The following is a 139443-nucleotide window of genomic DNA, read 5'->3' as shown; positions in this document are numbered from 1 at the left end:
CACACACTGATAGCAACACCGCAGGAGAAATGCCAGCACAGGCTTCCAGTATCCATACCCTCTTCTCCCACTCTTCACACACTGATAGCAACTCCGCAGGAGAAATGCCAGCACAGGCTTCCAGTATCCGTACCCTCTTCTCCCACTCCTCACACACTGATAGCAACACCGCAGGAGAAATGCCAGCACAGGCTTCCAGTATCCGTACCTTCTTCTCCCACTCCTCACACATTGATAGCAACACCGCAGGAGAAATGCCAGCACAGGCTTCCAGTATCCGTACCCTCTTCTCCCACTCTTCACACACTGATAGCAACACCGCAGGAGAAATGCCTGCACAGGCTTCCAGTATCCGTACCCTCTTCTCCCACTCCTCACCCACTGATAGCAACACCGCAGGAGAAATGCTAGCACAGGCTTCCAGTATCCGTACCCTCTTCTCCCACTCTTCACACACTGATAGCAACACCGCAGGAGAAATGCTAGCACAGGCTTCCAGTATCCGTACCCTCTTCTCCCACTCTTCACACACTGATAGCAACACCGCAGGAGAAATGCTAGCACAGGCTTCCAGCATCCATACCCTCTTCTCCCACTCTTCATACACAGATAGCAACACTGCAGGAGAAATGCTAGCACAGGCTTCCAGTATCCGTACCCTCTTCTCCCACTCCTCACACACTGATAGCAACACCGCAGGAGAAATGCTAGCACAGGCTTCCAGCATCCATACCCTCTTCTCCCACTCTTCACACACTGATAGCAACACCGCAGGAGAAATGCAAGCGCAGGCTTCCAGTATCTGTACCCTCTTCTCCCACTCTTCACACACTGATAGCAACTCCGCAGGAGAAATGCTAGCACAGGCTTCCAGTATCTGTACCCTCTTCTCCCACTCCTCACACTGATAGCAACACCGCAGGAGAAATGCCAGCACAAGCTTCCAGTATCCGTACCCTCTTCTCCCACTCCTCACACACTGATAGCAACACCGCAGGAGAAATGCCAGCACAGGCTTCCAGTATCTGTACCCTCTTCTCCCACTCCTCACACACTGATAGCAACACCGCAGGAGAAATGCCAGCACAGGCTTCCAGTATCCTTACCCTCTTCTCCCACTCTTCACACACTGATAGCAACACCGCAGGAGAAATGCCAGCACAGGCTTCCAGTATCCGTACCCTCTTCTCCCGCTCCTCACACACTGATAGCAACACCGCAGGAGAAATGCCAGCACAGGCTTCCAGTATCTGTACCCTCTTCTCCCACTCCTCACACACTGATAGCAACACCGCAGGAGAAATGCTAGCACAGGCTTCCAGTATCTGTACCCTCTTCTCCCACTCGTCACACATTGATAGCAACACCGCAGGAGAAATGCCAGCACAGGCTTCCAGTATCTGTACCCTCTTCTCCCACTCCTCACACACTGATAGCAACACCGCAGGAGAAATGCCAGCACAGGCTTCCAGTATCTGTACCCTCTTCTCCCACTCCTCACACACTGATAGCAACACCGCAGAGAAATGCCAGCACAGGCTTCCAGTATCCGTACCCTCTTCTCCCACTCCTCACACACTGATAGTAACACGGCAGGAGAAATGCTAGCACAGGCTTCCAGTATCCATACCCTCTTCTCCCACTCCTCACACACTGATAGCAACACCGCAGGAGAAATGCTAGCACAGGCTTCCAGTATCTGTACCCTCTTCTCCCACTCGTCACACATTGATAGCAACACCGCAGGAGAAATGCCAGCACAGGCTTCCAGTATCTGTACCCTCTTCTCCCACTCCTCACACACTGATAGCAACACCGCAGGAGAAATGCCAGCACAGGCTTCCAGTATCTGTACCCTCTTCTCCCACTCCTCACACACTGATAGCAACACCGCAGAGAAATGCCAGCACAGGCTTCCAGTATCCGTACCCTCTTCTCCCACTCCTCACACACTGATAGTAACACGGCAGGAGAAATGCTAGCACAGGCTTCCAGTATCCATACCCTCTTCTCCCACTCCTCACACACTGATAGTAACACGGCAGGAGAAATGCTAGCACAGGCTTCCAGTATCCGTACCCTCTTCTCCCGCTCCTCACACACTGATAGCAACACCGCAGGAGAAATGCCAGCACAGGCTTCCAGTATCTGTACCCTCTTCTCCCACTCCTCACACACTGATAGCAACACTGCAGGAGAAATGCTAGCACAGGCTTCCAGTATCTGTACCCTCTTCTCCCACTCCTCACACACTGATAGCAACACTGCAGGAGAAATGCTAGCACAGGCTTCCAGTATCCGTACCCTCTTCTCCCGCTCCTCACACACTGATAGCAACACCGCAGGAGAAATGCCAGCACAGGCTTCCAGTATCTGTACCCTCTTCTCCCACTCCTCACACACTGATAGCAACACCGCAGGAGAAATGCTAACACAGGCTTCCTGTATCCGTAGTTTCAGGTGCTGTACATCTTGTATGTTCACAGCGTAGACAATTGCCTTCAGATGACCCCAAAGATAAAAGTCTAAGGGGGTCAGATCGGGAGACCTTGAGGGCCATTCAACTGGCCCACGATGACCAATCCACTTTTTTAGGAAACTGTTCATCTAGGAATGCTCCGACCTGACACCTATAATGTGGTGGTGCACCATTTTTCTGGAAAAACTCAGGGAACGTGCCAACTTCAGTGCATCAAGAGGGAAACACATCCTCATGTAGCAATTTTGCATGTCCAGTGGCCTTGAGGTTTCCATTGATGAAGAATGGCCTATTTTTGTACCCCGTATACTACACCATACCATCAATTTTTTTTGTTCCAACAGTCTTGGAGGGATCTATCCAATGTGGGTTATTGTCAGACCAATAGCGGTGGTTTAGTTTGTTAATCTTCTACATAAACTGAGGGTCCTGTTCCAATTTTTGTTTTGCCCATTCTGCAAATTCAGTGCGCAGATCTGGGTCATCCTCGCTGAGATGCTGCAGTAGCTGGAGTTTGTAAGGGTGCAATTTGTGAGTAGCTAATATCTACCGAAGGGTTTAACACTAAATTAACACAGTAGCAGATAATCAGGAACTAATCCCTAACCTACTACCTACAGGCTACTAGGCTACCTAGAAGGCCTAGTCTGCACAGACCTCAGCTAAGCTAGTCCACCACTGTATACAGTACATACACTACACTAACTAACACAATCAAATGACTAGCTAGCCATACAGCAATACAATAAAGGTGTATAAAACGTGTTAAATAGCCAAAATGCATTGTTTTTAACAGTATAGTGCTTGCTCAGACAGACAATAGCACTGGAGAGTTGCTCTCAGTACCACAGAGTTACAAGCAAGGACGAGCTCCCAACATGGCCGCCACCTTATATAGAGGAGAGGAGGCCCAGGCTCCTCTCCTCTGATTGGTTGCTAGGGCCTTGACATGGGGGCCCTCTGATTGGCCAAACAACATCAACACGCCGTCATTTCCCTGGTTATGCCATTACGAGCTCGTGATCCCAGCTACCCCTGATGATGAGCCGTATTTCAACTCTCATTCACGGGTGCCTTCAAAACCGCATCTGTGACCTAGAGCCAATCACGGATGCCGATTTGGACCCCAGTGACCAGGAAAAACGGCTTGTGATCACGGGGTAGCCATGATCACGAAGTTGCACGACTGATTATCAGTTCCCATTTACTTTAAGGAAAAATGAAGAGGCCCCAACTCTCATCAGCAGAGATTTATCTCACGGGACATGACAGGAAGTTGTCACCTCAATTCCTAACCAGTGTTTGTATTCTCTGGCAGAGACCATGAAGAGGAAGAAGATGATGTATGTGCTGCCCGTCCTGTGCCTGGCTATCTGCCTCCACCTCAGTGATGCGCAAAGTAAGTGACAGACCTTCATTTCCCTGGAGTGTAACTTATGAGAGATACATACCTAGGCAACCATCACACAGCCACCCCAGCTAATCACACATGTGGCAGCCATTGCATGACCACAATGTCCAATATACATAAACATCACCATTGTGGGAGGGAAGGAGACACAAACTACTGCAGGGAAATCTCACCATTGTGGGAGGGGAGGAGACACATACTACTGCAGGGAGATCTCACCATTGTGGGAGGGGAGGAGACACACACTACTGCAGGAAGATCTCACCATTGTGGGAGGGGAGGAGACACACACTACTGCAGGGAGATCTCACCATTGTGGGAGGGGAGGAGACACAAACCACTGCAGGGAGATCTCACCATTGTGGGAGGGGAGGAGACACACTACTGCAGGGAGATCTCACCATTGTGGGAGGGGAGGAGACACAAACTACTGCAGGGAGATCTCACCATTGTGTGAGAGGAGGAGACACACTACTGCAGGGAGATCTCACCATTGTGGGAGGGGAGGAGACACACTACTGCAGGGAGATCTCACCATTGTGGGAGGGGAGGAGACACACACTACTGCAGGGAGATCTCACCATTGTGGGAGGGGAGGAGACACAAACCACTGCAGGGAGATCTCACCATTGTGGGAGGGGAGGAGACACACTACTGCAGGGAGATCTCACCATTGTGGGAGGGGAGGAGACACAAACTACTGCAGGGAGATCTCACCATTGTGTGAGAGGAGAAGACACACTACTGCAGGGAGATCTCACCATTGTGGGAGGGGAGGAGACACACTACTGCAGGGAGATCTCACCATTGTGGGAGGGGAGGAGACACACACTACTGCAGGGAGATCTCACCATTGTAGGAGGGGAGGAGACACACACTACTGCAGGGAGATCTCACCATTGTAGGAGGGGAGGAGACACACTACTGCAGGGAGATCTCACCATTGTGGGAGGGAGGAGACACACACTACTGCAGGGAGATCTTACCATTGTGGGAGGGGAGGAGACACACTACTGCAGGGAGATCTCACCATTGTAGGAGGGGAGGAGACACACACTACTGCAGGGAGATCTCACCATTGTGGGAGGGGAGGAGACACACTACTGCAGGGAGATCTCACCATTGTGGGAGGGGAGGAGACACACACTACTGCAGGGAGATATCACCATTGTGGGAGGGGAGGAGACACAAACTACTGCAGGGAGATCTCACCATTGTAGGAGGGGAGGAGACACACACTACTGCAGGGAGATCTCACCATTGTGGGAGGGGAGGAGACACACTACTGCAGGGAGATCTCACCATTGTGGGAGGGGAGAAGACACAGACTACTGCAGGGAGATCTCACCATTGTGGGAGGGGAGGAGACACACACTACTGCAGGGAGATCTCACCATTGTGGGAGAAGAGGAGACACACACTACTGCAGGGAGATCTCACCACTGTAGGAGGGGAGGAGACACACTACTGCAGGGAGATCTCACCACTGTGGGAGGGGAGGAGACACACTACTGCAGGGAGATCTCACCATTGTGGGAGAGGAGGAGACACACACTACTGCAGGGAGATCTCACCATTGTGGAAGAGGAGGAGACAGAAACTACTGCAGGGAGATCTCCCCATTGTGGGAGGGGAGGAGACACACACTACTGCAGGGAGATCTCACCATTGTGGGAGAGGAGGAGACACACACTACTGCAGGGAGATCTCACCACTGTAGGAGGGGAGGAGACACAAACTACTGCAGGGAGATCTCACCACTGTGGGAGGGGAGGAGACACACACTACTGCAGGGAGATCTCACCACTGTGGGAGGGGAGGAGACACTACTGCAGGGAGCTCTCACCATTGTGGGAGGGGAGGAGACACACACTACTGCAGGGAGATCTCACCATTGTGGGAGGGGAGGAGACACACACTACTGCAGGGAGATCTCACCATTGTGGGAGGGGAGGAGACTCAAACTACTGCAGGGAGGTCTCATCATTGTGAGAGGGGAGGAGACACACACTACTGCAGGGAGGTCTCATCATTGTGGGAGGGGAGGAGACACAAACCACTGCAGGGATATCTCACCATTGTGGGAGAGGAGGAGACACAAACCACTGCCGGGAGATCTCACCATTGTGGGAGGGGAGGAGACACAAACCACTGCCGGGAGATCTCACCATTGTAGGAGGGGAGGAGACACAAAATACTGCAGGGAGATCTCACCATTGTGGGAGGGGAGGAGACACAAACTACTGCAGAGACATCTCACCATTGTGGGAGGGGAGGAGACAGAAACTACTGCAGGGAGATCTCACCACTGTGGGAGGGGAGGAGACACACTACTGCAGGGAGATCTCACCATTGTGGGAGAGGAGGAGACACACACTATGCAGGGAGATCTCACCATTGTGGGAGGGGAGGAGACAGAAACTACTGCAGGGAGATCTCACCATTGTGGGAGGGGAGGAGACACAAACCACTGCAGGGAGATCTCACCATTGTGGGAGGGGAGGAGACACACACTACTGCAGGGAGATCTCACCATTGTAGGAGGGGAGGAGACACAAACTACTGCAGGGAGATCTCACCATTGTGGGAGGGGAGGAGACACAAACTACTGCAGGGAGATCTCACCATTGTGGGAGGAGAGGAGACACACACTACTGCAGGGAAATCTCACCATTGTGGGAGGGGAGGAGACACACTACTGCAGGGAGATCTCACCATTGTGGGAGGGGAGGAGACACACACTACTGCAGGGAGATCTCACCATTGTAGGAGGGGAGGAGACACACACTACTGCAGGGAGATCTTACCATTGTAGGAGGGGAGGAGACACACTACTGCAGGGAGATCTCACCATTGTGGGAGGGAGGAGACACACACTACTGCAGGGAGATCTTACCATTGTGGGAGGGGAGGAGACACACTACTGCAGGGAGATCTCACCATTGTAGGAGGGGAGGAGACACACACTACTGCAGGGAGATCTCACCATTGTGGGAGGGGAGGAGACACACTACTGCAGGGAGATCTCACCATTGTGGGAGGGGAGGAGACACACACTACTGCAGGAAGATCTCACCATTGTGGGAGGGGAGGAGACACAAACTACTGCAGGGAGATCTCACCATTGTAGGAGGGGAGGAGACACACACTACTGCAGGGAGATCTCACCATTGTGGGAGGGGAGGAGACACACTACTGCAGGGAGATCTCACCATTGTGGGAGGGGAGAAGACACAGACTACTGCAGGGAGATCTCACCATTGTGGGAGGGGAGGAGACACACACTACTGCAGGGAGATCTCACCATTGTGGGAGAGGAGGAGACACACACTACTGCAGGGAGATCTCACCACTGTGGGAGGGGAGGAGACACACTACTGCAGGGAGATCTCACCATTGTGGGAGAGGAGGAGACACACACTACTGCAGGGAGATCTCACCATTGTGGAAGAGGAGGAGACAGAAACTACTGCAGGGAGATCTCACCATTGTGGGAGGGGAGGAGACACACACTACTGCAGGGAGATCTCACCATTGTGGGAGAGGAGGAGACACACACTACTGCAGGGAGATCTCACCATTGTGGAAGAGGAGGAGACAGAAACTACTGCAGGGAGATCTCACCACTGTAGGAGGGGAGGAGACACAAACTACTGCAGGGAGATCTCACCACTGTGGGAGGGGAGGAGACACACACTACTGCAGGGAGATCTCACCACTGTGGGAGGGGAGGAGACACTACTGCAGGGAGCTCTCACCATTGTGGGAGGGGAGGAGACACACCCTACTGCAGGGAGATCTCACCATTGTGGGAGGGGAGGAGACACACACTACTGCAGGGAGATCTCACCATTGTGGGAGGGGAGGAGACTCAAACTACTGCAGGGAGGTCTCATCATTGTGAGAGGGGAGGAGACACACACTACTGCAGGGAGGTCTCATCATTGTGGGAGGGGAGGAGACACAAACCACTGCAGAGATATCTCACCATTGTGGGAGAGGAGGAGACACAAACCACTGCCGGGAGATCTCACCATTGTGGGAGGGGAGGAGACACAAACCACTGCCGGGAGATCTCACCATTGTAGGAGGGGAGGAGACACAAAATACTGCAGGGAGATCTCACCATTGTGGGAGGGGAGGAGACACAAACTACTGCAGAGACATCTCACCATTGTGGGAGGGGAGGAGACACAAACCACTGCAAGGAGATCTCACCATTGTGGGAGGAGAGGAGACACAAACTACTGCAGGGAGATCTCACCATTGTAGGAGGGGAGGAGACACACACTACTGCAGAGACATCTCACCATTGTGGGAGGGGAGGAGACACAAACCACTGCAGGGAGATCTCACCATTGTGGGAGGAGAGGAGACACAAACTACTGCAGGGAGATCTCACCATTGTAGGAGGGGAGGAGACACACACTACTGCAGAGACATCTCACCATTGTGGGAGGGGAGGAGACAGAGACTACTGCAGGGAGATCTCACCATTGTGGGAGAGGAGGAGACACACACTACTGCAGGGAAATCTCACCATTGTGGGAGGGGAGGAGACACAAACTACTGCAGGGAGATCTCACCATTGTAGGAGGGGAGGAGACACACACTACTGCAGAGACATCTCACCATTGTGGGAGGGGAGGAGACAGCGACTACTGCAGGAAGATCTCACCATTGTGGGAGGAGGAGACACAAACTACTGCAGGGAGATCTCACTATTGTGGGAGGGGAGGAGACACACACTACTGCAGGGAGATCTCACCATTGTGAGAGGGGAGGAGACAAAAACTACTGCAGGGAGATCTCACCATTGTAGGAGGGGAAGAGACACAAACTACTGCAAGGAGATCTCACCATTGTGGGAGGGGAGGAGACACAAACTACTGCAGGGAGATCTCACCATTGTGAGAGGGGATTAGACAAAAACTACTGCAGGGAGATCTCACCATTGTAGGAGGGGAAGAGACACAAACTACTGCAGGGAGATCTCACCATTGTGGGAGGGGAGGAGACACAAACTACTGCAGGGAGATCTCACCACTGTGGGAGGGAAGGAGACACAAACTACTACAGGGAGATCTCACCATTGTGGGAGGGGAGGAGAAACAAACTACTGCAGGGAGATCTCACCATTGTGGGAGGGGAGGAGACACAAACTACTGCAGGGAGATCTCACCACTGTGGGAGGGAAGGAGACACAAACTACTGCAGGGAGATCTCACCATTGTGGGAGGGGAGGAGAAACAAACTACTGCAGGGAGATCTCACCACTGTGGGAGGGAAGGAGACACAAACGACTGCAGGGAGATCTCACCATTGTGGGAGGGGAGGAGACACACAGTACTGCAGGGAGATCTCACCACTGTGGGAGGGAAGGAGACACAAACTACTGCAGGGAGATCTCACCACTGTGGGAGTGGAGGAGACACAAACTACTGCAGGGAGATCTCACCATTGTGGGAGGGGAGGAGAAACAAACTACTGCAGGGAGATCTCACCACTGTGGGAGGGAAGGAGACACAAACTACTGCAGGGAGATCTCACCATTGTGGGAGGGGAGGAGAAACAAACTACTGCAGTAAGATTTCACCATTGTGGGAGGGGAGGAGACACAAAATACTGCAGGGAGATCTCACCATTGTGGGAGGGGAGGAGACACAAACTACTGCAGAGACATCTCACCATTGTGGGAGGGGAGGAGACACAAACCACTGCAGGGAGATCTCACCATTGTGGGAGGAGAGGAGACACAAACTACTGCAGGGAGATCTCACCATTGTAGGAGGGGAGGAGACACACACTACTGCAGAGACATCTCACCATTGTGGGAGGGGAGGAGACACAAACCACTGCAGGGAGATCTCACCATTGTGGGAGGAGAGGAGACACAAACTACTGCAGGGAGATCTCACCATTGTAGGAGGGGAGGAGACACACACTACTGCAGAGACATCTCACCATTGTGGGAGGGGAGGAGACAGAGACTACTGCAGGGAGATCTCACCATTGTGGGAGAGGAGGAGACACACACTACTGCAGGGAAATCTCACCATTGTGGGAGGGGAGGAGACACAAACTACTGCAGGGAGATCTCACCATTGTAGGAGGGGAGGAGACACACACTACTGCAGAGACATCTCACCATTGTGGGAGGGGAGGAGACAGCGACTACTGCAGGAAGATCTCACCATTGTGGGAGGAGGAGACACAAACTACTGCAGGGAGATCTCACTATTGTGGGAGGGGAGGAGACACACACTACTGCAGGGAGATCTCACCATTGTGAGAGGGGAGGAGACAAAAACTACTGCAGGGAGATCTCACCATTGTAGGAGGGGAAGAGACACAAACTACTGCAGGGAGATCTCACCATTGTGGGAGGGGAGGAGACACAAACTACTGCAGGGAGATCTCACCATTGTGAGAGGGGAGGAGACAAAAACTACTGCAGGGAGATCTCACCATTGTAGGAGGGGAAGAGACACAAACTACTGCAGGGAGATCTCACCATTGTGGGAGGGGAGGAGACACAAACTACTGCAGGGAGATCTCACCACTGTGGGAGGGAAGGAGACACAAACTACTACAGGGAGATCTCACCATTGTGGGAGGGGAGGAGAAACAAACTACTGCAGGGAGATCTCACCATTGTGGGAGGGGAGGAGACACAAACTACTGCAGGGAGATCTCACCACTGTGGGAGGGAAGGAGACACAAACTACTGCAGGGAGATCTCACCATTGTGGGAGGGGAGGAGAAACAAACTACTGCAGGGAGATCTCACCACTGTGGGAGGGAAGGAGACACAAACGACTGCAGGGAGATCTCACCATTGTGGGAGGGGAGGAGACACACAGTACTGCAGGGAGATCTCACCACTGTGGGAGGGAAGGAGACACAAACTACTGCAGGGAGATCTCACCACTGTGGGAGGGGAGGAGACACAAACTACTGCAGGGAGATCTCACCATTGTGGAAGGGGAGGAGAAACAAACTACTGCAGGGAGATCTCACCACTGTGGGAGGGAAGGAGACACAAACTACTGCAGGGAGATCTCACCATTGTGGGAGGGGAGGAGAAACAAACTACTGCAGTAAGATTTCACCATTGTGGGAGGGGAGGAGACACAAACTACTGCAGGGAGATCTCACCACTGTGGGAGGGAACAAGACACACACTACTGCAGGGAGATCTCACCATTGTGGGAGGGGAGGAGACACAAACTACTGCAGGGAGATCTCACCATTGTAGGAGGGGAGGAGACACACACTACTGCAGGGAGATCTCACCATTGTAGGAGGGGAGGAGAAACAAACTACTGCAGTAAGATTTCACCATTGTGGGAGGGGAGGAGACACAAACTACTGCAGGGAGATCTCACCATTGTGGGAGGGGAGGAGAAACAAACTACTGCAGTAAGATTTCACCATTGTGGGAGGGGAGGAGACACAAACTACTGCAGGGAGATCTCACCACTGTGGGAGGGAACAAGACACACACTACTGCAGGGAGATCTCACCATTGTGGGAGGGGAGGAGACACAAACTACTGCAGGGAAATCTCGCCATTGTGGGAGGGGGGGAGAGACACAAACAACTGCAGGGAAATCTTAGTAAAAAGTAATATAATTAGCCCCGCAGTGGTGGCTGGAGGATGGAATCTGACCCTAATATACATCTCTGCAGCAGATGGGGGGGTGCATGTGTGTGTGTGTGGGGGGGGGGTCAGATAAGCGCTGTGATGTGACCGTTACTGACGTGAGTTCTCTCTCTTCTCTTGCAGCTCTCTCCATGTGTAAGTATGGCTCCATGTCCTCACTGTAAGTACCACCATAGGATCTCATGTCTCGGGACGGAGAAGATCTTCCCAACACCAGTAGAGGCTTACTCTTTGATTTGTCTGTATTGGTTGTATGACCAACCACTTCTCAGTGTACAGGATTGGCAGTGTCCCCTGTGTTCACAATGTTTGCACTATGGGTGGCTTCTTGCTCTGGGGACATTCTCTGATTGGCCATCAGTAGACAATCACTGTCCTCCAGAAGCTGGCCAGGAAGCACCATGTTGCTCTATTAGTGGTCAGTATTGTTGGTCAGGAAGTCCATTAGGGACGCATGGTTTAGCATCTGATTATCAGGTCATTAGTATTCAATATATAACTTCTTTCACCTTAAAGCTCAGCCAATAGAAGCTCAGCAATCACTGATGACAATGTGAAACGTCTGTGCCGGTAATGAGGGGTGTTCAGGAGCCAGCACACAGAGTATCATGAAGTATGGCCAGTGTTAGTGGTGGAACAGATAAGCTGCTGGTGATGTGTGACATAAAACCCTATTTGGATGTCTTGTTTTAATGAAGGCATTATAGTGACATGTTGCATGTATATAACTGTGTGCTCTAACAACTTGTCAGCATACAGGATTTGAGTCTGATGAAGAATACCTGAAAGCTTACAGGTTAGCCAGTAAATGGTCATCATCCTGATCCAAAACTTCTAGCTGATACAGAACTGATTACTCAAATTAACTTTTCTTGGTTTGAAAAGGAGTTTTTTTTTTTTTATGGCCCTTAAAGAGACAGTGAAACCCCCCTAAAGACCAGGCTCACTATTGATAAATTGGCCACTGCAGCTTTAAGGCCAAGCTGCAGGGCTGCACAACACAGCACACGAGTGATGCCCCCCCTTTTCCCCCCACCAACAGAGCTCTCTGTTGGTGGGGTCTGATCGCAACACTTTTTTTATCAATATTTATGTTCATATTTTTTTATCAATTTTTTTTTATTTAGCTTCCCCTGCTCCCTCCCTCCCCCCGCTGGCCAATCAGGGTGATCAGCTGTCATAGGCTTTAGGCTTTAGCCTATGACAGCCGATCACTGCCCAGCCTCAGGAGGGGACAGCCGTGTCACACGGCTGTCCCCAGTACGGCGATGCTGGCGATCGCAGTGCTGTACAAGTAAATAGATGGCGATCACGCCGTCTAACAGTCTCCCGAGCGGCGATTGCCACTCAGAGACTGAAGAGGGGGCGGAGCTCCGCCCTCCGAGCATGAGATGCGCACGTAGCCTGCGCGCGATCTCATGTAAATTAGAGCCCCAGGACTTGACGCCAATTGGCGTTAGGCGGTCCTGGGGCTGCCGCCGCGACCACGCCCACTGGCGTGGGGCGGTCTTTAGGTAGTTAAAGTTTCAAAGGAAACTAGTATACATTTAAGTGCGGTAATAGCGATAAATGACAGTTAATGTATTTACCGCATTTACATGTATACTTTTTCCTTTGAAACTTTAAAATCAATTTTCTCAAAAACTATAAGGTCTTTTTCAATTTTTTTCCTCTCGTTCCCACTATTATTCTTAACATTTCTGGCAAACTTGGTGTTTCTCAAAAACTATTAGGTCTTTTTAAAAAAAAAATAAAAGCAAAAGTTGTAGGCACTGGGGTCTACAAGAAAGGGGCGGCGGTAAAAAAGGGCGCCTGGTGGAGCCCATATAAAAATTCGGCTACAAAAACACTCCGGGATGTGTTAATTACTATTCCCCCTCCAGGCCGCCATGGATAGTGGGGGAATGAAATAATTCGGCTTCCAGCACTTGTAGCCCATATACAAACTTAGGCTACAAAAAAAAGGCAATAATATGGGCTACAAAGGGGCACCTTACTGTAGCCGAAAACCTTGTAGCCGAAAAAATACGGGCTACAAAGGGGAGCCCGCTTGTAGCCTATATCAAAACTCGGGCGCCCTTTTCTACACCTTGTAGCCCATATTTCCAGAAATAACATTGATGTCTATGGCGGCGCCCTTTTCATACAGGCAGCTCGGGCGCCCTTTTCAACCGATCCCAGGCACTGATCACTTTTATAATCCATGCAATGTTGGTGATTGTAGTAGCATGTATGAGGGCTTTGCTATGAAGGATAAAGTGAAATCCGGGATCACAGCCGTGATCAGGATTCTACATGTAATCAGAGCTAAAATCCGAGTCAAATCCAGAGCTCCGATTCAAATCCGGATCACGATCACGGCATATCCGGATTTTGATTCTGCCGTGGCTGGATTTACTTGAATTTATGATTGGTGGTATCTGAGCATCACTATTTGCCACATTCCTGCTGCAGAACAAGGGATTTATAGCAAAGAAATAGCCCAGCAAAGTTCCTGGCCTCGCAGATCTTCCTTCCGGGTAGAGGCAGAGCTGTACGCAGTAGCTCTGTCTCCTCTCCAGTCAATCTCCGCCTTTCTCCACCTCTCCCCGCCCCTCTTAGTCTTCTTTCACTGAGAGGGGCGGGGAGAGGTGAAGATCGGTGGAGATTGACTGGATAGGAGGCAGAGCTACTGCACAAAGCTCTGCCTCCCCTGGGCAGCAAAATCTGCGACCTGCAATATTCTGCGACCTGCAAAGTCATGGAACTTTGCAGGTCTGTTTCTGGGCCATAATAAATTATTCTGCTGCTGGAATGCGGCAAATCATCAGCTTAGAATGTAATGCTAAAGAGGAATTAAGAAGAAAAGAAATTAAAAAATAGACTTCAGTGTCTCTTTAAAACCTTTTCTTTGCACCCTACAGTGATAGCAGTCATTGTGGTGGCAGGAAAACTAAAATGTCACAATAACAAGGTGTCATTAATGTCTGGGAAGTCTTTAGCCGGAGGGAAGTGGACAATGTTTAGTATCTCTCTCTAGACATAAGGATTATCCAGGATGACACTCATCATGGGGAGCGGTGGAGGAAAAACAGAAAGAACAGAAGCCATAATGTCACCGCATGTGTGATATCAGGGCGGGGTCAGCTTTGCATGGTGGAATTACTGCGTTACCTGAAAGACGTAGCACGTGGTATACACCGGATGCAATTCCAATTGAATATGAACATTGGTGTGAATGCCGACACTGAACCCCGTGTGTTCATATCACCAGTGATGAACATAAGAGTTGTGGAGAGGAGGAAGGTCCTATCAGGACACAGGAACACACGGGGCGTAGGCAGGGGGGTAGGCAGGGCCAGGACAAGGTCCTCCAGAACCACCTGAGGCAGAGACTCCAAAGTGCACCCCTGCAGGCCCCGCCTCCCATGAAAATGTAGCCCCATCCCCCCAGTACACATTAGATAGCCAGATATGCCCATAGGTAGCCAGATCCCCCCTCTGTATAAGAATTCTGATGTCCCCCCAGCTTTGGGCAGAGAGTATCACTCACCTCTCCAAGTTTCTCCAGCTTCTCTTCAGCGCCACCTATTGTCTGGTCTTCATGGCTGCAGCTAGTGTCTCTCGACATGTAACTTGAGGGCAAGTACCGACAAGCCACCTGATGAGAGATGATGGTTTCAGCCATGGATGGAGCTAAGCAATGCTGGAAATCAGAAGCTGGAGATGTGGTGAGGGAATCTAGAGAGGCGAGAGTGATTGAGGGGGAGAGGAAGGTGCCCTGACAGAATGGTGCCCAGAGGCTGGAGCCTCTTCAGCCTAATCCTCGGCCCGGCCCTGGGAGTGGGGGCAGGAATGTAATTACCTATACCCTGATCCCTCTTCCAATCTCTGGAATCATCCTACATGAGGAGGCACCCTGTCTGTGTCTATGAGAAAGCCTGGCACAGGCAGAGGGGAATCTGTCAATACGGTGAGGCTCAGGTGATGGCGGAGAAAGCTGATTTGTCAAGCCCAGAGCATGTGACCTCAGGCAGCCTATAGTAAAGCTGGGGACTTTACTCCCTGATGATTACACATGAAATAAATAAGCTAACTAGAAATGAATATAGAAAATGTTATGCCATTTGGTCCAGACCCGATGATATGCTAAAAAACAATGATACTAAAAAGAGTCATTACCAGCCATGAAAACAATCCTTACATCAGTTTCCTGGCAGCCCTGCACAGCTGCAATCACAGATTGGAGGAAGGAGGGTCGCACTGCAGAGATGCTATTCCCGATTCTGGATACCCAAACTACCCAAATAATCCAAACTTTTTCCACTATCTGAACTCAGATTCGGATTCCAGATATCTGTGTAAATCTGAATAGCATTATCCGAGTTAACCTTAGATATCTATCTGAAATCCGGTTGGATACTTAGTTTGGATATCCGAATCCGGATACTGTAACCATGGAGATTACTCCATGGGCTTGATTCACAAAGCCGTGCAAACTGTTTAGCACGGATGTGCGATCTCGGACTTTTGTGCGCGCAATTTGCCATGTTTCGCGCTAATCGCTGCAAATTGCGCACGCAAAGATCCGCAATCATGCAAATTGCGGCACTTTGCGCGCGCAGAAGTCCGCGAATGGCACTTCACGTGCTAACTGTTTAGCACACCCATGCTAAACAGTATGCACGGCTTTGTAAATCAAGCCCCATGACTTCATTGAGCCAATCAGAGGGCTCCCAGCCTAAGCCCTAGCAACAAATAACAGAAGGGAACCCTGGCCAGCCCCTCCTGATGTCCTTGAGCCAATCAAAGGGCTGTCAGCCTAAGCCCTAGCTACCAATCACAGAAGGGAACCCTGGCCAGCCCTCCCTGTATATTATGGAGGGGTGCCATGATGAGAAATCTCGTCCTTGCTTGTGTGAATGTTCTCTGAGAGACATGCTCCAGTGATGCTGGCCTAGCAAATGCTGTATACAGTGATAAACCTAAAGTTTTTGAGTGCTAAACACCTTCTCTACACTATTGTTTTTTAGTTAGATAGCTTGTGTAATTGTTTGATTTCATTCAGTGTCAGTCAGACTCTGTGCTGCAGCAGCTGCTAGTTAGGTCCTGTGTCTGTGTGTGCTGTGCACAGGCCAGTCCTGCTGCTGGCCTGCTATTAGCCTTAGCTACAGTATAGGTTAGGGAATAGGATTACTGTGTTATTGTGTAGTTAGTACTGCAGTGCTAGTTAGTTGTTAGAGTAGTACTGTGTTAGCTTACTACAGATTACTGAAGTGCTGCTGTGCTGAGCAGTGTCAGTGTGACAGTTAGACAGTTAGTGTGTACTGTCTTCTACTCTGCTGTCTGTCACTCTTTGCTGATTTTCTTTAAAGTCCAACCCCAATTTTAATAAAGTACAAGTACCCCACATCCTCACATATAAGTTGTACTATGTCTGCTGGCACTGGCAGCCGGGGGAGGGGCAGCAAGGCCAAGAGGAGAGAGAGCAACATTGTGGCCACCGTCAGCAGTTCTGCCGCATCAGTGTCCATTCCGCCGCTAGCCACTGGCCATCCAGCTGTTAGGGGTATTCACGCTGCAAAGGCACAGCGTGTAGCGGCCATTTTCCAGCTGATGGTGGATGAGCAGGCCACCACCAGCTCTACAACTGAGACCTCCACCCCCACCACCACTCCTGTTCGCAGCAAGCTGGCGCTGGCAGTGGTCAGACTCAGAGCACCAGAACCCCCTCTGCCACTCCTGCCGACACTGAGGCCTGTTCAGGCAGCCAGTCCTCAGTGGCCTCCTCTGCTCCCTACACTGCTTCCCGTGAAAGGAAAAACCGCCGCCAGACCCTGTTGGGCGAGTCTTTGCCTGTTGTTGGCAAGAGGGGGACATGAAGTGGCTGGGAATCACTATGCCTGCCTTACCATCCTTTACCACCACCACCACAACCTTCTGGCTCATCCTGATTGTTAACTATTACTAACTAAGCCGCCTGGTTCACAATTCTTTTACAGCTGTGGTACCAACGCTACGTGCCACGTGCCATGTGCCATCTCCGGCATGCTCCTGGCACACGTTTCACCTGCTGCTGCTGAATTGCCCTGCTCCTGCTGCCTTTGCTGCTCCCACCACCAGGGTGCCACAGGCCACTGCTGCTGTGCTGATACCACCTATATTTAACCCAAAACACAACTGCTGCGTAATTTTTTGGAGGTGTCTGGGCTGAAAACTGCCATGTCCCAGTAGTGCGGTTGGACTTTGGACAAAATGTGGGCTGCACGCCGCTGTCTGGAACCTAGGCCTAATGTTAATTTACACAGCCTTTTTTTTGTTTGTTTGTTTGCTTTTTAACTCCCCACATAATCAATTAGTGTTTCTCTTTAAAAAAAACATGATGCTTCATGCATCATTTAACGTTTTGAAGCAATTTAAAGGCCACTTCCGGTTTTCTATCCGGATATCCAAATTAATTTGGATTTACCTGGATAATGGGTTCGGATATCTGCATCTATTCGGATACCAGAACGTTTCTGTGAGAAAACGTGGAAAGGCCGCCGCCTGTGCTCAAGAGCAAGGCGGCTGACTCCGCATCCAACGCGGCGGTTTGCACGCATAGACACGCGTCTGGTAGTATGGTGGAATGCGGAAAAGCCGCCGCATGTCCTGACTAGAGGTGAGCATAATGACTTAATTACGATTTCGCGAAATTTCGCGTTATTAGTGTAAGTAAGATTATGGCTGTAAGTACATAATCGTAATGAAGAAGGATTTCACGAAATTCCGCGTAAGCATAATTTTCGCGTACCTTTCGCATTAGAGTTGGTATTGCGAAATTACGTTTGCCTTGCATGCAAACGTTTGTAAGCGTAGTTACGTAACGTAATTTCGCGATAGTTCATATTACTCTAATTGATCACAGTGTAATTATTGCGAAAAAGCTTGCTCTATGCGTAGAAACATTCTTGTCAATACACCCTTGAACTGCGCATGCTTAGTTTTTACATTATTTAACGCGAAAAAGCGTTCATATGCGAACATTTGTTAGCATTCGTCTGACTACCGCTGATTCGCTTCTGATTGGCTAATGCGAACAAAAACAACAGGAAGTTGAGCAATGGTTTAACGTGAAATTACGGTATAGTTGTACGTGAAATTACGTTATGAACAAAACGCGAAATTACGCGTTGGAAATTACGCTTACGGTATTATCAATTACGATTTTAATGACAATTACGCTACCATAATTTCACGCCGTAATAGCAAATTTAGCATGCGTAATTATAGTAACGGACCCTAGTCCTGACAGCAAAGCGGCTGTTTCCGCGTCCGACGCGGTGGTTTGCATGCAGCAGCGTGCGCTTGGTGTGGCTGGGTCTGTTGGTGCACATAGGCAGATGGAGAGCTATGCGCGCGCGGGCCTGAACTCAGGACCTTTATACCAGCAGGGGAAGTGTCAGCTGATCAGGAAGATCAGCTGATTCCTGCAGGACTCATGATTGGCTGAATGGCTCGGGCGGGGCGGCAGAGTCCAGCAACTATATATTCTGCTGCTTGTCAGTTGCTGGTTGTCTGCCATTGCTAACACTTGCGTGAAGGCACTCAGACCATAGTCAGATCCTTACAGTGTGTTTGAACTAGGTGGACCTGGGAATTCACACTTAGGCAGATTATGTTGATAGCTTAAAGTACTAATTGAATTGTATGATTTGTTAGACCAGTTCCAGGGTGTTGAGATCAAGGCCCTCACACCCCAGACTAGGAATACTGTGTATCTTCTGTGTATTCTCTAGCATAGTTCCAGGGTGTTGAGATCAAGGCCCTCACACCCAAGATTAGGGAACTGTATTGTCTTTGTTTTATATTCCAGACTAGTTCCAGGGTGTTGATGATCACGGAACTCACACCCAAGACTAGGCATTGTACATTATCTGTTATGACCTTCTGCTTTCCTGACCATCCCTCTGCTTTCTGATTCGGTACCACGCATATCTGTTATCACGTTGCCAAACCCTGCCTGTCTTGGATACCGAATCAGCCTTCTGTCTTTGTACCTTATCTGTCTGTCTGTTGCCGACCTGGCTAGTCCGACCTTGAGAACTATCTCCTCTGTTTAGAGATAGTTCACAGATCTGTCAGTGACACACCACCCTTGGTGTCACTCACACTCTGGTCCTTCCTTCACTCAGCCTGACTCCCCCCCTTTTGGGAGCCTCAGGCCGAGGAAGGAGCCTGTCCTTCAGGCAGTATCCCATACTGCCTTGTATCCCCTTTACGGGGACCCTCCTCAAAGTATTTCTGTTGCACCAAACACTTACACTCTCTCAGGTGTCTAGAGGTTAGACATATCTAATTGTTGACGATTCCGCAGATCCTCAATTATCGGGTATATCTGTATTCTTGGGGATACTGCGGATCGCCAAGGATCAGATTCTCTCTCTGGTTGCTGACACCAATCGTTACAGTTTTGGATTCGGATATCCGATCGGATCCAGATTTCTAGCTATCTGGTTCTGAATCAATTTGGATTTTAAAAAGAGGTATCCGAGCACCCCTGTTGCACTGTGAATCACACAGTGTACTTGTTTACAGGAGAGGAGAGCAGAATGATTGTTCATAAACATTATTTAGTGTTTTCCAATGAGCAGGTGGGGGAGGGGCATGCCGGCTGAAGGGGGATTATGCAGCTAATGTCTGCTGGCTGTGCTGTGTGGTTGGGCTAAATCACTGGACTAGTAGGGTAAATGTAACTCAGATTTGATGTGAATGACTCTTCCAAGATGTCTCTCCATTAACATCAGTAAATTCTTTTTTTCACAGATGCCAAAGCCTGCAGCAATTGCAACTCTACAACAAGCGCCAACTGTACTGCTAATTCTGGCTATGTGACATGTTCCTGTAAGCCTGGATATGTGGGCGATGGCTGGAACTGCACAATCTTGGCATTCTGTGACACCAGTCCATGCTGTCCTGATGGCTACACCTGGGATAAAAAGCAGAAGAAATGTGTGGATATCAATGAGTGTGCCAGCCCTACACTGAACAAGTGTTCTCCAACAGACACCTGTATCAACCAGAATGGCATCTACTTGTGTAATAGAAACAGGAAGGCCCCATGTGGAGGATCAGAAGACAGCCGCTGCACCAGTGAACATGACTGTCTGAGCATCAGTGAGACCCCTCAGTGTGCTGATCCTTGTTATAACTACCAGCAGGTCAATGGAACCAACCGACTGGCCAACATCTCCTCCACTGGAAGATTCCCCACTGACCGGAACCTCTTTGGTTGGTACCGTTATGTTGGCACTGGATCCAGCCTGAAGGAAGGGTGTGTAGGACCTCTAAAGTGTGGATCCCTGGAACCATACACTCTAGGAGGAATTCACCCAAAGATTGGAGATGGGATCCAGATGGTGCCTCTGCTGATCAACAGTGTGGACTCTGGATGTAACAATGGGTCAAATATTCTAGTTAAAGCCTGTCCTGGAGGATATTATGTCTACAAGTTCGCTGGATCCCTCAAATTTGATGTTTACTGCACAGGTGAGTCACTGTACTGCACAGGTGAGTCACTATACTGCACAGGTGAGTCACTGTACTGCACAGGTGAGTCACTGTACTGCACAGTTGAGTCACTGTACTGCACAGGTGAGTCACTGTACTGCACAGTTGAGTCACTGTACTGCACAGGTGAGTCACTGTACTGCACAGTTGAGTCACTGTACTGCACAGTTGAGTCTCTGTACTGCACAGTTGAGTCACTGTACTGCACAGGTGAGTCACTATACTGCACAGGTGAGTCACTATACTGCACAGGTTAGTCACTGTACTGCACAGGTGAGTCACTATACTGCACAGGTTAGTCACTGTACTGCACAGGTAAGTTACTGTACTGCACAGGTGAGTCACTGTACTGTACAGGTGAGTCACTATACTGCACAGGTGAGCCACTGTACTGCACAATGGAATCACTATACTGCACAGGTGAGCCACTGTACTGCACAATGGAATCACTATACTGCACAGGTGAGTCACTGTACTGCACAGGTGAGCCACTGTACTGTACAGGTGAGTCACTATACTGCACAGGTGAGCCACTGTACTGCACAATGGAATCACTATACTGCACAGGTGAGTCACTGTACTGCACAGGTGAGTCACTGTACTGCACAGGTGAGTCACTATACTGCACAGGTGAGTAACCGTACTGCACAGGTGAGTCACTATACTGCACAGGTGAGTAACTGTACTGCACAGGTGAGTCACTGTACTGTACAGGTGAGACACTGTACTGCACAGGAGAGTCACTATACTGCACAGGTGAGTCACTGTGCTGCACAGGTGAGACACTGTACTGCACAGGAGAGTCACTGTACTGCACAGGTAAGTCACTGTACTGCACAGGTGAGTCACTGTACTGCACAGGTGAGCCACTGTACTGCACAGGTGAGTCACTGTACTGCACAGGTTAGTCACTGTACTGCACAGGTAAGTTACTGTACTGTAAAGGTGAGTCACTGCAGTGATGAGCGAAAATGCTAATATTCTGCTCACCTTATTTTTGTGAAAATAAGTACAATTTTCGCCTTGATAAGCGAAAATTTGCACAAATATTTTAGTTTTTTCTAATAGCTGCCGACTTTTACGATTAATAGCACAGTCCCCTTAACAGCTAGAATCATTAAATGTGTAGGATATATTAGGAAGAACAGTGAGTACAAGAGGGAAAAAAAAGTTTTAAAAAATTCCTTTAGTTTTGGAGACAATAGATTTTAAAATTACTATAGCAAAAAAGTAACACTGTAGTTCAGGAGGAGAACCACAAATTGAAAAGTGGTGTGCCACGATCCTCGTCTCAGGGCCCACAGAGACTCACAGTCATAGGAAGTTCAAAAGTGATCGGCACCACTCCAATAAGTAGTAGTATAGCTCTTTTATTGCATCAAAAGAAAGGCTGACAACGACAGACGCTGTAAAATAGCAATTGGAGCCAGGGACGCCTCTAGCCTTCTTGTCACTCCAGGCAAGAAATCCTGTGGCGCCCCCCCCCATAAAATTAAAACAAAAATCAAATACATTATAGAACACTTCACACATGATATAAGCCATCAGAGAGGGATAACTATGAAACGGGGCCCTAGGCAAGATAACACTTTGCCCTCCACTGATGGTCACCTGGCTTATTTAGTTAGATTTGGTGGGGGCTAGCAACCACCAGGCCCCTAAACTCTCTCTAGACCCTAGGCAGCTGCGTAAGTTTGCCTTGTGGATGATCAGCATTGTATGCCATACAGCACATGCTGCCAGTATGCACCTCAAATAAATACAGCATCCACACTAGAAGTTCCAATGTCAGTCACATTGCAAGATTGGATTATCAAGCAAGACATTCTTCCTTTTAGAATAATTTCTCACAAACATTATGAGATATGCAGATATGTTACCACCTGTTAGGGTAGGACTGGAGTGGGTATATCATGACATTGAAGGGCTGATATGGTAAGGTGGTTTAAGGCCCAGTGCACACCAAGCGGTTTTAGCAGCGATCCGCCAACCGCATCTGTCTGTGAAAACGCTTGGCTAATGTATTTCCATGGGATGGTGCACACCAGCGGTTTGAGGTTTTTAGCAAACCGCAAACGTGCCTCCTGCTGCACATTTGCGGTTTGCAGAAGCGATTCTGCCTCAATGTAAAGTATAGGAAAAATGCAAACCGCTCTGAAAAAACGCTAGATCAGAGCAGTTTTCCAGGCGTTTTTGCTACAGAAGCTGTTCAGTAACAGCTTTTACTGTAACAAGATTTGTAATCTGCTTCACAAAAACGCTCGGCATGTTTAGAAAATGTCTCTAAACATGCCTAGAATCGCTCTGAAATCTGCTCCAAAAACCGCTAGCGTTTTGAGGATCTGCTAGCGGTTTTGGTGTGCACTGGGCCTAATGGTTTGATTCATAATCCATTCTGGAGATAAGCACAGTGTGTTTGTAGTGTAAGTGATACAAGAGAAGAGAAGTAGAATGGAGGGAGGAAGGGTAGTAGAGGGTCAGAATTGATGACATGGATGAGCAGATATCTGTGAGTAGAATAGAGGCTCAGTGGGTACCACTACTGCATTTTAGTGCTGAGTCTTAGGCTTGAACATTGGCCAGGGCAAAATCTGCATGGAGTTTCTGTCTTCAGACACTTCAGACATTTCCTGCATCCTAAAAAACATACTAATAAGTCAACTGGTTTACCCCAAAACAATCCTATATTGAAAATATTAGACTATAACTGTGGTAGGGATTAGATTGTGAGCTCCTCTGAGGACAGTCAGTGACATGACTCTGTAAAGTGCTGCAGGAGATGTCAGTGCTATATAAATACATAATAATAATATGGTAGGACATTATTCTATAACTACGGTAGGGTTAGATTGTGAGCTACTCTGAGGACAGTCAGTGACATGACTATGTACTCTGTAAAGTGCTGCAGAATGTCAGTGCCATATGAATACATAATAATAATATGGTAGGACATTACAGTTTGACTATAGTAGGGATTCAATTGTAAGCTCCAGTGAGCAGTCAGTGACATGACTATGTACTCTGTAAAGTGCTGAAGATGTCAGTGCTACATAAATACACAATAATAGTTCCAAATGCTACTGGCTCCCCTGAAGAGTGCTCAGACTAGTGTACATAGTTGTGCACATTGTTCCCCAAGTAGCAGTTGTTTGGTTAGAGAGACAGTGGGAGAGGGAGCATGAGCAGAGGGTGAGGGCAAGCAAAGTTAAGCTCCACACTCACCACAGTGACTGCAACAACACAGGAAGATAGATCCAGCGAGGTGTCCCCTCATGACAAGTGTCCAGCGATTCATCTTCCTGCCAGCGGGTATGCGAGATGTCACGTGACATTACAGGACGGGCGCGAACGAGAAGTCAAGCGACCGCAGTACTTTACGGGGTGTCGTCAAGGATCTTAAAGATCCGGTCCTCAGTGACGGTCACTTTTCACCACACAACGCTAAGGGATGTCACGACATCGTGTAAATGACTACTTGTCGCTCAAAAAAAAAAAATGAATGGACATCGGGAAAATCGTTGGAAAAATCGTGAGGTGGGTACATAGCATTAGAGAGAGGGCAAACAGACAGCATTAATAAAAATACATTATTATGCCATCTTCAATTATAAGTAGTGATGGATGTAATTACACACATTGCTTACATGTCCATTATCATTGTTTGAGCTTTAGATGCTGCCCTCCTATTCACTCTCTCACAATGAAAGACAAAACCTGCTACCCCCACTGTGTCCATTACACACTTCAAACACTGTCCTTGGGAACTCAGGGAGAAGTGCAGGCTGTGTGTCCCAGTCAGAGGGAGAGAGCATCAGATGATCCTACTGCTCCATAGCTAGTCATGGCTGGAGAGCGTCCTGACATCTAGACATGCAGGACATTCTAGCAGAGCACACAGGCTGTCTGCAGAGTTTACTGTTTGTTTGTTTGTCTTGCTCGCTCTGCAGACTCAGTAACATTTGGGGGTAGGGCGCTGTCACCTCTGTACACTGAATAGTGAGGGACTGTCTCCAATCTTTCTATGAATCCTTATTAGATGCATTCCTAAAAACACTTGTGAGAGTAGAACAGAGTAACCAAGCAGCTCAGGGTGACCCAAACTACTAGGAATGTATAGGGGGATAAAAGGAACCAAAAAGCCCTCCTACTAAAAAAGCAAAGCTAGGTGTAATTGCCTTCTTAAAACAGAGAGTAGAAAACTTTCTCTACATACCCTTAAACGGCAGTCAGTCACTCAGGCTCAGAAAGGTGGGGCAGAGAACAGTTATAAACCAGACACCTTCTTCTAAGGGAGTATCTATAAATCTGAACTCTGAATGATTCTTTATCCCTGACTTAGCAGAATGCTATTTGTGAAAAGAGCAGAGTATCCAAGCAGCGCAGGGTGACCCAAGCTACTAGGAATGTATAGGGAGATAAAAGTTACCAAAATGCCCTCTTACTAAAAAAGCAAAGCTTGGTGTAATTTGCCTTCTTAAAACAGAAGGAAATCTATTTCTCTCCAGTCCCTTACAACGGTCTTTCAGGACAGGAATTTTTATTTCCCCTTGGACTGACAGTAATTTATTGCGCCTTCCTCATCAAAGCCCGCTCCAAGCCGCTGCCTGGGTGGTCAGTAGGTTAAGGCGCCCCTGGTTGGAGCATTTACCTGTCACCTAAGAGAACGGGCAGCACTTGGCATGACTCACATCTCCAGCGTGCACCATCGCGTGTATAACCAATGGGAAACAGCGCTGGCAATCCTTCTCAATTGGCCACCGCATCCAGGCCAATAAGGTAGCACCACGTCACAAGGGGAGGAGGACGCCACAACAAGTGGTTCGCTATGGAACCACGGTGCATTCCAACACCGGATGCACTTCTGGTTAAACCGGAAGTGACTTCCCTCTAGTCCGTAACCCCGGCGACGTAACTGATGCCGAAAACGTCCGCAACCCTCAATGCAAGGCGTACCTCCACCAATTCAGACCCAGGGGGCGGCGCTCACATAAAAAACAATTACATCAAAGCCAACGTGGGCAGGCTGATATGATATGCCCATACAGAACACAGCTATAGAGCAATAGAGCGCCACCCACTGGGACCAGAATTAAAGGAAAATGTGATAAACACACACAGAAAAATGAAAAAATAAAGAAATGGTCACAGGTAAATGATCTAATACATCACCCATCACCAGTCCAGTCGTGCCACATCCCAGGGATATCTAAAGGCAAAGATAACAATACAACACTGTTAGAAGTGTCATATACATACAAAATAAATAGCAGTAATGACAGAAAATGTATAGACACAAGGGTACAGATACCCATAAGACACTAAGGCCTGGTGCACACCAAAACCCGCTAGCAGATCCGCAAAATGCTAGCAGATTCTGAAACGCTTTTTCTTCTTTTTCTGTAGCGTTTCAGATAGCATTTTGCGGTTTTGTGAAGTGTTTTTGGTGTAGTAGACTTCATATATTGTTACAGTAAAGCTGTTACTGAACAGCTTCTGTAACAAAAACGCCTGGAGAACCGCTCTGAAGTGCCGTTTTTCAGAGCGGTTTGCGTTTGTCCTATACTTTACATTGGAGGCAGAAACGCATCCGCAATCCAAAATCTGCAGCAGCCCGGGAGTATGCGTTTCTGCAAAACGCCTCCCACTTTGGTGTGCACCAGCCCATTGAAATACATTACCCTAGCGGACCCGCACCCGCAAGCGGATCGCAAACCGCAGCAGAACCGCTCTGGTGTGCACTAGGCCTTAGTCAATGTTGATATATGCAAAAGGTCATATTCCCGATTTAGACCTCCTGGTTCTAATGTACCAAGTCTCCTAATCCAAGCTGCTTCCTTCTTTAATAATATTGAAATACGATAACAGAGGCGCCAAGTAGAATAAAATTAGTTAAAATTGTTAAAAAGGGGGAAGTGGGTGGACTCACCTCCCTTCTGAAAAAAAGGCCGGACAATGGACAGGCTACTTACAGTCTAAAGTAACATTTATTAGTTACTAATAATTGTAATGCATGTTCTGTGACTGTTGCTGGGAACATTTTTATGTATTTTTATTTTTCATTTCAGATCCTGTTTCCAATATTCCAATTTTACTGACTACTGCCACAAATACAAGCACAACAACTATTACAACGTCTCCAACAACCACTTCAACAACTACTCCTACAACTACCACTACAACAACTACTCCAACCACCACTAGAACTACTACTCCGACAACTACTACTACTCCAACCACTACAACTACTACTCCAACCACTACAACTACTACTACTCCAACCACTACAACAACTACTCCAACCACTACAACTACTACTCCAACCACTACAACTACTACTACTCCAACCACTACAACAACTACTACTACTCCAACCACTACAACTACTACTACTCCAACCACTACAACTACTACTCCAACAACTACTCCAACTACTACTACTCCAACCACTACAACAACTACTCCAACCACTACAACTACTACTCCAACCACTACAACAACTACTCCAACCACTACAACTACTACTCCAACCACTACAACTACTACTACTCCAACCACTTCAACTACTACTCCAACAACTACTACAACTACTACTACTCCAACCACTACAACTACTACACCAACCACTACAACTACTACTACTCCAACCACTACAACTACTACTCCAACAACTACAAGAACTACTACTCCAACCACTACAACTACTACTACTCCAACCACTACAACTACTACTCCAACAACTACAAGAACTACTACTCCAACCACTACAACTACTACTCCAACCACTACAACAACTACTCCAACCACTACAACTACTACTCCAACCACTACAACTACTACTACTCCAACCACTACAACAACTACTACTACTCCAACCACTACAACTACTACTACTCCAACCACTACAACTACTACTCCAACAACTACTACAACTACTACTACTCCAACCACTACAACTACTACTCCAACCACTACAACTACTACTACTACTCCAACCACTACAACTACTACTCCAACAACTACAAGAACTACTACTCCAACCACTACAACTACTACTACTCCAACCACTACAACTACTACTCCAACAACTACAAGAACTACTACTCCAACCACTACAACTACTACTCCAACAACTACAAGAAGTACTACTCCAACCACTACAACAACTACTACTACTACAGTAGTATCAATTACAGCTCGAGAAGCAGATCTGCAGACTACAACCGCAAACATAACAGGTATCTGTAACATTCAAAATAACGGTAATTCCACTGGTACAGCACAATAACATTAACAGTTAGGATAGGTTCACACATAAAAGGTGTCCTGTCTTGTCTTATCCTGTCCTGTCAGTTTTCTCTCCGTTTTCTGTGAGTGTGGTCACACATAAAAGGTGTCCAGTCTTCTCAGATGAAACAGATAGAAAACTGATGCAAAACTGACAGGACTGGAGTGGAAATACTGTATATGTGAAGCAAGCCTTAGCACTCCAGTTACATCAACCTCTGCCCAGCTACAGCTAATCCCCCAGTTATATTTAGGGATGTTCATTCCGATTCAGTGGAACTGAAATTCCCGCATTTCCAATAGTCATTCAGAAATCGGAAAACGGAAATTTGAAAACAGGAAATGGAAAAACGGAAAATTGTAAATGGGAATTTGCGTTACCGACCATCCCTAGGGATATTGCTGAGTAACTGAACTACAAGCATGACTACCTCCCACTACAAGAGCTAGTGAGAGAAGCTGGGACTCGGCTCAGATCACACTTAGGCCCCCTGCACACTGCAATTCCCATTTGCGATTCTGCTTTTCCCTGAAGACTATCAAAACAAAAAGAAAAATGCTAAAAAAATGCAGCATGCTGTACCGATTAAAAATTGCAAATCAGAATTGCATGTAGTGTGCAAGATGCCTCATTCTCTGCAGAGCCATGAATCAGGCAGGGGTCACACTTATTGAAATTGCGTGCATCTCTGAAAAAGCATGCAAAAATGCACTGTGGGCCGCACAGGAAACCCATATGTTACGCGTTTTTCACTAGGTTTTTAGATGTATTTTTAAAACACACAAGTTCATTATTTCTATATTCCGCATGCAGTGCGCACTCTGCATACATGGCTTTCCTATCGTGGGAAAAACGGCTTGTTTTAGATGGGACATAGTAGATGGCAGCCAAAGATCCATGTACCAGTTCACCAGCGGGGGGGGGGGGGGGGGAGTGTGTGGGGAGAGGTGGGAACTGATTATTGTGATATTAATTTTATTTTTCTCTTTTCTTTTGTTTTCCAGTGTTTACATCATGTAAGTACATCACCGGCTTATTTCCTGTACATCCTTCCTATAAGATCCGGAGCAACGGTCATGCCGGCCTGTGATTGGCTCTTCTATGTGTCACATGACATGTCCCCCTGGTGATGCAGCAGGACCTCCTCTTGTTGTGCTGAGAGAGTAGCAGCTGTCAGGCCAGCCTGTGATTGGCTCTTCTATGTGTCACATGACATGTCCCCCTGGTGATGCAGCAGGACGTCCTCCTGTTGTGCTGAGAGAGTAGCAGCGGTCAGGCCGGCCTGTGATTGGCTCTTCTATGTGTCACATGACATGTCCCCCTGGTGATGCAGCAGGACCTCTTCTTGTTGTGCTGAGAGAGTAGCAGTGGTCAGGCCGGCCTGTGATTGGCTCTTCTATGTGTCACATGACATGTCCCCTTGGTGATGCAGCAGGACCTTCTCTTGTTGTGCTGAGAGAGTAGCAGCTGTCAGGCCGGCCTGTGATTGGCTCTTCTATGTGTCACATGACATGCCCCCCTAGTGATGCAGCAGGACCTCCTCTTGTTGTGCTGAGAGAGTAGCAGCTGTCAGGCCGGCCTGTGATTGGCTCTTCTATGTGTCACATGACATGTCCCCCCTGGTGATGCAGCAGGACCTCCTCTTGTTGTGCTGAGAGAGTAGCAGCTGTCAGGCCGGCCTGTGATTGGCTCTTCTATGTGTCACATGACATGTCCCCCTGGTGATGCAGCAGGACCTCCTCTTGTTGTGCTGAGAGAGTAGCAGCTGTCAGGCCAGCCTGTGATTGGCTCTTCTATGTGTCACATGACATGTCCCCCCTGGTGATGCAGCAGGACCTCCTCTTGTTGTGCTGAGAGAGTAGCAGCGGTCAGGCCAGCCTGTGATTGGCTCTTCTATGTGTCACATGACATGTCCCTCCTGGTGATGCAGCAGGACGTCCTCTTGTTGTGCTGAGAGAGTAGCAGCTGTCAGGCCGGCCTGTGATTGGCTCTTCTATGTGTCACATGACATGTCCCCTTGGTGATGCAGCAGGACCTCCTCTTGTTGTGCTGAGAGAGTAGCAGCTGTCAGGCCGGCCTGTGATTGGCTCTTCTATGTGTCACATGACATGTCCCCTTGGTGATGCAGCAGGACCCACTCTTGTTGTGCTGAGAGAGTAGCAGTGGTTAGGCCGGGCTGTGATTGGCTCTTCTATGTGTCACATGACATGTCCCCTTGGTGATGCAGCAGGACCCACTCTTGTTGTGCAGGGCCAGGGACTGTTCTCAGAGCCATTTATATAAGTGTTATGATATATACTGTATGCCGTATATATGTTGGGTAGGGCTGAGCTCTCAGAATCAGGGATATGATCATGAGTAATTACGAGTAGCTAGTTACTCGAATTTGTGATTCTATGGAGGCTTAATTGACTCAGGTGTGTGTATGGAAGACAGGGGGATAATAATTACCCAGATGTCCGCCGCTTGCATATCACACGCTTGCATGCGTCCCATTCGTCCGAAAGGAGGAAGTGCGCAGTAGTGAGTGGTGGAACGCATCCCATTGGATGCGTGCGAGACTGTGCAGGGGCAAATCCAGGATTTTCAAGGGGGGGATTCCTGAAAGGTTTACACTATACAATTTTCCATGTGATCGGCATGCGATCGCTGATCGAATCGATAAAGTCCAACATGCTAGATCAGGATTCGATTTGATTTGCTCTTGTTATCACGCAAATCGAAACAAATCCGGATCGGACATGTTGTATTTTATCAATTTGATCAACGATCGTATATGGATCGCATGAAAAATCGTATGGTGTAGATGGGGCTTTACATTGCTGTGCTGTGGGCAACACAACCCCCCCTCTCTCCCTCTCACATACAATTTTTCATGCGATCGATATGTGATCGCTGATCAAATCAATAAAATCCAAGGGGCTTGGTTCAGAAAAGGGTGCTAAGTGTTAGCACGCCAGTGAAAAGCCACTTTGCATGTGCTAACATGCTTTGCACGTGCTAAGTAGTTAGCACATGCAAACTACTTAGCACCGTAGTTAGCACATGTAAACTACTTAGCACCGTAGTTAGCACATGCAAACTACTTAGCACCGTAGTTAGCACATGCAAACTACTTAGCACCGTAGTTAGCACATGTAAACTACTTAGCACCCTAGTTTTTTTTAAAAAATCAGTGTTTATTCAATAAAGAAAAGGAACATATGACAGAATATGCAGTGTAGCAGTGCACCTCCTAACTTTTCCAACAGTAGCTTCAGCATCAATTATCACTGTGGAAGATGAGAGGTATTGTTAACAATAATATAATGATCGTCACATAATATATAGAGCTCAGATTGAATTTACATTTCCAAATATTCTATCTTTTACAAGATCATAATTAGCAAGACCAGGGGTATCTAACCATGGAGCTTAGCACCCTAGTTAGCACGGTGCTAAGTAGTAGTTTGCATGTCCTAACTACGGTGCTAAGTAGTTTGCATGTGCTAACTACTGTGCTAAGTTTGCATGTGCTAACTACGGTGCTAAGTAGTTTGTATGTGCTAACTACTTAGCACCCTAGTTAGCATGCCCAAAGCCTTTAGGCGTGCTAACTGGATTAGCACCGTTTACTGAATCGAGCCCAACATGTTTGATCAGGGTTCGATTCGATATGCATTCGTTATCAATGCAAATCGAATTGAAACCTGATCGGGCATTTTGGATTTTATCAATTTGATCAGCGATTGCATATCGATCGCATGACAAATCGTATGGTGTAGATGGGGCTGGGCAACACAACCCCCCCTCTCTCTCTCACATATGGAATGGCTAGCTGGCTTCCAAACATCCCCCACCCTGCCTCTAACTAGTGAGCCCTGGCTGCACTTGCCTTATCGAGTCAGTGACTCAAGAGAACTCATCCAGCAGCAGTACTCCTCTCTCTCCACATGGACGCATACTCTGACGTGTCTTCCAATTAGAGATGAGCGTAATGACCTAATTACGATTTTGCGAAATTTCGCGTAATTAGTGTAATTACGATTATGGCCGTAAGTACATAATCGTAATGAAGAAGGATTTCGCGAAATTTCGCGTAAGCGTAATTTTCGCGTAATTTTCGCATTACAGTCGTATCATGCCGTAATTTCGCATTAAACGCTACCGTAATTTCGCGTTAAACCGTAACGCTCCGTATAATATAAAAAAGCCGCCGACTTTAAGGGTTAATAGCAAAGCCCCCTTAAATGCTAAGAGCCTCAAATTTGGAGAATATATTAAGGAGATCAGGAGGATTAAGAGGAAATTTTTTATTTTCAAAAAGACCTTATAGTTTTTGAGAAAATCGATGTTAAAGTTTCAAAGGAAAAATGTAAACATTTAAAAACCCACCGACTTTAACGGTTAATAGCAAAGCCTGCTTAAAGTTTAGGAACACCAAATTCCCAGGGTATATTAAGGGGATCAGTGGGAATAAGAGAAAAATTTTTTTTTTCAAAAAGACCTTATAGTTTTTGAGAAAATCGATTTTTAAGTTTCAAGGGCGAAAATGTCTTTTAAATGCGGAAAATGTCCGTTTTTTTTGCACAGGTAACAATAGTGTATTATTTTCATAGATTCGCCCAAGTGGGAAGAGTTTTACTTACTTCGTTCTGAGTGTGGGAAATATAAAAAAAAAACGACGTGGGGTCCCCCCTCCCAGACCTCTTTAACCCCTTGTCCCCCATGCAGGCTGGGATAGCCAGAATGCGGAGCACCGGCCGCGTGGGGCTCCGCACCCTGACTATACCAGCCCGCATGGTCCATGGATTGGGGGGTCTCGGAAGGGGAGGGGCAGCCAAGCTTTCCCCTCCCCCTCCGAGCCCTTGTCCAATCCAAGGACAAGGGGCTCTTCTCCACCTCCGATGGGCGGTGGAGGTGGAGGCCGCGATTTCCTGGGTGGGGGGTTCATGGTGGAATCTGGGAGTCCCCTTTAAAAAGGGGTCCCCCAGATGCCCACCCCCCTCCCAGGAGAAATGAGTATAGAGGTACTTGTAGTACCCCTTACCCATTTCCTTTAAGAGTTAAAAGTAAATAAACACACAAACACATAGAAAAAGTATTTTAATTGAACAAAAAACATAACCACGAAAAAAGTCCTTTAATATTCTTAATTAACCATTAATACTTACCTGTCCCTTTAAATAAATGATCCCACGCAATATCCTCGGAAATGTTCTATCAGTTACAATGTAACAAAGTTATTACAATATAACAACTTTGTTACATTGTAACTACGCCGCACCCGACGTCACTCACCGCCGCCGCCGCCGCCGCGTCTGCGCTGCAGGACCCGACAGATAGCTCAGAGCTCTCGAAAGCATCTTTGTATTTGGGCTCCAAGGAGCCCCATTGGTCCTTAGCAGACCAATGGGGTTCCTTCTGATTTGAAGGAACCCCATTGGTCTGCTAAGGACCAATGGGGCTCCTTGGAGCCCAAATACAAAGATGCTTCTCAGAGCTCTGAGCTATATAGCTCAGAGCTCTGTCGGGTCCGTGCAGGACGCTAAGTCCCCGCCGGCTCCGCTGCCCTCCCCGCCTCTCCCACATGTCACCCACATGTCACCCACATGTGGGTGACATGTGGGTGACAGATGTGGGCGGGGTGGACAGCGGGAGCTGCGGGGACTTAGCGTCCTGCACGGACGCGTATGCGGCGGCTGAGCGGCGAGTGGCGTCGGGTGCGGCGTAGTTACAATGTAACAAAGTTGTTACATAATAACTTTGTTACATTGTAACTGATAGAACATTTCCGAGGATATTGCGTGGGATCATTTATTTAAAGGGACAGGTAAGTATTAATGGTTAATTAAGAATATTAAAGGACTTTTTTCGTGGTTATGTTTTTTGTTCAATTAAAATACTTTTTCTATGTGTTTGTGTGTTTATTTACTTTTAACTCTTAAAGGAAATGGGTAAGGGGTACTACAAGTACCTCTATACTCATTTCTCCTGGGAGGGGGGTGGGCATCTGGGGGACCCCTTTTTAAAGGGGACTCCCAGATTCCACCATGAACCCCCCACCCAGGAAATCGCGGCCTCCACCTCCACCGCCCATCGGAGGTGGAGAAGAGCCCCTTGTCCTTGGATTGGACAAGGGCTCGGAGGGGGAGGGGAAAGCTTGGCTGCCCCTCCCCTTCCGAGACCCCCCAATCCATGGACCATGCGGGCTGGTATAGTCAGGGTGCGGAGCCCCACGCGGCCGGTGCTCCGCATTCTGGCTATCCCAGCCTGCATGGGGGACAAGGGGTTAAAGAGGTCTGGGAGGGGGGACCCCACGTCGTTTTTTTTTTATATTTCCCACACTCAGAACGAAGTAAGTAAAACTCTTCCCACTTGGGGGAATCTATGAAAATAATACACTATTGTTACCTGTGCAAAAAAAACGGACATTTTCCGCATTTAAAAGACATTTTCGTACTTGAAACTTAAAAATCGATTTTCTCAAAAACTATAAGGTCTTTTTGAAAAAAATTTTTTTCCTCTTATTCCCACTGATCCCCTTAATATACCCTGGGAATTTGGTGTTCCTAAACTTTAAGCAGGCTTTGCTATTAACCGTTAAAGTCGGCGGGTTTTTAAATGTTTACATTTTTCCTTTGAAACTTTAACATCGATTTTCTCAAAAACTATAAGGTCTTTTTGAAAAAAAATGTTTTCCTCTTATTCCTCCTGATCTCCTTAATATATTCTCCAAATTTGAGGCTCTTAGCATTTAAGGGGGCTTTGCTATTAACCCTTAAAGTCGGCGGCTTTTTTATATTATACGGAGCGTTACGGTTTAACGCGAAATTACGGTAGCGTTTAATGCGAAATTACGGCATGAACGAAACGCGAAATTTCGCGTTGAAAATTACGCTTACGGTATTTTCAATTACGATTTTAATGGCAATTTCGCTACGCTAATTTCGCATCGTAATCGCAAATTTCGCATGCGTAATTATAGTAATGCGAAATTACGAAAATTTCAGCTCAACTCTACTTCCAATGGCCTTCAGAGGGAGGAGCATGGCCGCTGCGGCTGGATGGCGTGGTGACGTCACATCAGAGCCAGGATAAAGGTAGCCATGGAAACCTCGGACGCCATCACCGCCGCCAAGAGGTAATGTATCTGTGCACCACCCCCGCCCGCTCTCATACTGCCAGTCAGAGTCTGTCTCTCGCTGGCCCGCACACACATGAGCAGGCGGCAGCCAGCTGCGCTATAACATCCGTGGCTGCCGCTGTTCAGTCTCAGGAGATGATGCCCAATGGATGGCTGAATAAACGACAGCCCCACTTCTGGTCAGTGCAGGGGGTTCCAGACACCCAGAATACCCCCTTCCAAGCGCCAGTGACCTCTATGCCAAATTGCAGCCCCCGAGCCCCACTGGTTCCCTAGATAGGTTTCTCTAATCTATCTCCTGAACCAGCAGGGCTCAGGGGCTGCAATTTGGCATAGAGGTAGTTCGGGGGGTCCCCTCCCTACCCTAAAAATTTGGGGAGTGTAGGATGTAAGGAAGCGGAGATATTTAGTATTTTACCATCAGCAGCATAATTAACTTCACACTGAGCATGCGTGCTACTCAGTGTGGGAGGAGCTTCCGGGCAGCGCAATCAGACATTACACCGGTCCACATATTTCCTGTCCACAGACTTCCTGTGCAAGAAAAACAGCACATGCCCGGGTCTCAAACTGCAGAATTATTTCCACACCAGGGACAGGGAGTCAACCAGTCAGCACCCGGACCCACCAAGGATGCACAAAGTCTACATCAAACAAAATAAATGACTGGGTCTCCACCTGGACAATCATAGCACTTTAATTATACCATAGTGATAAAACACAACGTTTTGGCTGTAAGGCCTTTTCTCAAGTGTTACAGAGTGAAGTAAAAGCTCACATAAAAAATTCCATTAAGATCAATAAAACACACCCACATAGGGGGCGGGCACAAGCTTATAGAAGGAAAGGCCAATTTAAAGGGGAACATCACATTTACTGTACATGGATTATAAAAAGCATTTCAAATTGAACGCATTATTTAATCCATTAGGGGCTAGAGTACTTAGCCTATCAATCCATCTGTGCTCCCATCTGAGTAGGGAAATCTACGCATCCATTCCCTCACTGATGTTAACTTTCTCGAGCACACACCAGCGTAAATCACCAAAAATATGTCCATGTTCAAAATAACCTTTCCCTATGGGAGAATCAGACTTTTTTTCAGGTTCATCATCATACTACTTTGTACAATCAAGTATTGCTGCGATGCCCATTCATTCTCACACAAACCGCTCTAGAAGTTTGTCCCACATAATCCATCCCACAGGGGCATTTCACAGGGGCACGGCAGCAGGGATGGTCGTAGGCAGCCAACTTCGCTACGCTGCGCTGGAACTACGCGTATTTTTTTGCAAATACGCTTCGCAATCTACGGTTCCGAAATCAGCCACTTCGCTACATTAGCATACCGTAGACTATGCATTAAAATACGCAAGCTTCACGTATTGCGTTGCGTAGTTGATGCGACCGCTTATGCCCTTATGCGGAAAAATTTCCGCAATAATCTGCTAACTATGCGCATACACAAACTAATTTAAGCATACATTCCAACATCCAATGCGAAATTGTATGCGTACAAAGGGCAATAAAATTTCTGCGCATGCGCAATGACCCATATCAATGCAGTTACCGCACGCGTAGTTGACTTCGCAATACATACGTCAACTACGCGTAGCGGGCGAAGCTACGCATAGCGGGACTACGACTACGCGGAAATGCGTAAGTGTAGTTCTTCAACTTCGCCTACGAACTACGACGCGTAGTTGCGTACTACGATGCGTAGGTTTCGTGCTGGCGTAGTTTACAAGCAACCCTGCACGGCAGCCAGGGGCTGGAGGAAGCCCCAGGTAAGTGGACTTTGGTTTTTTTTGTCCTTGGACCTTCACTTTAATAATGCTCGAACAGTTTTGGCAACTCATACAAGGAGAAGTCCCCTTCTACATAGACAAGAATGTACTTTGTGATGGAGCACTCTTTTAATATCCGCTCTAACCAACCTATCTCGAAGACTTTTACCCTTCCTGTAAACAAACGATGGAGGAGATGGAAATACTTTGGATAACAACGGTCTCCCTCTATGAAGAACCAATTGTCCAAAGCACGACTTTTCACTAATTGTGCATAATTGTCATATGTAGAAATGAACAAAACATCTCTATTGTCATGTTCTCTGACCACTTTCTTCCTAAGTTCTTTCCTGTCCAATTCTGCCACCATTTGTGCCGTGTTTTCAACCTCCTCTTTTTTATATCCTCTGCCTGAAAAATTCTCCACCAATCTTTTTTCTTGTAGTTGCGGATCAGTGAATAATGGCGCACAGCGCCTATGCATAAAAATGGTGCCGCATTAGAAAGATACGCTTATCGCTATTTATCGTTAGTACTGCATAATAATGGCGCACAGGGAAAAAAGAAGAAAAACAGCGCACAGTAATATTATTTATCAATAGCGCCGTTCATGTGCCAAACAGCAGACGTTATTGCCCACAGTAACGTTATTTATCAATAGCGCCCTACATAAGCCAAACTGCAGACGTTATTGCGCACAGTAACGTTATTTATCAATAGCTAACCTACATAAGCCAAACTGCAGACGTTATTTAACTGCAAAATGGTGAATGGATTTAATGTAACACTGTCAAGGTTACGGTTAGGCACCACCAGGGGAGATTTAGGGTTAGGCACCACCAGGTAGGTCTTAGGGTTAGGCACAACCAGGGGGGTGGTTAGGGTTAGGCATCACCAGGGGGGTCTTAGGGTTAGGCACCACCAGGGGGGTGGTTAGGGTTAGGCACCACCAGAGGGGTGGTTAGGGTTAGGCACCACCAGAGGGGTGGTTAGGGTTAGGCACCACCAGAGGGGTGGTTAGGGTTAGGCACCACCAGGGGGGTCTTAGGGTTAGGCACCACCAGGGGGGTGGTTAGGGTTAGGCATCACCAGGGGGGTCTTAGGGTTAGGCACCACCAGGGGGGTAGTTAGGGTTAGGCACCACCAGGGGGGTCTTAGGGTTAGACACCACCAGGGGGGTGGTTAGGGTTAGGCACCACCAGGAGGGTGGTTAGGGTTAGGCACCACCAGGGGAGTCTTAGGGTTAGGCACCACCAGGGGAGTCTTAGGGTTAGGCACCACCAGGGAAGTGGTTAGGGTTAGGCACCACCAGGGGGGTGGTTAGGGTTAGGCACCACCAGGGGGTGGTTAGGGTTAGGCACCACCAGGGGGGTGGTTAGGGTTAGGCGCCACCAGAGGGATGGTTAGGGTTAGGCACCACCAGGGGGGTGGTTAGGGTTAGGCACCACCAGAGGGGTGGTTAGGGTTAGGCACCACCAGGGGGGTGGTTAGGGTTAGGCACCACCAGGGGGGTGGTTAGGGTTAGGCACCACCAGAGGGGTGGTTAGGGTTAGGCACCACCAGAGGGGTGGTTAGGGTTAGGCACCACCAGGGGGGTCTTAGGGTTAGACACCACCAGGGGGGTGGTTAGGGTTAGGCACCACCAGGAGGGTGGTTAGGGTTAGACACCACACACCACCAGCGGAGTCATAGGGTTAGGCACCACCAGGGAAGTGGTAAGGGTTTGGCAACACCTGGGGGGAAGGTCCAGGGGTTAGGGATAGGTACAGAGAGGGTTCTGTGTGCCAGTGGCGGCTCCAGGAATTTTTTTTAGGGGGTGCTATGCAGGTGCTGGACCAATTTCCAGGGGAGCTGACGACCTGCGCCGCGGCAAAAAACGGGCGTGGCTACAACCTGCGGCGCGCGAAGCGGGCCGCGGCGAAAAAATGGGCGTGGTCATGACCGGATGAGGGCGGGGCTAACTGTAATTTAAAGTGAACCCAGGGTGAGAGTGATATGGTGGCTGCCATATTTATTTCCTTTTAAACAATTCTAGTTGCCTGGCAGCCCTGCTGATCTATTTGGCTGTAGTAGTGAACTGAATTACACCAGAAACAAGCATGTAGCTAATCTTGTCAGTTCTGACAATATTGTCAGAAACCCCTGACCTGCTGCATGCTTGTTCAGGGTCTATGGTTGAAAGAATTAGAGGCAGAGGACCAACACGGCAGCCAGGCAGCTGGTATTACTTAAAAGGAGATAAATATGGCAGCCTCAATATTATTCTCACCTTGGGTTCCCTTTAAAAGTGCAACGCAAAGACAGAGGGCCCAAGTTTTGGTGACCCTTTTCCCAGAAAATTCACATAATTGTGCAGGTTTTCTCAAGAAAATACACGTAATGTGAGCAGATTTTAACAAAAAACACGTCCAATGACCCCAATATGCACAATCGTTATCAGATATGGCTCCAATATGCACAATCGGTAGCAGATATGACCCCAATATGCACAATCGTTATCAGATATGGCCCCAATATGCACAATCGGTAGCAGATATGACCCCAATATGCACAATCGTTATCAGATATGGCCCCAATATGCACAATCGGTAGCAGATATGGCCCCAATATGCACAATCGGTAGCAGATATGGCCCTAATATGCCCAATCGGTAGCAGATATGGCCCCAATATGCACAATCGGTAGCAGATATGGCCCCAATATGCACAATCGGTAGCAGATATGGCCCCAATATGCACAATCGGTAGCAGATATGGCCCCAATATGCACAATCGGTAGCAGATATGGTCCCAAATATGCACAATCGGTAGCAGATATGGTCCCAAATATGCACAATCGGTAGCAGATATGGTCCCAAATATGCACAATCGGTAGCAGATATGGTCCCAATATGCACAATCGGTAGCAGATATGGTCCCAATATGCACAATCGGTAGCAGATATGGCCCCAATATGCACAATCGGTAGCAGATATGACCCCAATATGCACAAATCGGTAGCAGATATGACCCCAATATGCACAATCGGTAGCAGATATGACCCCAATATGCACAATTGGTAGCAGATATGACCCCAATATGCACAATCGGTAGCAGATATGACCCCAATATGCACAATCGGTAGCAGATATGACCCCAATATGCACAATCGGTAGCAGATATGACTCCAATATGCACAATCCGTAGCAGATATGACCCCAATATGCACAATCGGTAGCAGATATGACCCCAATATGCACAATCGGTAGCAGATATGACCCCAATATGCACAATCGGTAGCAGATATGACCCCAATATGCACAATCGGTAGCAGATATGACCCCAATATGCACAATCGGTAGCAGATATGACTCCAATATGCACAATCCGTAGCAGATATGACCCCAATATGCACAATCGGTAGCAGAAAACCCCAATATGCACAATCGGTAGCAGAAATGACCCCAATATGCACAATCGGTAGCAGATATGACCCCAATATGCACAATCGGTAGCAGATATGACCCCAATATGCACAATCGGTAGCAGATATGACCCCAATATGCACAATCGGTAGCAGATATGACCCCAATATGCACAATCGGTAGCAGATATGACCCCAATATGCACAATCGGTAGCAGATATGACCCCAATATGCACAATCGGTAGCAGATATGACTCCAATATGCACAATCCGTAGCAGATATGACCCCAATATGCACAATCGGTAGCAGAAAACCCCAATATGCACAATCGGTAGCAGAAATGACCCCAATATGCACAATCGGTAGCAGATATGACCCCAATATGCACAATCTGTAGCAGATATGGCCCCAATATGCACAATCGGTAGCAGATATGGCCCCAATATGCACAATCGGTAGCAGATATGGTCCCAAATATGCACAATCGGTAGCAGATATGGTCCCAAATATGCACAATCGGTAGCAGATATGGTCCCAAATATGCACAATCGGTAGCAGATATGGTCCCAATATGCACAATCGGTAGCAGATATGGTCCCAATATGCACAATCGGTAGCAGATATGGCCCCAATATGCACAATCGGTAGCAGATATGGCCCCAATATGCACAATCGGTAGCAGATATGGCCCCAATATGCACAAATCGGTAGCAGATATGACCCCAATATGCACAATCGGTAGCAGAAATGACCCCAATATGCACAATCGGTAGCAGATATGACCCCAATATGCACAATCCATAGCAGATATGACCCCAATATGCACAATCGGTAGCAGATATGACCCCAATATGCACAATCGGTAGCAGATATGACCCCAATATGCACAATCGGTAGCAGATATGACCCCAATATGCACAATCGGTAGCAGATATGACTCCAATATGCACAATCCGTAGCAGATATGACCCCAATATGCACAATCGGTAGCAGAAAACCCCAATATGCACAATTGGTAGCAGAAATGACACCAATATGCACAATCGGTAGCAGATATGACCCCAATATGCACAATCCGTAGCAGATATGACCCCAATATGCACAATCCGTAGCAGATATGACCCCAATATGCACAATCCGTAGCAGATATGGCCCCAATATGCACAATCAGCATCACCTGAAAAAGAAAAGAAAAACCCATTTACTCACCTACAGCCAGAAGACCTTCTTTCCCGACCTCCTGTCCCGACCTCCTTGTGGCGCGCAGCGCCCGCGCGCCCACGATCCTCTTCCTTCCAGACGTCACGACGAGACTTCCTGCCTGCATGCAGAGAGCAGGGCTACAGGAAAATGGCCGCCCGAAGCCATGCACTGCAGACTCGAAGTCTGCAGAACAGGGCTCCGGGCGGCCATCTTACCGTAGCCCTGCCTGCTGCTCCGTGCTGCCGCTCTGTGAACTGACTTGGCGTATTTTAGACGCCTGAAGTCAGTTCACTCCAGGGGGTGCTTTGGGGGTGCTTGGACAATTCTAGGGGGTGCTCGAGCACCCCCAAGCACCCCCCTGGCGCTGCCCCTGCTGTGTGCTAACGCTAATGTTCAATAAAATAAACAGAGCTAAATAACAATAAGGCTTTAACATTAAATAGTGATAAGCGACAAACGGATTAGCTGCAACACCATGCGCCATTATTTGCAGGCGCCATTTTCAGATAGATGCTGTAGTTGGTAAGCATCATCACTGGATGTTATGCGTCTTGCTCAAATAAATTGGCTCTTTTAAAGTCCACATATTAAGGATTGTGGGTGGCAGCTGGTAGCACTAGCTACTAGCTAATAAAGCATTATTACGGTCCGTATTTTTCAGAACACATCAGTATAAAAACCTTCCCCATCAAACTGCACATCAACGTCCAAAAAGTGTAAATTGTTGAGGTGGAACTCCAGAGTAAATTTTATCGAGTCATGACAAAGATTAAGTTCAGCAAAAAAAAAAACTATTTAAGCTATACCTCTCCTTTCCAGCAGAAAAATAAGTACTAATCCCAGCATAACACATGGAATACCCCCTGCCCTGGTGTTCAGATTTTTCAGGCAGAGGGTATAAAAAAGAGGAGGTTAAAAACACGGCACAAATGGTGGCAGAATTGAACAGGAAATAACTTAGGAAGAAAAAGGTCAGAGAACATGAAAATAGAGATGTTTTGTTCATTTCTACATATGACAATTATGCACAATTAGTGAAAGTCGTGCTTTGGACAATTGGTCCCTCATAGAGGGAGACCGTTGTTATCCAAAGTATTTCCATCTCTTCCATCGTTTGTTTACAAGAAGGGTAAAAGTCTTCGAGATAGGTTAGTTAGAGCGGATATTAAAAGAGTGCTCCATCACAAAGTACGTTCTTGTCTATGTAGAAGGGGACTTTTCCTTCTTTGAGTTGCCAAAACTGTTCTGAAATTATTAAGGGTGACCCCATTAGGCTTCCCACGAGGGGCAATACAATTCAAATCAATGGCAATTTTTGTTGTCTTACTTCTAATGCTGTGTATATTTTGAAATGCCCCTGTGGGATGGGTTATGTGGGACAAACGGCTAGAGCGGGTCGGTATTAGATTGTACAAAAAGTGTCATGAATGATGATCCTGAAAAAAAAGTTTCATTCTCCCATAGGGAAACATTATTTTGAAAATGGACATATTTTTGGTGATTTACGCTGGTGTGTGCTCGAGAAAGTTAACATCGGTGAGGGAATGGATGCGTAGATTTCCCTACTCAGATGGGAGCACAGATGGATTGATAGGCTAAGTACTCTAGCCCCTAATGGATTAAATGATGCGTTCAATTTGAAATGATTTTTATAATGCATGTGAATGTGGTGTTCCCCTTTAAATTGGCCTTTCCTTCTATAAGCTTGTGCCCGCCCCCTATGTGGGTGTGTTTTATTGATCTTAATGGAATTTTTTATGTGAGCTTTTACTTCACTCTGTAACACTTGAGAAAAGGCCTTACAGCCAAAACGTTGTGTTTTATCACTATGGTATAATTAAAGTGCTATGATTGTCCAGGTGGAGACCCAGTCATTTATTTTGTTTGATGTAGACTTTGTGCATCCTTGGTGGATTTGGGTGCTGACTGCTTGACTCGATGTCCCTGGTGTGGAAATAATTCTGCAGTTTGAGACCCGGGCATGTGCTGTTTTTCTTGCACAGGAAGTCTGTGGACAGGAAATATGTGGACCGATGTAATGTTTGATTATGCTGCCCGGAAGCTCCTCCCACACTGAGTAGCACGCATGCTCAGTGTGAAGTTAATTATGCTGCTGATGGTAAAATATGAAATATCTCAGCTTCCTGAGTCATTTCTTTTGTTTGCCACAGACTTCCTGTGCACAGTTTTCATGTCCACATCATTTGTGTCCACATATTTCCTGTCGAGAGACTTCCTTTCCACAGACCACCTGGCTTCTCCGAAATGCTGCCAAAGTCCACGTAGGTCCAAAGCACAGGTAGTGAGTAAAAAAACCATCTCAGTGGAACACAGATAGTATTAAAGTGTACGAGAGAAATCGGCGCGGGAGACTTGGGCACAGGATACAGCCGGTATATGGCTGATCCTGCTGCTGCACAGGTCCCCGGCCGTGTTAAATACTATTCCCCCTCCAGCCCGCCATGGATGGTGGGGAATAAAATAATAAAATAATTCAGCTTTCAGCAATTGCTGGAAGCCGAATTCTTGTGTTTTAAAAGTAACTACGCCGAAGTTACTCCCTGTGCGCTGCTATAGCCATAATTTCTATTACGCCCATGGTGGCGCCAGCTGCACCCAAGTCTCCTGTGCTAAATTTACTGTGTTCGAATATTAAAATCTCCCAAAGCATTTCTGCCCCTTTACTTACCAAAGGAAACAGTGAAATCATACCCAGTGGTGGACCTTTGGTGAAGCTGAGAGCCAGCAGGCAATACTATGGATGTCTTCTGCTATGTACGGAGAGGTGATGAGCATCTTTAGTAAATGAAATGGAAAGAGTAAAATAAAGTCAATGGAAGTGAAGGGGGTGATCTATCTGGTGACCCAACCAAAAGGAGCTTACTGCCTGATTGTTGTAGATTATTCTCCAGATATGAAGATGTAAATGCCACCAAAATTAATATGTTTTGATTCCTCCCACTGTTGGGTCTCCTCTGGACAAACTCTTCACAACCCTCCATTTAGGGAAGAGGACTCACATGACACAGTGGGCTGCACATCACTTAACTCAACGCTCCATGTAAGACCTTGCTATCTGGAGCATAGCCACCAATAGAGGAGGACACGGGTTCCTGATAGTACCAGCAGAGGGCAGAACAGTCCTGGTAGGGAGAACCCTTCACCATGTCAGTGATTGGATGGCCCATTGGTCAAGAGAATCTGCCTATCCATGGTGATTCCCAATCATAGTGTATCGGCGTAGGACCATCATGCCAATCCCAGCTCAGGCCAAGCTATCTGGAGCATAGCCATCAATAGAGGGAACAGGCTCCTGATATTACCAGCAGGGGGCAGAAGAGTCTGAGGACTGGTAGGGAGAACCCTTCACCATGTCAGTGATTAGGTAGCCCAATCGTCAAGAGAATCTGCCTACCCATGGTGATTTCTGATCATTGTGGATCAGAGTAGGGCCAGGCCAATCCCAGCTTAGGCCATGCTATCTGGAGCATAGCCACCAATAGAGGGAACAGGCTCCTGATATTATCAGCAGAGGGCAGAAGAGTCTATGGAGAACCCTTCACCATGTCAGTGATTGGGTGGCTCATCGATCAGGAAAATCTCCCTATCCATGGTGATTCCTGGTCATTGTGGATCAGCGTAGGGCCATTCTAGTACCAGCTCAGGCCATGCTATCTGCATCACACTCTGTAGACTTCTGTGTACAGATGATGAGTGACCCATAAGTTGTCCATCATTTCACATTAACATTTTCTCTTTTCCACAGATGCTGAAACATGCAGTTATTGTAACTCTGCGGAGAACATCAACTGTGATGTTAAGTCTGGTTATGTGGTGTGTTCCTGCAAGCCTGGATTAGTCGGGAATGGTGTAATCTGCACAATCATGGCTCTGTGTGACACGTACACATGTTGTCCTGATGGCTACACCTGGAGTAACGACAATAAGCAATGTGTGGATATTGATGAGTGTGCCAGCCCTACACTGAACAAGTGTTCTCCAACAGACACCTGCGTCAACCGGAATGGTTACTACTTGTGTATTGCCAACAGGAATGCCCCATGCGGTGGATCTGGAACCAGCCCCTGCAGCAATGATGTAGATTGTCTGTGGATCAGTGGGGCAGCTCAGTGTGCTGACCCTTGTTATAACTACCAGCAGGTCAATGGAGACAACCGACTGGCCAACATGTCCTCCACTGGAAGATTCCCCACTGACCGCAACCTCGTTGGTTGGCACCGTTATGTTGGCACTGGATCCAGCCTGAAGGAAGGGTGTGTGGGACCTCTAATGTGTGGTTCCCTGGAGCCCTTCAGCCTTGGAGGAAGCAACCCAAGCATTGGAGATGGAATCCAGATGGTGTCTCTGTTGATTAACAGGTTGTCAGGTGGATGTACACAAGGGGGCACTATTCCAGTGAAGGCCTGTCCAGGTGGATATTATGTCTACAAGTTCTCTCCTAGCCTCAGATTTGATGTCTACTGCACAGGTGAGTGTTTACCCCGCCACACGTCAGACTACAGAGGCAGTATTCTAGTGGCAGAGTGGTGGTCAGTTTGTACTACATGTTTTATTGGCTGGTGACAGTCATGTGATTACGTCTCTGTGTTGCTTGCGTGTAAGGAAAAGCAAGACAATATATGATAGCAGTACAAAGTATGTGAACCCTTTGGAATTCTATGGGTTTCTGCACAAATTGGTCATAAAGTGTGATCTGATCTTCATCTAAGTCACAACAATAGACAATCACAGTCTGTTTACACTGATACCACACAAAGCATTCCATGTTTTTATTGAACACACCATGTAAACAGTCACAGTCCAGGTACAGTGGGATGCAAAAGTGTGGGCAACCTTGTTAATGGTCATGATTTTCCTGTATAAATCGTTGGTTGTTACGATAAAAAATGTCAGTTAAATATATCATATACGAGACACACACAGTGATATTTGAGAAGTAAAATGACGTTTATTTGATTTACAGAAAGCGTGCAATAATTGTTTAAATAAAATTAGGCAGGTGCATAACTCTGTACACCACAAAAAGAAATGAATCAGTTACTACTAAAATCAATATTTAGTAGATCCTCCTTTTCAGAAATTACAGCCTCTAAACGCTTTCTGTAGGTTCCAATGAGAGTCTGGATTCTGGTTGAAGGTATTTTGGACCATTCCTCTTTACAAAACATCTCTAGTTCATTCAGGTTTGATGGCTTCCGAGCATGGACAGCTCTCTTCAACTCACACCACAGATTTTCAATTATATTCAGGTCTGGGGACTGAGATGGCCATTCCAGAATGTTGTACTTGTTCCTCTGCATGAATGCCTAAGGGCCCATTCACACTAGACCGCTTTGCCGCGATTTCGGCAAAACGCTCAATGGCTAGCGCTTTTTAAAAGCGCTAGTGTAATAAAACCATATGGGCCCGTTCTTACTTGTTTGATTTGCACTAAACTCCACAAATTGCCCGAAATCGCAAAACGCAAACTGCACCATTTTCAGGCAATTTCCCAGCAATCGCGTTTTAGTGCTATAGAAGCGCTAAACGCATTTGCAGAAAATTCGCCGCAGTGTTCAGTGGCTTTTCCGCTGAAAAATCACTCCTGCAAAAAGCAGGTAAAAATTGCCGGTGTTTTGCGTTTCTTAGTGTGAATGAGCCCTAAGTGGATTTTAAGCAGTGTTTAGGGTCAGAGCAGGGACAAGGTCCTCCAGCACCCAAGGCTGAGACACCAAAGTGCGCCCCTCCATCCCTTCCACCCCAGCTGTCACACACTGATTGCTATTAGACTTAGGCTCAACACACACCATACAATCTTGGTTGTTCAATCTTTCATGTAGTATAAGAGCTTTTCCAATCAATCATTGAAGGTATTTTCAATCTGTTGGCCCTTATACTACATAGATTTGGTAAATCTGTACAACCAAGATTGTATGGTGTGTGTTGAGCTTAAGAGGGCCACAGGGCCCCCAACCTCCCCAACACCTTAATATCTAGTTATCTGGCTTGCAGTCACTGCTATGTATCCCCTTTTCTTATTTCTTTCTGCTTCAAACACAATTAGGAATGACAGCTGAATGAATTGTGCACCCCCTCCTACACTGCGCCCTGAGGCTGGAGCCTCTCCAGCCTATGCCTCGGCCCGGCCCTGTTTAGGGTTGTTGTCTTGTTGAAAGATCCAGCCCCGGTGCAGCTTCAGCTTTGAAAGGCTGAAATTTTAAAAGGGAAAATGTAAACTGCAGCCATTCTTAGACTGTTAATCGCAGGGTTCTCAAACTTGGCACACTTGGTCACTGGGTAAATGGGATTAAAGCGGATCCGAGATGAAAAAGTAACTATAATAAGTAACTTGTCTATATATCTTATCTAAAGTTTAGATCGTTTACACAGCAAATCTAGCAGCAAACAGCTTCAAAAGTTTATGATTAACTAGCTGATTGCCCGGCGTTGCCTGGGTATGTATTTGGCTGGTGTTGGCTCCGCCCACTTTTTCTAACCCTAACACACAATTACTCAATGAGCAAGTTTGTGAGGTTTGTGGTCTTTGGCATCAATAATTTGCATTGAAATGAAAAAATCTGTGTGGCTCCACCTCTTTTCTGAATTTGAACCCCAGTCACCCAATAACCAACTGTACCAGGTTTGAGGCCTGTGCCATTAACAGTGCAAGAATGGCAGCAATTCAATATTTCCCTTGAAAAGCAATAGGTGAAGTTTGATTCACTTTTTAGGCTCCACCCACTTTTCTGAATATGAATCCCAGTCACCCAGTGACCAACTGCCCAAACTTTGAGATCCCTGCCATTAGCAGTGTAAGAATGGCTGCAGTTTACATTTTCCAAGTGAAATTTTATATTTGTCTCCAGCCACTGATGACCCAGCATTGCCTGTGTATGTATTTGGCTGGTGTTGGCTCCGCCCACTTTCTAACCCTAATGCCCAAACACTCAATGACCAAGTTTGTGAGCTTTGGGGTCCTTGGCATCAATAATTTGTATATTCCCATAGAAATTAAACAAATCAGATAGGCTGTTTGTGGCCTATGCCCCTCTCCAGCATTTGAACCCCAGTCACCCAATGACCAACTGTAGCAGGTTTGAGGCATCTGCTATTAACAGTGTAAAAATTGCAGCAATTTAAATATTCCCTTTGAAAATCAACAGATGAATTTTGATTGGCTATTATAGGCTCCACCCACTTCGTGGAATATTAAGTCACCCAGTGACCATCTGGGCAAAGTTTGGGAACCCTGCCATAAACAGTGTAAGAATGGCTGCAGTTTACATTTTCCCAGTGAAATTTGGTTTTGGCTCCACCCACTTTTTGTAACCTGGACACACAGTCCCTCAATTTTGTGAGCTTTGAGGTCCTTGGCATCAATAATTTGTATTTTCCCATGAAATGCAACAAATCTGATTCACTGTTTGTGACTCTGTCCCCTTTTCTGAATTTGAACCTCAGTGACCCAATGACCAACTGTACCAGGTTTGAGGCTTGTGCTATTAACAGTGCAAGAATGGCAGCAATTTTAATATTCCCCTTGAAAAGCAACATGTGATTTTTGATTGGCTTTTTAAGGCTCCACCAACTTTTCTGAATATTAATCCCAGTCATCCAGTAACCAGCTGTGCTAAGTTTGAGAACCCTGCCATTAACAGTGAAGAAGGGCTGCAGTTTACAATTTCCCAGAAAAATCTGTTTTTGACCCCACCCACTTTTTGTAACCTTGACACACAGTCACTCAATGACCACGTTTGTGAGCTTTCGTGTTCCTGGCATCAAAATTGTGCTAATGGAAGCAGTTTATCCAGCAAAGAAATCTGGGTGTTTTTGCTCCGCCCCTTTACTGAATTTTAACCCCAATCACTTAATGACCGACTGTAGCAGGTTTGAGGCCTCTGCCATTAACAGTGTAACAATGGCTGCAGTTTCAATATTCCCCTTGAAAATCAATAGATGAATTTTGATTGGCTCTTGTAGGCTCCACCTACTTTTCTGGATATCAATCCTAGTCACTCAGTGACCAACTGTGTGAAGTTTGAGAACCCTGCCATTAACAGTGTAAGAAAAGCTGCAGTTTATATTTTCCCATGTAAAAAGTTAGTGGTTTTTGGCTTTGGCTCCGCCCACTGTTTCTAACCTTGACATATAGTCACTCAATGACCAATTTTATAAGCTGTGGGGTCTTTGGCATAAATAAGTTGCATTTTGCCATGGAAATTATACAAATCATCTGATTGGCTGTTTTTGGCCAGCCCCCTTTTCAGAATTTATGCCCCAGTCTCCCAGGGACTGACTGTACCAGATTTGAGGCCTCTGCCATTAAGAGTGTATGAATGGCAGCAATGTAAATATTCCCCTTGAAAATCAAAAGGTGAATTTTGATTGGCTGCTGTAGGCTCCACCCACTTTCCTGAATATTAATCCCAGCCACCCAGTGGCCAACTGTGTCACGTTTGAGAACCCTGACAATAACAGAATGGCTGAAATCAATCTAACAAATCTGATTGGATGTTTGTGGCTCCACCCCTTTAGTGAATTTGGACCCCAGTTACCCAATGACTGACTGCATCAGGTTTGAGGCCTCTGCCATTAACAGTGTAAGAATGGTTGCAATGGAAATATTCCCCCTGAACATCAATAGGTGAATTTTGATTGGCTGTTGTAGGCTCCACCCACATTTCTGAATATTCATCCCAGTCACCCAGTGGCCAATTGTGTAAAGTTTGGGAACCCTGCCATGTAAAAAATTTAGTTGTTAGCTCCACCCACTTTTTCTAACCTTGACATACAGTCACTCAATTATCAACTTTATCAGCTTTGGGGTCCTTGGTATCGATACTTTGTATATTCCCATTGGAAAATAAACAAATCTTATTGGCTGTTTGTGGCTCCGCCCCCTTTCTGAATTTGAACCCTAATCACCCAGTGACCAACTGTACCAGGTTTGAGGCATCTGCTATTAACAGTATAAAAGAATGGTAGCAGCTTAAATATTCCCTTTGAAAATCCAAAGGTGAATTTTTATTGGCTGTTGTAGGCTCCACCCACCTTCCAAAATCTTAATCTCATTCACCCAGTGACCAACTGTGCAAAGTTTGAGAACCCTGCCATTAACTGTGTAAGATTGGCTGCAGTTTATATTTTCTCAGTAACATTTGGTTTTTGGCTCACTTTTTTAATCTTGACACACAGTCACTCAATGACCAAGTTTGTGAGCTTTCAGGTTCCTGGCATCAAAAATGTGTGAATGGAAGCAGTTTATCCCCCAAGGAAATCTGATTGGCTGTATGTGGCCCCGTCCCTTTAGTGAATTTGGACCCCAGTCACCCAATGACCGACTGTAGCAAGTTTGAAGCCTCTGCCATTAACTGTGTAAGAATGGCAGCAGTTTAAATATTCCCCTTGAATAATCATTAGATTAATTTTGATTGGCTGCTGTAGGCTCCACCCACTTTCTTGAATCTTAATCGCATTCACCCAGTGACCAACTGTGGCAAGTTTTAGACCCAGTGATTAACAGTCTAAGAATGGGTGCAGTTACATTTTCCCATTTAAAATGAACGGCTGAAATTTGATTGGCTGTTTTATGCCCCACCCACTTTTCCTGGATTTGTAACCTCGGTAACCAAGTGACCAACTGTGCCAAGTGTGGGGACTCTGGCTTGATTACTGTGAGAATGGCAGCCTTTTCCATTTTTCCCATTGACATGAATGGGTGAAATCTGATTGGTTGTTTGTAGCTCCGCCCAGGTGTGCAGGGGAGGATGTGAGACCCCCAGAACATATCATCCCAGGTAGTAAGGGATCTGTATACCGAGTTTCGTTCAAATCAGTCAAGCCGTTTTCGAGTGATCACGACACACACACACGCACACACACGCGCACACACACACACACACACACACACACACACACACACACACATACATACTGTACACACACACACACATACACTGTACATGCACACGCACGTGCACGCGCACATATGCACACATGCACACACACACATACACATACACATACACTGTACATGTACACGCACGTGCACGCGCACACACACACACACACACACACACACACACACACACACACACACACACACACACACACACACACACACACACACACACACACTCACACTCACACACACACACACACTGTACACACACACACACACACACACACACACACTCTGTACACACATACACACACTTTTATATATATATATATAAATTATTCCTGGGATACAATGAGAGCGGCCATGTTCTGTTTGTCACACTACACTGAGGCAAGCTGATCTGCATCTCCACCCCTCAGCCTGTGGAAAATGTCACTCCCCCCTCCCCACCTTTGAAATCTCTGGCTAGTAACCTCCTCCTCCTCCTGCCCAGACTGAGCTCCCATAAGCACTTGCTACCTGGGACTGAGTGCCAAGGCACTCTGAAAAGCTGTGGGCAAGGCTTGTTTAGTTTATAGGGAATTAGAGTATTAAAACAGAACAAAAAAGTATTTGGCTTGAGGAATGCCCTATAAACAATAGGAAAGGAACACAATTATGCAATGAGTAAAAGTTTATCTCATATCCACTTTAAAGAGGAACTCCAGCCTAAACAAACATATTGTCATTAAGTTACATTAGTTATGTTAATTAAAATAGATAGGTAATATAATCTCATAAGGGCAGCCATCTTTTTGGTTGAAAGGAGGTGACAGCGAGCATGAGACACAGTTTCAACTGTCCTGTGTTCTGATCACCTCTCCCAGTTGCTAGGCAACGTGAATAACAACATAGGAAATCCCATCATGCTCTGCGCAGCATCAGGGAAAAAAAGCCCAGGCTTTCTTTCTTTAATGGGTGGAGCTTAGGTAAAAATGCAGCTAAAAATGATGTTTTGGTAAGAAAAACAAAGTTCTGATGCTGTGAAACTGTTAAAGAAATACCAAGCCTTTTCAGTTTTGCTGAGTAGATTTTTTAGTCCGGAGGTTCACTTTAAAGAAAACCTGAACTGAAAGTTAAAAGTCAAAATAAACATACACAAGTCATACTTACCTCCTGTGTAGTCTACTCCTCAATCTATTTTTCCTCTCCTGCATCCTGTTTGTCCCGTGTGATCAATAGAATTCTCCGTCCTCCATTTTGAAAATGGCTGCTACCCCATAACAGCTTCCTGGTCAGCACACTGTTAAACTGTAACATCGCCCACTTGAGCCATAGGGAAACATGGACACATCAGTTCTCCTCTCAGCTGTAACTGACAGCAACTGATATATAACTGACAGCAACTGATATATTTCAGTTCTGACAAAATGTTGTCAGAACTGGAAGGGATCACTGTAAGAAGAAAATGGTGAGCTTCTGAGAGGAACTGATGGCAAGGTAACTATGTAATGTTCATTTGAAGTTACCTCATGTGTTTATTTTAAATAATTTTACTCAGTACAGGTTCTCTTTAAGAGTCAGGAAAGTGGGTGGAGCCTACAACAGCCAATCAAAATTCACCTATTGATTTTCAAGGGGAATATTAAAACTGCTGCCATTTTTACACTGTTTATGGCAGAGGCTTCAAACTTGCTACAGTTGGTCATTGGGTGACTGGGGTCCAAATTCACTAAAGGGGAGGGGCCACAAACAGCCAATCAGATTTCCTTGGTGGATAAACTGCTTCCATTCACACATTTTTTATGCCAGGAACCTGAACGTTCACAAATTTGGTCATTGAGTGACTGTGTGTCAAGGTCATAAAAAGTAGGTGGAGCAAAAACTAAATTTCACTGTGAAAATATAAACTGCAGCCATTCTTACACTGTTAATGGCAGGATTCTCAAACTCTGCACAGTTGGTCACTAGTTGACTGGGATTAATATTCAGGAAAATGGGTGGAGCCTACAACAGCCAATCAAAATCCACCTGTTGATTTTCAAGGGGAATATTTAAATTGCTACCATTCTTACACTGTTAATGGCAGAGGCCTCAAACCTGCTACAGTTGGTCATTGGGTGACTAGGGTTCAAATTCAGAAAGGGGTGGAACCACAAACAGCCCATCAGATTTGTTTAATTTCAATGAGAACATAAAAATGATTGATACTAAGGACCCCAAAGCTCATAAACTTGGTAATTGAGTTAATGTATGTCAAGGTTAGAAAAAGTGGGTGGTGCCAATATCTAAATTTTTAGATGGGAAAATATAAACTGCAACCATTCTTACATTGTTAATGGCAAGGTTCCCAAACTTGTCACAGTTGGCTACTGGGTGACTGGGATTAATTCTCAGAAATGTGGGTGGAGCCTACAACAGCCAATGAAAATTCACCTATTGATTTTTCAAGGGCAATATTTACATTGCTACCATTCGTTAATGGCAGAGGCCTCAAACCTGATACAGTCAGTCATTGGGTGACTGGGGTCCAAATACACTAAAGGGGGTGGAGCCACAAACAGCCAATCAGAAATCAGATTTGTTAGATTGATTTCAGCCATTCTGTTATTGGCAGGGTTCTCAAATTTGACACAGTTGGTCTCTGGATGACTGGGATTAATATTCAGGAAAGTGGGTGGAGCTTACAGCAGCCAATCAAAATTCACCTATTGATTTTTAAGGGGAATATTTACATTGCTACCATTCTTACACTCTTAATGGCAGAGGCCTTACATCTGGTACAGTCAGTCACTGGGAGACTGGGGTTTGAATTCTGAAGGGGGCGGGCCACAAACAGCCAATCAGATTTGTTTAATTTTAATAGGAAAATGCAACTTTTTGATGCCAAAGACCCCAAAGCTCATAAACATGGCCATTGAGTGACTGTATGTCAAGGATAGAAATAGTGGGCGGAGCCAACAACACATTTTTTCACATGGGAAAATATTAGGGATGGGACGAATCCACAATTTCTTCGAATCCGAATCCGGATCCGAATCTAAAAAGGTTCTCGAATATCTCGAACCTTTCGAATCCCGAATCTAACGAATCCTGCACATACGAATTGTGCGATCCGTGGTATAGTTGCCCGCAGTATAGGTAGCGAGGTAAAGGTGCCTTCAGTATAGCTAGCTAGGTATGGGTGCCTTCAATATTGGTAGCTTTCAGTATAGGTAGCAAGGTATATGGGCCTTCAGTATAGGTAGCAGGGTATATAGGCCTTCAGTATAGGTAGCAGGGTATATGTGCCTTCAGTATAGGTAGCAGGGTATATTTGCCTTCAGTATAGGTAGCAGGGTATATGTGCCTTCAGTATAGGTAGCAGGGTATATGGGCCTTCAGTATAGGTAGCAGGGTATATGGGTCTTCAGTATAGGTAGCAGGGTATAGGGGCCTTCAGTATAGATAGCAGGGTATATGTGCCTTCAGTATAGGTAGCAGGGTATATAGGCCTTCAGTATAGGTAGCAAGGTATATGTGCCTTCAGTATAGGTAGCAGGGCCGGGCCGAGGCATAGGCTGGAGAGGCTCCAGCCTCAGGGCGCAGTGTAGGAGGGGGCGCACAATTCATTTAGCTGTCATTCCTAATTGTGTTTGAAGCAGAAAGAAATAAGACAAGGGGATACATAGCAGTGACTGCAAGCCAGATAACTAGATATTAAGGTGTTGGGGAGGTTGTGGGCCCTGTGGCACCTCTTAGTCTAATAGCAATCAGTGTGTGATGGCTGGGGGGGAGGGATGGAGGGGCGCACTTTGGTGTCTCAGCCTTGGGTGCTGGAGGACCTTGTCCCGCCTCTGATAGGTAGCAGGGTATATGGGCCTTCAGTATAGGTAGCAGGGTATATGGGCCTTCAGTATAGGTAGCAGGGTATATAGGCCTTCAGTATAGGTAGCAGGGTATAGGGGCCTTCAGTATAGGTAGCAGGGTATATGGGCCTTCAGTATAGGTAGCAGGGTATATAGAGGCCTTAAGTATAGGTAGGTATGTAGGTAGGTATAGGGGCCTTTAGGTAGGTAAAGGGACCTTCAGTATAGGTAGCAGGGTATAGGGCCTTCAGTATAGTTAACAGGGTATATAGAGGCCTTAAGTATAGGTAGGTATGTAGGTAGGTATAGGGGCCTTTAGGTAGGTAAAGGGACCTTCAGTATAGGTAGCAGGGTATAGGGCCTTAAGTGTAGGTATGTAGGTAGGTAGGTATAGGGGCCTTTAGGTAGGTAGGTATAGGGGCCTTTAGGTAGGTAGGTAGGTACGTATAGGGGGCCTTTAGGTAGGTATAGTGGCCTGTAGGTAGGTAGGTAAGTATAGTGGCCGGTAGGTAGGTAGGTATAGTGTCCTGTAGGTAGGTAGGTAGTTAAAGGGACCTTCAGTATATGTAGCAGGGTATAGGGCCTTAAGTATAGGTAGGTATGTAGGTAGGTAGGTATAGGGGCCTTTAGGTAGGTAGGTATAGGGGCCTTTAGGTAGGTAGGCACGTATAGGGGGCCTTTAAGTAGGTAGGTAGGTATAGAGGCCTGTAGGTAGGTATAGGGGCCTTTAGGTAGGTAGGTAGGTAAGTATAGGGGCCTTTAGGTAGGAAGGTAGGTATAGGGGCCTTTAGGTAGGTAGGTAGGTAGGTACGTATAGGGGGCCTTTAGGTAGGTATAGTGGCCTGTAGGTAGGTAGGTAGGTATAGTGGCCGGTAGGTAGGTAGGTATAGTGTCCTGTAGGTAGGTAGGTAGTTAAAGGGACCTTCAGTATAGGTAGCAGGGTATAAGGCCTTAAGTATAGGTAGGTAAATAGGTAGGTAGGTATAGGGGCCTTTAGGTAGGTAGGCACGTATAGGGGGCCTTTAGGTAGGTAGGTATAGAGGCCTTTAGGTAGGTATAGGGGCCTTTAGGTAGGTAGGTACATATAGGGGGCCTTTAGGTAGGTATAGGGGCCTGTAGGTAGGTAGGTATAGTGGTAGGTAGGTAGTATAGGGGGCCTTTAGGTAGGTATAGGGGCCTGTAGGTAGGTAGGTATAGTGCCCGGTAGGTAGGTAGGTACGTATAGGGGGCCTTTAGGTAGGTATAGTGGCAGGTAGGTAGGTAAAGTGGTAGGTAGGTAGGTAGGTACGTATAGGGGGCCTTTAGGTAGGTATAGTGGCAGGTAGGTAGGTAAAGTGGTAGGTAGGTGTCGCTCACCCCCATGGCCTCTAGTGTTGGGCGAACAGTGTTCGCCACTGTTCGGGTTCTGCAGAACATCACCCTGTTCGGGTGATGTTCGAGTTCGGCCGAACACCTGACGGTGCTCGGCCAAACCGTTCGGCCATATGGCCGAACTAAGAGCGCATGGCCGAACGTTCCCCGAACGTTCGGCTAGCGCTGTGATTGGCCGAACGGGTCACGTGGTTCGGACCCGAACGCGCTCTGATTGGCCGAACTGTCACGTGGTTCGGGTAAATAAATACCCGAACCACGTCATATCTCCGCCATTTGTCTGTGGGTTTAGCTTTGGGTAGGCAGGCAGGGTAGTTCGCGCTCCAGCCACGCTAGCCAGGGTCCCCCCCAGTCATTGTGTGTCGCTGCTGGGAATAGTAGTACACCGCTCGCTCAGCATTCTGTTTACTGCCACTCTGTGTACCTCGCTCAGCCACACTATATAGCATTCTGTTTACTGCCACTCTGTGTCTGCTGGGAATAGTAGTACACCGCTTGCACAGCCACACTATATAGCATTCTGTTTACTGCCACTCTGTGTACCTCGCTCAGCCACACTATATAGCATTCTGTTTACTGCCACTCTGTGTCTGCTGGGAATAGTGGTACACCGCTCGCTCAGCCACACTATATAGCATTCTGTTCACTGTTCTGTGTCTGCTTGGAATAGTGGTACACCGCTCGTTCAGCCACACTATATAGCATTCTGTGTACTGTTCTGTGTCTGCTGGGAACAGTAGTACACCGCTCGTTCAGCCACACTATATAGCATTCTGTGTACTGTTCTGTGTCTGCTGGGAACAGTAGTACACCGCTCGCTCAGCCACACTATATAGCATTCTGTTCACTGTTCTGTGTCTGCTGGGAATAGTGGTACACCGCTCGCTCAGCCACACTATATAGCATTCTGTTCACTGTTCTGTGTCTGCTGGGAATAGTGGTACACCGCTCGCTCAGCCACACTATATAGCATTCTGTTTACTGTTCTGTGTCTGCTGGGAATAGTGGTACACCGCTCGCTCATCCACACTATATAGCATTCTGTTCACTGTTCTGTGTCTGCTGGGAATAGTGGTACACCGCTCGCTCAGCCACACTATATAGCATTCTGTTCACTGTTCTGTGTCTGCTGGGAATAGTGGTACACCGCTCGCTCAGCCACACTATATAGCATTCTGTTCACTGTTCTGTGTCTGCTGGGAATAGTGGTACACCGCTCGCTCAGCCACACTATATAGCATTCTGTTCACTGTTCTGTGTCTGCTGGGAATAGTGGTACACCGCTCGCTCAGCCACACTATATAGCATTCTGTTCACTGTTCTGTGTCTGCTGGGAATAGTGGTACACCGCTCGCTCAGCCACACTATATAGCATTCTGTTTACTGTTCTGTGTCTGCTGGGAATAGTGGTACACCGCTCGCTCATCCACACTATATAGCATTCTGTTCACTGTTCTGTGTCTGCTGGGAATAGTGGTACACCGCTCGCTCAGCCACACTATATAGCATTCTGTTCACTGTTCTGTGTCTGCTGGGAATAGTGGTACACCGCTCGCTCAGCCACACTATATAGCATTCTGTTCACTGTTCTGTGTCTGCTGGGAACAGTAGTACACCGCTCGTTCAGCCACACTATATAGCATTCTGTGTACTGTTCTGTGTCTGCTGGGAACAGTAGTACACCGCTCGTTCAGCCACACTATATAGCATTCTGTGTACTGTTCTGTGTCTGCTGGGAACAGTAGTACACCGCTCGTTCAGCCACACTATATAGCATTCTGTTCACTGTTCTGTGTCTGCTGGGAATAGTGGTACACCGCTCGCTCAGCCACACTATATAGCATTCTGTTCACTGTTCTGTGTCTGCTGGGAACAGTAGTACACCGCTCGTTCAGCCACACTATATAGCATTCTGTGTACTGTTCTGTGTCTGCTGGGAACAGTAGTACACCGCTCGTTCAGCCACACTATATAGCATTCTGTTCACTGTTCTGTGTCTGCTGGGAATAGTGGTACACCGCTCGCTCAGCCACACTATATAGCATTCTGTGTACTGTTCTGTGTCTGCTGGGAACAGTAGTACACCGCTCGTTCAGCCACACTATATAGCATTCTGTTCACTGTTCTGTGTCTGCTGGGAATAGTGGTACACCGCTCGCTCAGCCACACTATATAGCATTCTGTTCACTGTTCTGTGTCTGCTGGGAATAGTGGTACACCGCTCACCCGTCACTGTATAGCATTGTGCTCTGTGTCGCTGCTGGGAATAGTGGTACTGTATAGCATTTCTGTACTGCCACTGTACTGCTGCCAGTCAGCGTGTACTGTAAGGATAAGTGAAATGAGGAAGAAATCCGGTGAAAGAGGGAGGGGCAAGGGAAGAGGTGTTTCCCCTGACGGTTCACGTACAGGCCACAGGGGAGCACCCAAGAAAACCCACTCAATACCACCCATGTTGTCCAGGACAACAACCCTCACAAATCCAAAAGAACAGGACCAGATAATTACTTGGATGACCTCTCAAGCGTCCAGCAGTGGGTTAAGCAGCACCAGCACATCACGCACGAGGTCCGAGTCCTCAGCCAGTTACAAGGAGCCAGTGGGCACAAAGCTGACACAACCGGCAGCGACACCACGCACACAACTGCCAGATAACCAGTCCGATGAATTACCTCAGGACACAATGGGGTATTCGCAGGAGCTATTCCCAGCCCAACAAACTTCCACCTTTCAAAGGTCAATGGAGGAACAGCCAGAAATGTTGTGCCTGGATTCACAACCGTTAACTGTGGGAAATGTACCGCGCACTGAAATACGAGGCGAGTCCGAAGAGGACTCGGAAACCCAAATCCCAGAGCAATTTGGGCAGGAGGGGTTGCAATTGCAGGAGGTCGGCCGACAAGATCTGGAAGACGACGTTGGAGTGTGCTGCGCAGAGGTTGTTGTGGGGAGCTCTACTCCACGGCGGTGGCCCACAATGACATATGACGAGTTTGAGGAGATGGAAGAGGAGGGTATGGACAATGTGGACAGAGACCCAGATTTTGTTTGTGAACGAGAACATCGCCGTCGTAGCAGCAGCACAGATGAGTCTGTTGAAGAACACACTGCTGCACGAGTTCGCCTTGTGCCACAAGGTAGGCGGCGCGCAATTTCAGGCACCACAAGCGTGGAAGTTCAAGTGAGAGGCAAAAGAGGAGCAAACAGAAATCGCCAGCAAGGAGGCAGGTGCTCCAAAGTCTGGGCTTTCTTTGAAGACTGCACTGAGGATGTTACCATGGCGATTTGCAAGGTGTGCAAGACCCGCCTGAGCAGGGGGAAAAATATTAACAACCTCTCCACCACCAGCATGAGCCGTCACATGCTATCCAAACATCCCACTCTTTGGGCAAACGCGTCAGGACAGGGTACCAGAAACAACACTGCCTCCCTTGGGTTCACCAGACCCGCCTCAGCAGCAGCAGTAGCCCAGCCATTGCGTGGTTCACAACATTCACAAACATCAGACGACGCTGACACTGTCACTTTCCGGAGTAGTGCTCTTGAGGTCTCCCAGTGTTCATCAAACACAACAACCAACAGCCCTTCCGTGTGCAGCGCTACGGTTCAGTTGTCTGTGTCGGAGATGTTTGAGCGCAAGAGGAAATTGCCAGCAAATGACCCCCGGGCCGTGGCAGTAACAGCCAGCATAGCCAAGCTTCTGGCCTGCGAAATGCTGCCATATCGATTGGTGGAGACAAACAGCTTCAAGGGCATGATGTCAGTGGCCATCCCACGTTACGTGGTTCCCAGCCGCTACCACTTTGCACGCTCTGCAGTGCCTGAGTTGCATGAGCACGTGGTCAGCAAAATAACCCGAAGCTTGAAGAATGCCGTTGCCTGCAAGGTTCACCTCACCACTGACACCTGGACGAGTGCGTTCGGCCAGGGTAGATACATCTCCCTTACCGCGCACTGGGTGAACCTTGTGGAGCCTGGCAGCGATTCCTCACCTGCTACGGCACGGGTGTTGCCCACGCCACAAACAGCTGCACCGCCGTCCCTCCCACTGGATAACAGCAGCACCTACCTCTCTGACTCCTTCTCCTCCAACGCATCTCAAAGCTGTACCTCATCCGGAAACGCTAACCCAGCAGCAGTAGGATCGTGGAAGCAGTGCAGCACAGCTGTTGGCATGCGTCAGCAAGCGTTGCTGAAGCTAATCTGCCTTGGGGATAAGCAGCACACAGGGGAGGAAATTTGGAGGGGAATAAAGGAACAGACGGATTTGTGGCTGGCACCGCTGGACCTGAAACCGGGCATGGTTGTGTGTGATAATGGGAGTAATCTCATTCGCGCTTTAAGGTTGGCTAAGCTGACACACATCCCTTGCCTGGCGCACGTGATGAACCTAGTAGTTCAGCGGTTCCTGAGGACATACCCAGGCGTGCCCGATCTGCTGTTGAAGGTGCGTCGAGTGTCCAAACATTGTAGAAATTCCAGTACTGCTTCGGGGGCACTCGCCAAGATGCAGGAGCGCTTCAATCTCCCCCACCATCGCTTGCTGTGTGATGTCCCTACGCGCTGGAATTCTACGCTGCACATGCTAGCCCGCTTTTGCAAGCAGAAGAGTGCAGTGGTCCAGTACATGACGGCGCAGTACCGAGGCGCATCCGGCCAGCTGCCAAGCTTCTGTGGATCCGATTGGGCCAACATGTTGGACCTCTGCCAAGTCCTCCAAAATTTTGAGCAATCCACGTTGCTTGTGAGCAGTGACAACTCTTCAGTCAGCATTACCATACCACTGCTGTGTTTACTGAAGAGGTCGATGTTAAAAATCAAGGAAACAGCTGTCATGATGCAACTGGGGGAATCTGAAGGAGAAAACGATCAGCGTGATGGTACCAACATCAGGCCATCCGCCTCAGGGAACGCTGGCCCCAGCAGCTATGACGAAGAAGAGGAGGAGGAACAGCTGGAGTTGGAGCAGGAATTTCATGCCACCACTGACGAGGGCCAGAGCGGTGCACGTTGGACTTCCACAATTCAACGCGAATGGTCAGCAGAAGCAGACCAGGAGGAAGGTGACGACTATGATGCATCACAACAACTATCACAACGCTCACAAGAGGATGATGAGGATTCTGGTAGGACTCTGGCACACATGGCTCAATTCATGCTAGACTGCATTGAACGTGACCCACGCATTGTGCGCATTCTGGACAACACCAATTACTGGGTTTATACCCTTCTGGATCCACGGTACAAACACAATGTTCCAAAACTGCTTGAAGAAAGAGTCAGACAGGTCAAAATGGAAGAATACCAGCAGGCCCTTGTGGAGACTTTAGAGAGGAGATTGACATCCTCCCCCTCCTCTAGCCAGTTGTACGCAGACAGACTGACTTCCGCAAACCCAGGACGACCAGGAGGGCAGCAAACAACGCAAGCCGCAGCTAGTACCCAAAAGGGAATGGTATCGGCAGTGTCCTTGGAGTGGGAAAATTTTCTGACACCCATGCAGCCGCAGCCCACTGAACAGCAAGCGTGCAGATCCACCTCCAACACCGATCGCCTGGAGAAGATGGTCAAGGACTACATGTCAGATGGCGTAGCTGTGTCGAACCATCCATCTGCACCCTTCAACTATTGGGTATCGAAGCTAGACACCTGGCACGAACTGGCAATGTACGCAATAGAGGTGCTGGCTTGCCCGGCAGCCAGCGTTATGTCGGAACGCTGTTTCAGTGCTGCCGGAGGCATCGTCACAGATCGGCGTATCCGCCTCTCTACAGACAATGCAGACCGTCTGACTCAAATTAAAATGAATCAATCCTGGATTGGAAATGACTACGCAACACTCCAGGACCCCAACCAAGTAACATGACCAATGAACATCTGGGATGGTGTTGCGTTTCCGGGCCCTGTTTATTGAACCTCTCATCTGTATTACATTTATGACTGCATGGCGGCAAAAAGCATTGCTGCTATATCCGCACGCTTTTTGTCCACATGCAAGGCCTGGGTTGTTGTGTCTCACAAAGCGTGGCCTTCTCCTCCTGCGCCTGCTCCTGTTCCATCACGTCTGCTGCTGCTGGGTTAGCGTTGCCGCGTGGTCCCTGTTTATTGAACCACTTATCTTTATTACATTTATGACTGCATGGCGGTACAAAGCATGCTATCCGCACGCTTTTTGCCCTCATGCAAGGCCTGGGTTGTTGTGTCTCACAAAGCGTGGCCTTCTCCTCCTGCGCCTCCTCCTGTTCCATCACGTCTGCTGCTGCTGGGTTAGCGTTGCCGCGTGGTCCCTGTTTATTGAACCACTTATCTTTATTACATTTATGACTGCATGGCCGTACAAAGCCTGCTATCCGCACGCTTCTTGCCCTCATGCAAGGCCTGGGTTGTTGTGTCTCACAAAGCGTGGCCTTCTCCTCCTGCGCCTGCTCCTGTTCCATCACGTCTGCTGCTGCTGGGTTAGCGTTGCCGCGTGGTCCCTGTTTATTGAACCACTTATCTTTATTACATTTATGACTGCATGGCGGTACAAAGCCTGCTATCCGCACGCTTCTTGCCCTCATGCAAGGCCGGGGTTGTTGTGTCTCACAAAGCGTGGCCTTCTTCTCCTCCTGCGCCACCCTCCTCCTGTTCCATCACGTGTGCTGCTGCTGGGTTAGCGTTACCGGTCCCTTTTCCTGGAACCTCTTATATGTATTACATTTATGACTGCATGCCGACAAAAAACATGTTACCTGTGCAAAGAAAACAGACATTTCCCGCATTTAAAAGACAGTTTTCCCTTTGAAACTTTAAAATCGATTTTCTCAAAAACTATAAGCTCTTTTTGCTAATTTTTTTTTCCTCTTGTACCCACTCCCAAGGTGCACATACCCTGCAAATTTGGGGTATGTAGCATGTAAGGAGGCTTTACAAACCACAAAAGTTCGGGTCCCCATTGACTTCCATTATGTTCGGAGTTCGGGTCGAACACCCGAACATCGCGGCCATGTTCGGCCTGTTCGGCCCGAACCCGAACATCTAGATGTTCGCCCAACACTAATGGCCTCCTCCGTCCCCTGTGCCTCCTCGCTCACCCCTGCATAAGTATCAACTTACATGTCCAGTGGAGCGCAGACAGAGCGGCAGACCTCTTCCTTCCTTCTCGGTTCCCTCTAGTGGCCGGACCGGCTTTTACTGATGACGTCATTGTAAAAGCCGTCACTAGAGGGAACCAGGAAGTCAGCGAGAGGTCTGCCGCTCTGTCTGCGCTCCACTGGACGGGTGAGTTGATACAAAGTATGCGGGCGGCCGGGCGGAGGAGGCGCGGGGCGGTCGGAGGAGGCGCGGGTCGGAGGAGGACGAGTGCGAGCGGCGGATGCGCGGCGATGCAGCGTCGGGATTCGGCGGATTCGTAAAGTGGAAAATGGCGTCGGGATTCGAATCCACGAATCTCGAATATTTCCCAATATTCGAGGGATTCGTGGATTCGCCGGATTCGTCGTCCCATCTCTAGAAAATATAAACTACAGCCATTCTAAAGGTGGCCACTAACGGTCCAATTTCTAGCGAAAAATTGTTCGACCGATCAGAAATTCTGATCGGATTGGTTGAAAATCTCAGTTGATGGGCACAATCAATTATGAACGATTTAAAAAAAAAATTCCGACTGGATTTTTTTAAAAGTGAAATTTGGATTTTTTTGATTGGTTGTGATAGATAGGAAGCAAAGATTGGTTTGTTGATGGTGTTGTGAACGATTTTTCTTCCGATCAGAATTTCTGATCGCTCAAATGATTTTTTGCTAGAAATTGGACCATTAGTGGCCACCTTTACACTGTTAATGGCAGGGTTGTCAAACTTGACACAGTTGGTCACTGGGTGACTGGGATGATATGTTCTGGGGGTCTTGGGTCCCCCCAGAACACCTGGGCGGAGCTACAAACAGCAAATCAGATTCCACCCATTCAAGTCAATGGAAAAAATGTAAAAGGCTGCCATTCTCACAGTAATCAAGCCAGAGTCCCCACACATGGCACAGTTGGTCACTTGGTGACAGAGGTTACAAATCCAGGAAAAGTGGGCGGAGCATAAAACAGCCAATCAAATTTCAGCCGTTCATTTTAAATGGGAAAATGTAAACTGCAGCCATTCTTAGACTGTTAATCGCTGGGGTCTAAACTTGCCACACTTGGTCACTGGGTGACTGGGATTAATATTCAGGTAAGTGGGTGGTGCCTACAACAGCCAATCAAAATTCACATATTGATTTTCGAAGGGGAATATTTAAACTGCTGCTATTCTTACACTTTTAATGGCAGAGGCTTCAAACTTGCTACAGTCGGTCATTGGGTGACTGGGGTCCAAATTCACTAAAGGGGCGGGGCCACATACAGCCAATCAGATTTCCTTGGTGGATAAACTGCTTCCATTCACACATTTTTTGATGTCAGGAACCCAAAAGCTCACAAACTTGGTCATTGAGTGACTGTGTGTCAAGGTTACAAAAAGTGGGCGGAGCCAAAATAACTTTTACTGGGAAAATATAAACTGCAGCCATTCTTACACCGTTAATGGCGGGGTTCTCAAACTTTGCACAGTTGATAATTGGGTGACAGATTATGATCTTGGAAGGTGGGTGGAGCCTACAACAGCCAATAAAAATTCACCTTTTGATTTTTAAAGGGAATATTTCATCTGCTACCATTCTCTTATACTGTTAAAAGCAGATGCCTCAAACCTGGTACAGTTTGTCACTGGGTGACTAGGGTCCAAATTCAGGAAGGGGGCGGAGCCACAAACAGCCAGATTTGTTTATTTTTCAATGGGAATATACAAAGTATTAATACCAAGGACCCCAAAGCTGATAAACTTGATAATTGAGTGACTGTATGTCAAGGTTAGAAAAAGTGGGCGGTGCCAACAACTTCATTTTTTACATTGCAGGGTTCCCATACTTTACACAATTGGCCACTGGGTGACTGGGATGAATATTCAGAAATGTGGGTGGAGCCTACAACAGCCAATCAAAATGTACCTATTGATTTTCAAGGGGAATATTCACATTGCTACTATTCTTACACTGTTAGTGGTAGAGGCCTCAAACTTGATACAGTCAGTCATTGGGTGACTGGGGTCCAAATTCACTAAAGGGGTGGAGCCACAAACAGCCAATCAGATTTGTTAGATTGATTTCAGCCATTCTGTTATTGGCAAGGTTCTCAAACGTGACACAGTTGGCCACTGGGTGACTGGGACTAATATTCAGAAAAGTGGGTGGAGCCTACAGCAGCCAATCAAAATTCACCTTTTGATTTTCAAGGGGAATATTTACTTTGCTGCAATTCATGCACTCTTAAGGGCAGAGGCCTAACATCTGCTACAGTCAGTCACTGGGAGACTGGGGTTTAAATTCTGAAGGGATCGGGCCAAAAACAGACAATCAGATTTGTTTAATTGCAATGGTAAAATGCGACTTATTGATGCCAAAGACCCCAAAGCTCATAAAGTTGGTTGTTAAGTGACTGTATGTCAAGATTAGAAATAGTGGGCGGAGCCAAAAACAACTAACTTTTTACATGGGGAAATGTAAACTGCAGCTTTTCTTACACTGTTAATGGTAGGGTTCTCAAACTTCACACAGATGGTCACTGGGTGACTAGGATTAATATTCGGAAAAGTAGGTGGAGCCTACAAGAGCCAATCAAAATTTACCTATTGATTTTCAAGGGGAATATTGAAACTGCAGCCATTCTCACACTGTTAATAGCAGAGGCCTCAAACCTGCTACAGTCAGTCGTTGTTAAACAAAGTCTTCCAGAGACCAGAATAAATTATCTAAAAGGTTGTGGTTGTTTAATTAAGCATTATTGATCTCTCATGAATATTCAAAAATAAATCAATAAAGGTACAAATCTTAATTACATTATAAATAATTACAAAATATAAACACATTGATTGCTGAGTAATCTGTAGGTATATTAATAAAGGCCTATTGTTCTTGCTTGTATGTTTGCATGTGTGTGTGAAAGGCTGAAGGAAGAAGGAACCTGACTCCCGCCTAAAACTCCTTACATATGAAATTGTGTTAAGTGTTTGGAGTTCAAATTCAGTAAAGGGGTGGAGCCAAAAACAGCCAGATTTCTTTGCTGGATAAACTGCTTCCATTAGCACAATTTTGATGCCAGGAACCCAAAAGCTCACAAACTTGGTCATTGAGTAGTGACTTTGTGTCAAGGTCACACAAAGTGGGTGGAGTTAAAAACAGATTTTTCAGGGAAATTGTAAACTGCAGCCCTTCTTCACTGTTAATGGCAGGGTTCTCAAACTTAGCATAGCTGGTTACTGGGTGACTGGGATTAATATTCAGAAAAGTGGGTGGAGCCTAAAATGCCAATCAAAAATCACATGTCACTTTTCAAGGAGAATATTAAAATTGCTGCCATTCTTTCAATGTTAATGACACAGGCCTCAAACCCGGTACAGTTGGTCATTGGGTCACTGGGGTTCAAATTCAGAAAAGGGGACAGAGCCACAAACAGTGAATCAGATTTGTTTCATTTCATGGGAAAATACAAATTATTGATGCCAAGGACTCCAAAACTCACAAACTTGGGCATTGAGTAGTGACTTTGTGTCCAGGTTACAAAAAGTGGGCGGAGCCAAAACCAAATTTCACTAGGAAAGTGTAAACTGCAGCCCTTCTTACACTGTTTATTTCAGGGTTCCCAAACTTTGCCCAGATGGTCACCGAGTGACTGAGATTAATGATCAGGGAAGTGGGTGGAGCCGATAATAGCCAATCAAAATTTACCTGTTGATTTTCAAGTGGAATATTTCAATTGCTGCCATTTTTACACTGGTAATAGCAGATGCCTCAAACCTGCTACAGTTGGTCATTGGGTGACTGGGGTTCAAATGCTGGAGAGGGGTGGAGCCACAAACAGCCTATCTGATTTGTTTAATTTCTATGGGAATATACAAATTATTGATGCCAAGGACCCCAAAGCTCACAAACTTGGTCATTGAGTGTTTGTGTGTTAGGGTTAGAAAGTGGGCGGAGCCAACACCAGTCAAATACATACCTGGGCAACACCGGGTCATCAATGGGTGGGGACAAATACAAATTTCACTGGGAAAATGTAAACTGCAGCCATTCTGTTAATGGCAGGGTTTTTAAACTTTGCACAGTTGGTCAATGGATGACTGGAATTAATATTCAGAAAAGTGGGTGGAGCCTACAAAAGTGAATCAAACTTCACCTGTTGCTTTTCAAGGGGAATATTTAATTGCTACCATTCTTGAACTGTTAATGGCACAGGCCTCAAACCTGGTACAGTTGGTTATTGGGTGACTGGGGTTCAAATTCGGAAAAGGGGGTGGAGCCACACACAGCCAATCAGATTTGTTTCATTTCAATGCAGATTATTGATACCAAAAACCGCAAAGCTCACAAACTTGGTCAGTGAGTAATTGTGTGTTAGGGTTAGAAAAAGTAGGCGGAGCCAACACCAGCCAAATACTTACCCGGGCAACACCGGGCAATCAGCTAGTAATAATAATAATATAATGAAGCTAATAAAAGAAACACAATTGAAAAATGATTTTTTTTTTACAGGGATAGTCCCTCTTCGGGAACCCAATCAATCTGTCCCTCTTTCCTCCTTATTTGTCCCTCTTTCAGGACTGATGGACAGATCTGTGTAATATGTGTATACATAGCTCCCTCTGTCCCTCTTTCCCCCTCATGTGTCCCTCTTTCAGGACAGATGGACAGATCTGTGTAATATGTGTATACATAGCTCCCTCTGTCCCTCTTTCCCCCTCATGTGTCCCTCTTTCAGGACTGATGGACAGATCTGTGTAATATGTGTATACATAGCTCCACCTGTCCCTCTTTCCTCCTCATGTGTCCCTCTTTCAGGACAGATGGACAGATCTGTGTAATATGTGTATACATAGCTCCCCCTGTCCCCCTTTCCTCCTCATGTGTCCCTCTTTCAGGACAGATGGACAGATCTGTGTAATATGTGTATACATAGCTCCCCCTGTCCCTCTTTCCTCCTCATGTGTCCCTCTTTCAGGACTGATGGACAGATCTGTGTAATATGTGTATACATAGCTCCCCCTGTCCCTCTTTCCCCCTCATGTGTCCCTCTTTCAGGACTGATGCACAGATCTGTGTAATATGTGTATACATAGCTCCCCCTGTCCCTCTTTCCTCCTCATGTGTCCCTCTTTCAGGACTGATGTATAGATCTGTGTAATATGCGTATACATAGCTCCCCCTGTCCCTCTTTCCCCCTCATGTGTCCCTCTTTCAAGACTGATAGACAGATCTGTGTAATATGTGTATACATAGCTCCCCTCTGTCCCGCTTTCCCCCTCATGTGTCCCTCTTTCAGGACTGATGGACAGATCTGTGTAATATGTGTATACATAGCTCCCTCTGTCCCTCTTTCCTCCTCATGTGTCCCTCTTTCAGGACTGATGGACAGATCTGTGTAATATGTGTATACATAGCTCCCTCTGTCCCTCTTTCTCCCTCATGTGTCCCTCTTTCAGGACTGATGGACAGTTCTGTGTAATATGTGTATACATAGCTCCCCTCTGTCCCTCTTTCCTCCTCATGTGTCCCTCTTTCAGGACAGATGGACAGATCTGTGTAATATGTGTATACATAGCTCCCTCTGTCCCTCTTTCCTCCTCATGTGTCCCTCTTTCAGGACTGATGGACAGTTCTGTGTAATATGTGTATACATAGCTCCCCTCTGTCCCTCTTTCCCCCTCATGTGTCCCTCTTTCAAGACTGATGGACAGATCTGTGTAATATGTGTATACACAGCTCCCTCTGTCCCGCTTTCCCCCTCATGTGTCCCTCTTTCAGGACTGATGGACAGATCTGTGTAATATGTGTATACATAGCTCCCCTCTGTCCCTCTTTCCCCCTCATGTGTCCCTCTTTCAGGACTGATGGACAGATCTGTGTAATATGTGTATACATTGCCCCCTGTCCCTCTTTCCTCCTCATGTGTCCCTCTTTCAGGACTGAGGGACAGATCTGTGTAATATGTGTATACATAGCTCCCTCTGTCCCTCTTTCCTCCTCATGTGTCCCTCTTTCAGGACTGATGTACAGATCTGTGTAATATGTGTATACATAGCTCCCTCTGTCCCTCTTTCCTCCTCATGTGTCCCTCTTTCAGGACTGATGGACAGATCTGTGTAATGTGTGTATACATAGCTCCCCCTGTCCCTCTTTCCTCCTCATGTGTCCCTCTTTCAGGACTAATGTACAGATCTGTGTAATATGTGTATACATAGCTCCCCCTGTCCCTCTTTCCTCCTCATGTGTCCCTCTTTCAGGACTGATGGACAGATCTGTGTAATATGTGTATACATAGCTTCCTCTGTCCCCCTTTTCTCCTCATGTGTCCCTCTTTCAGGACTGATGTACAGATCTGTGTAATATGTGTATACATAGCTCCCCCTGTCCCTCTTTCCTCCTCATGTGTCCCTCTTTCAGGACTGATGGGCAGATCTGTGTAATATGTGTATACATAGCTCCCTCTGTCCCTCTTTCCTCCTCATGTGTCCCTCTTTCAGGACTGATGGACAGATCTATGTAATATATGTATACATAGCTTCCTCTGTCCCCCTTTTCTCCTCATGTGTCCCTCTTTCAGGACTGATGTACAGATCTGTGTAATATGTGTATACATAGCTCCCCCTGTCCCTCTTTCCTCCTCATGTGTCCCTCTTTCAGGACTGATGGGCAGATCTGTGTAATATGTGTATACATAGCTCCCCCTGTCCCTCTTTCCTCCTCATATGTCCCTCTTTCAGGACTGATGGCCAGATCTGTGTAATATGTGTATACATAGCTCCCCCTGTCCCTCTTTCCTCCTCATGTGTCCCTCTTTCAGGACTAATGGACAGATCTGTGTAATATGTGTATACATAGCTCCCCCTGTCCCTCTTTCCTCCTCATGTGTCCCTCTTTCAGGACTGATGGACAGATCTGTGTAATATGTGTATACATAGCTCTCTCTGTCCCTCTTTCCTCCTCATGTGTCCCTCTTTCAGGACTGATGGACAGATCTGTGTAATATGTGTATACATAGCTCCACCTGTCCCTCTTCCCCCCTCATGTGTCCCTCTTTCAGGACTGATGGACGGATCTGTACAATATGTGTATACATAGCTCCCCCTGTCCCTCTTTCCTCCTCATATGTCCCTCTTTCAGGACTGATGGGCAGATCTGTGTAATATGTGTATACATAGCTCCCCCTGTCCCTCTTTCCTCCTCATGTGTCCCTCTTTCAGGACTTATGGACAGATCTGTGTAATATGTGTATACATAGCTCCCCCTGTCCCTCTTTCCTCCTCATGTGTCCCTCTTTCAGGACTGATGGACAGATCTGTGTAATATGTGTATACATAGCTCCCCCTGTCCCCCTTTCCTCCTCATGTGTCCCTCTTTCAGGGCTGATGGACAGATCTGTGTAATATGTGTATACATAGCTCCCCCTGTCCCTCTTTCCTCCTCATGTGTCCCTCTTTCAGGACTGATGGACAGATCTGTGTAATATGTGTATACATAGCTTCCCCTGTCCCTCTTTCCTCCTCATGTGTCCCTCTTTCCGGACTGATGTACAGATCTGTGCAATATGTGTATACATAGCTCCCCCTGTCCCTCTTTCCTCCTCATGTGTCCCTCTTTCAGTACTGATGGGCAGATCTGTGTAATATGTGTATACATAGCTCCCCCTGTCCCTCTTTCCTCCTCATGTGTCCCTCTTTCTGGACTGATGGACAGATCTGTGTAATATGTGTATACATAGCTCCCCCTGTCCCTCTTTCCTCCTCATATGTCCCTCTTTCAGGACTGATGGACAGATATGTGTAAATATAAGTATTCTTCTACTGAATAATGTGTTATAATTGACTGTAAACGTTATTCTCATCCTGTATATTTATAAACTTCTTATTTATTATCAATGCTCATATGAAGGAAAAATTCTGATGACAGAAAAGGTCAGTGTGACGACAAGACAAAGAACATTTATATCACACTTTTCCCCTAGCAGTGCAATATCCAGCCAGCGTGGTCTGAATTATAAAATGATGTTTTCTGCTTCTGTGATATATATGACTAGGGGTGTGGCAGGGTATGATTAGGGGTGTGGCAGGGGCATGATTAGGGGTGTGGCAGCAGCATTATTTGAGGTTTAGCAGGGGCATGATTAGGGGTGTGGCAGGAGAATGATTTGGGGTGTGGCAGGGGCATGATTAGGGGTGTGGCAGGGACATGATTAGGGGTGTGGCAGGGACACGAGTAGGGGTGTGGCAGGGACACGAGTAGGGGTGTGACAGGGACATGATTATGGGTGTGGCAGGGGCATGATTAGGGGTGTGGCAGGGACATGAGCAGGGGTGTGGCAGGGACATGAGCAGGGGTGTGACAGGGACATGATTATGGGTGTGGCAGGGCATGATTAGGGGTGTGGCAGGGACATGAGCAGGGGTGTGGCAGGGACATGAGCAGGGGTTTGACAGTGACATGATTATGGGTGTGGCAGGGGCATGATTATGGGTGTGGCAGGGACATGAGCAGGGGTGTGACAGAGACATCAAAAGATCTGTTCCTGCAAAAGATCAATTCCTGCAAAATGCATTCATAGTCTATAGTATCTGCAGATCTCATACAAACCTTGTTTAACAGACATTCATCTGTAGATCAGATCCACCAGGATGGATTTTCAGATCTTCAGATGATTGTCTGATCTGCAGATGAATGTCAGTTAAACAAGGTGTGTATGATGATCTGCAGATATCAAAGACTATGAATGCATTTTGCAGGAACGGATCTTTTGCAGGAACAGATCTTTTGCAGATAATGATCTTTTGAATGTGTACAGCATCTTTGTGTGCAGCATCTTGCAAAGATTTCTGTCTGATGGGGAGTTCAGCTCAATAGAATTGACTGTGTAGGTATGGCTCTCATACTACATGGAAGGGGGTAAGATTTCTGTCTGATGGGGAGTTCAGCTCAATAGAATAGACTGTGTAGGTGTGGCTCTCATACTACATGGAAGGGGGTAAGATTTCTGTCTGATGGGGAGTTCAGCTCCATAGAATAGACTGTGTAGGTATGGCTCTCATACTACATGGAAGGGGGTAAAATTGGTCTTATATCTTTCATTTATCTTTTCAAGTGTGTACACACCATTAGAATGGCAGCAGTTTAAATATTCCCCTTGAAAATCAACATTTGAATTTTGATTGGCTCTTTTAGGCTCCACCTCTTTCCTGAATATTAATCCCTTTCATTCATTGGCCAAGTGTGCCAAATTTGACAACCCTGTGATTAATAGTCTAAGAATGGCTGCAGTTTACATTTTCCCTTTGAAAATGAATGGCTGAAATTTTATTGGCTGTTTAATGCTCCACCCACTTTTCCTGGATTTGTAACCTCAGTCACAAAGTAACCAACTGTGCCAGGTCTGGGGACTCTGGCTTGATTACTGTGAGAATGGCAGCCTTTTCCATTTTTCCCATTGACATGAATGGGTGAAATCTGATTGGCTGTGTGTAGCTCCGCCCAGGTGGGCAGAAGGGTCACGAGACCTTCAGAGCATATCATCCCAGGTAGTAAGGGATCTGTATACCAAGTTTTGTTGAAATTGGTCAAGGCGTTTTCGAGTGATCGCGGCACATACATGCATACATACACAAACACACACACACATATATCCAATTTTATATATACAGATTTTAGACACACAGGCCCATATGCGGACGTCAGAACTCCTCTCTGCTCTAAGGGCCCGTTTTCACTTGTGCAGTGCGAATTTGTTGCGGAACACGCAAAAACAAATTTGCATTCGGATGTGAATTTGTACGCAGTGTGTGATAACGGAAGCAATCTGTTGGTGGCGTTGAGGTTGGGCAAGTTAACACATGTGCCCTGCTTGGCACATGTGTTGAATCTCATTATATAATGATTTAGTTGTAAGTACCCAAGCATACAGGAGGTCCTCCAGCAGTCCAGGAAGGTATGTATTCATTTCAGGCGTTCCACGGCGCGCTTTTCAGACATTCAGCAGGAAAAGAACCTGCAAGTGGGGCGTTTAATTTGCAACAGCCCGACTCGCTGAAATTCAAGCTCCTCATGTTCGACCGCCTGCTCCAACAAGAAAAAGCTGTCAACGAGTGTCTGTATACGAGTACGGTGGTAGGACAACCTGAGGCAAAAGATGGGGTAGGAGGCAGTTTACATCCAAACAGCAGTTCTGGGAGACTATTCTGACATCTTGCAAAGAAATTAAGCAGAAACTCTCAGAAAACTCACAAGTTCAGTGGATGCAAGAATTGTAAAGTTACTATCAAATAAGGGGTCCTATGCCCATATGTAACTTGACCTGTTAAGATGTTTTGATTGAAATAGCTTTTGATTTCAGTAAATAATGTGACCTCCTAATGCTGCAAATTCAACAAATGACCCTTTTCAGTTCCTTACAACCTATAAAATCTCTTGATTACTGTTGTGTGTAATAATTTGGAACAGTGCTTTTTATTTTTATTTTTTAAAAACATACTGTTATCATTATGAGGTTTGTTCAGTAACTTATTATAGGCTACTGATGGATGACTCAAAAACATATTCTGACTACCACTTGCATTAACTATTTAGCAAAATAAGAGTCAATATAATTTGCTTAATAATTTGGAATGCAGTGTAAATAATCTACATCACTTTGACATTTCTGCATAGAATACATGAAACATATGAAGCAATCTGTTTCTGAAAGTTTTATTGCTGCAATATTAAATATTTACATGTTTTTGGTTGAGACATTCAGAAAATTCTACTTTTTTTTTTTCTTCATTTTTTAAGAATATTTTCTCTAAAAAAACAAGCAAATTACAAATTTAATTAAATGGTATCAAAAGAAAGCCCCATTTGTTCTGAAAAGAAACAAGACTGAGGCCGGCTGCACACCTACTAATTGCAGCACCGCACCACAGGAATCAGCCGTCATATGACCCTGTGTCACGGTGCGGCATCATATTCATAGGCCCGCCCCCAGCTCAGTGACGTACTCCTTGCTGGACAGGAAGTATGTCACTGGGATACCCATCAGTCTGTGTGTCGCACCGCGCTCCCGACCTGCACACATACTTCGTCGCCCATTGACTTTGTGTCGTCATTGCGGCAATTTAGATACTTCTGGCGCATCCTGTCACATCGCGGGAAGTGCGCAAGTCTCACGGCGGGAATGTGGTGGGTGAAGAGTAATGCAGGGCGACGCAGCGTGCAAGTGTGCAAAGGGCCGAAATGAAATTGCCAGAGATCTTTCAACTCAAGCAGGGGCATTTCAAAAGTTTGAAAATTGTCACAGTCTTTAAGAATTATTTATAATTATTTTTTCAGATCATGTTATTAACATCTTGACTACAATTGAAAGTACAAAAAGACTCACTGTGGTATCTACAGCTACTCCAACAACGACTAGCACAACTACAACACCAACCACAACACCAACAACTACAAGCACAACCGCTACAACTGCCGCAGTCACATACATAACAGGTAAGTCTGTAACCGGTACAGCTATCAAAACACAACACACAAATCTTGCCAATTATCTAACCTTGTTGTTCCCTCAACTATGAAGGTGGCTGTACATCAGGCGACTTGGCGGCCAATCGACCATCCGATTCCAATTATTATAATCAAATTGAATTAAAATTGGTGCCGCAAAATGCATGCCCGGTCAACAATGCAACCAATTTGGGGCCAAAATTGGTTGCATTAATCGATCGGGCATGCTGCAAGATCTCGGGCCATGGCAGTTGGTTGGGTGCACGGTGTTAATGGCAAGCACTGGAGTAACAATAGAGGAAGCCGCCCCTGCCCCCATGGGGGGGCCCGCCCCCCCCCCCCCTGGGGCCCTCTCATGGCCCCCCTCCCTCACCTCTGGCTCTCCCCTCCTGCATCTATCTAAGGGGCAGCAGCGGCGGCGGCGGCGGCAGCTATAATTACCTCCATTCACCACGGAGGTCTCCAATCTGCAAGGGCTTCACATTACTTCCTGTAACAGGAAGTAATGTGAAGCCCTTGCAGATTGGAGAGACCTTCGGTGGTAAATGGAGGTAATTATAGCTGCTGCCGCCGCTGCTGCCCCTTAGATAGATGCAGGAGGGGAGTGCAGAGGGTAGAGCCCGAGGTGAGGGAGGGGGGGACTGTCCCCCCTCCCCGCTGATGTGCAAAGCTCTCCCCTCATGCTGTGACCCCTCCTGCCCCCCCCCAAAATGGCCATGAGTGGGCCCCAGGGGGGAGCAGCTCAAATTCTTGCAGGGGGGCCTGGGGACTTCTAGTTACGCCCCTGATGGCAAGCGATATCAGAATGAGCGTTGAAACTCCCGGCGCTGGTTATGTATGTATAAATGTGTATGTACATGTATGTGTATGTGCATTTATACATTATCTGTCCTTCTTTTCAATGCCCGTCCTCTTCTGAATCCGCCGCTGCCCGTTACATTTCCCATACATGCTGACAGCGCACAGCACATACATACACACTTATACATAAGGGAATAGTGGCGGGCTTAGACGATTCCCGAGAGATTTCAAGCTGAAATTGATCGAGTATTGGCCTGCAGTGTATGGGAAGCTGACAAATCTCTCTCTAATCAGATTAGATCAGAGAGAGATTTGTCTCTTAATCGAATCTGCCCATCATCGCTAGATGTATGGCTACCTTAACCACTTAAAGAGACACTGAAGCGGAAAAAAATATATGATATAATGAATTGGTTGTGTACTATGAATAATTACTAGAAGATTAGCAGCAAAGAAAATATTCTCATACTTTTATTTTCAGGTATATAGTGTTTTTTCTAACATTGCATGATTCTATAATATGTGCAGATTACACAACACTCAGCATTCAAAATTAAGGCAGCCATACACTGGTCGATGTGCCATCAGATCGACCAGCTGACAGATCCCTATCTGATCGAATCTGATCAGAGAGGGATCGTATGGCTGCCTTTCCTGCAAACAGATTGTGAATCGATTTCAGCCTGAAACCGATCACAATCTGTTGTGGTGGTGCTGCCGCCGCTCCCCCCGCCGGTATACATTACCTGAGGCTGGCTCCCGGGCGTGATGTCCCCGTCATGTGGCACCTCCGGCTCCGGCATCCGCATAGAACTTAAGCTATCACACCAGTGACAGCGGAAGTTCAAATAGAGCGCCCTCTAGTTGTACTTCCGCTGTCACTGGCATGACAGCGGAAGTTATGCGAGGATGCCGGAGGCGCCATGACGGGAGCAGTGACGGACGGGATGCCCGGGAGCCAGCCTCAGGTAATGTATACCTGATCGGATCGGCCGCCGCTAGCGACGCGCTCCCTACCCGCGGGCGATCGAGGGTAATTTCCCGCACGGCGCGATCGACGGACCGATCCGATTTCGGGAGGAAATCGGATCGGCGGGTGCGTGTTGCGCGAACGATTGGCAGCAGATTCGATCCCAGTGATCGAATCTGCTGTCGAAACTGCCGCAAATCGGGCCAGTGTATGGCCACCTTTAGTCTTTCAGAGCAGTCTGTGACGTAATGAACTCTCCTCTGGCAGAGGAAAAGTAAACAGTTCAATTACAGTTGAGATAATAAAAGTCAGATAACAGCCCTCTCCACGACTAACTTAGTCGGAGAGCTTAATGGCTTGTTTGCATAGAGATAACAACTGGAGTTTCTCAACTCTTCCTGTACTGGAAACAATTAGACTGATGTATCTGATCTTAATGTTTAATTTCTTAGCTGTACTACACATACAAATCATAATATCATCATTTTTTTTTCGCTTCAGTGTCTCTTTAAGGACCACGGTCTTAAACGCCCCTAGTGACCAGGCTATATTTGACAATTAAGGCCACTGCAGCATTAAGGGCTCACTGTGGGGCCGCACAATTCAGCACACAAGTGATTCCCCCCCCCCTTTCTGCCCACCAACAGAGTTTTCTGTTGGTGGGCTATGATCGCTCCCAGGATGTTCATTTTATTTTATTTTTTTTGTAAGTATTTATTTCTCGTTTTTTATAATACATTTCCACTTTTTTTTTCCTTTTTGTTCCAAGCCCTCCCTCCCTCCCTCTCCCTGCCTCCCCCCTGTAAGAAATCTTATCTCACTCAGCCTGGCTCTATTGATGAGAAGCTTGTTATCACCCCTCCCACATTCCTGCTCCTCACTGATTGGCTGAGGGCAGTTCAGTGCAAAGCTGCTGCAACCTGATCTTGCTGTGCTCACATGTTTACAAAGCAAGCTAGATATGACAGTTTCTAGGTGAAGGGAGAAAATGACATCAGAATTGGCTTCAGTCAGAGGGAAGCAAGATGGCAAATGCCAGGAACAGAACTCCCTTTATTTACTATATAAAATTAGCTGAAATAAAGCAATTTTTATTGTTGTGTTGGAAGCTTTGAGAGCTGGATTTCTCAGTCACAATCACCATTGCCTGATCAGATGGGACATCTTACAGCTCTTGTGTTTCTCTTGGCCAGTATAAGAGGATAAGAGGCTGTGGGCAAATGGGGGTAGGGGGTGGGGAGGATTACTAAATAAAAAATAGAATCTAACCAATTTCTTATTTTTTTCTCTCTTCCAGGTCTCACCCTATGTAAGTATGTCACTCTCTCTGTTCTTGTAGAACCAAATGATGATAATCATTATTATTATTAGATGATTGATGATGATTGATGATAAGTGGGATGGTATGTGGGGAATAATGAGGGAATATGCAGAGGGAATAACCTGTGTGGAGCATTATATGACTGGAGGGACACAGAGACCGGACCAGGAAGGCTCTATTAGATGCAGAACCTTCTATTTAGGTAAGCATGTAAGTCTTTGTCTCGCTTCAGGGTTGCTCTGAGAGTTTCTGTACAACACACCAAGGACCATCAGAAGCAATAGCTGCATTGGGTATCGGGATACAGAGACCTTAGATGCTGTGCCATCAGGTGAGGAGGAGGTTCCACTGGTGCAGCTTTAAGGACTCCACTGGAACAAAGGGAAAAAAAAGGCCGTGCTCACAGTGTGTACTGGAAATGGCTCTTAAGGTGGCCACTAATGATCCAATTTCTAGCGAAAAATCTTTCGAGCGATCAGAAATTCTGATCAGAAGTGAAATATTATAATACATTGTTCACTACACCAAACAAACCAATCTCTACTTCCTATCTATCACAACCAACAAGAAAATCCAAATTTTGGTACGTCGAAAATTCATTCGGACGACATTTTTTTCACTCGTTCATAATCGATTGTGTCCATCAACGGATGTTATTTACAACCAATCCGATCAGAATTTCTGGTCACTCAAACAATTTTTCACTAGAAATTGGACAGTTAGTGGCCACTTTTAGCCGACAGGACAGGTCTCACCTGGTCTGCGAGGTTGTGCAGGTGATAGGTAGAGTTGGGCCGAACCTCCGATTTTAGGTTCGCGAACCGGGTTCGCGAACTTCCGCGGAAGGTTTGCGAACCGCAATAGACTTCAATGGGGATGCGAACTTTGAAAAAAAAAAATTATGCTAGCCACAAAAGTGATGGAAAAGATGTTTCAAGGGGTCTAACACCTGGAGGGGGGCATGGCGGAGTGGGATACACGCCCAAAGCCCCCGGGAAAAATCTGGATTTGACGCAAAGCAGCGTTTTAAGGGCAGAAATCACATTGAATGCTAAATGACAGGCCTAAAGTGCTTTAAAACATCTTGCATGTGTATACATCAATCAGGTAGTGTAATTAAGGTACTGCTTCACACTGACACACCAAACTCACCGTTTAACGCACCGCAAACAGCTGTTTGTGTAGTGACGGCCGTGCTGGACTGGTGCGCACCATGGCGAGAGTGCAGGTTTTGGTGGCTTTACAGCCCATATGGTCGCCTGGCTGATGTAGCTGAATGACATAACAGTGACTGTCCAGCTGATCAAATTTGGTCTGACCACAATGAAGCAACGACCTTATTATCTTTTGTGTGCCCCCCGAGACACTCATCTAGGCGCCGGTCATTGCTTCATTGTGATACGCAAGTCCCTTCACCACGGCAAGGTAATGATCACGAAGGGGAATGGGCGCATGTACATGCCTTTTCTTTTGTTGTTGCAGCTGCCCGCAGTGCAGCCAGAATAATTAGGCAGTCATGTACACGCACCAGAAAAATTATTACAGCGGCCGCTGCTAGCAGCGGCCTAAAAAATTCAGCAATCCGCCTGGAGTCCCGGACCCTGTTGGTGGTGGCGGAGAAGGTAGTCAAGCGGCCTGCAGGCAGACATGCTGTGTGGAGGGACTGGGAGCGACTTAGTCTTCTTGGGGCAGGCCAGGCAGCCAGTCACACGGCGTGCAGGCAGAGATGCTGTGTGTGCGGGGACTGACTTAGTCTTGGGGCGGGCAGCAGCCCTCCGGGATCCATGCCTCATTCATTTTGATAAAGGTGAGGTACTTAACACTTTTGTGACTTAGGCGACTTCTCTTCTCAGTGACAATGCCTCCAGCTGCGCTGAAGGTCCTTTCTGACAGGACGCTTGCGGCAGGGCAGGAGAGAAGTTGGATGGCAAATTGGGACAGCTCTGGCCACAGGTCAAGCCTGCGCACCCAGTAGTTCAAGGGTTCCTCATCGCTGTTCACAGCAGTGTCTGCATCCACACTTAACCACTTGCCGAAAGCAACGCTTATACCGTGCGTCGGCAAAGTGGCAGCTGCAGGACCAGCGACGCAGTATTGCGTCGCCAGCTGCAGGCTGATTAATCCTGTCAATTCACGGCGGGGGGCTCCGTGAATAGCCTGCGGGCCGCCGATGGCGGCTCGCAGGCTAGATGTAAACACAAGCGGAAATAATCCGCTTTGTTTACATTTGTACGGCGCTGCTGCGCAGCAGCGCCGTTAGGCAGATCGGCGATCCCCGGCCAATCAGCGGCCGGGGATCGCCGCCATGTGACAGGAGACAGCCTGTCACTGGCTGCACAGGACGGATAGCGTCCTGTGCAGCCTGGATCTCCAGGGGGGGCCAGGTAGGAGAGGGAGGGGGAGGATTTTGCCGCGGAGGGGGGCTTTGAGGTGCCCCCCCCCGCAACACCCGGCAGGCAGGAGCGATCAGACCCCCCCAGCACATCATCCCCCTAGTGGGGAAAAAAGGGGGGTGATCTGGTCGCTCTGCCTGCACGCTGATCTGTGCTGGGGGCTGCAGAGCCCACCCAGCACAGATCAGCTAAGACAGCGCTGGTCCTTAAGGGGGGGTAAAGGGTGGGTCCTCAAGTGGTTAAGGCCAGGTAGTCGGCTACCTGCCGTTCCAGGCGTTGGTGGAGGGTGGATCCGGAAGGGCTACGGCGAGGCGTTGGTCTAAAGAACGTCCGCATGTCCGACATCACCATGAGATCGCTGGAGCGTCCTGTCTTTGACTGCGTGGACACGGGAGGAGGATTAGTGTCAGTGGTACCTTGCTGGCGTTGTGCTGTCACATCACCCTTAAAGGCATTGTAAAGCATAGTTGACAGCTTGTTCTGCATGTGCTGCATCCTTTCCACCTTCAGGTGAGTTGGTAACAGGTCCGCCACTTTGTGCCTGTACCGAGGGTCTAGTAGCGTGGCCACCCAGTACAGCTCATTCCCCTTGAGGTTTTTTATACGGGGGTCCCTCAATAGGCAGGACAGCATAAAAGATGACATCTGCACAAAGTCGGATGCAGATGTACCATCCATCTCCTCTTGCTCTTCCTCAGTGACGTCACGTAAGTCAACCTTCTCCCCCCAGCCGCGAACAATACCACGGGAAGGTTGAGCAGCACAAGCCCCCTGCGACGCCTGCTGCGGTTGTTCTCCTGCCGCCGTCCCCTCCTCCTCCTCCTCCTCCCCCAAAGAAACACCTTGCTCATCATCCTCTGAGTCTGACTCGTCTTCTGCACACGACTTCTCTTCTTCCTCCTCCTCCTCCCCCCTCTGTGCTGTCGCAGGTGTTGAGGAAACAGCTAGGTCTGATGAAAATTGGTCCCATGCCTGTTCCTGCCGTAACGGTTCCTGGTCACGCTCATTCGCAGCTTCATCCGCCACTCTACGCACAGCATGCTCCAAGAAGTAAGCGTAGGGAATTAAGTCGCTGATGGTGCCTTCACTGCGGCTCACCAGGTTGGTCACCTCCTCAAACGGCCGCATGAGCCTGCATGCATTTTTCATCAGTGTCCAGTTGTCGGGCCAGAACATCCCCATCTTCCCAGACTGTTTCATTCTACTGTAGTTGTAGAGGTACTGGGTGACGGCTTTCTTCTGTTCTAGCAGGCGGGAGAACATGAGCAGGGTCGAATTCCAGCGAGTCGGGCTATCGCAAATCAGGCGTCTCACCGGCAAGTTGTTTTTCCGCTGAATTTCCGCAAAGCGTGCCATGGCTGTGTAAGACCGCCTCAAATGCCCACAGAACTTCCTGGCCTGCTTCAGGACATCCGCTAAGCCAGGGTACTTTGACACAAATCTTTGAACAACTAGATTCATGACATGTGCCATGCAGGGTATGTGTGTCAGCTTCCCCATATGCAAAGCGGCAAGCAGATTGCTGCCGTTGTCGCACACCACGTTGCCTATCTCCAGGTGGTGCGGGGTCAGCCACTCATCCACCTGTTTCTTAAGAGCAGCCAGGAGAGCTGCTCCAGTGTGACTCTCCGCTTTGAGACAAGCCATGTCTAAGATGGCGTGACACCGTCGTACCTGGCATGCAGCATAGGCCCTGCGGAGCTGGGGCTGTGTAGCTGGAGAGGAGAACTGCCACTCAGCCAAGGAGGAGGAGGACAGCGAAGAGCATGTAGCAGGAGGAGAGGAGGTGGCAGGAGGCCTGCCTGCAAGCCGTGAAGGTGTCACAATTTGGTCCGCTGCGCCCTGCTTGCCATCGTTCACCACCAGGTTGACCCAATGGGCTGTGTACATAATGTAGCGGCCCTGCCCGTGCTTGGCAGACCAGGCATCCGTGGTCAGGTGTACCCTTGACCCAACGCTCTTCGCAAGAGATGACACCACTTGCCTCTCAACTTCACGGTGCAGTTGGGGTATGGCCTTTCTAGAAAAATAAGTGCGGCCTGGCATCTTCCACTGCGGTGTTCCGATGGCCACAAATTTACGGAAGGCCTCAGAGTCCACCAGCCAGTATGGTAACAGCTGGCGAGCTAACAGTTCCGCCACGCCAGCTGTCAGACGCCGGGCAAGGGGGTGACTGGCCGAAATTGGCTTCTTCCGCTCAAACATTCCCTTCACGGACACCTGACTGCTGCTGTGGGCAGAGGAGCAGGAAGCGCTGCCGCTGAAGGGCAGAGGCGGAGTGGAGGAGGGTGCCTGTGAAGGTGCAAGGGAGAAAGCGGCAGAAGCAGATGATGCACCTGAAGGAGGAAGAGGAGAAGGAGGGTGACTTTTCTTTTGTGTGCTGCTGCTGCTTTTGCTCAGGTGGCCATCCCATTGCTGTTTGTGCCTTTTCTCCAGGTGCATTCGTAAGGCACTTGTCCCTACGTGAGTGTTGGCCTTTCCACGGCTCAATTTTTGTTGGCAGAGCGAACAGATGGCTTTGCTCCGATCTGAGGCACACGCATTAAAAAATTTCCACACCGCTGAGCCACCCTGGGATGTGGGCACTATGGGGACCTCAGCAGCTGATGCTGAAGGGCAAGTTGGCTGGCTGTACATAGGTGGCGAATGATACATGGTGCCGGACACTGCCACCAGCTGTTTCTGACGAAGAGCTGCCCCAGCTTCTTTCAGCAACTTCTCTCCTCCTACTACTCTCTGACTCCCCCTCTGAACTGTCCCCCTCTTCATCTCCTCTATTGGGAACATACAGAGGATCCGTATCATCGTCATCATCGTAATCATCCTGACCAGCTTCGCTTGCCTCAGAAAAATCCAAACATGCAACATCAGTAGGTCCTTCATCCTCCTTACACGTTACATCCATAGTGTTGCCGCGTAACTCAGACATATGAGCTGGTGAAAATTCATCTGGCTGTAACAACAATGGCTGTGCATCAGTGATTTCACCACTAAATAATTCTTGCGAAGTGTCAAATGCAGCGGAAGTGGTGCTAGTAGTAGCGCTGGTGGCTGAGCAAGATGAGGTGTTCTGTGTCGCTAAATACTCAACCACGTCCTGACAATCTTGGGAGGTGATGGGACGTGCCTTCTTCCGAGCCCTGTATTGTGGGCCAGGTCCACACGAAATTACATTTACATGACCTCGCACAGACCTGCCGGGTGGCCTTCCTCTGGCTCTGGCACTACCTCTTCCTCTACCTGTTTTGTCCATATCGGGTATGCACGGAGTGGTATATCACACTGCGTGCACTCACGTAGGTAGGTGGGTTCACTTAACTGCACAGGTATGCGCACTGATGCGGTGGGTTCACTGAACAGAACAGGTATACAGTGGCGGGTTCACTGAACACAACAGGTATGCAGTGGCGGGTTCACTGAACAGAACAGGTATGCAGTGGCGGGTTCACTGAACACAACAGGTATACAGTGGCGGGTTCACAGAACAGGTATGCAGTGGCAGGTTCACTGAACAGGAATACAGTGGCGGGTTCACTGAACAGAACAGGTATGCAGTGGCGGGTTCACAGAACAGTACAGGTATGCAGTGGCAGGTTCACTGAACAGGTATGCAGTGGCAGGTTCACTGAACAGGTATGCAGTGGCAGGTTCACTGAACAGGTATGCAGTGGTGGGTTCACTGAACAGGTATGCAGTGGTGGGTTCACTGAACAGGTATGCAGTGGTGGGTTCACTGAACAGGTATGCAGTGGTGGGTTCACAGTACAGGTATGCAGTGGTGGGTTCACTGAACAGGTATGCAGTGGTGGGTTCACAGAACAGGTATGCAGTGGCAGGTTCACTGAACAGAACAGGTATGCAGCCAGGAACAAGCTAAGCCTAACTAATCTTTCCCTATGAGAGACAGTCTGCAGCAGCTCGCCCTACTCTCACTAACACAGGCACACGAGTGAGCGTAATGGCCGCCGCTGCCTGCCTTTTATAAGGGGGGGAGTGGCCCCAGGGGCTAGTGTAGCCTAATTGGCTACACTGGGCCTGCTGACTGTGATGTAGAGGGTCAAAGTTGACCCTCATGGTGCATTATGGGGCGAACCGAACTTCCGCAATACTTCGCCTGCGGGACGCGAACGCGAACCACGGAAGTTCGCATGGAACCGTTCGCAGGCGAACCGTTCGGCCCAACTCTAGTGATAGGACAGTCAGTGGTCACATGTGTCCTCCTGCAGGCCATGGAAATCAACTCAAAATGCGGAATCAGCATCTGCACCAATCTGGCACTGAATAAAGCCCCCTCTCTCACCTCCCAATGAGGTCTCTTCACACAGAGCTTGGTGGGTAGAGAATCATCACCCATCCGGAGCGTTGCTAGCCCCATAGATCAGTGGCACGTGCCCCGGATCTATTCTGTGATGCCCAGGATGTCCCCCAGGCAGTGTCAGATTGGTTCCTCAATGACGGGCATGCTGGGAGTTGTGGTGCATCAATCAGGTGTATGCTGGGTGCTGTGGTGCCTCTATGTAGGCATACTGGATGCTGTAGTGCAATGATGGGCGCTGTGATGCTATTATGGGGCATACATGGAGCTGAGGTTCTTCTATGGGGGCATGCTGGGAGTTGTGGTGACTCAATTGGAGGCCCGTGGGAGCATGGCCGGCCTTTGACCTGAGCGACCGGAGCGGTCGCTCAGGGCGCCGGCTTCCAAGGGCGCACTTGCACAGCTGTCTCAACTCGCCGCAATGCGCTCCTGCATACACAGCCCCCTCCGATCCCCGGCACTCAGACTGCGTAGTTAGCTGCTTCCTCCTCTCGGCGTATACAGTGACAGTCAGCCGCCTCAGCCAGGCTAATGTGTGTGTCCCACTTGCTCCGCCCGTCGCCGTATTCGTTCATGCCTGCACGCAGCACTGCAACATACAAGTTTTTAGCATCAGCTGCAAGCATAGGCATGGGAGTCGGGGGGCGGCGCTGCTCAGTCTCTGCTGCCTTGCCCTTGGAAGTGAAGTGTGGGCGGACAACACCGGCATCACTTCCTAAGTTCCCAATTCAATTTGCAGAAGCCCTGACTGCTGGGGGACAGTCACAGTCAGACAAGCGGAGGTAGAAAGAAAGTTCCGCTCCGCCACGCCCCCATCTCCTGTTCACTGTACAGCGGCACCGGGCAGCATGTGTAGTGAAGTGACAGGCTGGGGGATGCAGGTGAAAATCTAGAGTGCCCCATAACAAATAACTCTGTCCTGTGGCCTGCCCTGTAAAAGAACCAGCTCCGCCCCCCTGTGGATATGTTATTGGGGGCTTGATGCTGTCTACACATGTGACAGTGTATGACACAGACAGTGGCGTGGAGACTGACATGCTGTGGCTGCTAAGGACAGACCAGTCCAGAAAGAGCCAGAAAAACAATTAAGGTAAGTGACACACTGTCATTCAGTATATCACAAGAAGGTTGGTAGTGTCCCCAGATTTGATGGCTCCTCTGGCTATGCACTGTAGGGAATGGCAGGCATTTGATGGCCTGGCCATCAAATTACATGCCTGCTGCCTACAGACAGTGCAGCGATGATGAGCCATCAAATCTGGGGACACCACCAGTACCAGATGGCCATCACATTGTGGAGTAAGCCTACAGTGTTCAGCCAGAGGAGCTATTAAATCTGGGGACACTACCAGGTGGTCAGCGAGATTTCTCGCTAAACATCTGGTAGTGTCCCTCGATGTGATGGCTCATGGCTGCTGCTGTCCTGTCTGTCAGCATGCAATTTGATTGCAAGCTCTTCTGCATAGTAGTGCCCTGGCACAGTGTCTGGCTGCTGGGAACCATGTGGGTGGACATTACCGTCCATCGCCATTCGCCTGTGGAGGGGGTGGGGTAGATTGAGAGCGGTGATAGGCTATTGCAGAAAGCTGAACAGCCCTGTAACAAAAAGCCCTTTACAGGCAACAGCTTTAGGCGAAAATTTATGCGAAAATATTCGGCGAATTTTCGCCTTTCGAAACGAAAATAGTACTTATTTTCGCGAAAATTCGGTGAAAAGAATATTTGCATTTTCGCTCATCACTGATTACAATACAGAGGTACCAGTTTAACAGAGAGCCAGCTCTGCACACAAACCACTCACAGGAAAAGTGGCCATACATTAGCCGATGATGGGCAGATTCAACCGAGACAAATCTCTCTCTGATCAAATCTGTTTAAAGAGAGATGTGTCAGCTTCCCATACACTGCAGGCCGATTCATTTCATGCTGAAATCGACCAGGAATTGGCCTTGTGACTCTGAATTTGCCGCCTCGCCGGCCACATGCTATCCACTAATGTAAAATGCTCCCTATACATTACCTTTCCATGTCCTCTGCTGGCTCCATGCTCCATTTGCAAGCTGCATACATGTGCCCCACGTGGTTGCAAGTGTACTGTAGGGGAACATCTGGCTACCTATAATGGATGGGCTCCAGTTTATTACACTTTCTTCTGTTTACTGCACTTACATCTGACTACCTATACTTAAAGGGGGTGAGGCATCTGGCTAACTTTACGGAGCGGGAACATCTCTGGCTACCTACACTGGGCAACCCAGCTGCTCTTGCTGGAATTACAAGGTGTGCTCCTGCATGTGTGTGTCTTGGTTGGGATACTTTTTCAGGGGTGGCTGGTGATAGTGGGCCTTGGGCGGCAAAAAAGTACAAATCCAGCCCTGTGTGTCACGGAGATCTGAGCATCTGGGCATGATGTGTCAATTGGGGAACACAATCCCAGGAGAAAAAGTGAATTGCATATGAAGGGGGGCGGGTGAAAAGGGGGGGAGGGGGGCACCAAAATCAGGCTTTGCACAGGGTGCTGTGAAACCTAAGGCCGGCCCTGCGTGGGAGCATGGGAGGGGGGCCACTAGAAGGTCAGGGAGTGCTATGGGGGAACTGGCAGATAACCTGGTGGCAGGGCAGCCCGCCCAGCAGAAAGTCCGCCCAGCCAGCACAGAAGCCGGGTAACTCTGCCCAGTTATGTGTAAATTACACTGCTTATTTATGTGAGTTGCTGCATTTTTTGTAATATTAATGAAGAGGGGGCTTCATCCAACATTTAGGCTGGGCAGGCCTACCTAGACTGCTGTTAAGTTCATTATTATTATTAGAGATGCTGATGAACAGTTCGCTAGCAAATCTCTATGTGCTGCTACTACTTCCGGGTCGCTATGACCCGGAGTAGTACAGCTGCGCTGTTCCAATGCTGCTCATCCATGATCATGCGCCTGTTGCCGGGCACTCTCTGTGCATGAGTGTAACGTCACTCATGACGTCACGCACATGCGCAGAAAGTGCCCGGCAACAGGTGCGCGATCAAGGACACGCACCTCCAGGCCGGAGCAGCTGTACTACTCCAAGTCATAGCGACCCGGAAGTAGTATAGTGTGAGGGGTTGGCCAGCGAATCATTCGCGAACCGTTCACCGACATCTCTAATTATTATTTATTTATATAGCGCCAACATATTCTGCAGGGCTGTACAAAGCAAAGTAAGACAACACGGGAAACATAGGTACAACCAAAAAATATACAGCAGAGTCTCAAGCAGCACAAATATTGCAACAAAAACAGTAAACATTAGGAGGAGGACCCTGCCCTTGGAGGATGACCCTGGATGAGGCAGTGAGCCTTTGCCTCTGATTACATTGTGAACAGATATGTAAATAGGGGCCAAAAAAAGTTATAAGCTTGTCTGAAAAGGTGTATTTTAAGAGTGCATTTGACGATGTCCAGGTCTGGAGCATGGCGTACAGGCTGTGGAAGAAAGTTCCAGAAGAGGGGTGATGCTCGTGTAGAGTCCTGGATGCAAGCATGAGAGGAGTTGATCAGTTTAGAGGCCAGGAAAATTTTCTTGGGAGGAGCAAAGGTTGTGGGAGGGAAAATATCTAGAGATTAGTGAGGAGATGTATGGAGGAGACAACTCGTGGAGGGCTTTGTATGTTAGAGTCAGGAGTTTGAACTGGATCCTCTGGGTAATGGGTAACAAGTAGAGATGTAGCGAACGGTTCGCCGCCGAACGGTTCCAGGCAAACTTTGGGGGTTCGCGTTCGCCTGTACCAGGCGAACTTTTGCGGAGGGTCAACTTTGACTCTCTGCATCACAGTCAGCAGGCACATTGTAGCCATTCAGGCTACACTAAGCCCTGGAGCCCCACCCCCCCTTATATAAGGCAGGCTGCAGCGGCCATTAGCCTCACTCGTGTGCCTGCTAGTGAGAGGAAAGGGACAGCTGCTGCAGACTTGTTCTTCTAGGGACAGATTAGTTAGGTTCTTGGCTGCTTAGCATGCTGCTGGCTGATTATTATTGCTTTTATAGCACCCCTCAACAGCTGTTTTCAGAGCTCATCCTGTACTTTTTTTTTTTTTCTGTGTCAAACTGACACTTTTGTTGCATGCACAGCCTTGCTAATTCATAGGGCTTGATTCACAAAGCGGTGCTAACCTACTTAGCACGTCTAAAGTCTTTAGACGCGCTAACCAGGGTGCTAAGTAGGTTAGCACCGGATTTCTCAATCATATCGTGCACTAACTTTGCGCGCGTAAAGTTTTACGCACGCAAAGTTTTACGCGCGCTAAGTCCCATAGGCTTTAATGGGCACTTCGCTTGGTGCGCCCTGCGCTCTGTGCAGTACACGCGTAAAGTTTTACGCGCATAAAGTTTTGAACCCGGCTCACTGCATCTAACTACCTGTTGTGTTGAGTGAACCCACCTCACTGCATCTAAGTACCTTTACTGTTCAGTGAACCCAGCTCACTGCATCTAACTACCTGTTGTGTTGAGTGAACCCACCTCACTGCATCCAACTACCTGTTGTGTTGAGTGAACCCAGCTCACTGCATCTTACTACCTGTTGTGTTCAGTGAACCCACCTCACTGCATCTAAGTACCTTTACTGTTCAGTGAACCCAGCTCACTGCATCCAACTACCTGTTGTGTTGAGTGAACCCAGCTCACTGCATCTTACTACCTGTTGTGTTCAGTGAACCCACCTCACTGCATCTAACTACCTGTTGTGTTGAGTGAACCCACCTCACTGCATCTAAGTACCTTTACTGTTCAGTGAACCCAGCTCACTGCATCTTACTACCTGTTGTGTTCAGTGAACCCAGCTCACTGCATCTAAGTACCTTTACTGTTCAGTGAACCCAGCTCACTGCATCTAACTACCTGTTGTGTTGAGTGAACCCAGCTCACTGCATCTAAGTACATTTACTGTTCAGTGAACCCAGCTCACTGCATCTTACTACCTGTTGTATTCAGTGAACCCAGCTCACTGCATCTAAGTACCTTTATTGTTCAGTGAACCCAGCTCACTGCATCTTACTACCTGTTGTGTTCAGTGAACCCAGCTTACTGCATCTAAGTACCTTTATTGTTCAGTGAACCCAGCTCACTGCATCTTACTACCTGTTGTGTTCAGTGAACCCAGCTCACTGCATCTTACTACCTGTTGTGTTCAGTGAACCCAGCTCACTGCATCTAAGTACCTTTACTGTTCAGTGAACCCAGCTCACTGCATCTAAGTACCTTTACTGTTCAGTGAACCCAGCTCACTGCATCTAACTACCTGTTGTGTTGAGTGAACCCACCTCACTGCATCTAAGTACCTTTACTGTTCAGTGAACCCAGCTCACTGCATCTAACTACCTGTTGTGTTGAGTGAACCCACCTCACTGCATCCAACTACCTGTTGTGTTGAGTGAACCCAGCTCACTGCATCTTACTACCTGTTGTGTTCAGTGAACCCACCTCACTGCATCTAACTACCTGTTGTGTTGAGTGAACCCACCTCACTGCATCTAAGTACCTTTACTGTTCAGTGAACCCAGCTCACTGCATCTTACTACCTGTTGTGTTCAGTGAACCCAGCTCACTGCATCTAAGTACCTTTACTGTTCAGTGAACCCAGCTCACTGCATCTAACTACCTGTTGTGTTGAGTGAACCCAGCTCACTGCATCTAAGTACATTTACTGTTCAGTGAACCCAGCTCACTGCATCTTACTACCTGTTGTATTCAGTGAACCCAGCTCACTGCATCTAAGTACCTTTATTGTTCAGTGAACCCAGCTCACTGCATCTTACTACCTGTTGTGTTCAGTGAACCCAGCTTACTGCATCTAAGTACCTTTATTGTTCAGTGAACCCAGCTCACTGCATCTTACTACCTGTTGTGTTCAGTGAACCCAGCTCACTGCATCTTACTACCTGTTGTGTTCAGTGAACCCAGCTCACTGCATCTAAGTACCTTTACTGTTCAGTGAACCCAGCTCACTGCATCTAAGTACCTTTACTGTTCAGTGAACCCAGCTCACTGCATCTTACTACCTGTTGTGTTCAGTGAACCCAGCTCACTGCATCTTACTACCTGTTGTATTCAGTGAACCCACCTCACTGCATCTAAGTATCTTTACTGTTCAGTGAACCCAGCTCACTGCATCTTACTACCTGTTGTGTTCAGTGAACCCAGCTCACTGCATCTAAGTACCTTTATTGTTCAGTGAACCCAGCTCACTGCATCCAACTACCTGTTGTGTTCAGTGAACCCACCTCACTGCATCTAAGTACCTTTACTGTTCAGTGAACCCAGCTCACTGCATCTAACTACCTGTTGTGTTGAGTGAACCCACCTCACTGCATCTAAGTACCTTTACTGTTCAGTGAACCCAGCTCACTGCATCTTACTACCTGTTGTATTCAGTGAACCCAGCTCACTGCATCTAAGTACCTTTATTGATCAGTGAACCCAGCTCACTGCATCGTATTACCTGTTGTGTTCAGTGAACCCAGCTCACTGCATCTAAGTACCTTTACTGTTCAGTGAACCCAGCTCACTGCATCTAAGTACCTTTACTGTTCAGTGAACCCAGCTCACTGCATCTAAGTACCTTTACTGTTCAGTAAACCCAGCTCACTGCATCTTACTACCTGTTGTATTCAGTGAACCCACCTCACTGCATCTAAGTACCTTTACTGTTCAGTGAACCCAGCTCACTGCATCTTACTACCTGTTGTGTTCAGTGAACCCAGCTCACTGCATCTAAGTATCTTTATTGTTCAGTGAACCCAGCTCACTGCATCTAACTACCTGTTGTGTTGAGTGAACCCACCTCACTGCATCTAAGTACCTTTACTGTTCAGTGAACCCAGCTCACTGCATCTTACTACCTGTTGTATTCAGTGAACCCAGCTCACTACATCTAAGTACCTTTATTGTTCAGTGAACCCAGCTCACTGCATCGTACTTCCTGTTGTGTTCAGTGAACCCAGCTCACTGCATCTAAGTACCTTTACTGTTCAGTGAACCCAGCTCACTGCATCTTACTACCTGTTGTGTTCAGTGAACCCAGCTCACTGCATCTAAGTACCTTTATTGTTCAGTGAACCCAGCTCACTGCATCCAACTACCTGTTGTGTTCAGTGAACCCACCTCACTGCATCTAAGTACCTTTACTGTTCAGTGAACCCAGCTCACTGCATCTAACTACCTGTTGTGTTGAGTTAACCCACCTCACTGCATCTAAGTACCTTTACTGTTCAGTGAACCCAGCTCACTGCATCTTACTACCTGTTGTATTCAGTGAACCCAGCTCACTGCATCTAAGTACCTTTATTGTTCAGTGAACCCAGCTCACTGCATCTTACTACCTGTTGTGTTCAGTGATCCCAGCTCACTGCATCTAAGTACCTTTACTGTTCAGTGAACCCAGCTCACTGCATCTAAGTACCTTTACTGTTCAGTGAACCCAGCTCACTGCATCTTACTACCTGTTGTATTCAGTGAACCCACCTCACTGCATCTAAGTACCTTTACTGTTCAGTGAATCCAGCTCATTGCATCTTACTACCTGTTGTATTCAGTGAACCCAGCTCACTGCATATACCTAGCATCCCCCCGAGATAGACAAACCAGGTAGAGGAAGAGGTAGAGGCAAACCCAGAGGAAGGCCAGCAGGCACCGGCAGGTCTGTGCGAGGTGGTGTTGCTATGATTTCGTGCGGACCTGGCCCAAAATACAGTGCTCAGAAGAAGGCACGTGCCATCACTTCCCAAGATCAGGACGTGCTTGACTATTTAACACAGAACACCCCATCTCCCGCAGCGACCAGCGCTACAACAAGCACCACATCTGCTGCATTTAACACTTCGCAGGAGTTATTTGGTGGTGGTGGTGAAATCACTGATTCACACCCACTACTGCAACAACAAGAAGAAGGCGCAGGTACACCACCTCATACGTCTGAGTTAGGTGGCGATAGTATGGATGTAATGTGTGAGGAGGGGGATGATGAACCACCTGAAATTGGTGCAGTTAAGGAGGTGTCTGAGGAAAGCAAAGCTGGCCAGGAGGATTATGATGACGATTATATGGATACCACATATGTTTCCGGTAGAGGAGATGACCATGGGGACAGTTCAGAGGAGGAGTCAGAGAGGAGTAGGAGGAGACGACTTCATGATAGAAGCAAAGGGAGCTCGTCCCCAGAAACAGCTGGGGGCAGTGTCCGGCGCCATGTATCGCCAGCTATGGCCAGCCAGCCAACATGCCCTTCAACGTCAGCTGCTGATGCCACCGTAGCGCCATCACCCCAGGGGGGCTCAGCGGTTTGGAAATTTTTTCACGTGTGTGTCTCAGATCAGAGCAAAGCCATCTGTTGTCTCTGCCAGCAAAAATTGAGCCGTGGAAAGGCCAACTCTCACGTAGGGACAAGTGCCTTACGAAGGCACCTGGAGAGAAGGCACAAACAGCTATGGCAAGAACACCTGAGGAAAAGCAGCACCCCTCAAAAGACAAGCCACCCTCCTTCTCCTCTTTCTCCTTCAGGTGCATCGTCTTCATCCACTTTCTCCCTTGCACCTTCACAGCCACCCTCCTCCACACCGCCTCTTCCCTTCAGCGGTTCCTTCTCCTCTGCCCACAGCAGTACCCAGCTGTCCGTGAAAGAAGTATTTGAGCGTAAGAAGCAAATGTCTGCCAGTCACCCTCTTGCCCGGCGTCTGACAGCTGGCGTGGCGGAACTATTAGCTCGCCAGCTATTACCATACAAGCTGGTGGAGTCGGAGGCTTTCCGTAAGTTTGTGGCCATTGGTACACCGCAGTGGAAGATACCAGGCCGCAATTATTTTTCACAAAAGGCCATACCCAAACTGTACCGTGCAGTTGAGAGGCAAGTGGTGTCATCTCTGGCACACAGCGTTGGGTCAAGGGTCCACCTGACCACGGATGCCTGGTCTGCCAAGCACGGGCAGGGCCACTACATTACATACACAGCCCATTGGGTCAACCTGGTGACCGATGGTAGCAAGCAGGGAGTATGTGGCTGCGCAGCGGACCGACTTGTCACACCTCCACGGCTTGCAGGCAGGCCTCCAGCCACCTCCTCTCCACCTGCTACCACCACTTCGCTGTCGTCATCCTCCTCCTCCTCCTTGGCTGGTGCCGCGATCTCCTCTCCAGCTACACAGCCCCAGCACCCCAGGGCCTATGCTGCATGCCAGGTACGACGGTGTCACGCAGTGTTAGACATGTCTTGCCTGAAAGCGGAGAGTCACACTGGAGCAGCTCTCCTGGCTGCTCTTAACAAACAGGTGGAGCAATAGCTGACCCGCACAAGCTTGAGATCGGCAACATAGTGTGTGACAACAGCAGCAATCTCATTGCTGCGTTGAATTTGGGAAAGCTGACACACATACCCTGCATGGCACATGTGCTGAATCTGGTCGTGCAAAGATTTGTGTCCAAGTACCCAGGCTTAGAGGACGTCCTGAAGCAGGCCAGGAAGTTGTGTGGGCTTTTCAGGTGCTCTTACAAGGCCATGGCACGCTTTGCGGACATTCAGCGTAGAAACAACTTGCCGGTGAAACACCTGATTTGCGATAGCCCGACTCGCTGGAATTCCACCCTGCTGATGTTCTCTCGCCTGCTAGACCAGGAGAAAGCCGTCACCCAGTACCTGTATCATTACAGTACAAGAACACAATCTGGGAGGATGGGGATGTTGTGGCCCAACAACTGGACACTGATGCGAAATGCATGCGGGGTCATGGAGCCCTTTGAGGAGGTGACCAAACTGGTGAGTCGCGATGAGGGCACCATCAGCGACTTGATCCCCTACGCCTACTTCCTGGAGCGTGCCGTGCATAGAGTGGTGGATACAGCTGTGGAGGAGCGTGAACGAGAAGAGTTACGGCAGCAGGAGTTGTCGGAGCCATTTATACCCGAACCCGATGTTCCCACAACACCTGCGGCAGCACAGAGGGGAGAGGAGGAGGAGGAAGAAGAGGAGTCGTGTGGGGAAGGAGAGGAGTCAGACTCTGATGATGGTGATGATGAGGAAGGTGTTTCTGTGGAGGAGGAAGAGGCGGCGGAAGAAGAACAACCGCGGCAGCCGTCACAGGGGGCTTCTGCTGCTCCACGTTCCCGTGGTATTGTTCGTGGCTGGGGGAGGAAGAGGAGTTGCATCCCGTCACTGAGGAAGAGCAAGAGGAGATGGAGACTACGTCTGCATCCAGCTTTGTGCAAAAGTCCTCTTTTATGTTGTCCAGCCTGTTGAGGGACCCCCGTATCAAAAAACTCAAGGCGAATGACCTGTACTGGGGGGCCACGCTACTAGACCCTCGGTACAGGCACAAAGTGGCGGACCTGTTACCAACTCAACACAAGGCGGAAAGGATGCAGCACTTGCAGAACAAGCTGTCGATGATGCTTTACAATGCGTTTAAGGGTGGTGTGACTGCACAACGCAATCAAGGTACCACTGGCAGTAACCCTCCTCCTCCCAAGTCCACGCAGGCAAGGACAGGACGCTCCAGCTATCTCAGGGTAATGTCGGACATGCGGACGTTCTTTAGTCCAACTCCTCGCCATAGTCCTTCCGGATCCACCCTCCACCAACGCCTGGACCGGCAGGTATCCGACTACCTGGCCTTGAGTGTGGATGTAGACACTGCGAAAAGCGACGCTGAACCCTTGGACTACTGGTTGCGCAGGCTTGACCTGTGGCCAGAGCTGTCCCAATTTGCCATACAACTTCTCTCTTGCCCTGCCACAAGCGTCCTGTCAGAAAGGACCTTCAGTGCAGCTGGAGGCATAGTTACTGAGAAGAGAAGTCGCCTAAGTCACGACAGTGTTCAGTACCTGACCTCTATCAAAATGAATGAGGAATGGATCATGGAGGGCTACTGCATGACCGAAGACTAAGTCAATCCCCACACACAGCATCTCTGCCTGCAGGCCGCTTGCCTTCTCCGCCACCACCAACAGGGTCCAGGACTCTAGGCGGATTCCTGAATTTTTAAGGCCGCTGCTAGCAGCAGCCGCTACACTAATTTTTCTGGTGCATGTACATGCCTGGCTTATTTTTCTGGCTTCACTGCGGGCGGCTGCAACAAAAAACCAAAAGGCATGTGCATGTGCCCATCCTCCTTCGTGATCATTACCTTGCTGCGGTAAAGGGGCTTGCGTATCACAATGAAGCAATGACCACCGGCTATTTGAGTGTCTCGGGTGGGGGTGGCACACAAAAGATAATAAGGTCGTTGCTTCATTGTGGTTAGACCAAATTTGATCAGCTGGACAGTCACTGTTGTTCTATCATTGAGCTACCACAGCCCGGCGACCATATGGGCTTGAAAAACGCCACGGCCTACACTCTGGCCACGGTGCACACCAGTCCAGCACGGCCGTCACTATGCAAACAGCTGTTTGCGGTGCGTTACACAGTGAGTTTGGTGTGTCAGTGTGAAGCAGAACTCTAATTACACTCCCTGATTGATGTATACCCATGCAAGATGTTTGAAAGCACTTTAGGCCTGCAATTTAGCATTCAATGTGATTTCTGCCCTTAAAACGCTGCTTTGCGTCAAATCCAGATTTTTCCCCAGGACTTTGGGCATGTATCCCACTCCGCCATGCCCCCCTCCAGGTGTTAGACCCCTTGAAACATCTTTTCCATCACTTTTGTGGCCAGCATAATTTTTTCTATTTTTCAAAGTTCGCCTCCCCATTGAAGTCTACTGCGGTTCGCGAACTTTTACGCGAACCGAACCTTCCGCGAAGGTTCGCGAACGGGGTTCGCAAACCGAAAATCGGAGGTTTGCGACATCTCTAGTAACCAGTGGAGGGAACGGCACTGTGGGGCTGCATTGGTAGAGCATGTGGAGAGGTGAATGAGGCGGGCTGCTGAATTTAGAAGGGATTGGAGAGGTGCTAGCCTGTTTTGTGGTAGACCACAGAGCAGGGTGTTGCAGTAGTCTAGGCGGAAGATGATTAAGGCATGTACAAGCATTTTGGTGGCCTCTTGTGTGAGGAAGGGATGGATATGTAATATATTTTTGAGCTGGAAATAGCAGGCGGTGGTTAATGAGGCAGTGTGAGGTTTAAAGGAGAGCTCTGAGTCAAGTATAACTGTGGCAATCCAGCCCCACGATTCCGTCTACAAGACGTTAAAAGACCGGTTGCTACATCATCAGAAGGTAGTAATGTGACAGAGCATGCCAATCCCATCTAATCTGCTCCCGTTAGCGTTCGGGGAATAGTCGCCCCCGATAGCAGGAAGTACGGTGAGCAGACTGGCAATAAGGATTGGTTGCAACACTGTCAACAATATGTTATGTGACAATCACTCACCAATCCCATATTACTAGGCCACAGTTGCCATGCAGGTCTCATGCACTAGAGACTTCTAGAGGCAGATTCACTGTGTGCGTAGTAAATGGTTAAGATTGGTTGGAGGTGCCCATACATGTACAATCCCGATTGTATGTACAAATCGGTAAACTAAAAATATTGATTTCATGCTGGAAATTAGGTAATTTCACTACCACCACTCTCCAATTTGATAGGGCGAAGAGACCCCAACACTATCATAATATGGCAGGTTGGCAGCCAGCCCAATCATGTCCGACATGCTCCAGTCACCGTTTGGGGAATAGTCACTTCCGACGGCTTGAAGACTGTGAACAGTGTGACGTTAAAGAAAGGTGACTGGGTCCATATATGATGCAATCTCGATTGTATGTACAATCAAGAAACTAAAGTTATCGATTCCGCACAGGAAATCGGGTACTAGCTAATCCTAGAAAGCAAGAAATGGTTATTTACAACCTAGCTAGCAAATCAACAATTTATAAGAAAATAATAAACAATGCGGTAGTATGACTCTGACTCGTCACAGGCCAGATTCTTTGTAGCAGCAAACAGATGACCAGAACAGGCACAAGACTGAACGATAAAATCGTTAGTTTTATTCTATAAACTTCATGCACATAGCCTACTTTAGCCCACAGATAAATATACCTGTCCGGTACAACAGATTGGTTTGATAGAAAGAGAGTAGAGATGAAAGAGAAACAGAATGCCTTAATGTGCAGTTCAAATACCGTTATTAGTAGTCCATGCGGCAATCGCAAGTCTTTGGTGGAAAGTCCAAGATGCAGCCAGAGGCCATGGTAGGAAATAATCCGAGTGATTTTTGCCATTGTCCAAGCTGGCTTGTCGGTTGATTTTAACTCGATGCCAGATTTAGGAATTTGAACTTTGGAGAGCTGGGGTTTTAATCCTCACTGTAGATGGGAGGGGTCATGAAACCTACAAGTCCAGCCTTGTGCAATTTGAATAGGGGCAGTGCCCCATTAGACAGGGAGAGATTTTTGCCCAATTCCTGTTTTGCCTACATCAAGAAACAGAATGCATATTCACACTCAGCATAATTTTACAAATCATTTGATACCATACATAAGGACCATGGGTGACAAATAACACAGTTTATGTCCACCCTTTGCAGTACTGGTTCTGGAAGATCCAGATGGTTGAAAAATCTCTCAGAACCAGTGTCACGTGAAGTCCAACACACTCTGCAAATTTGAAGGACCTGGTATCTTTGTAACACCAGAAACATTACAAATATAGAAGCCTATGGATTATCATAGATATTTTAGGTTTACAGCAGGTCATTTCTAGTTGAAGAACTCAGCTGGGGGTCTTTGAAGCTAGGACACCAGAGCTACATGTCAGATTCCCTGCTGAGATCGGTGCCGAGCAGTCCCAGCTCTCTCTCCTTTTAATTGGTTCTGTCAAGTTCATATCTGACTTCATCTGATGGATGAGCCATATACTTTCCAGGAATGCTTGGGAACAGCTTTCTCACCTATGTGTAAGGTTCCGTAATTGAAAGCTATCAGTGATTTCTGGCAGAGCCAGAGAAAAGGGGAAAAAAAATGATTAAAAAAAAAGACATTTTTACTATTTTGCAATGAAATTTGCGTTTGTGACTCAAATGTGAGCATCAGAATAACCCCCAAGCAGCGGGCCTTAGAGCTTGAGGTTATTGGGGTGTTGTCTACAGTTATGGTTGCAATTAGTGGGGGTGTAGATTGTGACTACTCATGTTCATGTAAGTTTGGCTCTACCCATGACCACACCCACATTCTGATGCATGGCCACACCCATTTTCCAGCGGAAGTGCCCAAAAGTGCCCCAGATCTCTTAGGATCCTAGCAACACCCCTGCCACCCAGTATGCTAATCAACAATATTTCACCCACCTAAGAGGCTGATTAATGAGAGCAGTTCCAGAGTGGCAAAATAGACTCCCTACATGTAGAACTCAATCGTTTTCTAGTACAATGCAACTGTTCCTCTTACTGCTCTTTCCCTTCACTACTCCTCTTCTTATCTAGCCCAACCCTTGGGTATTATTCTTAAACATTTAATGCAAACCATAACGTGTATGAGGAACTTTAATCCTAGACTCATTCATTTCAATCTGTAGCTTTCCCATGAGAAATCTTTATCTTTTCTCGGGGTCTGTCTGGCTAAAATTGTGGTGAAATCCCTCCCACAGTGTGATGTCATGACCAAGGTCCTGACAGTTTCCTGCCTGTGAACCTTGTTGCATTGTGGGAAATAAGGACTTTTTCCAACTGCCAAGCATGCAGTATCTCCCTCTGTGCATAGAACTCTCAGTAACGATCATTCCGTACAGATCACCTGGCAGAACTAAAGATATCACCACCAGTGATACATTTCAGAATGTAAATCAGGGAGAGGAAATATTTTACAATGGGCACACCCTGACTAAATAACCTATTAATTAATGTTTTACACAATAAGCAAGTTTGCTTATTACGTTCTTTTCATTATAGGTCCTCTTTAAGGCCCAACTCGAAGAGCTTGCTGATGAAGTCTGTTTCCCATTCTGGGCCAATAAAGATTTTCAATTCAACTGAGAGTCTGCAAATAAAAGATCTAATTCTAATTATAGATGACTAATATTTATAGATATTGATTGGATACATTTTGTTATTACTGAAATGTAGAGATGAGCGTAATGACTTAATTACGATTTCGCTAAATTTTGCGTAATTAGTGTAATTACGATTATGGCCGTAAGTACATAATCGTAATGAAGAAGGATTTCGCGAAATTCCGTGTAAGCGTAATTTTCGCGTAATTTTCGCATTACAGTGGGTATCGCGAATTTATGTTTGCCTTGCATGCAACCGTTTGTAAGCGTAGTTACATAACGTAATTTCGCGATAGTTCATATTACTGTAAGCGTTAATTTTCACGTCGTTTTTGCGTTACGGTGGGTATCGTGAAATTGCGTTTGCCTTGCATGCAAACGTTTGTAAGCGTAGTTTACACCCTTGAACTGCACATGCTTAGTTTTAACATTATTTAACGCGAAAAAGCGTTTATATGCGAAAATTTGTTAGCGTTCGTCTGACTACCGCTGATTCGCTTCTGATTGGCTAATGCGAACAAGTAATTTTTTATAGCTAACAAGTAATTACGAAATGCGAAATTACGGGATGGTTTAACGTGAAATTACGTTATGGTTTAACGCGAAATTACATTATGAACGAAACGCGAAATTACGCGTTGAAAATTACGCTTACGGTATTTTCAATTACGATTTTAATGGCAATTACGCTACCATAATTTCGCATCGTAATAGCAAATTTCGCATGCGTAATTATAGTAACGCGAAATTTCGAAAATTTCGGCTCAACCCTACTGAAATGTATTCATTTTATTTTCTATCACGTAAGGGAGGTAAATGTCTTTTTTTTCTGGATTTGTACAGATGCCAAAGCCTGCAGTGATTGCAACTCTACAGCAACCGCCAACTGTGCTGCCAAGTCAGGCTACGTGTCGTGTTCCTGCAAGCCTGGATATGTGGGCAATGGTTGGAACTGCACACTCATGGCATTCTGTGACACCAGTCCATGCTGTCCTGATGGCTACAGCTGGGATAATAAACAAAAGCTATGTGCGGACATCAATGAGTGTGCCAGCCCTACACTGAACAAGTGTTCTCCAACAGACACCTGTGTCAACCGGAACGGCACCTACTTGTGTAATATAAACAGGAATTCCCCATGTGGAGGATCAGAAGGCAGCCCCTGCACCAGTGACCATGACTGTCTGAGGATCAGTGGGGCAGCTCAGTGTGCGGATCCTTGTTATAACTACCAGGAGGTCAATGGAGCCAACCGGCTGGCCAACATCTCCTCCACCGGAAGATTCCCCACTGACCGGAACCTCTTTGGTTGGTACCGTTATGTTGGCACTGGATCCAGCCTGAAGGAAGGGTGTGTGGGACCTCTGAAGTGTGGATCCCTGGAGCCGTTTACTCTAGGAGGAAGCCACCCAAAGATTGGAGATGGGATCCAGATACTGCCTCTACTGATCAACAGTGTGGCCTCCGGATGTTACAATGGGCTAAATATTTCAGTAAAGGCCTGTCCTGGGGGACATTACGTCTACAAGTTTTCTGGATGCCTCAAATTTGATGTCTACTGCACAGGTGAGTCACTATACTGCACAGGTGAGTCACTGTACTGCACAGGTGAGTCACTATATGGCACAGGTGAGTCACTGCATGGCACAGGTGAGTCACTGTACGGCACAGGTGAGTCACTGTACTGCACAGGTGAGTCACTATATGGCACAGGTGAGTAACTGCATGGCACAGGTGAGTCACTGTACGGCACAGGTGAGTCACTGTACTGCACAGGTGAGTCACTATATGGCACAAGTGAGTCACTGTACGGCACAGGTGAGTCACTGTACTGCTACATTACCACAATATTAACTTATCATCTCATCTCTCCTTTGAATCTGATTGGTGGTTATAGGAATTAGAGATGTCGTGAACCTCCGATTTTAGGTTCGCAAACGTCCGTGAACCTCCGCGAAAGGTTCGGTTCGCGAAAAAGTTTGCGAACCGCAATAGACTTCAATGGGGAGGTGAACTTTGAAAATTTTAAAAAATTCTACCGGCTGGAAAAATGATAGAAAACATGTTTCAAGAGCTCTAATACCTGGAGGCACACCTGATTGAGTGAAATACACATCACTGCTGGAGGACCCGTCCTCCCTTCCTCCTTCTCTTCTCCAAGCAAGGTCCTTATACCATTTGACTAAGTTGTCTGCCTACACTAATTAGTTATGGGACAGCTGCTACACACTTTGCTAGGGAGATTTTAATTAGCCTCTTGTGGGTCCCCAACTCCCTCCTCCCCTTCTACCTATTCCCTCCTCCCTCCTACCAGGGGGGGGAGGGTCTCATCTGCCAGGGAATTATACTATTTCAAAAACCAGTTTACATCATACCATGGCTGGGAATTGAACCCAGATCTCACTGTGTGGTGGGAAAGTCACCCTAACCACTGTACCACTACAGTAGTAACTGAAGCTGGCCTAAAATTTACCATGTATGCTCAATGCAATAGAAACATTAGGTTGCTTAAAGGGAACCTTAACTGAGAGTGCAGAAGAGAGGATGGGCGGGCCTCCAGCAATGAGAGAAGTGTGTTTGGCAATAATGTGTCTGCTGACAGTGATATGGAGGGTCAAAATTTTGCTCAATAGAGCATTATGGGGCGAATTGAACTTCTGCAAAAGTTCACCTGATGCAGGCGAACGTGAACCCCCAAAGTTTGCCTGGAACCGTTCGCAGGTGAACTGTTCGCGACATCTCTAATAGGAATGCCACTCCAGTTGATAAACCAAAATATGGGACTCTATTGTGTGCTTTGGGTGGGATCACTTGAAGACTCTAATGAAAGTTTTTTTTTTCTCTTTAGATCCTGCACCCAATATCCCAATGACATCAACTGCTACTTCAAGATCAACATCTACTCCCACAACTACTACAGCAACCACTACTCCCACAACTACATCAATAACTACTTCTCCCACAACTACATCAACAACCACTACTCCCACAACTACATCAACAACAACTACTCCCACAACTACATCAACAACAACTACTCCCACAACCACTACAACAACCACTACTCCCACAACTACTACAACCACTACTCCCACAACTACTACAACAACCACTACTCCCACAACTACTACAACAACCACTACTCCCACAACTACTACAACCACTACTCCCACAACTACTACAACAACAACTACTCCCACAACCACTACAACAACCACCACTCCCACAACCACTACAACAACCACCACTCCCACAACCACTACAACAACCACTGCAACAACCACTACTCCCACAACTACAACAACTACACCCACAACAACAACATCCACTACTTCAACTACAACTGTTTCAGCTGTATGTTCAACAGGTAACTTTACAATAATGTTCAAACAAAATAACTATTCCACCAGAAACAGAACTAGCTGCTCGGAAATGTAAATATTCACCAATCCTCTTAAAAGCAGTTTTAGCTTGTCTCCTGGAGCAAATATTAACCCCCTGCCTACCAGAGGCAGCTATAGGAACTGTATGTAACGTAGTGCTGCTCGGATACCCCTTTTTAAAATCTGAATTGAATTCATATCTGGATACCCAGATACCTGGATCCGAATCGGATAGCCGAATGCAAAATTTTTGGTACCCGAATAGAATTAGATATCCTAACCCAGTATCTGGGATATCCGGTTGGATTCGGATATCAGGATAGAAAACCGGAAGTGGCCTTTAAATTGCTTCCAAAATGTTTTTTAGGGTAAATGAGGCATGTAGCATCATGTTTTTTTTTAAAGAGAAACACTAATTGATTATGTGGGGAGTTAAAATACAAAAAAAAAAAAATGGCCGTAAATTAACATCAGGCCTAGGTTCCAGACAGCGGTCGTGCAGCCCACATTGTGTCCAAAGTCCAACCGCACAACTCGGACATCACAGTTTTCAGCCCAGACACCTCCAAAAATTACACAGCAATTGTGTTTAGATAGTTCACCATGGCACCTAGTGTTGGTACCATGGCACAGTTAAAACATTAAAAAGGAGAGTGTAACGATTGTGGAATTCTCTCCATGGTCAGTGCACAGGATGTGCGCTGACACTGCGGAAATCCTCCACAAGCGTATTGTCAGAATTCTAGCGGTTTTATTTATGCAGGAAAAGATGTCATATGGATATGTGTTAAGTTTTAAAGTTCTATGCAAAATTTCATTGTAAAGTGAAAAGTTAGAGTACTTTATATTGCTCTGTGACATAGCATATTCCAGGCTGTGAGGCCTATAAGATTATTCTAGCTACAAAAAGTCAGAGCATTCTTGTTTATGCTAGTGTGTGGCCTTGATATTTAAAGAGGCTTCTGTGTGAAGACAGGAAGCAAGTTAAACTTACATTACTGCAGTAATTATATATGCACATATTTTTAATTCTTACACATATATTAATCTAAATATTAATGATCAATACAGACCCTTTAAAGAAAGAAATAGTTATTGTTAAACCCTATATAATAGAATCTATTACTTTAAAATATATTTAAAAGCTAGTGATAATTTGAGACAGTAAAACACTCTTGTGAGATTGTTTTAGTTTTAGAAGATGTTGACATGTTCCTTGGCTTGAAGGCCAAGTCCAGCAAAACATTTCCCAGACAGAGAAAGTCAAAATATGAGAGATATAAAATATAAAACAAGGGGTTTTCCCAATTAGTTAAAGATGACTCCATGATGCCACCTGGCATCAACATTATTAATACTGTTTGTTATTTGTTATTAAAGGCTGACCTCTGCCGGTTGAAATTAGATATTTATTTCTTCATCAGAAAGACAAATATATGGAAAAGGATTTTATATTATCAAGATTTAATGTGCAATTATTTCTTTTATGATTAATTGTTTTAAGAAGAATTATATAATAAGCTTTATATTTAAATAAGTATATTAGAAGCCCTGTATGTTTCAATAAGCCTTAAATTGCTGAAGACTCTTACAGGTCTGTGTATAGGGTCAACCTGACCTGGGGAAGTACCAAGACATTCCAACATAATTAGCAGCGAACACTTTATCAGAAATGCGTCATAAATGACATTGTTTAGTCTCCATGTCTGGGTCAGCCAACAGACAAGATGGCTGGTGACGTCCATTTTTAATTAAGTGCGTCAGAAATGACCCTATATCAAATGTCAAGCACTCCAAATGACGTAAATTCCCACAAGATAAGGTAATTAAGAATTTATAAACAATAATATTATGACTTAGGTAATCAAAATATGATAAAGCATTGACGCACGAAAGCTTTAGCCAATCAGAGCCTGGGATTCAGGGAAAGTCCAGATTAGGCAGCCATATTGCCTCCAACCCCTATAAAAGTAGGAGCTGAAAGCTCATAGTTTGCAGAAGCCCAACAATCTCCTGAGAAGACACATGAGGCAGAAGCTACCTTCCCACACGTGGTTCTAGATGCTGAAGAGATGACAGAGAAGGGGTAATATGCTTCATATTCTGGTGATTTACTTTATTAATTTTTCAGCATTAAGTTTTATTAAGATGTTAACAAGAAGTTTTTTAGAAGCTATTTTTTATGCTATTTCTTTAAGAAGATTACTACAAGTTTTACACAGCTACTAGATACACAGCTATTGATACAGATGAGACTACTTTTGATCTTATTCTACATAACACAACTGTTATATTCTTTTTTTTAATGTACTTAGAAGATTGATAATTGCTTGGCTCTAAAGTAGTGTTGGGCGAACATCTAGATGTTCGGGTTCGGGCCGAACAGGCCGAACATGGCCGCGATGTTCGGGTGTTCGACCCGAACTCCGAACATAATGGAAGTCAATGGGGACCCGAACTTTTGTGCTTTGTAAAGCCTCCTTACATGCTACATACCCCAAATTTACAAGGTATGTGCACCTTGGGAGTGGGTACAAGAGGAAAAAAAATTTAGCAAAAAGAGCTTATAGTTTTTGAGAAAATCGATTTTAAAGTTTCAAAGGGAAAACTGTCTTTTAAATGCGGGAAATGTCTGTTTTCTTTGCACAGGTAACATGCTTTTTGTCGGCATGCAGTCATAAATGTAATACATATAAGAGGTTCCAGGAAAAGGGACCGGTAACGCTAACCCAGCAGCAGCACACGTGATGGAACAAGAGGAGGGTGGCGCAGGAGGAGAAGGCCACGCTTTGAGACACAACAACCCAGGCCTTGCATGAGGACAAGAAGCGTGCGGATAGCAATTTGCATTTTGTCGCCATGCAGTCATAAATGTAATACAGATGAGAGGTTCAATAAACAGGGACCGGAAACGCTAACCCATCACAGATGTTCATTGTTCATGTTACTTGGTTGGGGTCCGGGAGTGTTGCGTAGTCGTTTCCAATCCAGGATTGATTCATTTTAATTTGAGTCAGACGGTCTGCATTTTCTGTGGAGAGGCGGATACGCCGCCGATCTGTGACGATGCCTCCGGCAGCACTGAAACAGCGTTCCGAAATAACGCTGGCTGCCGGGCAAGCCAGCACCTCTATTGCGTACATTGCCAGTTTGTGCCAGGTGTCTAGCTTCGATACTTAATAGTTGAAGGGTGCAGATGGATTGTTCAACACAGCTACGCCATCTGACATGTAGTCCTTGACCATCTTCTCCAGGCGATCGGTGTTGGAGGTGGATCTGCACGCTTGCTGTTCTGTGTGCTGCTGCATGGGTGTCAGAAAATTTTCCCACTCCAAGGACACTGCCGATACCATTCCCTTTTGGGCACTAGCTGCGGCTTGTGTTGTTTGCTGCCCTCCTGGTCGTCCTGGGTTTGCGGAAGTCAGTCTGTCGGCGTACAACTGGCTAGAGGAGGGGGAGGATGTCAATCTCCTCTCTAAAGTCTCCACAAGGGCCTGCTGGTATTCTTCCATTTTGACCTGTCTGGCTCTTTCTTCAAGCAGTTTTGGAACATTGTGTTTGTACCGTGGATCCAGAAGGGTATAAACCCAGTAATTGGTGTTGTCCAGAATGCGCACAATGCGTGGGTCGCGTTCAATGCAGTCCTAGGCCGAAGAGGTCATAGCCTAGGGTCACAAAACCTGTTTATTGGGCAATTTCAATGGTGGCGAGTCTGACGTACATAAATCGCAGCAATGGCCGTTAGCAACGTCTGAATCTCACGAAATGTCTCATGCAGGTAGAAGACATATTGTTAGACTTGGGCTCCAAAGATGGGTTCCCTACATCTCTGCAAACCAGAGTTACAGGGCTCCAAATTTGGTAAAATCCCCCATAGGCTTTCATTGGGCCTCCTATTTACAGTTCCAAAATCTCACATCTTTTCAAAGGGCAATTACTCAGCAGTGGCAAATTTTCTAGCATTGTAGGGACCCTTAGGGGGAACATGACTGGTGAGTTTCGGGCCCCTAGGCCGAAGAGGTAATAGCCTAGGGTCACAAAAACCTGTTTATTGGGGCTATTTCAATGGTAGTGATGGTGACGTACATAAATCGCAGCAATGGCCGTTAGCAAAGTCTGAATCTCACGAAATGTCTCATGCAGGTAGAAGACATATTGTTAGACTTGGATTCCAAAGATGGGGTCCCTACATCTCTGCAAACCAGAGTTACAGGGGTCCAAAATTGGTAAAATCCCCCATAGGATTTCATTGGCTCCCTATTTCACTTTCCAAAATCTCACATCTTTTCAAAGGGCAATGGCTCAGCAGTACCAAATTTTCTAGCATTGTAGGGACCCTTAGGGGGAACATGACTGGTGAGTTTCGGGCCCCTAGGCCGAAGAGGTCATAGCCTAGGGTCACAAAAACCTGTTTATTGGGGCTATTTCAATGGTAGTGATGGTGACGTACATAAATCGCAGCAATGGCCGTTAGCAAAGTCTGAATCTCACGAAATGTCTCATGCAGGTAGAAGACATATTGTTAGACTTGGATTCCAAAGATGGGGTCCCTACATCTTTGCAAACCAGAGTTACAGGGGTCCAAAATTGGTAAAATCCCCCATAGGATTTCATTGGCTCCCTATTTCACTTTCCAAAATCTCACATCTTTTCAAAGGGCAATGGCTCAGCAGTACCAAATTTTCTAGCATTGTAGGGACCCTTATGGGGAACATGACTGGTGAGTTTCGGGCCCCTAGGCCGAAGAGGTCATAGCCTAGGGTCACAAAAACCTGTTTATTGGGGCTATTTCAATGGTAGTGATGGTGACGTACATTAATCGCAGCAATGGCCGTTAGCAAAGTCTGAATCTCACGAAATGTCTCATGCAGGTAGAAGACATATTGTTAGACTTGGATTCCAAAGATGGGGTCCCTACATCTCTGCAAACCAGAGTTACAGGGGTCCAAAATTGGTAAAATCCCCCATAGGATTTCATTGGCTCCCTATTTCACTTTCCAAAATCTCACATCTTTTCAAAGGGCAATGGCTCAGCAGTACCAAATTTTCTAGCATTGTAGGGACCCTTAGGGGGAACATGACTGGTGAGTTTCGGGCCCCTAGGCCGAAGAGGTCATAGCTAGTGTTGGGCGAACAGTGTTCGCCACTGTTCGGGTTCTGCAGAACATCACCCTGTTCGGGTGATGTTCGAGTTCGGCCGAACACCTGACGGTGCTCGGCCAAACCGTTCGGCCATATGGCCGAACTAAGAGCGCATGGCCGAACGTTCCCCGAACGTTCGGCTAGCGCTGTGATTGGCCGAACGGGTCACGTGGTTCGGACCCGAACGCGCTCTGATTGGCCGAACTGTCACGTGGTTCGGGTAAATAAATACCCGAACCACGTCATATCTCCGCCATTTGTCTGTGGGTTTAGCTTTGGGTAGGCAGGCAGGGTAGTTCGCGCTCCAGCCACGCTAGCCAGGGTCCCCCCCAGTCATTGTGTGTCGCTGCTGGGAATAGTAGTACACCGCTCGCTCAGCATTCTGTTTACTGCCACTCTGTGTACCTCGCTCAGCCACACTATATAGCATTCTGTTTACTGCCACTCTGTGTCTGCTGGGAATAGTAGTACACCGCTTGCACAGCCACACTATATAGCATTCTGTTTACTGCCACTCTGTGTACCTCGCTCAGCCACACTATATAGCATTCTGTTTACTGCCACTCTGTGTCTGCTGGGAATAGTGGTACACCGCTCGCTCAGCCACACTATATAGCATTCTGTTCACTGTTCTGTGTCTGCTTGGAATAGTGGTACACCGCTCGTTCAGCCACACTATATAGCATTCTGTGTACTGTTCTGTGTCTGCTGGGAACAGTAGTACACCGCTCGTTCAGCCACACTATATAGCATTCTGTGTACTGTTCTGTGTCTGCTGGGAACAGTAGTACACCGCTCGCTCAGCCACACTATATAGCATTCTGTTCACTGTTCTGTGTCTGCTGGGAATAGTGGTACACCGCTCGCTCAGCCACACTATATAGCATTCTGTTCACTGTTCTGTGTCTGCTGGGAATAGTGGTACACCGCTCGCTCAGCCACACTATATAGCATTCTGTTTACTGTTCTGTGTCTGCTGGGAATAGTGGTACACCGCTCGCTCATCCACACTATATAGCATTCTGTTCACTGTTCTGTGTCTGCTGGGAATAGTGGTACACCGCTCGCTCAGCCACACTATATAGCATTCTGTTCACTGTTCTGTGTCTGCTGGGAATAGTGGTACACCGCTCGCTCAGCCACACTATATAGCATTCTGTTCACTGTTCTGTGTCTGCTGGGAATAGTGGTACACCGCTCGCTCAGCCACACTATATAGCATTCTGTTCACTGTTCTGTGTCTGCTGGGAATAGTGGTACACCGCTCGCTCAGCCACACTATATAGCATTCTGTTCACTGTTCTGTGTCTGCTGGGAATAGTGGTACACCGCTCGCTCAGCCACACTATATAGCATTCTGTTTACTGTTCTGTGTCTGCTGGGAATAGTGGTACACCGCTCGCTCATCCACACTATATAGCATTCTGTTCACTGTTCTGTGTCTGCTGGGAATAGTGGTACACCGCTCGCTCAGCCACACTATATAGCATTCTGTTCACTGTTCTGTGTCTGCTGGGAATAGTGGTACACCGCTCGCTCAGCCACACTATATAGCATTCTGTTCACTGTTCTGTGTCTGCTGGGAACAGTGGTACACCGCTCGTTCAGCCACACTATATAGCATTCTGTGTACTGTTCTGTGTCTGCTGGGAACAGTAGTACACCGCTCGTTCAGCCACACTATATAGCATTCTGTGTACTGTTCTGTGTCTGCTGGGAACAGTAGTACACCGCTCGTTCAGCCACACTATATAGCATTCTGTTCACTGTTCTGTGTCTGCTGGGAATAGTGGTACACCGCTCGCTCAGCCACACTATATAGCATTCTGTTCACTGTTCTGTGTCTGCTGGGAACAGTAGTACACCGCTCGTTCAGCCACACTATATAGCATTCTGTGTACTGTTCTGTGTCTGCTGGGAACAGTAGTACACCGCTCGTTCAGCCACACTATATAGCATTCTGTTCACTGTTCTGTGTCTGCTGGGAATAGTGGTACACCGCTCGCTCAGCCACACTATATAGCATTCTGTGTACTGTTCTGTGTCTGCTGGGAACAGTAGTACACCGCTCGTTCAGCCACACTATATAGCATTCTGTTCACTGTTCTGTGTCTGCTGGGAATAGTGGTACACCGCTCGCTCAGCCACACTATATAGCATTCTGTTCACTGTTCTGTGTCTGCTGGGAATAGTGGTACACCGCTCACCCGTCACTGTATAGCATTGTGCTCTGTGTCGCTGCTGGGAATAGTGGTACTGTATAGCATTTCTGTACTGCCACTGTACTGCTGCCAGTCAGCGTGTACTGTAAGGATAAGTGAAATGAGGAAGAAATCCGGTGAAAGAGGGAGGGGCAAGGGAAGAGGTGTTTCCCCTGACGGTTCACGTACAGGCCACAGGGGAGCACCCAAGAAAACCCACTCAATACCACCCATGTTGTCCAGGACAACAACCCTCACAAATCCAAAAGAACAGGACCAGATAATTACTTGGATGACCTCTCAAGCGTCCAGCAGTGGGTTAAGCAGCACCAGCACATCACGCACGAGGTCCGAGTCCTCAGCCAGTTACAAGGAGCCAGTGGGCACAAAGCTGACACAACCGGCAGCGACACCACGCACACAACTGCCAGATAACCAGTCCGATGAATTACCTCAGGACACAATGGGGTATTCGCAGGAGCTATTCCCAGCCCAACAAACTTCCACCTTTCAAAGGTCAATGGAGGAACAGCCAGAAATGTTGTGCCTGGATTCACAACCGTTAACTGTGGGAAATGTACCGCGCACTGAAATACGAGGCGAGTCCGAAGAGGACTCGGAAACCCAAATCCCAGAGCAATTTGGGCAGGAGGGGTTGCAATTGCAGGAGGTCGGCCGACAAGATCTGGAAGACGACGTTGGAGTGTGCTGCGCAGAGGTTGTTGTGGGGAGCTCTACTCCACGGCGGTGGCCCACAATGACATATGACGAGTTTGAGGAGATGGAAGAGGAGGGTATGGACAATGTGGACAGAGACCCAGATTTTGTTTGTGAACGAGAACATCGCCGTCGTAGCAGCAGCACAGATGAGTCTGTTGAAGAACACACTGCTGCACGAGTTCGCCTTGTGCCACAAGGTAGGCGGCGCGCAATTTCAGGCACCACAAGCGTGGAAGTTCAAGTGAGAGGCAAAAGAGGAGCAAACAGAAATCGCCAGCAAGGAGGCAGGTGCTCCAAAGTCTGGGCTTTCTTTGAAGACTGCACTGAGGATGTTACCATGGCGATTTGCAAGGTGTGCAAGACCCGCCTGAGCAGGGGGAAAAATATTAACAACCTCTCCACCACCAGCATGAGCCGTCACATGCTATCCAAACATCCCACTCTTTGGGCAAACGCGTCAGGACAGGGTACCAGAAACAACACTGCCTCCCTTGGGTTCACCAGACCCGCCTCAGCAGCAGCAGTAGCCCAGCCATTGCGTGGTTCACAACATTCACAAACATCAGACGACGCTGACACTGTCACTTTCCGGAGTAGTGCTCTTGAGGTCTCCCAGTGTTCATCAAACACAACAACCAACAGCCCTTCCGTGTGCAGCGCTACGGTTCAGTTGTCTGTGTCGGAGATGTTTGAGCGCAAGAGGAAATTGCCAGCAAATGACCCCCGGGCCGTGGCAGTAACAGCCAGCATAGCCAAGCTTCTGGCCTGCGAAATGCTGCCATATCGATTGGTGGAGACAAACAGCTTCAAGGGCATGATGTCAGTGGCCATCCCACGTTACGTGGTTCCCAGCCGCTACCACTTTGCACGCTCTGCAGTGCCTGAGTTGCATGAGCACGTGGTCAGCAAAATAACCCGAAGCTTGAAGAATGCCGTTGCCTGCAAGGTTCACCTCACCACTGACACCTGGACGAGTGCGTTCGGCCAGGGTAGATACATCTCCCTTACCGCGCACTGGGTGAACCTTGTGGAGCCTGGCAGCGATTCCTCACCTGCTACGGCACGGGTGTTGCCCACGCCACAAACAGCTGCACCGCCGTCCCTCCCACTGGATAACAGCAGCACCTACCTCTCTGACTCCTTCTCCTCCAACGCATCTCAAAGCTGTACCTCATCCGGAAACGCTAACCCAGCAGCAGTAGGATCGTGGAAGCAGTGCAGCACAGCTGTTGGCATGCGTCAGCAAGCGTTGCTGAAGCTAATCTGCCTTGGGGATAAGCAGCACACAGGGGAGGAAATTTGGAGGGGAATAAAGGAACAGACGGATTTGTGGCTGGCACCGCTGGACCTGAAACCGGGCATGGTTGTGTGTGATAATGGGAGTAATCTCATTCGCGCTTTAAGGTTGGCTAAGCTGACACACATCCCTTGCCTGGCGCACGTGATGAACCTAGTAGTTCAGCGGTTCCTGAGGACATACCCAGGCGTGCCCGATCTGCTGTTGAAGGTGCGTCGAGTGTCCAAACATTGTAGAAATTCCAGTACTGCTTCGGGGGCACTCGCCAAGATGCAGGAGCGCTTCAATCTCCCCCACCATCGCTTGCTGTGTGATGTCCCTACGCGCTGGAATTCTACGCTGCACATGCTAGCCCGCTTTTGCGAGCAGAAGAGTGCAGTGGTCCAGTACATGACGGCGCAGTACCGAGGCGCATCCGGCCAGCTGCCAAGCTTCTGTGGATCCGATTGGGCCAACATGTTGGACCTCTGCCAAGTCCTCCAAAATTTTGAGCAATCCACGTTGCTTGTGAGCAGTGACAACTCTTCAGTCAGCATTACCATACCACTGCTGTGTTTACTGAAGAGGTCGATGTTAAAAATCAAGGAAACAGCTGTCATGATGCAACTGGGGGAATCTGAAGGAGAAAACGATCAGCGTGATGGTACCAACATCAGGCCATCCGCCTCAGGGAACGCTGGCCCCAGCAGCTATGACGAAGAAGAGGAGGAGGAACAGCTGGAGTTGGAGCAGGAATTTCATGCCACCACTGACGAGGGCCAGAGCGGTGCACGTTGGACTTCCACAATTCAACGCGAATGGTCAGCAGAAGCAGACCAGGAGGAAGGTGACGACTATGATGCATCACAACAACTATCACAACGCTCACAAGAGGATGATGAGGATTCTGGTAGGACTCTGGCACACATGGCTCAATTCATGCTAGACTGCATTGAACGTGACCCACGCATTGTGCGCATTCTGGACAACACCAATTACTGGGTTTATACCCTTCTGGATCCACGGTACAAACACAATGTTCCAAAACTGCTTGAAGAAAGAGTCAGACAGGTCAAAATGGAAGAATACCAGCAGGCCCTTGTGGAGACTTTAGAGAGGAGATTGACATCCTCCCCCTCCTCTAGCCAGTTGTACGCAGACAGACTGACTTCCGCAAACCCAGGACGACCAGGAGGGCAGCAAACAACGCAAGCCGCAGCTAGTACCCAAAAGGGAATGGTATCGGCAGTGTCCTTGGAGTGGGAAAATTTTCTGACACCCATGCAGCCGCAGCCCACTGAACAGCAAGCGTGCAGATCCACCTCCAACACCGATCGCCTGGAGAAGATGGTCAAGGACTACATGTCAGATGGCGTAGCTGTGTCGAACCATCCATCTGCACCCTTCAACTATTGGGTATCGAAGCTAGACACCTGGCACGAACTGGCAATGTACGCAATAGAGGTGCTGGCTTGCCCGGCAGCCAGCGTTATGTCGGAACGCTGTTTCAGTGCTGCCGGAGGCATCGTCACAGATCGGCGTATCCGCCTCTCTACAGACAATGCAGACCGTCTGACTCAAATTAAAATGAATCAATCCTGGATTGGAAATGACTACGCAACACTCCAGGACCCCAACCAAGTAACATGACCAATGAACATCTGGGATGGTGTTGCGTTTCCGGGCCCTGTTTATTGAACCTCTCATCTGTATTACATTTATGACTGCATGGCGGCAAAAAGCATTGCTGCTATATCCGCACGCTTTTTGTCCACATGCAAGGCCTGGGTTGTTGTGTCTCACAAAGCGTGGCCTTCTCCTCCTGCGCCTGCTCCTGTTCCATCACGTCTGCTGCTGCTGGGTTAGCGTTGCCGCGTGGTCCCTGTTTATTGAACCACTTATCTTTATTACATTTATGACTGCATGGCGGTACAAAGCATGCTATCCGCACGCTTCTTGCCCTCATGCAAGGCCTGGGTTGTTGTGTCTCACAAAGCGTGGCCTTCTCCTCCTGCGCCTCCTCCTGTTCCATCACGTCTGCTGCTGCTGGGTTAGCGTTGCCGCGTGGTCCCTGTTTATTGAACCACTTATCTTTATTACATTTATGACTGCATGGCCGTACAAAGCCTGCTATCCGCACGCTTCTTGCCCTCATGCAAGGCCTGGGTTGTTGTGTCTCACAAAGCGTGGCCTTCTCCTCCTGCGCCTGCTCCTGTTCCATCACGTCTGCTGCTGCTGGGTTAGCGTTGCCGCGTGGTCCCTGTTTATTGAACCACTTATCTTTATTACATTTATGACTGCATGGCGGTACAAAGCCTGCTATCCGCACGCTTCTTGCCCTCATGCAAGGCCGGGGTTGTTGTGTCTCACAAAGCGTGGCCTTCTTCTCCTCCTGCGCCACCCTCCTCCTGTTCCATCACGTGTGCTGCTGCTGGGTTAGCGTTACCGGTCCCTTTTCCTGGAACCTCTTATATGTATTACATTTATGACTGCATGCCGACAAAAAACATGTTACCTGTGCAAAGAAAACAGACATTTCCCGCATTTAAAAGACAGTTTTCCCTTTGAAACTTTAAAATCGATTTTCTCAAAAACTATAAGCTCTTTTTGCTAATTTTTTTTTCCTCTTGTACCCACTCCCAAGGTGCACATACCCTGCAAATTTGGGGTATGTAGCATGTAAGGAGGCTTTACAAACCACAAAAGTTCGGGTCCCCATTGACTTCCATTATGTTCGGAGTTCGGGTCGAACACCCGAACATCGCGGCCATGTTCGGCCTGTTCGGCCCGAACCCGAACATCTAGATGTTCGCCCAACACTAGTCATAGCCTAGGGTCACAAAAACCTGTTTATTGGGGCTATTTCAATGGTAGTGATGGTGACGTACATAAATCGCAGCAATGGCCGTTAGCAAAGTCTGAATCTCACGAAATGTCTCATGCAGGTAGAAGACATATTGTTAGACTTGGATTCCAAAGATGGGGTCCCTACATCTCTGCAAACCAGAGTTACAGGGGTCCAAAATTGGTAAAATCCCCCATAGGCTTTCATTGGGCCTCCTATTTACCATTCCAAAATCTCACACCATTTCAAAGGGCAATGGCTCAGCAGTGGCAAAACTCACCAGTCATGATCCCCCTAAGGGTCCCTACAATGCTAGAAAATTTGGTACTGCTGAGCCATTGCCCTTTGAAAAGATGTGAGATTTTGGAAAGTGAAATAGGGAGCCAATGAAATCCTATGGGGGATTTTACCAATTTTGGACCCCTGTAACTCTGGTTTGCAGAGATGTAGGGACCCCGTCTTTGGAATCCAAGTCTAACAATATGTCTTCTACCTGCATGAGACATTTCGTGAGATTCAGACTTTGCTAACGGCCATTGCTGCGATTTATGTACGTCACCATCACTACCATTGAAATAGCCCCAATAAACAGGTTTTTGTGACCCTAGGCTATGACCTCTTCGGCCTAGGGGCCCGAAACTCACCAGTCATGTTCCCCCTAAGGGTCCCTACAATGCTAGAAAATTTGGTACTGCTGAGCCATTGCCCTTTGAAAAGATGTGAGATTTTGGAAAGTGAAATAGGGAGCCAATGAAATCCTATGGGGGATTTTACCAATTTTGGACCCCTGTAACTCTGGTTTGCAGAGATGTAGGGACCCCATCTTTAGAATCCAAGTCTAACAATATGTCTTCTACCTGCATGAGACATTTCGTGAGATTCAGACTTTGCTAACGGCCATTGCTGCGATTTATGTACGTCACCATCACTACCATTGAAATAGCCCCAATAAACAGGTTTTTGTGACCCTAGGCTATGACCTCTTCGGCCTAGGGGCCCGAAACTCACCAGTCATGTTCCCCCTAAGGGTCCCTACAATGCTAGAAAATTTGGTACTGCTGAGCCATTGCCCTTTGAAAAGATGTGAGATTTTGGAAAGTGAAATAGGGAGCCAATGAAATCCTATGGGGGATTTTACCAATTTTGGACCCCTGTAACTCTGGTTTGCAGAGATGTAGGGACCCCATCTTTGGAATCCAAGTCTAACAATATGTCTTCTACCTGCATGAGACATTTCGTGAGATTCAGACTTTGCTAACGGCCATTGCTGCGATTTATGTACGTCACCATCACTACCATTGAAATAGCCCCAATAAACAGGTTTTTGTGACCCTAGGCTATGACCTCTTTGGCCTAGGGGCCCGAAACTCACCAGTCATGTTCCCCCTAAGGGTCCCTACAATGCTAGAAAATTTGGTACTGCTGAGCCATTGCCCTTTGAAAAGATGTGAGATTTTGGAAAGTGAAATAGGGAGCCAATGAAATCCTATGGGGGATTTTACCAATTTTGGACCCCTGTAACTCTAGTTTGCAGAGATGTAGGGACCCCATCTTTGGAATCCAAGTCTAACAATATGTCTTCTACCTGCATGAGACATTTCGTGAGATTCAGACTTTGCTAACGGCCATTGCTGCGATTTATGTACGTCACCATCACTACCATTGAAATAGCCCCAATAAACAGGTTTTTGTGACCCTAGGCTATGACCTCTTCGGCCTAGGGGCCCGAAACTCACCAGTCATGTTCCCCCTAAGGGTCCCTACAATGCTAAAAAATTTGGTACTGCTGAGCCATTGCCCTTTGAAAAGATGTGAGATTTTGGAAAGTGAAATAGGGAGCCAATGAAATCCTATGGGGGATTTTACCAATTTTGGACCCCTGTAACTCTGGTTTGCAGAGATGTAGGGACCCCATCTTTGGAATCCAAGTCTAACAATATGTCTTCTACCTGCATGAGACATTTCGTGAGATTCAGACTTTGCTAACGGCCATTGCTGCGATTTATGTACGTCACCATCACTACCATTGAAATAGCCCCAATAAACAGGTTTTTGTGACCCTAGGCTATGACCTCTTCGGCCTAGGGGCCCGAAACTCACCAGTCATGTTCCCCCTAAGGGTCCCTACAATGCTAGAAAATTTGCCACTGCTGAGTAATTGCCCTTTGAAAAGATGTGAGATTTTGGAACTGTAAATAGGAGGCCCAATGAAAGCCTATGGGGGATTTTACCAAATTTGGAGCCCTGTAACTCTGGTTTGCAGAGATGTAGGGAACCCATCTTTGGAGCCCAAGTCTAACAATATGTCTTCTACCTGCATGAGACATTTCGTGAGATTCAGACGTTGCTAACGGCCATTGCTGCGATTTATGTACGTCAGACTCGCCACCATTGAAATTGCCCAATAAACAGGTTTTGTGACCCTAGGCTATGACCTCTTCGGCCTAGGACTGCATTGAACGCGACCCACGCATTGTGCGCATTCTGGACAACACCAATTACTGGGTTTATACCCTTCTGGATCCACGGTACAAACACAATGTTCCAAAACTGCTTGAAGAAAGAGCCAGACAGGTCAAAATGGAAGAATACCAGCAGGCCCTTGTGGAGACTTTAGAGAGGAGATTGACATCCTCCCCCTCCTCTAGCCAGTTGTACGCCGACAGACTGACTTCCGCAAACCCAGGACGACCAGGAGGGCAGCAAACAACACAAGCCGCAGCTAGTGCCCAAAAGGGAATGGTATCGGCAGTGTCCTTGGAGTGGGAAAATTTTCTGACACCCATGCAGCAGCACACAGAACAGCAAGCGTGCAGATCCACCTCCAACACCGATCGCCTGGAGAAGATGGTCAAGGACTACATGTCAGATGGCGTAGCTGTGTTGAACAATCCATCTGCACCCTTCAACTATTGGGTATCGAAGCTAGACACCTGGCACAAACTGGCAATGTACGCAATAGAGGTGCTGGCTTGCCCGGCAGCCAGCGTTATGTCGGAACGCTGTTTCAGTGCTGCCGGAGGCATCGTCACAGATCGGCGGCGTATCCGCCTCTCCACAGAAAATGCAGACCGTCTGACTCAAATTAAAATGAATCAATCCTGGATTGGAAACGACTACGCAACACTCCCGGACCCCAACCAAGTAACATGAACAATGGACATCTGTGATGGGTTAGCGTTTCCGGTCCCTGTTTATTGAACCTCTCATCTGTATTACATTTATGACTGCATGGCGACAAAATGCAAATTGCTATCCGCACGCTTCTTGTCCTCATGCAAGGCCTGGGTTGTTGTGTCTCAAAGCGTGGCCTTCTCCTCCTGCGCCACCCTCCTCTTGTTCCATCACGTGTGCTGCTGCTGGGTTAGCGTTACCGGTCCCTTTTTCCTGGAACCTCTTATATGTATTACATTTATGACTGCATGCCGACAAAAAGCATGTTACCTGTGCAAAGAAAACAGACATTTCCCGCATTTAAAAGACAGTTTTCCCTTTGAAACTTTAAAATCGATTTTCTCAAAAACTATAAGCTCTTTTTGCAAATTTTTCTTGTACCCACTCCCAAGGTGCACATACCCTGTAAATTTGGGGTATGTAGCATGTAAGGAGGCTTTACAAAGCACGAAAGTTCGGGTCCCCATTGACTTCCATTATGTTCGGAGTTCGGCCATGTTCGGCCCGAACCCGAACATCTAGATGTTCGCCCAACACTACACGTGACCCATTCGGCCAATCACAGCGCTAGCCGAACGTTCGGGTAACGTTCGGCCATGCGCTCTTAGTTCGGCCATATGGCCGAACAGTTTGGCCGAACACCATCAGGTGTTCGGCCGAACCCGAACATCACCCGAACAGGGTGATGTTCTGCAGAACCCGAACAGTGGCGAACACTGTTCGCCCAACACTACTCTAAAGCCTTGATAAGATGGAATACTGTTATAAGGAAACACTACTTGGAACTGTTCATATTTTGTATATATGCTGTATGATAAGCAAATACAATTTTTTATATAAAATCATATACTGAGTGCTCTGATTCATTTCAAGGTATACCGTCAATCTATAATTACTGTTATAGAGGGTCCAGACCCCACTATGCCGGATTTATATGATAGCAACCGTTAAGGGCTGGTCCTTTACTGAGTTAGCAATCATGAAAAAGGCAAAAACCGCTCGGGTTTTTGACAGTATAATTTGAGAGAACCCAGCAAAAGGTGCAACGCACCTGTAGAGGGAAATTCCTGTCGGCAGGTGGAGCTGTGGAGTGCAGAGGAACAGCTTCTCTGCCCTGCCACACACGCCAGACAGGAATTGTACGAAAGGAAGAAACGCAGGGCAAGATAGCCCTGAAAGAGAGAGAGCAAAGCGACAGAGGGTATGTGTGTTCACCAAACTAGTCGCCACCCTGTGACGATGAACACACAACAAATGAAACCGAGTGAGAACGCAATCGCCTGAGAAGTGATTGCGAATGAGAATGAGCAAAGGGACAGATTGTATGTGTGAGCACCAATCTAGTCGCCAACCCGCGACGGTGCATACACAACAGCAGATATGAAGTAGGAACGCAATCGCGAGAGAGGCGATTGCCAGAGGTGACACAAGGCTACAGCAAGGAAGAGCACGAGAGTAGCAAAGGCACAGCAAATCATACAATGAGAAGATAAGGAAAATAACAAACGCTAACTAAACGCGAACACCGCACTCATTCGCAACAGCGAACGCGTTTACTGCTCGGTCTCCGCGTGTTAAGCACAACAGAGACAAGCACGCCTAACTAACCACCGACAGACAAACACGAAACAGGAATAAATGAGAGATACGATCCACTGCTGTTTCTGCCAGAGCGAGTGCGATCCAAGTAAGGCAACAGAGCTTGCAGGATCCCCTGCTCTTTCCGCCAGAGCGAGTGTGATCCAAGTATAGAAACAGAGCGAGCTGAATCCACTGCTCTTTCCGCCAGAGCAAGTGTGATCCAAGTATAGCAAGATAGCTTAGCAGGATCAACTGCTCTTTCCGCCAGAGCGAGTGTGATCCAAGTATAGAAACAGAGCGAGCTGAATCCACTGCTCTTTCCGCCAGAGCAAGTGCGATCCAAGTACAGCAAGAGAGACAGAACAGGCAATACAAATAATACAATCCTGACTGCTCTAGCAAGGATGCCTAGTGCAGTCCCAGGAATTACTCTAAGCTAATCTTCAAACAATAAGCATGGCTGACACTCCAGGAGTGTTTCACAGGACAAACCGTTATGACCAGCAACGTACTGTGGAATCACATGGTATATATAGAGCAAGCCTACAAAGGATGTGGCTAGGCAATCTGTATGACAAACGTATGCAAATTCCTCAGCAGCAGCAAGCTGCAAAACTGACAAAAGGTCTCCTTTCCAGAGACCTGCAGAATGCAGACCTGAACAGTGGTCAAAAAGCTGCCTGCCTGCGCAGGCAGCTGAGCGGATCATTACAGAGAGGTTCCAGGAAGCGGTCATACTGCCACAGTTGGGGCCGCCCCACTACTACTACTACTGCAACTCCCTCATTCGGCGCATGAATCAATTTACAAATGAAGCTTATCTGCTGTTTAGATTTGTCTAAACAGCAGATAAGCTTCATTTGTAAATTGCTGGAGATAGTACTTAAGTGTAATTATTTTAGATTTGAGGACCAGTTTTATATGCAAATTAGGGGCACAGCTATGGGGTCGAATGTGGCCCCGTCCTACGCAAACATCTATATGTCTGTTTATGAAGAAATGTTTGTTTATTCAAGTTCTTTATTTAGGCAACATGCGTTGCAATGGTTTCGATAAATTGATGATGTTTTTTGCGTGTGGGCGGGGCCACATTCGACCCTTACTGAGTTTACTAAGGAATTGATGTCCAGATGTAGTGACATCAGACTTACTTTACATTCTTCTACTGAGCGAGTCAATTTTTTAGACACTGTGGTCAGTGTCTGTGATGGTAGGCTGGTTACAGATCTCTATACTAAGCCCACGGATGTAAACTCCCTCTTACATTACGGGAGTTTCCATCCGTGGGCCACTAGGAGATCTGTCCCAGTTGGACAATTTTAGAGGGTGCAGAGGATAGTTGGTGAGGATGTCAGGACACAGAGATTTGATGAGACACAGACTAAATTTATGCACAGAGGTTATCCAGAGGATATTGTGCGTGCCGCACGTAATAAGGTGTTGGAAGGTGGCACTAACAGGATGAGACGTGGTGATGTAGGTCTGAGGTTACCCTTTGTGACCAAATACAATACTGAAAGTGAAAACATAGCTAGGATCATTAAACGACATTGGTATCTCCTTACAGATAGTTTTCCTGAGATAGCACAATTTCGTCATCCCCCAATCATTTCATATAAAAGAGCGCCAAACTTGAGAGACCAATTGGTCCGCGCTGATATGAAATGTGAAGGGTTTGGTCGGTCAAAACTGAAATCTAATCGCATGGGAACATTTCCATGTGTGAATCAGTGCTGGGCCGAAATTACGCATGAGCGTAATTACGCATCGTAATTCAATGTAAATTTACGCGTAAGCGTTACGCGTAACTTACGTTCTTACGCGTAATTATTTACGCGTAAGACCGTAAGTGGTATCGTAATTACACTGTCTACCATAATTGCTAGGCATGCGTAATTTTACGAACACTTACGCGTAATTTTACGCGTAATTACTAACGTAAAATCTCCCATTTTCTAAGAGTAGCCAATCAGTCAACATCCTAAGCAACCAATAGTATCTTCTCCCGCCCTTCAGTATAAGCGTACGTTTTGACGCATACGAATGATATGTACGCAATAACTGTCACATTGATGTCTATTGCGTACATATCGTCCACATGCGTCCAAAAATACGCATTAATGGTCATTACGGCACTACGCGTAACATCGTAGTGTAAGCGCCTTCATTACGGTATCCTTACGCGTAATTGCGTAAGTTTACGCGTAATTACAGTGATGTACCGTAGATAATTTCCTACGCCATAACCGTAATTGCGTAATGCGTAATAGCGTAAAATTACGCGTAATGATCCGTAAGCGTAGATTTTTCCATTACGAGCAGCACTGGTGTGAATTGTGTACATTGTTCATCTGTTATTAAGGGTCGGTTCATTATGCACCCTCATTCTGGTATGAAATTTAAGATACGTGATTGCTTCACTTGTGACTCCACATATGTTGTTTATGCATTAAAATGCCCTTGCGGTTTACTATATATTGGTCAAACGACCCAAAAAATTAAAAAACGATTGTCATCGCATAAACATGCGATTAGAGAATCATTGACCGATCAAGCAGTTGCTTTTCATTTCCAACAGGCTGGCCATCAAGTCAGTCAGTTGAGATATATGATTATTGAACATGTTGCACCTCTGAGGAGAGGTGGTGATAGGGTTAGGAGGCTGCTGTACAGGGAGGCATATTGGATCAAGAAACTTGATACTATGGAACCACAAGGTCTTAATCGTGAGTTGGATTTCATACCTTTGATGTGATTTGGTCCATGTGCCTCACCTGTATATCGGCCTCTCTTTTATTTATATGGGATCATTATGATCAATTCCTGTGCTGCGCACATGTCCTGCTGGACCATGATTGATAATGCAATATAGATGCATAGATTAATTGCTAGTTTGTCCTTCATTGTTCTTGGACCTGTCCTTTCCCCTTTATGTGACCTGCTTTATGGATTAGCCACTATGTGTGTTTTGTCTGCGTGCTGTGTGTATTTTACACAGCGTGCAGCTTTGTTTACTTTTGACAGGAGTCCCCTATTGGCTGGTCTCTGAGAGGCGTGCCTCACACGTCATCAGCTGTGTGAGCGGCATTACTACGCCGCTCCCACTCAGCTGTAGTCAAGGCAATGCGGGTGGCGGCGCTTTGGCTCCGCCCCTACCACGTCACGCAGGCCAGTTCCCCATCAGGTCCGCCAGACAGGTGGCCTGCTGGGAGATACGACCATGCGCACCTTGACTCTGAGGCAGACCTCTCCTGGCTACCTGATAGGTGAACGTGGGAGATAGGGGCAGTTACATGTTTGAATGAGCCTATAGAGAATGACCACTGTAGTTCCCCATCAGGTCCGCTCTGAGGACGGACCATATGATTGGTTTACTGTGAATAATTACATTTGATTGGCTAATGTTTCTCTGTGATGTGTATAAAAGGCTGTGTATGTAATGATACAATCAAACGGCGTACAGCTTAGCTTGATAAAGGGGCGGCTGCCCTGAAACGTTGTGGTGAGAGCTGATTACTGCCAATAAAAGAGCTTATAATCTACATAGATGGTGTCGGTCTCCTGTACTACTTGATTGATGAGCTAATGTGCAGCTGGCTCAACCGAGGCACATCACAGACGTCAATGAGGAAGTGCTCCACAACTACTATTACAAAGGGCTGTTCAACCAGACGCACCAACATGGCCAGGGTGGAATTCCACTGCGTTGGGACATCAATGAACAGACGGTCCCGTGGCAGGTTGAACTTGCCCTGCTCACTTTGAAGGGACGCTGAGGCACCACCCAAGTGGCGGAAATGACCCACCATTTTTCTGGCCTCTCTCAAAAGAGTGTCCATCCCCTGGTAGTTGCGCAGAAATTTCTGCACCACCAGGTTCAGGACGTGGGCCAGACAGGGGATGTGGGTGAGGTTTCCCCGGAGGATGCCGGCAACCAGGTTGGCCCCATTGTCTGACACCACCTCTCAAACTTTCAGGCCTCTGTGGGTCAGCAAACTCCACTCCTGCTCCCTCAGGTAGCAAAGCACGTTGGCTGCCATCAGACTGTTTTTCTCCAGGCTGACCATCTCCAGCAGCGCTTGGCAGTGGCGGGCCTTCACGCTGCTGCTGAGGCGGGGGTATTTGGCGGCAGGTTTGCCGGAGGATGGAACCCGATCAGATGAACCTGCTGCATTTCCCCTGACCCTGCTGCGGGGTGGCACCATCCCCTGGATTGCTGCTGTGCCCGATGCTGCTGTCCCCTCCTCCCCCCCTTCCACCAAACTGACCCAGTGTGCGGTGAAGGACAGATAGTGGCCTGTCCCGAATCAGCTGCTCCATGAGTCCATGGTCACATGGACCCGCTCACCCACCACATGATTTAGGCCACATTCCATGTTGGCCTTTATGTATTGTAAATGGCCATGCTTGTAAAGTAGTGCTGGCTGGGGATTGGCCAATCTGGCGCTGCGCACCACAGGAGCGCACGCATCTGGCTCCCCTCCTGCAAAAACGAGTATGGGAGGAGCTGGGAGGACATGGCCCGTTCAAGCAAGCTGTTCAGCTGGCAGGTGCAACGGCTGCCGGGAGGCTGAGCCCTGACCATGAAGGACTCGCTGAGCAGGGTTTGGTGGCGTTTTTGGCTTACACGGGAAGCCGAGGAGGGAGCAGAGGAGACCACTGAGGACTGGTTGCCTGAACAGGCCTCAGGGTCGGCAGGAGTGGCAGAGGGGGTTAGGGTGCTCTGACCACTGCCAGTGCCACCTTCCTTCAGCGTCTTGAATGCCTCATGCTCATGTTGGTGTTTTTTGGCCAGATGGTTGATGAATCTGGAGGTGCCATAGTTAGAGGGGTCACAACCTCTACTGAGCTTCACATGGCACACATTACAAGTGACAAACTGGCTTTCCACTGAGTGCAGATTAAAAAACTGCCAGATTGGGGATACATTTTCCCTTACGCCCTGAATGGGCTGCTGCTGCTGCTTTTCTCCCTGTGGTGGTTGGGGCCTGGGGTTGAGTGGTGCGGATGGTGGTAGGGGCAGAATATGAAGCAGCAGGCTGTGGGTCCCGCATTCCATGCCCACTGCTGCTTCTGCCAATGTCTGCAATGGTGATCCTCCGTGCCAGACCCACTGATGCATCCTCCTCCTCAGAGTCAGAGCTGACATCCCCCTCCTGTGGATGGTGGTCCTGGTCCTTCACCTCGTCATCAACATCATACTCCCCCTCCTCGAACAACTGCTCGGATGATGAGCCCCCAAACTCCCCCCCCCCAACAACCACCATCAACATCTGAGACTCCTCCACATAGCCCATTGCGCCCAGAATGTCTTTTGTAGAGGTGGTGGTGGCCTGCTCATTCACCATCAGCTGCATCACAGGCTCAGCGTCTTTCTCCTCCAATTTTCACCATCAACCCTGCTGGAAAATGGCAGCTACACGCTGCTGCGCCTCTGCAGCGTGACTCTCCCTAACAGCTGCACAGCCAGTGGCTAGCGGCGGAATGGAAACTGACGCGGCAGAACTGCTGACGAAGGCCGCAATGTTGCTGCTACCTCTCCTCTTAGCCTTGCTGACCCTCCCCCGGCTGCCAGTGCTGGCTGCCGGCTGCCAGTGCCAGCAGACATAGTACAAGATATGTGTTGTGATGTCACAGATGATGTGGGGTACGTGTACTTTATTAATATCAGGCTTAGACTTTGAATAAAATCAGCACAGAGTGACAGACAGCAGAGTAGAAGACACACTGACACTGCTCAGCAGCACAGAAGCACTGCAGTAATCTGTAGTAGCTAGTAGTACAACTAACTAGCAATTCAGTAACTACACAATAACACAGTAATCCTACCTATACTGTAGCTAGCTAAGGCTAATAGCAGGCCAGCAGCAGGAGGCCTGGACTGTGTGCACAGCACACACAGACACAGGACCTAACTAGCAGGCAGCTGAAAGTCTGACTGACTGACACTGACAAATTACACAAGCTAGCTAACTACAACACAATATAACAGTAGTGTAGTGAAGGTGTTTCCACTCAAAAACGCTGGGTTTAACAGTGTGATGATGCACTTGCTTAGCCAAACAGCACTGGAGAATGTCTCACAGTGAGCAGTAACAAGCAAGGACGAGATTCATCATGGCACTCCTCCTTATATACAGGAAGGGCTGGCCAGGGTTCCCCTCTGTGATTGGTCGCTTGGGCTTAGGCTGGCAGTAGAGATTTCCCGAATGGTTCGCCGGCGAACGGTTCCTGCCAAAGGCGAACTTTCCCAGAAGTTCGATTTGCCCTATAATGCTCTATTGAGCAAAATTTTGACCCTCTACATCACAGTCAGCAGGCACATTGTTGCTAATCAGACTGCACTCACTGGTGGAGCCCCCCCCCCCCCCCACCAGAGGGAGGAGGGTCTCATCTGCCAGGGAATTCCAGTATTTCAAAAACCAGCTTACATACCATGGCTGGGGATTGAACCCGGGTCTCAGTGTATGGTAGGTAACTAACATATCCATTATACCACCAACACTACTAGCTGAAGCTTAGCCTAGCATGTACCATTTATGCTTGCTCAATCCAAGAGAAAAATTAGACAAGACAAATAACTTTTATATCACACTTTTTTCCTGGCAGACTCAAAGCGCCAGAGCTGGGGCCACTAGGGCACACTCTATAGGCAGTAGCAGTGTTAGGAAGACTTGCCGAAGGTCTCCTACTGAATAGGTGCTGGCTTACTGAACAGACAGAGCTGAGATTTGAACTCTGGTCTCCTGTGTCAGAGGAAGAGCCCTTAACCATTACACCATCCAACCACTGCTTAAGGACATATAGCCAGACATGGCCTTGCCTTTTGTGTTCAACAGTTGTCCAAAGAGAACCCCAGACAGCCAGGTAGATTCATCTCTCTCTCTCTCTCTCTCTCTCTCTCTCTCTCACTCACTCTCTCTCACACCAACACTACATGCTGAAACCAGCCTAGCATGTACTTACATAACCTTAAGCAGTGGCTGGATGGTGTAATGGCTAAGGGCTCTGCATCTGACACAGGAGACCAGGGTTCGAATCTCGTCTCTGTCTGTTCAGTAAGCCAGCACCTATTCAGTAGGAGACCTTAGGCAAGTCTTCCTAACACTGCTATCTTGTCTAATTTTTCTCTTGACAACTGTTGAACACAAAAGGCAAGGCCATGTCTGGCTACATATCCTTAAGCAGTGGCTGGATGGTGTAATGGTTAAGGGCTCTGCCTCTGACACAGGAGACCAGGGTTCAAATCTCGTCTCTTTCTGTTCAGTAAGCCAGCACCTAATCAGTAGGAGACCTTAGGCAAGTCTTCGTAACACTGCTATCTTGTCTAATTTTTCTCTTGACAACTGTTGAACAAAAAAGGCAAGGCCATGCCTGGCTACATATCCTTAAGCAGTGGCTGGATGGTGTAATGGTTAAGGGCTCTGCCTCTGACACAGGAGACTAGAGTTCGAATCTCGTCTCTGTCTGTTCAGTAAGCCAGCACCTATCCAGTAGGAGACCTTAGGCAAGTCTTCTTAACACTGCTACTGCCTATAGAGCATGCCCTAGTGGCTGCAGCTCTGGTGCTTTAAGTCTGCCAGGAGAAAAGCGTGATATAAATGTTATTTGTCTTGTCTAATTTTTCTCTTGGATTGAGCATAAATGGTACATGCTAGGCTACTTTCAGCTAGTTTCAGCTAGTTTCAGTTAGTTTCAGTTAGTTTCAGCTAGTTTCAGCTAGTTTCAGCTAGTTTCAGCTAGTTTCAGCTAGTTGTGTTGGAGGTATAATGGATATGTTAGTTACCTACCATACACTGAGACCTGAGTTCAATCCCCAGCCACGGTATGTAAGCTGGTTTTTGAAATACTGGAATTCCCTGGCAGATGAGACCGGAGGAGAGAATAGATAGAAGGGTAGAAGAGTAGAAGGGTGGAGGGTGGTATTAGAACTCCTGAAACATGTTTTCTATTATTATTCCAGGCAGTAGAATTTTTTCTAAATTTAGAAGTTCGCCTCCCCATTGAAGTGTATTGTGGTTGGCGAACTTTTTCGCGAACCAAACTTTCTGCGAAGGTTCGCGAACAGGGTTCGTGAACCGAAAATCGGAGGTTTGCGACATCTCTAGCTGGGAGCCCACTGATTGGCTCAATGACTCGGATATCCGAATCCGGATACTGTAACTAAGGAGATGATGTCCATGACGTCATTGAGCCAATCAGAGGGCTCCCAGCATAAGCTCTAGCAACCAATCACAGAAGTGAACCCTGGCCAGCCCCTCCTGTATATAAGGAGGGGTGTCATGATGAGAAATCTAGTCCTTCCTTGTGACTGCTCACCAGGCGCGGAGCTAGGGGGGGTCGGAGTAGGACAGGTGCCCCGGAGCGCCGGGTCCCCGAGGGCGCCCAGCTGAGCTACAGGGTTTTTTTTGGGGGGAGGGGGAGCAGCGCAGAGAAGAGGGAGAGCTGTGAGCAGCGGTGGAGAAGGGGGGCCATCTCCCCCCTCCTTCTCTCACCTTAGGTGCTCTCCCTCCCTCACTGTCCCCTCCACAACTAATGTTCGTCCGGGTGGCTGGCAGCAGCGGGCGGGACTTACCTCCGTCTCGCTCCAGCGCCGGAAGTTCGGGTCCTGCAGCCGCTGCTCTGGTCTGGACTAGACCAGAGGGTAGCGGCAGATCCATCCGGCGCTGCGACGAGACGCAGGTAAGTCCCGCCCGCCGCTGCCAGCCACCCGGACGAACATTAGTTGTGGAGGGGACAGCGAGGGAGGGAGAGCACCTAAGGTGAGAGAAGGAGGGGGGAGATGGCCCCCCTTCTCCACCGCTTCTCACAGCTCTACCTCCACTGCGCTGCTCCCTTCATGCTTGGGGACACACCTGACCACCTATTCTGGGGACATATACCCCCTGACTACATATACTGGGCGCATATATACCCCCTGACTACATATACTGGGGACATATACCCCCTGCCTACATATACTGGGGACATATACCCCCTGCCTACATATACTGGGGACATATACCCCCTGCCTACATATACTGGGGACATATACCCCCTGCCTACATATACTGGGGACATATACCCCCTGCCTACATATACTGGGGACATATACCCCCTGCCTACATATACTGGGGACATATACCCCCTGCCTACATAAACTGGGGACATATACCCCCTGCCTACATATACTGGGCGCATATACCCCTGACTACATACACTGGGCGCATATACCCCCTGCCTACATATACTGGGGACATATACCCCCTGCCTACATATACTGGGGACATATACCCCCTGCCTACATATACTGGGGACATATACCCCCTGCCTACATATACTGGGGACATATACCCCTGCCTACATATACTGGGACATATACCCCCTGCCTACATATACTGGGCGCATATACCCCCTGACTACATATACTGGGCGCATATACCCCTGGCTACATATACTGGGCGCATATACCCCCTGCCTACATATACTGGGGACATATACCCACTGCCTACATATACTGGGGACATATACCCCCTGCCTACATATACTGGGGACATATACCCCCTGCCTACATATACTGGGCGCATATACCCCCTGCCTACATATACTGGGACATATACCCCCTGCCTACATATACTGGGCGCATATACCCCCTGGCTACATATACTGGGGACATATACCCCTGCCTACATATACTGGGGACATATACCCCCTGCCTACATATACTGGGGACATATACCCCCTGCCTACATATACTGGGGACATATACCCCCTGCCTACATATACTGGGGACATATACCCCTGCCTACATATACTGGGACATATACCCCCTGCCTACATATACTGGGCGCATATACCCCCTGACTACATATACTGGGCGCATATACCCCCTGGCTACATATACTGGGCGCATATACCCCCTGCCTACATATACTGGGGACATATACCCCCTGCCTACATATACTGGGGACATATACCCCCTGCCTACATATACTGGGGACATATACCCCCTGCCTACATATACTGGGACATATACCCCCTGCCTACATATACTGGGCGCATATACCCCCTGACTACATATACTGGGCGCATATACCCCCTGGCTACATATACTGGGGACATATACCCCCTGTCTACGTATACTGGGGACATATACCCCCTGCCTACATATACTGGGCACATATACCCCCTGACTACACATACTGGACACATATACACCTGGCTACATATACTGGGCACATATACACCTGGCTACATATACTGGTCACATATACCCCTGGCTACCTGTTCTGTGGACATCTCTACCCCTGGCTACTAGTGTTGGGCGAACAGTGTTCGCCACTGTTCGGGTTCTGCAGAACATCACCCTGTTCGGGTGATGTTCGAGTTCGGCCGAACACCTGATGGTGTTCGGCCAAACCGTTCGGCCACATGGCCGAACTAAGAGCGCATGGCCGAACGTTTCCCGAACGTTCGGCTAGCGCTGTGATTGGCCGAACGGGTCACGTGGTTCGGACCCGAACGCACTCTGATTGGCCAAACGGGTCACGTGGTTCGGACCCGAACGCGCTCTGATTGGCCGAACGGTCACGTGGTTCGGGTAAATAAATACCCGAACCATGTCATTTCTCCGCCATTTGTCTGTGGGTTTAGCTTTGGGTAGGCAGGCAGGGTAGTTCTCACTCCAGCCAGGCTAGCCAGGGTTCCCCCAGTCATTGTGTCGCTGCTGGGAACAGTAGTACACCGCTCACCCAGCACTGTATAGCATTGTGTTTACTGCCACTCCGTGTCGCTGCTGGGAATAGTGGTACACCGCTCACCCACCACTGTATAGCATTGTGCTCTGTGTCGCTGCTGGGAACAGTAGTACACCGCTCACCCACACTATATAGCATTGTGTTTACTGCCACTCTGTGTACACCGCTCACCCAGTACTATATAGCATTGTGTTTACTGCCACACTGTGTCTGCTGGGAACAGTAGTACACCGCTCACCCGCCACTGTATAGCATTGTGCTCTGTGTCGCTGCTGGGAATAGTGGTACACCGCTCACCCACCACTGTATAGCATTGTGCTCTGTGTCGCTGCTGGGAACAGTAGTACACCGCTCACCCAGCACTGTATAGCATTGTGTTTACTGCCACTCTGTGTACACTGCTCACCCAGCACTATATAGCATTGTGTTTACTGCCACTCTGTGTCTGCTGGGAACAGTAGTACACTGCTCACCCGCCACTGTATAGCATTGTGCTCTGTGTCGCTGCTGGGAATAGTGGTACACCGCTCACCCACCACTGTATAGCATTGTGCTCTGACTCGCTGCTGGGAACAGTAGTACACCGCACGCTTATTGTCCTCATGCAAGGCCTGGGTGGTTGCGTCTCAAAAAGCGTGGCCTTCTCGTCCTGCACCTCCTCCTGTTCCATCACGTGTGCTGCTGCTGCTGCTGGGTTAGCGTTGCCGGTCCCTGTTTATTGAACCTCTCATCTGTATTGCATTTATGACTGCATGGCGGCAAAAAGCATTGCTATATCTGCACGCTTTTTGTCCTCATGCAAGGCCTGGGTTGCGGCTCAAAAAGCGTGGCCTTCTCCTCCTGCGCCTCCTCCTGTTCCATCACGTGTGCTGCTGCTGCTGCTGGGTTAGCGTTTCCGGTCCCTGTTTATTGAACCTCTCATCTGTATTACATTTATGACTGCATGGCGGCAAAAAGCATTGCTATATCCGCACGCTTTTTGTCCTCATGCAAGGCCTGGGTTGTTGTGTCTCAAAAAGCGTGGCCTTCTCCTCCTGCGCCTCCTCCTGTTCCATCACGTGTGCTGCTGCTGGGTTAGCATTTCCGGTCCCTGTTTATTGAACCTCTCATCTGTATTACATTTATGACTGCATGGCGAAAAAAAGCATGTTACCTGTGCAAAGAAACATGACATTTTCCGCATTTAAAAGACAGTTTTTCCTTTGAAACTTTACAATCAATTTTCTCAAAAACTATAAGCTCTTTTTCATTTTTTTTTCCTCTTGTATCCACTCCCAAGGTGCACATACCCTGCAAATTTGGGGTATGTAGCATGTAAGGAAGCTTTAGAAAGCACGAAAGTTCAGGTCCCCATTGACTTCCATTATGTTCGGAGTTCGGCGCGATCACCCGAACATCGCGGCCATGTTTGGCGAACGTTCGCGAACCCGAACATCCAGGCGTTCGCCCAACACTACTGGCTACCTGTTCTGGGGACATCTATACCGCTGGCCACCTATTCTGGGGACATCTATACTGCTGCCCACCTATTCTGGGGACACCTATAGACCTGGGGCTACATATTTTTGGGGAACCACTGCTGTCGGATTGAGTGTATTTTGGGGAACTGCTGCCAGGTGAGAGGTGTCTACCATATTAAGGGGGGATTCTGCCTATTTATGTGAAATGCTGTCTATTTATGTGCCTCATGACTGCTGGATTTGTCTTGTTGGGGGCCTCATGATTTGTTGGGGGCCTCAAGATCGCTGAATTTGTCTTGTTGGGGGGCCTCAAGATCTCTGAATTTGTCTTGTTGGGGGCCTCATGATTTGTTGGGGGCCTCAAGATTGCTGAATTTGTCTTGTTGGGGGCCTCATGATTGCTGAATTTGTCTTGTTGGGGGCCTCATGATTGCTAAATTTGTCTCTTTGGGGGCCTCATGATTGCTAAGTTGGTCATGTTGGGGGCCTCATGATTGCTGAATTTGTCTTGATGGGGGGGGGCTCATGATTGCTGAATTTGTCTTGGAACATGCTGGAAGGTACATACTGAGGGAGGGTGGGCGAGCGTGAGCCTGCTAACTTCCTGTACATTTGGCTCCACCCATAACCACGCCTACATTTATTATATGGTCACGCCCCTTTTTTGCCGCGCCGCGCTGCGCGCGCCGCAGCCTTCCCCTTAGGGGGCGCATTAATAGTCTTTGTCCCCGAGCGCTGAAAGCCCTAGCTACGCCTCTGCTGCTCACTGAGAGACATGCTCCAGTGCTGCTGGTCTAGCAAGTGCTGTATACAGTGATAAACCTAAAGCTGTTCAGTGATAAACACCTTCTCTACACTATTGTTCTATTGTTTATTAGGTAGCTAGCTTGTTTTCATTCAGTGACAGTCAGACTCTGTGCTGCAGCAGCTGCTAGTTAGGTCCTGTGTCTGTGTGTGCTGTGCACAGGCCAGTCCTGCTGCTGGCCTGCTATTAGTCTTAGCTACAGTATAGGTTAGGGAATAGGATTACTGTGTTATTGTGTAGTTAGTACTGCAGTGCTAGTTAGTTGTAGTGTTGGGCGAACATCTAGATGTTCGGGTTCGGGCCGAACAGGCCGAACATGGCCGCGATGTTCGGGTGTTCGACCCGAACTCCGAACATAATGGAAGTCAATGGGGACCCGAACTTTTGTGCTTTGTAAAGCCTCCTTATATGCTACATACCCCAAATTTACAGGGTATGTGCACCTTGGGAGTGGGTACAAGAGGAAAAAAAAATTTAGCAAAAAGAGCTTATAGTTTTTGAGAAAATCGATTTTAAAGTTTCAAAGGGAAAACTGTCTTTTAAATGCGGGAAATGTCTGTTTTCTTTGCACAGGTAACATGCTTTTTGTCGGCATGCAGTCATAAATGTAATACATATAAGAGGTTCCAGGAAAAGGGACCGGTAATGCTAACCCAGCAGCAGCACACGTGATGGAACAGGAGGAGGGTGGCGCAGGAGGAGAAGGCCACGCTTTGAGACACAACAACCCAGGCCTTGCATGAGGACAAGAAGCGTGCGGATAGCATGCTTTGTACCACCATGCAGTCATAAATGTAATAAAGATAAGTGGTTCAATAAACAGGGACCACGCGGCAACGCTAACCCAGCAGCAGCACACGTGATGGAACAGGAGGAGGCGCAGGAGGAGAAGGCCACGCTTTGTGAGACACAACAACCCAGGCCTTGCATGAGGACAAAAAGCGTGCGGATAGCATGCTTTGTACCGCCATGTAGTCATAAATGTAATAAAGATAAGAGGTTCAATAAACAGGGACCACGCGGCAACGCTAACCCAGCAGCAGCAGCAGCAGCAGCACACGTGATGGAACAGGAGGAGGCGCAGGAGGAGAAGGCCACGCTTTGTGAGACACAACAACCCAGGCCTTGCATGAGGACAAAAAGCGTGCGGATAGCATGCTTTGTACCGCCATGTAGTCATAAATGTAATAAAGATAAGAGGTTCAATAAACAGTGACCACGCGGCAACGGTAACCCAGCAGCAGCAGCAGCACACGTGATGGAACAGGAGGAGGCGCAGGAGGAGAAGGCCACGCTTTGTGAGACACAACAACCCAGGCCTTGCATGAGGACAAAAAGCGTGCGGATAGCATGCTTTGTACCGCCATGTAGTCATAAATGTAATAAAGATAAGAGGTTCAATAAACAGGGACCACGCGGCAACGGTAACCCAGCAGCAGCAGCAGCAGCAGCAGCACACGTGATGGAACAGGAGGAGGCGCAGGAGGAGAAGGCCACGCTTTGTGAGACACAACAACCCAGGCCTTGCATGAGGACAAAAAGCGTGCGGATAGCATGCTTTGTACCGCCATGTAGTCATAAATGTAATAAAGATAAGAGGTTCAATAAACAGGGACCACGCGGCAACGGTAACCCAGCAGCAGCAGCAGCAGCACACGTGATGGAACAGGAGGAGGCGCAGGAGGAGAAGGCCACGCTTTGTGAGACACAACAACCCAGGCCTTGCATGAGGACAAAAAGCGTGCGGATAGCATGCTTTGTACCGCCATGTAGTCATAAATGTAATAAAGATAAGAGGTTCAATAAACAGTGACCACGCGGCAACGGTAACCCAGCAGCAGCAGCAGCACACGTGATGGAACAGGAGGAGGCGCAGGAGGAGAAGGCCACGCTTTGTGAGACACAACAACCCAGGCCTTGCATGAGGACAAAAAGCGTGCGGATAGCATGCTTTGTACCGCCATGTAGTCATAAATGTAATAAAGATAAGAGGTTCAATAAACAGGGACCACGCGGCAACGGTAACCCAGCAGCAGCAGCAGCAGCAGCAGCACACGTGATGGAACAGGAGGAGGCGCAGGAGGAGAAGGCCACGCTTTGTGAGACACAACAACCCAGGCCTTGCATGAGGACAAAAAGCGTGCGGATAGCATGCTTTGTACCGCCATGTAGTCATAAATGTAATAAAGATAAGAGGTTCAATAAACAGGGACCACGCGGCAACGGTAACCCAGCAGCAGCAGCAGCAGCACACGTGATGGAACAGGAGGAGGCGCAGGAGGAGAAGGCCACGCTTTGTGAGACACAACAACCCAGGCCTTGCATGAGGACAAAAAGCGTGCGGATAGCATGCTTTGTACCGCCATGTAGTCATAAATGTAATAAAGATAAGAGGTTCAATAAACAGGGACCACGCGGCAACGGTAACCCAGCAGCAGCAGCAGCACACGTGATGGAACAGGAGGAGGCGCAGGAGGAGAAGGCCACGCTTTGTGAGACACAACAACCCAGGCCTTGCATGAGGACAAAAAGCGTGCGGATATAGCAGCAATGCTTTTTGCCGCCATGCAGTCATAAATGTAATACAGATGAGAGGTTCAATAAACAGGGACCGGAAACGCTAAACCATCCCAGATGTTCATCGGTCATGTTACTTGGTTGGGGTCCAGGAGTGTTGCGTAGTCGTTTCCAATCCAGGATTGATTCATTTTAATTTGAGTCAGACGGTCTGCATTTTCTGTGGAGAGGCGGATACGCCGATCTGTGATGATGCCTCCGGCAGCACTGAAACAGCGTTCCGACATAACGCTGGCTGCCGGGCAAGCCAGCACCTCTATTGCGTACATTGCCAGTTCGTGCCAGGTGTCTAGCTTCATGCCCGGTTTCAGGTCCAGCGGTGCCAGCCACAAATCCGTCTGTTCCTTTATTCCCCTCCAAATTTCCTCCCCTGTGTGCTGCTTATCCCCAAGGCAGATCAGCTTCAGCAACGCTTGCTGACGCATGCCAACAGCTGTGCTGCACTGCTTCCACGATCCTACTGCTGCTGGTGCTGGGTTAGCATTTCCGGATGAGGTACAGCTTTGAGATGCGTTGGAGGAGAAGGAGTCAGAGAGGTAGGTGCTGCTGTTGTTATCCAGCTGTTTGCGGCGTGGGCAACACCCGCGCCGTAGCAGGTGAGGAATCGCTGCCAGGCTCCACAAGGTTCACCCAGTGCGCGGTAAGGGAGATGTATCGACCCTGGCCGAACGCACTCGTCCAGGTGTCAGTGGTGAGGTGAACCTTGCAGGCAACGGCATTCTTCAAGCTTCGGGTTATTTAGCTGACCACGTGCTCATGCAACTCAGGCACTGCAGAGCGCGCAAAGTGGTAGCGGCTGGGAACCACGTAACGTGGGATGGCCACTGACATCATGCCCTTGAAGCTGTTTGTCTCCACCACTCGATATGGCAGCATTTCGCAGGCCAGAAGCTTGGCTATGCTGGCTGGCTGTTACTGCCACGGCCCGGGGGTCATTTGCTGGCAATTTCCTCTTGTGCTCAAACATCTCAGAAACAGACAACTCAACCGTAGCGCTGCACACCGAAGGGCTGTTGGTTGTTGTGTTTGATGAACACTGGGAGACCTCAAGAGCACTAGTCCGGAAAGTGACAGTGTCAGCATTGTCTGATGTTTGTGAATGTTGTGAACCACGCAATGGCTGGGCTACTGCTGCTGCTGAGGCGGGTCTGGTGGTGAGTCTGGTGAACCCAAGGGAGGCAGTGTTGCTGGTGGTACCCTGTCCTGCCGCGTTTGCCCACAGAGTGGGATGTTTGGATAGAATGTGGCGGCTCATGCTGGTGGTGGAGAGGTTGTTAATACTTTTCCCCCTGCTCAGGCGGGTCTTGCACACCTTGCAAATCGCCATGGTAACATCCTCAGTGCAGTCTTCAAAGAAAGCCCAGACTTTAACTGGCTGAGGACTCGGACCTCGTGCGTGATGTGCTGGTGCTGCTTAACCCACTGCTGGACGCTTGAGAGGTCATCCAAGTAATTATCTGGTCCTGTTCTTTTGGATCTGTGAGGGTTGTTGTCCTGGACAACATGGGCAGTATTGAGTGGGTTTTCTTGGGTGCTCCCCTGTGGCCTGTACGTGAACCGTCAGGGGAAACACCTCTTCCCTTGCCCCTCCCTCTTTCACCGGATTTCTTCCTCATTTCACTTATCCTTAAAGTACACGCTGACTGGCAGCAGTACAGTGGCAGTACAGAAATGCTATACAGTGGTGGGTGAGCGGTGTACCACTATTGTCAGCAGTGACACAGAGCACAATGCTATACAGTGGCGGGTGAGCGGTGTACTACTGTTCCCAGCAGACACAGAGTGGAAGTAAACACAATGCTATATAGTGTGGCTGAGCCGTGTACACAGAGTGGCATTAAACACAATGCTATATAGTCTGCTATATAGTCACCCCGAACAGGGTGATGTTCTGCAGAACCCGAACAGTGGCAAACACTGTTCGCCCAACACTACTGGGAGGGAACGCAGATTTTAGTACCTAAACACACGATACAACATGTTTTCCGGGGTCGGACTCTGAGGCACATACAGATGGTCCCGATCATCATCCTCATCATACAACTCTTCTCCTGAGTCTGACCCACCCACCACCTCTGCCACCCCAACATCCCCAGACACAGACCCCTCATCGTCCTCAACATTAACTTGGGATGCTGGCCTGAGCCAGACCTCCTCCTCCACATCAGGCCCCATCATCTCCTCAATGGCAGCCCTCATTAATCGCTCTGGCGACGGACTGATGGACACAACGTTCTCCTCCGGGGAGGGCTGCTGCTGACCACTGGCTGCTGGGGTGGATGTTATAGCTTGCGTGGGGCGTTGGCTGTTGCTGTTGTTGGGAGTGCTGCTCACAGCGGAGGTCTCTGGGGAACTCATGTTGAGCTCATATAGTGGTTGACGGTGAGTGGAGTATTACTGATCCCAGCAATATACACACTGACTGGCAGAGTACGCAATGCTATATAGTGTGGCTGAGCGGTGTACACAGAGTGGCAGTAAACACAATGCTATATAGTCTGGCTGAGCGAGCGGTGTACTACTGTTCCCAGCAGAATCAGAGTGGCAGTAAACAATGGTATATAGTCTGGCTGAGCGGTGTACATAGAGTGTCAGTAAACAATGGTATATAGTCTGGCTGAGCGAGCGGTGTACTACTGTTCCCAGCAGAATCAGAGTGGCAGTAAACAATGGTATATAGTCTGGCTGAGCGGTGTACATAGAGTGTCAGTAAACAATGGTATATAGTCTGGCTGAGCGAGCGGTGTACTACTGTTCCCAGCAGAATCAGAGTGGCAGTAAACAATGGTATATAGTCTGGCTGAGCGGTGTACACAGAGTGTCAGTAAACAATGGTATATAGTCTGGCTGAGCGGTGTACACACAATGCTATATAGTCTGCTATATAGTGTCAGTAAACAATGGTATATAGTCTGGCTGAGCGGTGTACACAGAGTGTCAGTAAACAATGGTATATAGTCTGGCTGAGCGAGCGGTGTACTACTGTTCCCAGCAGAATCAGAGTGGCAGTAAACAATGGTATATAGTCTGGCTGAGCGGTGTACACAGAGTGTCAGTAAACAATGGTATATAGTCTGGCTGAGCGGTGTACACACAATGCTATATAGTCTGCTATATAGTGTCAGTAAACAATGGTATATAGTCTGGCTGAGCGAGCGGTGTACTACTGTTCCCAGCAGAATCAGAGTGGCAGTAAACAATGGTATATAGTCTGGCTGAGCGGTGTA

The 139443-nt window shown here is 47.8% G+C and overlaps 2 protein-coding genes across 2 annotated transcripts; both read left to right on the top strand.

Annotated features, from left to right (window-relative positions):
- Positions 1-35457: 35457 nt before the first annotated feature.
- Positions 35458-78691, top strand: LOC137542147 (uromodulin-like). The gene is made up of 7 exons (XM_068263862.1): positions 35458-35492; positions 43893-43924; positions 44061-44171; positions 45656-46378; positions 75401-75559; positions 76071-76122; positions 78682-78691. Exons 1-7 carry the CDS (start codon positions 35458-35460, stop codon positions 78689-78691), a joined length of 1122 nt encoding a protein of 373 aa, XP_068119963.1.
- A 14640-nt stretch (positions 78692-93331) lies between these two features.
- On the top strand, positions 93332-104989 carry LOC137542145 (uromodulin-like). The gene is made up of 4 exons (XM_068263846.1): positions 93332-93509; positions 101160-101877; positions 103427-103683; positions 104892-104989. Exons 1-4 carry the CDS (start codon positions 93332-93334, stop codon positions 104987-104989), a joined length of 1251 nt encoding a protein of 416 aa, XP_068119947.1.
- The last annotated feature ends 34454 nt before the right edge of the window (positions 104990-139443 follow it).

Source organism: Hyperolius riggenbachi, chromosome 2 (genome assembly GCF_040937935.1).
Source record: "Hyperolius riggenbachi isolate aHypRig1 chromosome 2, aHypRig1.pri, whole genome shotgun sequence".
NCBI classification, from domain to species: Eukaryota; Metazoa; Chordata; class Amphibia; order Anura; family Hyperoliidae; genus Hyperolius; species Hyperolius riggenbachi.
Note: the sequence above shows the minus strand (reverse complement) of the source record. Positions and strands in the feature narration are given on the sequence as shown.

What these genes read in the sequence shown, in the direction of transcription:
- LOC137542147 (XM_068263862.1), top strand. Translation starts at nt 35,458, where the DNA reads ATGGAAACCTCGGACGCCATCACCGCCGCCAAGAG. An exon ending in GCCATCACCGCCGCCAAGAG is followed by an intron (nt 35,493 to 43,892) that starts GTAATGTATCTG and finishes TTTCTTGCACAG; the next exon opens with GAAGTCTGTGGACAGGAAAT. An exon ending in CGCAGTCACATACATAACAG is followed by an intron (nt 75,560 to 76,070) that starts GTAAGTCTGTAA and finishes TTCCTGTAACAG; the next exon opens with GAAGTAATGTGAAGCCCTTG.
- LOC137542145 (XM_068263846.1), top strand. Translation starts at nt 93,332, where the DNA reads ATGGATGTAATGTGTGAGGAGGGGGATGATGAACCACCTGAAATTGGT. An exon ending in CTCAAATTTGATGTCTACTG is followed by an intron (nt 101,878 to 103,426) that starts CACAGGTGAGTC and finishes TACTACAACAAC; the next exon opens with CACTACTCCCACAACTACTA. An exon ending in TTCAGCTGTATGTTCAACAG is followed by an intron (nt 103,684 to 104,891) that starts GTAACTTTACAA and finishes AGATTGTTTTAG; the next exon opens with TTTTAGAAGATGTTGACATG.